This window comes from Sabethes cyaneus, chromosome 3 (genome assembly GCF_943734655.1).
Source record: "Sabethes cyaneus chromosome 3, idSabCyanKW18_F2, whole genome shotgun sequence".
Classification (NCBI taxonomy): domain Eukaryota; kingdom Metazoa; phylum Arthropoda; class Insecta; order Diptera; family Culicidae; genus Sabethes; species Sabethes cyaneus.
The window spans coordinates 91,763,500-91,864,825 of record NC_071355.1 but is presented as its reverse complement, the minus strand read 5'-3'; the positions used below and the strand labels follow the sequence as shown (position 1 = coordinate 91,864,825).

The following is a 101,326-nucleotide window of genomic DNA, read 5'->3' as shown; positions in this document are numbered from 1 at the left end:
AGTAACATGTTCTCAGATAATTTTACCACATTTCCTGGTAATGTCTAGTAATTTTGACTACGATTCTGTTATTTTTTGTGTTCGGGGTAACGGGGTTCTTTTCTGCAAAAATTCACTGGTGTGTCCTCTTAATTTTACCCTCCAATATGGTAACAATTACCATGATCCTTGTTTCAGTGTACGATACGCGATTTTCAGCAATTTAGAACTGACCAGAGAGCACAGAGAGTAGTATTGGGCGTTGGCGGCATTAACAAAGACTTTCCAGCTTTTTACGCGCCATAATAGTAGTGAAAGTGGCAGAGGTGGGACAGAGATCGAGAAGAACTAGAACTGGAAAGAAGCAACTCCCAGCGGAACTCTGCAGGAATATCCAAGAACCGCCAGCAAGCCACATCACTGGATGGTTTCAGGGGTTTGGGAGAGGGCTGCCGGACGAGTGGATTGAGGGTGTAGTTTGTCCTATCTACAGAAAAGGCGATCGAATAGATTGCTGTAATTACCGTAGTATAACGCTGGTCAAAGCCATCATCAGATTTTGTTGCGTCGTCTGTCCCCAGTGGCAGGAAAGTTCGTAGGGTAGTACCATGTGGGCTTTATGGAGGCCCGTGCTACTACGGATCAAATTTTTACTCTTCGGCAGGTCATCCAGATGTGTCGAAAGTACAACCCATCATATTTTTGTGGATTCTGGGGCAACATACAATTCAGTCGGATGCGAACAGCTCTGGCAGGTGGTGCGGTTTTCCGTACAAAGCGACGTGTCCGAAATAGAGCTGCCATGGAGCGAGTGATGTGTTACGTGCGTGTTTTGGGGGCACTCTCTTTGCTCAACATGTTTTATTATTGATTAATTTTTATGAATCCCTGTTTTTGTGCAGCATTTCCTAATCCCAGAATGCCGCCTTAAATAGTATCGATAAATCTAATATCGATGCTTCACGAATGATATATCGACGGTATCGATAAAGCGGCGGATTTGATATTGATATTCAATTATCGATACTTTCGAGAATTTTGCCCAATCCTAATCCATATAAGCGGATCCTAGCCGAATGTATTAGTGATTTACAGGATTCTTGGTTTTGGGCTGCCAGTCTCCAATCATCCTGCACTCCTGTTGCGCGTGCATTTTCCTCGATCGCTCACATCCAACGAGCACGTGGTCTACCTCGAAGCCGACGACCTTGCCCAGGTTCTCTGTTGAACACTATTTTCGCTGACCTTTCTTCTGGCATTCGGGCTACATGTCCAGCCCACTGTAACCGTCGGAGCCTGATCGGTTTCGTAATGTCATATTTATACTCCTCGAACAACTCGTGGCTCGTACGTCTACGACTCTACGCCATTCACCGTTTTCCATCTTGGCATTAAGTGTTGACCGCAAAATTTTTCGTTGAAATACATGTGTATTATTACAGTATTAATGTGTTGTACATAACTAATTTTGTACGCGTCCGCGAACTTTGTGACTTTAGCTGGCTACGGAGTGCGTAGAAAGCCCAATTTGCAGCAGCATTACGTCTCTTCACATTTCGAGTGTCGTCATTGTCGTATGTTACCACAGTTCCCAGATATGTGAATTCGTCGACAACCTCGTACCGTTCCCCATCTATTTTCATCTCAGATCCAACATCATTCGGTTTTCCAGGCACTCTGCCAGATTTTTTAAGCCTAGTCAGACAAAAAAAAACGCTTTTCAAACATTGTCTTCCATTATGCAAAATGAGAGCCTAATTTTATCCAGAAATGTTTATTCTTGTTTTTCGGATTTTCGTGAAAACCGGTTGGCAACGTTGGTCACACGTCAAAACGTGGAAAGACACACACACATTAGAAGATGCAGCGAACCAAAATCTTCCCGGAGCAAAAGTAGGAGTTTAAGCGGCTGTATCATACGCGCAAGTTCCGCCAGAAACTGAATGGATCCCGCCGTGGATTTCCGCGAGCCGAAATGTGTCGGGATAAGAATGGTAGTATTTTGACGGACGAAAAGTGGAAGCAGCACTTCGATGAACACCTGAATGGTGCCCAGGCCGAGAACCATGGCCCCAAGGGAGGCAAATTCGAAGATGCGGAATCGGAAAAGAGGTGCCAGCCCCAACGATTGGTGAAGTTAAGGAAGTCACCAAGCAGCTAAAGAACAATAACTTAGTTGGGAAAGATTATATCGGAGCGAATCTTATTACAGTGGGAGAAGAAAGGTTGGTTATTTGTCTGCACCGACTAATTGTTTGAATTTGGGATACAGAACAGCTACTGGATGATTGGAGGAGTACCCGATCTACAAAAAGGGTGACATTTTGGACTGTGAGAAATATCGTGCGATCATCACTATCAATGTCGCAATGGTGCTGTCCCAAATCATTTTCCGCCGATTAATCGATAAGTGATAATTATCACTAATTGCGAATAAATTTGTGAGAACTGGGAAGTTATCAAGCCGGCTTCGTGGAAGGATGGTCAACAACGGATCAAATATTTACACTGCGGCAGATCATCCAAAAAGTCCGTGAATTGACGTGAAAGTGATTCATTGACTTCAAAACTGCATATGATACCTTCGACTTCCCCAGGAAGCAGATCACACTGATTCAATCCACGATGGAAGGTACATAGTGCTGTGCTCGAGTTTCGCGTGGTTTGTCAAGTTTATTCGAATCACACAGAGGGTTTCGTCCAGGTGATGACTGCCGTTCAACATAGCACTATAAGATGTTATGAACCGAGCGGATACCCACTGAGTTCGGAGCTGAGTTCTACATTATCCCGAAGACGCTTCTTATGGTTAGTATACTGGTATGACGACCTATTGAGGTAATGGTTTTGAACTTCATGAGGACTCACCAGTGCTAACTATAACGAGGCGAAACAGGTTTGGTATAGTAGGAGATGCATCGAAGCAAGGGTAAAACCCTCATACACATAAGCACGCATAAAAATATAAGCTTATCGTTTACTCAATAACGATAAAGCACAGAAATGCAGTGCAGAATACAGCATACACCCGGGCAACATTACAATACATCAATAATGTTGTGGTCAAAGTGATCCCAGATAACACAAAATCGTAATAGAAAGTTCACATTAAATCGTTTTCATGTCAATTTCACATTGGAATTGTATAATGATTAGAGTATGTCAAATCGAAGTGAACATTAAGTTGTTTTGCAGTCGTGCGTGTCCTCATATACAATTCATGACTGTGAATTATAAAGCAGTATAGACAATTGCAATATTTGATTATATCTTAATCATATATTCAGGAGTATTTAGTTGCGTGTTATAAAAACTACGCAGAATAGAATTACAAATAGTTGTCAAAATTTTCGCACGTATATCGCCTCCACTTTGGTACATATATGTTCTTATATGACGTGAAATATAACTTTTTCGTTCAGATATGATTTCGTACATCTCAGTTGCAATCGGGATATACAAACCAAATGGTTTACTGGGAAGCCCATACAAAAAAACGCACGGGGCACGATCTTCAACAAATCTAGTCAATTTGACTGCTTTACTGATAGAATTACGGACCCTCTTCGTCATACGTAAACACGATCCAGACTTTAATGCGAGTTTTTATAAGAATCAATCCAGAAGTACTCAAGTTTTTTACACCAGATAAATCTGACACATTTTTCCTGTACATGTATACTCATTTACCCTGAAAAAAAAAATTGGAACTTACATTTCTCAGCGGAACAATTTTTCATGCTCCAGCGGGAGTACGTCATACGAAAATTTACTTCGTCATAAACAAGGTTTCTTTCGTTTATCATGAACAGACAGCAATTATTTACAAAAATCTATGCACGTATTCTTTGAGCCGTGTCCAAGAGCTATCCAACTACTATAAAAAGGGTGGAAATAGTTTAAATCACAGCTCAAAATTCCAAGTTGTTACTCTTCGTCATACTCAAGCTTCTCTTCGTCATACTCAAAACTGGTTGAAAAACCAAGGTGACTTCTATTTTTTGAACAAATATTGAAAAATAGTAATTTTCTAACATAATCTTTTCCTCGATAGCGAAGAGACAATCCATAAATATCAATACCAGGTTACTTTGACAGTAATTCGCATCAAAATTGGTTATAATGCTGATTTCTTGTCGATATGTCTGGAAAATAGACGAAGACCCGCCGTAGACGAACCCATCCAGTACCCTAGCATGGATATTATTGGCAGAAAATCTGCGACAGTCGTCAGAAGTCTTGCTTACTATGAGCTTTACAAGCAATTGTCGATCAGACTAAGCCCCCATACAAAGTGTCATCTGTACATGACGCTCATTAGATCGGTTATTCTCTACAGGTAGGAAACGTGGACAATGCTCAAGGAAAACCGGCGAGTGATCGGTGTTTTCGAAAGACGAGTTCTATGAACGATCTTCGGTGGTGTACAGAAGACCGCAGTATCGAGGCGGAGGATGAACCATTAACGCACACAGCTTTATGGCGAATTCAGTATTCAAAAAATGGCAGAAGCTGGACGGATACAATGGGCACGGTAGGTTGCTAGAATGCTGGACAACTACCCTGTAAAAATGGTCCACGGACGCCGCGAGCAAGATTGTTAGACCAGGTTAAGCGAGAATACACGGTGTCCAAGGAATTGGAGACCGGTTGCTTACAACCGAGTAAATCGGAGAAATTTTGTTCATCAGGCTATGTCTTAGAACGGCAAGTCAATCAAATGAATAATGAGATGAGAGGCGGCGAGAAAGATCGTACAAGTTCGTCGTCGCTTATGGATGGTAAATGGTTGAATAATGCGCTCCAGAACCTTGCAGTCTATTTTATACATTCAGCTATAAAATAGACTCCACGGAGGTCCGCAGCCTCTTATTCAGCAACTCCTATCCCTACCTCCTCGTGGCACCATCCGGGATACGTTCCTTAGTGGAAATTGGACAACCGGTGGAAACTAGGATCGTATGCGGACAGGGATGGAGGCACTCATGCGAATGCTGAGTGTGAACTCTCCGCCTGCAATGACGGTTCTCTGTAGAAGGTATGACTACTAAGAACCAAAGCAGAGGGTCCAAAGCCCCTAAAAGGAGGTTGGTTTTAATAGCCGTTATCGCTGGCTATTGTGTAAAGACTTGAATAGATAAATACCTAATCCAAGGTGTGACGCGACCCGTGCAGAGGGATGAATGGTGGAAGGGGTTCTATAAATTCTCTGCCGCAACGGAGCCTGTGGAGTACCAGGGCGTCCTCCGTCCTCCTTGCCCTTGCTGCATCAAGCCGGTCACTGATGCAGTCGATCATTTCTTACCGATCATGCTTTTTCTGCCAAAAAAACAAAGAAACGAAGGGGGTGGAGAGAAGAATAGGGGAGGAACACCTAGCCCTGTTCCTCGTCTATCCTCAACACGCCGACTCGTAGTGCGTAGTGAGCTGATACAATGGGAGCGCCGAACAGTCATGGCCAATTGGATGGCCGTACAATCGCTCAAACAGTCTAAAAATCTATAACGTCGAGTATTAAGGTTACTCAAAAATTACTGAGTCTCAATAAGAAAGATCTCAGCACGCTTACTGGTCTTGTGACAGTATATTGTCCGAGTAAATATCATGTTTGGAATCTCAGTTTCGTACAAGATGATATTTAACCTCGGAATAGTTGCTCTCAAAAAGGGAAGATATGATCTGCGTTACCGATCATGGTAATAATGTTCAAAAACCAAGTCACCTCTGATTGGCACCTGTCTCGCTCCAGTTACCACCCTATCACTTCCTCAATAAGTGATAGGTCAGCTTGAAGCGTACAGTAAAAGTAATAAACGGGGCATACCACAATAGTTCAAAATACTGGACGCAGTGGTAAGAGTACCCAAGAGAAGTGGAAGATCGTACAACAAACGGATGTAACCATTCTCGGCGGCAGTTTCTCCTACTGCGGTTAGGAAATTATACCTGGCTCTCTTGTCCCGCCTACAAGCTCGTTTAACAGCCCTCTCCAACTCGGCGTATCATGGACGGGCAGCTGTCTTAGCCGTCTGCTTCGCGCTCGCTCAATGCCGGCTTTCGCCTCTCTCCGCTTGTCGATCTTCCTCCAAGTTTCATCCGATATCCACTCCCCCACCCGCTGTGCGCTTTTCCGAAGGCTTCGTCACTGATCCTAATGAAGGTGTTCTTCATGCCGGTCCATGGCTCTCGACGGTTCCACCAGGTGGCAGCTCCGTGGCTCGGGATTCAAGTTGTACCACAAAGATCCTTTTCACCTCAGGATTTTTCGATCGGCGGTCGACCCATCTTTCTCCTCCGGTCGTTGGACACGTGCGACGTGCAGACGTATTTCAGCTATACTGCCGTGAATCGCATAAAAGTCCCATTTGTATAGGAAACTCCATAGAAAATGGGACTGTTAAGCGATTCACGGCAGTATAACAAGGTGATGGTCGGATGCAATATCTGCGCTGCGTTTGTTGCATACATCAAGAAGATCTTTCCCCATTTTCGATTGATCCAGAAGTGGTCAATTTGGTTATCTGTTCGGCCGACACGTAAAACCTACGTGAACTCATGAGGCCAAGTGAGAGGCCAAAAATCTGAGATCCAAACCAATATACAATTTGTTTCCTCTATATTTAAAAATTTAAACTAAAAAACAAAGTTCGATAAGCTTCAAGTCTTTTATATTCATTTATTTATATTATATATTTCATTAATCTATTCCAATATTATTATCAAAGTTTGTACAAATGCAATAAATTATACTGATACAAAATAGTCCAATTGCTTTATATAAATCAGTACTAGTACACAGATCAACAATCTGTTTCGACAGACATAATCAATATGATTTTCAAAATTTATCTTTAGCTATCATCCAAGTCTGGCTACCGTTATGGTATGGTAGAATTAGATACTAAACTCTTAATCACAATAGATAACAGATGTTAGGAAAGTAAGGTGCAGAAATGAAGTAGAACTTCCTCGTGAAGTCTTCATCTCAGTTTCGATCTCTAAATATAATCTCTATCGGTGTGCCGGGAGCCAGCAGAAACTGGAACTGCGTGTCCAGCCGGCTGTGGTATTCGATTTCAAATTGCTGAAATAACTGTAGGAAACTTTATTAATTGCAAAAGCATTAAAAGGGATAAGTTCTGATTGCATACCTTCGCTACAATTAGCGTCAGTTCAATGTCTATGATTCTGTGACCAGGACACATTCGTCGCCCCGTCCCAAACGGAAGCACTAGGGACGTTCCAGGTTCGTCAATTTTGTAGATATTCTGATTCTCGTCCATTTGCTCTAGCCAGCGCTCTGGCAGGTATTTTTCAGCTTGGTTGAAATTTTCCTCTTGTTGACACGATACTCGTGTATGGCAAAGAACAACTGTCTGTAAAAATTATGTACATGGTATAAATTGTTGGAAACATCTTTTTATAGAACAAAGCTTCCTACCCCAGCATTAAGATGGTAGCCAGACAGTGTAAAGTCTTCCTCCAGAATTCGGGCCAAACATGGTGTAGTTGGTGACACACGGTAGGACTCTTTAATGCAGGCCTTAGTATAAGCAGCAGATGCCATTTCATTAGTAGTTATAATTTCCTCGCATCCATGAAACTCCTGCGCGATTCGGGTTTGTTTATCGGGATGTTGACTCAAATTATTCAATAGAAATGATAATGTATTGGAAAACTACAATAAGAAATAAAATGTAATGTTATGTAACGTTGACTAAAAATAACTAGTTTGTACCGTTTCGATAGCAGCGTGAATCAAATCAATAATACCAGCAATTTTATCTTTAATGTCCAATCCTTCAGTTTGTAAAATGCTGAAAAAGATACTTCGCATATCGTCATCATTGCAAACTTTCTGTTCTTCCGCCAAGGCTTCGTAAACAATTTCAGCGATCGTACTGAAATAGAATATCAAAATTATTTTTCTTGTTTTTCATTATTCAGATGCAAATTAAATGTTGTTACTCATAGATAATCTCTTCGCAGCGCACGTAGTCTTTATACAGATCTGTCGGGAAATATTTCCACAGCTTTAGTCCGTAGTAGCTTTTACTGATGAACACAAAGCTAGACTTGACAGCTTCCGCCAATTTGGCGAATTTCTCATTCTTCAACTTATCTCCACTCATATAACCCATACGACGCCCCAAAACCAAGCAGCAGATTACTGAAAAATTGATAGTTTGTTAAATTTTAAAATAAAGTGTCCCGTTATTACAGTATCCCAGCTTTTTTGCTTCGACTTAAATTTTAAAATTAAGTTACAAAATTGCTAACAAAATCGATGATGCAAATCTATATTGTGCAGTCAAGAATACCTAATTAACTTCTTAGTTATTCTGATCAGCTTTCAGTGATGATAGTAAAATGTAACAAATTAACAACAGAGTACAATCAACTCCAACGACGAGTAATTTCTGGATTTGAATTTATGTCTAGTGTTTCATTGGAACATAGCCTAGAAGATTAAAATGAAAAAAAAAACTTACTTTCGAGACCCACTGTGTTCGCCACGTCCTGAAAGTCTTTCACGCATTGATTCTCATCTCGTTTCCGGCGGATCAATTCAACGAACTCGTCGCAGATTTGATTCAAGGTTGGTACAAAGGCTTGTAGAACCTTCCTCGAGGTAATGCTCGTAGTTAACTTTACTCGCATTTCGTGCCATTGCTCACCTTGCCTGAAAAACAAACTTTATTGTGAGGAATTACTGCCACAGAAAAACAAATTTCCTTACGTGTTTACTATTCCGGTGCTAGCAAATCGGTCCGGCCGACTGCGTCTGTAATACTCAACGATTTCCGTTGGCGGTCGGTACGGATATTTGCTAGGATACCGCAGAACCTTTTCAATATCAGTACGGTCGAACAAATTGACAATTGGAACACTGTCAACCTCCAACACAATGTTTCCGTAGCGTCTGTGCAAATCCACGAAAGCATCGTGCATTTTGCTAAGCTTATACCGCCCCGTATAGTAAACCCACTTTGTGCCGACCAGCGGCAATCGTGTGGGACCCGGTATATCCCACACAGTATACTTTTTGCTGCATTGCTCTGCTTGACCACCAGTGACGGTTGCTTGCGATGTTGCAGCGCACTTGTCGCTCAGGTGTACTAGTTGCAGTAGGAAGCTTTTGATCGACTCCAGCATTTTGCGGGGCTTTGGGCTGTACGCCATCAGCATAAATACTGTGACGAACGTGTAGAACAGTATGATGGTAACCGACATCGTTTGGTCCGGTGGGAGAAAAATATCTGTAATACAGAGAAAGAAAGCATGTTCAGTCTTCAGTTCGGTATTTGTGTTGCGTTGGTTGCAGAACTGTTGGCGCTAAACGTAATGGAGCTGCTTGGTTATTTGTGCGAAACATTACTATACGAACCTAACGGTCAACGATTGAAATGCGAAAGTCGTGAAATTATAAAACTATCGTACAAAACTACCTGAACATTTGCTGCAAAAATGGTATTGTACGTGTAAAATATATATGGTGTCGACACCAAATTGTCTGATTTACGAAATATTACATAAAATGAATAGAAAGAAACAGTATTCTGATCAATAGCTATTGCTTTATACGTGTATCATAAAGATTGATACTTTGTTCAGTTCTAATATTATAATTGTTGTATAAAACACTAGACAAAGTATAGTAAATTAAAACAATTCCAGATTCTAGACTCTTAACCATAATCGTCTAAAAAGTAAACATTGAAAAATTGGATTCTTAGTCGCAGGCATACACTTAAATTCAAATTTAAGAACAATTGATTAAATCTAACCAATTTAAACTGATATTTGCATAATCTCGTTTAAGGATTACTAAAAAAATAATAACATCAAACCTTCAATAACTAAACAAAGGAGAAGAAACCAGTGTATATTTTCCAGATTAATAAAAGTTCAATACAAAAAAGTTGTACAGTACTTAAAGTTTAGTTTAAACCAAAACAACTTTTAAAATTTTTTGATCCAAGCACATAAAGTAAGTTTTCTGGCAGAGATGAATCAACTTGAAAATAATGGAGTGCTACAGGATCACCTTAGAAAGCCATAAACGTGTAACTCGACCTTCATTTGAATTTTGTTTTACCTGCATGTCAGTGTAGTACTGCGCTGGAAGTTGTTTTCCAAATATCAGGGCTTCTAACAGCCCTCTGTCGAAGAACTTTTAATCTTTAATCGAAAAATGCCGGACATCGGCATAGTAGGTGTTCCGAGTCTTTTTTTCTGTGCAACAGAATCGACATATATCACCTTAGCGATAGCGGTTTGGACAATGTCCTGTTATAAGATCAGTATAAATGTTTAGATCTTTCTTAGAAAGCTCTTAGATTTTGCGAACTATTGAAATGTTTGGAGAGATAAACTGTTTCAACTTCCTAGCAATGAAAGTGTTATTCCAATTTAATTCCACTTTCGTACATTTCCATACTAAAGCTCAGTAAAAAAGCAATATAACTTAACATGACTTGATTTGGTGTAGTGGTCGGAGCCACCATTGATCCCAACGATAATCACAACATGACAATAGTCAGAAAAGTTTCGAACAGTTCAGTGACATCCTTTCTGCATGCGTCCAATGCATGGTAAAAAATTGTATCTTTAAGTTCTTTGTCCCTTACATCCAAAATTAGGGTTGGTACATGGACACTATGGAATAAAACGATCAATTTGGAGCCCCGAAAGCACCGAAAGCTGATGTTCCGGAGTGTGTAATTTGGTGTATTTCTATTTTAATCTTATCTACTACCTATGACAGCAAAATCCCACAGCAATTTGGAGTATCTCCATCAAAAGTGGTAGCAAATTTCCTAATACATTGTTTAGTTGATTGATGTCTCAATCTAATTCGGTTCTTTTGAAGCAAGTTGAATTAAAATGGAACAAAATTTAAAGTAAATGGAGCCAAAAGTCTAATTCCAAGCACCCCAATTTTCGGCGTTGGAACTTAAAGGTTAAGCACAATAGTCGCCTGTGACCTGTAGCAGAAATCAGAAAGCATAGATGGTGTAGGATAGTTGATCGAGACTAACGGGATAATTACTTCAACTTTGCACGAATTAGGTAATTTAGAGATGTAAACTTGTTGAATTGTAAAAATCTGCTTATCATTAAAAAATGCAGCATTATTGCACTTTATTTTTTCGCCCCTTCAAATTTCGAAAATTTTTGAAGGGGGGGTGACATAAACTTTTTTTCAAATTTGTAAAAGCCAATATTGTGCTATGGGTTTCTGAGTCATTTGTTGAAAAATGACTGCCTTTGGGGCACCATGCACTTTAAAATAAATTAAATTCGACAGGCAGTAAAAAAACGCCATCCAAATGTATTTTCTTAGTCGAAGTGCTAAGGGCACGATCAAATTTGCTTAGATCATAGCAGCGTGGAAACATATTACCTTATAAAGAGTTTTGCCAAAGAAAGTGACCTTCTAGCTATTATAGTTGTGGAGATAAGAAACAATTTTTGTGGAAACTCCACGATAATCAACACAGTTCTTTTCACAGTGTTTTAACACATTTGACATGTTTGAAAATGATTTTCAAACTACGGTTTTGATAAATCAAAAGCGTGACAAAATCGGGTAAAAAACGTGACAAAATCGGGTTACCACTGTATTCGCAACATGATAACATGGTAGGATTATTGAAGTCTTTTGACGTAGAACTACGTCTTACGGCAGGTTGTCAATCCAAAATTTGGAGTTAAGCCAGCGTCACGAAAGAATGAAAGATTTTGAATGCTTATAACTCTCCCAATTTAAAACGGATTTTGATCATAAATGATGCAGCAATTGTATGGCTTTCTTGAAAAGATTGTTTGCCAATCAGTAAATAGTGAAAATTAATGAAAACTTTCAAGCTAAAATTTTCCATGCATTTTCCGTATGATAATCTTGCTTTCCAGGCACGGACGACCATTACACACACCAAGCTTGTAGCTGCTGCTGCTTCAAGACAAAGAAGCAAAATAAACTTGCGTATTTTTTGCTTACCACAAAGCACAGTAAAGCCTAGGTGCTGCATTCCGGTTTGGAATTTTGGCCTTCTGTTTTTATACGACAGACTTCGCAGCCTGTAAAAGTACGGGACAATTGCAGAACTAGTGCTACAAATTCTTTGACTCTTACAGCCTCTTTCAGTCGAGATTCGAATATGTGACGTCTAGCTTATTAGACCAGTGTAGGGTTGCCAAGTGGCCGGTTTTTGGCCGGCCCGACCGGTTTTTGGCCGGCCCGACCGGTTTTTCACCTGCAAAGCCGGTGGCCGGTCAATCTTGCAAAAAGACCGGTTTTCCGACATAGGAAGCCGGATTAGTACTTTTTTTTCCTGATTTGTTAAATTTTCTGATAAATTTATTAAATGATCCTGAGCAATGGATCATTGAAGATAGCCAGTTTTGCAGTGACAATACTTTGCTTCTTTTTAAATATTAAATTGTCCACCAGCACCAGAAGCAACTAATTGTCTTTTGGTATCTTCAATAATCCATGCAATGTTCGTTGTGGTTTCGATTCCGACGACTACCTAAATAATCATTAACGCACATTACACATTCCAGACAAATCCTCTAGTAACATGTTGCCACGACCCCCCCCCCGCGGTTTCTTAAGGCAGGGCCAACCGGCCGGTTTTTGAAATTTTCGGACTTGGCAACCCTAGACCAGTGCCGTACCTCGAGGCCAACTGAGAAGCTCAGATTTTTTGTTTTTTTTTTTGTGATGTTTTGTCTTTGACAGACAGGGCTGAGACCATAGTTGATCCAACTTTTTGCTTTTCCCAGGCGTATGAAACTGAAGGGTAAAGAAGTAGCTAACATCTTTTTACGCTTCCTACACGTCCGACACAAAAAGAAAAAGAGCAAAAAAGTAACTTTGTTCGGGAGCTTACCAATACAGATTCATCCGAGGCTGAAGTTAGAGCGGGCTACTCACAAATACATTTTGTCCGAGGCAAAGTTTGTTGTGGGCTAGATGAGATGTTGGCTACACGAAAAATGTATGGGAATGACATTTGTGACAGTGGGGTGGCTTTTCCTAATGCTGCACTGTGGTCCAGAAAGCCAAATTAGGTGGAAAAAATTGTTTACTTAGTAGTCGTTGGTTTTAGACTATTTACGTGTTAGCAATAAAATCTTGATTTGGGATGCCGCTTTTTTTGGCATGAGCTATTTTAGGGTGACCCTTAAATTAACCAAAATCCAGAAATTATCTTCAAAACAAAACAAGATAGAGCGATATTTACTTCAGCAATTTTTATAGCTTGAAGTATTTTGAGTAATATTGCAGAAGACAAAATCCCTCTATCTCGAACCGTTTCCATATTAGGGCGATTTTCTTAAGTCAAGTTAGGGTGACCCCGCTATTTTGCGATTTTTCTCCATAACTTTTTTATTTTGCATTTCTTGTAAAACACTTCTTCGGATAACTTTTGAGGCTCAATAAGACGCAACTTTTGGTGAAAAAAGAAATTAGCTATCTACTTTACTTCTACACTTATATTAAATTTTGTGATAAAAACAGGCCGTTTTCAAATATTAGTATCTTAGAAAGATGCAAGCAGAATTAAAATCGGTTAATTGCGTTTGAAAGATCGTGATTTTTTGTGCATAATATAAAAAATTGGAGAGTAGATTTTTGTCTATCTCAAATATGTAAAAGTGGCGGCCATTATCTTGCATTGAGGGGCGAGCCAACCACAGGCTAAAAACCTCTCAAATATAGAATAATAATAATAATAATATCTTGCATTTGGACCGTTACGCTTACGCTCGTCATTGCAACCCAGCAGTTTATACCTATCATCGCCCGCAATGGCCCGCATACTTACCCGCGTGTGTGAGCGAGGGTGTAAAATGTAGAAGAAAAGAAGCAAAGTAAAATCCGTATCCATACATCCTAGTGTGCCGTTTGTGGTCGCGACCTATGGACAGCTCGTGAACTTTGGATTCGCACCAGAAAGTTGCAGAAAGAGGCTGTGCACTCGCGAGTATGTAGGTAGCAAAATGTACTGCAAAATGTACAGTACCAGCAGTTGTTTGTCGTAGGCTTGCGTCAGTGGAGTAAGCTTTGGATGCTATGCTTTTCACACTCGCTCGCCTGAGATTTTCAACCTTATCGAAAACAGATGTACAAGTTGCTGAAAGACAAAAGGATGGTGACCTCTAATGAAAAGGGAGGTGCGAATCACGAAAATCCCCGTCGCGGGTAGAAAACTATTTAAACTTCTCATTCGGTAGTTCCACTCCATGATACTATGAAACACATATGATTTCATTACTTTGTCTACCATTCCCTCTGTTTATTGGAAAGTCTATCGTTTTTAATGTCTAATCTCATTATAAAGTTCAAGTCAATAAACATGAGGTTAAGTTTATACATTCTCTTTTAGATTTGAACCACTCACTTATAACGGTCTAAATTCTAAATACGGGATAATTACAGCCACTTTTACTTATTTGTACTTCCCCCTCCCCTTTTTAGCGACCGTCCTGCTTTTGTCAACCCCCCGTGCTGATTTACTTATGTCAAGAAGCATGTACACCAAGAATCAAGAACAGTCTCAAAGCCTTCCGAAGTTATGGCGCAACTTGTTTACTTTTATATATTTAAATATGTTAAAACCCTACATATTCAAAGTTGATTTATTTGAGATAGACAAAAATTCACTCTCAAATTTTTTGATATGCACAAAAAATCACGATCTTTCAAACGCAATCAACCGATTTTAATTCTGCTTGCATCTTTCTAAGATACTAACAGTTGAAAATGGTCTATTTTGTCACAAAATTTATTATAAGTGTAGAATTAAAGTAGATAGCCAATTTCTTTTTCGACCAAAAGTTGCGTCTTATTGAGCCTCAAAAGTTATCTGAAGAAGTGTTTTGCGAGAAATGCAAAATAAAAAAGTTATGCAGAAACATCGCAAAATAGCAGGGTCACCCTAACTTGACTCAGGAAAATCGCCCTAATATGGAAACGGTTTGAGATAGAGAGATTTCGTCTTCTGCAATATTACTCAAAATAATTCAAGCTTCAAAATTGCTGAAATGAATAACGCTCTATCTTGTTTCGCTTTGAAGATAATTTCTGCATCTTGGTTAATTTAAGGGTCACCCTAAAATAGCTCATGCCAAAAAAGCGGCATCCTAAATCAAGATTTTGTTGCTAACACGTAAATAGACTGAAATCAACGACTACTGAGTAAACAATTTTTTCCACCTAATTTGGCTTTCTGGACCATAGTGGCGCTGCCAACTATGGACTATTATGGGCTATCTTATTAGTGCCTCTTATTGTAACAATAACATATTATTTTTATTTTATTTTGTATTGTTCAATAATTCATCTGACGCTGTTGTCTACATGAATAAAACACTACTAACTAACTTAATTAAAGGCTCTTGAGAGCAGCAGTTATTCTTTGAATTTATACTACATGAAACATGGAAATCAAAATAATTGTATACACTGTTAAACAAACAACACATAACACGAATGGGTTCATTTCATTCTGGCCATATTCAATGCGTCTAATGTCCAGTCGAAGAAACTTTCTGTTTCGAAGAAAACTTAGGATGGCACTAATGTAGATTTGAACCAGGATCGCTGGGCAATCTAATTCGCTGACTAAAACCTTCCTAATGAAGAGGACCCTTTTTATCCTTGCTGGGGACCTTGGATCACTGTGACCAGTTCTTTGATCTATTGTGGTGTGTCTTCTTTTACTGTATGTCTTTACTTATGAACAGCTACTATGTCGTTTAGTAATTGTTATTTTAATTGAAGGCATCATCCCAACATGGTAATATGTTGAGAATAAATTGTACTACTTTTTGAGGAGAACTAGCACATATTTCCGAAGGCTCCAACAGTCCTTTGTTACGAAATTTGCGCCTTTTATTGAATAATGCCGTGCATTCGCACAGTACATGATGAGCACTTTCACAATCTAGATTGCAAAATGACATCTTTCATTTATTATTATTATTATTTATTTATTATTATTTATTATTCGATTATATCCATCCGACCTGTTTTGGTCTTAATGGATTGGATGGGGAAAAGCCAAATGGAGGCCATCCTCTTGGAGGCATAAAAACCCCACCATTTTTTACAGTTTATACATTGATACTGCTAATTAGTCAACATTTCATGGTCAATCACTTAATTCTAATTAAACTAAATACAATAATTACAGTCACATTATATAATACTACAATTAACAATTTTTTGATAAAATTTGTTTGAGGATTCACCAAATTCATATAAATGTTCCACCGAAGAAAACGTACGAATGCAAGCAGTGATAGGTTCATTGAATCCAAATGCTGTACGATGCGATTCAGGTTGTAGTAAACCAACGGAACGAAGAGAACGCTGAGGAGCACGAAAACTAAGCAATGAAAGAATATTCGGCGAGTCGATTTCTCCGTTCAACACCTTGGTGACAAGTACAGCTTGCTGAATTTTTCTGCGTCTTTCTAAAGTATCTAGACCAATAAGGCGACATCGTTCGGGATACGAAGGAAGATTCATGGGATCAGACCAGACACGCGTTTTCCAATATTGGTCTAACCATAGGAAAGCTTAATTTCCTATTACCTTCATTTGCTTGGATAATGATCAGTAACCACTCTGCTAATAGGACTCAAAAGAGAGGAAAGAGGACCCTTTCAATTTTCCGTCTTCTTTCCAAAGTGTCCATATGCAACAAACGTCAACGGTCTTGATACGGAGGCAGATTGTATGTGTTTCTCCATGAAAGATATTTAAGAGCGTATTGAACAAATTTGCGCTGGATGGCTTCCAATCTGGACAACCAAATACCTGTATAAGGGCTCCACACTACAACTGCGTATACAATTACGAATCGCATAAGGGAGTAATGAAGATCACGCAGGCAATATAGATCTCGAAATTCCTTGGTGACTCGAAAGATAAATCACAAGTTTTTATTGGCCTTCGCTATTATGTACGAGTGATGCTCACGGAACGAGAGCTTCTTATCCAGGTGTACGCCAAGGTCTTTGATAACTGAGACTCTATCCAGTGACTCGTCATCGAAAGTGTAGCTCCATTAAATTGGGTGTTTTTTGCGGTTGAAAGAGATGTCCGAGCATTTGCGTTTGCACCAGTCGACGAAGTTGTTGAGAAGCCTTTGAAGCTCGCGACAATGTTTAATAGATTTTACAATGAGGAAGATCTTCAAATTATCCGCATACAGAAGTCTGCATCCTCGAGGTAGCACAGCGCATACATCATTGAAGAATAGTGAAAACAGCAAAGGCCCAAGATTACTACCTTGGACACCAGATCGATTAGAAAATTGATTCGAACCTCAGCCAGTCTACAAAGGTACCGCACCCATCCGTTTTACTTTGGCCAGAAACAAATCATGGTCCACACGGTCAAAGGCCGTGTTCAGGTCTGTGTAAATATAAATAGTATCCATTTGAGTGCCGTTTTCCATGTTCTTTTGTTCTTTGTTATGTTGAGGACTTAAGTTTTCTCCTAGAACTTTGTTAATAGCTGGATGCATGAGGCAGATTTCTATACTGAAATACTCCGATTTTGGCACTGGTAAACATATTCGTTTTTGATATCACAACATAGCTCACCTACCAAAAATACAATACAATTTATTAAGCAAGATAGTATTATTATAATGCTGTTTGTTTTTTCTCACTTTGCGCTATTTTACGCTACACGTATATCAATATTGTGTAAAAAGTTTTCTTGAATATTCGTGGTATCTTCTTGAAAACCAGCCTAACGTAGTTCTACGCCAATTACACGGTCATATCTGGTACACAACCTTTCTGATTTGATTTTCACTACTATTTATGTTCAAAACTTTATGAAAACGTTGAAAGTGGCCTAATTTTATTGTAATTGTAACGGTTGAACGAAGAAAAAAGAAGGAGAAAGTTTCATAATTCGCTTGTCGAGCTCTCGAGTATTCAAATTTAATGAATATTAATCTATTGTATTAATGATCTTTAACGCAAGCAGAAAATGACTAGTAGGGGGATTGCCGTCAGACTATATAAACACAAAACATTTCGGATCCATTTGGTACAAATTGACAATAGTTCTATACTTTAACAGCTCATCATGACGTGATCGGAATTAGATACACCTGTGATCGGAATTAAAATCTCCCCTTAAAATTGATGATCGGAATTAGGTGCACTGATACATCATACTTTGATGCATTTTTGTCACTTTCGGTAAATAATTTTGGCATTTTAATATTTGTCCATGAAACATAATTGAAAATACTTGCTAAAGCCACATAGCATGTAAATAAATGTTAAAGCTTTATTTTTCAGTGAGGACTCAAAGATGAATCATACCTTAGATGATCGGAATTAGGTGCTTTCACGGTAGTTTTGAAATCAAAAATGGTCGAATACCGTCAAACGGGGTAACTTGCAACAGCGGGGTAACATGCAACAACACTATATCGATCCAATTTACTGTACTTCTGATCTGTTACTTCAATTTTTAATCTATATCAATCACTGAATCTTGTTGTTAACAGTTCAAAGAAGCCATAGATACTGTTATGTTGATTTTCTGCTGTTTTGGTGATTTTTAAAAAATTCCACAAGATGGTGTCAAATTCATCGTCAATTTTTCGTCAGTAAAACGTTTGTGTCGCCCACAGGCACTTCAAATAAAAGAAGCCTAACATACATTTTTTATAGAAAAATGAACAATAAGGAAACAAAATAATCGATTGATGATGACTAGTTTTGTTTATCTTACTTGTTACCACATTATTCGTAAAACAAGTACATAAACGGGGTAACATGCAACCACTAGAAGATATAAAAAGCTGTGTTCCGTTAGCTTCAAGAGGCAAGTTATCATTTAATTTTGCATCAAACAATACTAAAGCACACCTGTAGAGTGTAAGATACTTTCGGTAAGTCAGAAATGTGCCAGTTTTTCTCTGGCTATACTGAAAACGGCCATAGAAGAGGCCGAAAAGAAAATAACCTCACCAAGAGAATCGACCAGCAATATGACTGTGTCTAATTACGATCACTCGTAACGTAATGAACATTCATATATTACATAACCAAGATATCGATGATTTTTAACTCTCCCGCTCCACTTCATGACGCGATTTTGCATAGTGGATATACGACGTGTAATGCGTTATTGCACAACTCCCGCTTCCCTAAGTGCGTTACGTAATATTTGAATGAACCGTAAAGAAGGCAGCTCTAAAGGATCCAGACAAGGAATATCAACTGCATGAATAATATAAAAAGTTATTTCTGTAATTTTCGTTACGGGGCTCATAAATTTTTTTCACCAACGTGACATAGGACATTTATACGTATATTCATAGCAAAAGCATTAAAAATCGCAAGTCGGATTATCATTTGCATATTCAAGTCAAAAGAAACTCATACAAATCTTTAAATTCGTTCAATTTCCAAAAAAAATATTGCTTGTTGCAAGTTACCCCGTTTAAGGGGTTACCAGTAACAAATTAGTTAAAAAATTCTACAACAGCCAATATTGATCGCATATTTTTTCTCAATATGTGAAATTGTTCTATGCTAGACCTAATAACTTTGTATTAATTAAATGTCCTCAAATGTACTACAGATAAGTTTTCACTTGCACTCATAGTTGAGAACTGTTGCAAGTTACCCCGTTTGACGGTATCGATTGTTTAATAGTTCCATGTAAATAGCCTACTATAATGCGGAACAAAATGGTCATTCTGTTCATTGGCGGAACTTTAGGAAAGATTTAGCCCCCCCCCCCCCCCTAGAAAATTTGACTTGACCGACCAATAAAACGGTCAAAAAAAATCCGGGGCTATGGCCCCCTCTAAAAAGGAGCGCTTGTTCCGCCAATGATTCTGTTCCAAACCAAAAACTCAACTCAAAAGGGCAAGTTATTTGAAATTTTTATTGTTTGCATAATACCAGTAGTACATCTATGCAAAATGATACGATTTATGCAAAAATCTCAATAGACCACTACATATGATTCGGAACGGCTCAATTATCGCCTGTTTCTCAGTGATGGCCAAACCGATTTATGCCCTATAAATCTCATTTGAACAGTAATATAGCCGCATAGATCACTATTGAATTGTTTTTTGATTGGACATTTAATTTGAAAGTTTGCGAAATTTATTGAAGAAAATTTCTCTGATAAGAATCAAATAGAATGGCATTATAAAAAAATATGCATTGTTCAATATTGTCGAAAACTAAACCTATATCAAGCTATGTATATATGTCAAGGATTACTATTTCCTCTAACAACTTACTTTTACTTGTACTTACTAAAACCAAGAACAACTTTTACTAACTGGTACTAACAACTAGGACAAGTAATTCAGCAATTTCATAACAAAAGTATCTATCAAAATTTAAGTGCTCCGATTTTGTTCAAATTTTGTAAACATATTCATTTTTAGAAAATTTTAGCTCCGCGCTTTTTCATTTGGTGTTTGGGGTGCCTGTTTCTGATCAAGGGAAAGCCCAAAAATCGGTTTACCAAACTTTTTTTCTAATCATAACTTTTGAACGAATGAACTGATTTACATGATTTTGGTATCAAATGAAAGAAGTAAAGAAGGAATATTGTGTAATTAGCATGAAATAAAAATTATTCATTGACTTTCAGATTAGCTGCTATCATGATGGTAATGCAACAATTAACACCTTCGAAACCGAACCGTAGATTTTAACATTTCACGATTGTTCTAGTTTACTTTTTAACAGATAACTATTTAAATAAGTAAGCCACGAAACAGTATTAGAAGTTTTTGTTCTTGTTTTATAATATGTATTTGCAATCCTTCATAAGGGACGAGTTATTAGCGGAATTTGGTCAATTTTACGATTGAATAAAATTCGATTCGGGAATGCTACCGAGATATTCGGGTACGCTATGAGAAATTCAAAAACTTTTTGGAATAAAACAACAACCGTGATATGTTACTCCACTGTAATTAACAATAGCAATTATTCTGTTTATATAATGTGATTTGCTCGCTAGATAAAATAAACCGTCACATGGTTCGGTAGTTAAGCTCATCTTACCGCCGTAAACATTATCTTTATCGTTAGCACTCTGTTTCACAAAAGTATTATTCCATGTCGCTGTACACCACGAAACGCGAAATTTCATTATCACACCGTTTTTATTTTTTATACAATATCACCTAATCACATGATGCAAAAAAATTGCACTGTAAACTGGTCGCTTTCATCACACAGCAGATACCTGACACTCGCTGCAGTAACATGTCTCAACGAGAGCAATAGAATCCAAACAATAGATCATTGCGCAAACCTGTCCGAACGTGTTCGAAATTAGCATCGTGCATCAACCGAGCAGATTCACACATCTCAATCACTTTTTTTCTCCTTTCTAGGCATAGGTACGGAATTCGCATACAAATTGCTACTCACCAGCTATGGGAAAATTGCTCTACCAAAGACAAACTATTTCTTATTTCTTTTTTTCTGTTGCTTGCACTATACGACGACGTACTTGCACTTTCGTTTCGGTAAGGCTCTCTCTCGCGTGCGCGAGATTACTCAAGAAGTCAGCTGAACGCGGCAGCGTGCGGAACAAAATAACATCCAACACAGAGCACTGGCACCAGCGCAACCCTAGCGCATGCCGTTCGACGCGGTAATAAAAAGCAAACACACTCTCTTCGCGCACCGCTGTTCACTGTCATGGTCAATGTTCCGGTCGTTGGTCCAGTTACGGGGCAGCCTCTTTCATTGATTTGTTTTGGCTTGTATGGAACACACGCGTATGGGAATTTTTGATGATCACCAACTTCTACCGCCTGCCGCAGTACGATTAACTTGATACCGATCGGGACGATAACCAATTCAGTGTGCAGTCTCAGAAACCGTTCATAAACTTTTTATACTTACCCATGTTTTAGTTTTAGTTACTCAGAAATCGATTACGGAAGTGATGCCCTTTCACTCACTTATCACCATTGAAGAACCGAATTTCAAGTGCTTTGGTCATGCGCGGTTTCTAACGATTGAATGCCGGTGCTTTATCGCGCTCAATGTTGCTCCAGAATATCGCCTGTGTGTCAACAGATAAGAAAACCCCGCGCGTAGAACCGTTTTTACCGTTTCGGGTGGTACGTGCCTGTTGCCTAACATGCGTATGTCTTCGGCTTTGCACTTTGCTACTCTTGTTTGTTCGCGGTCGCGGTCGCAGTCGTGTTACAAGATGGCACAAACGGGAAGGTGACTTAAGCCGGCTGAACTTCACTGTTTCACCTTCGCGACATGTTCGTCCAGCATCGTTATTATCACCGTCGTTGTCGTCGTCGTCGTCGTCGTCGTCGTCGTCGGATGCAATCGCGATGCTGTATCAACTAATACACACACATGACACAGCAGAAGCTATTTAGAGTACTTATCAGTCTAGTGATTTAGCGTTTTCCGGTAGAGCTAATCGCGGATGGCTATCCAGTAACTAATTGTACATGATAATGCTCGACACTAAGGCATTTAGTGTGGCCAGTTACATACTGCATAAACGGAAATCGTGTCAAAAGTCGTAAATTCACAAAATTATCTTAGTTTCCAAGATCACATAAAGAGTTAGTCACGCAAAGATATACGAAAATGTCCGTTTATACGTTTTGTAATTAACGTTCAAAATTTGTTTCTATGTTGAACATTTTAGACCAGCTTTTACATTTTGTAACTAGCTGACCCGACAAACTTCGCATTGCCATAAATTAAACTGTATTGTACATAAATCGTGAATCTCGGATGACCTTGGTCACAAGCTCGAGTTTTGCAAGTTTCTTAGCAGTTCATGGGTGTTTTAATATACAAATTTTCCTCACAGTAAAGTAGAAAACAACTCCCGCATTGCTTAGCCTGATAAAATAAAGCGGATAGCATTTAAATATTCGCCATCATTACAAACCATTACCGAATTCCGAATACCATTTTGCAGAACATCAATTCTTGGTTGACCATAACGCGGAAAATAAAGTTTCGCAGAATACCATTTCGCGAAAAACCTTACGCGGATGTACCATTTAATGGAAAATCTTTTCGTAGAAAGTACCATTTCGCAGGGGTGACCCAACTGAAGGAAATTAATAGAGGTCAGTAGATGTAATAAAGCATACATGACTTGCATCCCGTCGCCAATGTTGAAAATCGAGCAAGAAGCAAACGATACCCACTCACACGGGAGCGAATACACCACTAACGCAAACGTACGATAAACTGTGCATACATTCTGCTACCTACAAACTCGCGAACGCACAGCCTCGTTGCGTTTTTCTGCACAGCTCACTCACGAGGCCATCAACTCATGAGCAGCCAATAGCCCGTGAGTCACACTAGGTTATATGGATGCAGATTTTGAATTGATTTTTCTTTTCTTTTGAATCATCTTACGTCCTCCCTACACACGCCTTGAGCCGTTCGAGCCCTCGCGAGCAAACGGTATCAGCTGCTCGAGTTGCAATAACGAACGAGAGCGATGGCCGTGGCTGACAGCTTAATATCCCATCCCTGGCGCGAATGTCATTCAAATACATTTTTCTTGAAGCCGTTTGAGCCAGGCTTTCTAGCTCAATTTTATGTCAAATTTGACAGCAGCTGTAAAAATTACGCAATCATACGGTTGTATACTCGACTAAATTTGTTGCATGTGGGATGTACATAGTGAAAGACGTTCGTTTTTTCAGTTATCGACAATGGAAGATAGGAAAAATTCTGACTTATTTTTTACGATAAACGAAAGAGCGGAAACAACGCGCTGCATTCGTCATACTGCACAGCATCTAATACAAGCGGTATCCCGTTAGGGTTGTTGATATTATATCGATATTTGATATTATCGATTTTCCGTCCTTAAAATATTGATATATCAAGCCGATATTGAGCAGACCGATATTATCAATATTTTGATATTTGCGGCCGATATCGGTCACGATATTGTCCTTACCGTTTGTAATAAAACACGCTGCACAACTTTTTGGCAGCCTAAAATCGCAAGCAAAAGCGACTGTGGGTGAGTTACGAATACATCTTGCTTAGTTAGCAAATAAACTATTGGTTTACTTGACAAAATAAATGAAAATTGCACTCGCGACGATTTCGTCCGCGACGGTTACAATTCATCGCGTTCGAAAGGGTGGGAAATTTACAATATTTTTATATTTTATACGGACTTCCAATAACTGTACACAGTTGTACTTGCCAGTGAAAAGACTGTCAATCTTATTCTGTACTTCGAAGGATCTGTTTCATATCATTTAATTAACATTCATCGGAATAGAGAAATAGTATATTTGATGCTAATCCGCACGTCCCTTAAATCTAGTAAGGAAATGTCATTGCATGAGAGAAGACAAACATATTTCCTGTCCCCTTCACCATCAGCATCGCTGGTATAGCCAACATCAACCGCATTTCATTATTTGCGTTTATGTGACAGCTCGTGTCGTTCAATTTCGTTTCAGCGTTTTTATATTTTATGTACGATAAATATTTTAGATTTTACCATCAATAAGTTCATCATACCTGTTCCTCACGGCGAGTTTGAGAAGGTTTTTAAATCTTTTAGCTCTATAGACCCAGCCGTTGTTGAATTTCATACAAAGAAATGCGAACTTTTTATCCCGTTGTCTTGTCACAAACAGCAATTAAATTTTGTGTAGAAACCGTAAATAACGCAGTAACGTAACGCAAAGCGATTTTTTTTTGTGAATATCACAGTTTTGCTGATATTTTTCACCCGGTTTTTTACCTACCCGTCAGTCTGTCCGAGGGGATCAATGTGGTGCATGCCGAGTTTAATGTAATAAAAGATTAGGTGCTGCATGCAAAGTTAAATGTTACTATAGGTAAAAGTGCGATTTCACGCTAACGGAGTTTTGCAATATCGATATAACTATCGATATTCGGCCTAAATATCGATGGCAATATCGCGGAGGGTTCAAATATCGATATTGCTAATATCGATATTTTTTTTAGGATATCAACAACCCTATATCCCGTATAAACTTTGCTTCAAAACTTGTTGTCAATCTCTATTACCACTACTATTGGAGGCGGCTTCTGCTAACAGCTGTCGTGACAGGGATCTGCTTAATATACATGTAAAAGCACGTCGCAGTGCATGAAAAAATAAGAACGAGAGTCCGAAAGAGATGTACTAGTCGGTGTGTTTGTTGGAACGTGTGTGAAAATTACACCACACGAGTGCGTGCTTCGCAACACTGCCTGTAATGATTTACAGTTCTGCACGGAGACTAAAAAAAAACCAAAAGGCACATATAGAATATCACCGGATCCGCTACAGACCACCACATCGGCCAACTCTTAACAGAGATGACGCATAGACGCTGAAGTAAGCAGGTCAATGCTTGGGATTTAATGAGTAAAATTCAGCTATCAACACTTGGCAGTAAAATCTTCCATGTGATTGTGGAGAACGTGCTGCTCCAGCCACTAATTCTGGTACTTATTGCCTGGTGGTAAAATAGAACAAGGAGTATGGCGCAGACACCCCAAGTAACAATTTGGGTTTTATTACACTCTTTTGTTGGCATTTAGGACCAAATTTGCCATGAAAACCGCCATAAGAGTACAATAAAACTTTCATTGTTGCTTGGGGCATGAATTGTGAAATATTCCTTGTACATAAATATGCTAATATAGTGAAAGCAATACAGCGTGATTGGCTGCATTAGGCTGGATACTTGGCTAGAATGTCTATGCCTAAAATAAATGCCAAAACTATCTTGAGTAGAGAACCAAGAAATGCTCGACCACTCCGGGGAAGTTCCCGCATCCGGTGGATGAACGCTCCAAGAAAAATTCACGCTAAGCATCTGCTGTTCGAGGCGATTTCCGAACGGCTGCCTAGGCTTGACAATCGCCCCTATTCTGGATACTGATCGGATCTATTTCGATCAAAAATTTCACTTCGATTCAAATCAAACTCTACGCTGTAGCATACGTCGTACGGAATTCAGAATATGGTTTCTCATCGGAGCGAGTCTGATGGGAATGTAGAAACGAGGCGAATACTGAAGAACCTTGCTGTTCGGCGTAGCATCGATTATGGATACCATATTAGCAGCGCAGCGCATTACAGCGTCTGACCTAGGCTAGGGTAGGAATCAGGAAATTCAACGAATGTGGTGTCTCTAACGCTAATACCAAATTATTCTGCTACGAGCATTCAAGTAATTACGAATTGCAACTTTCGGCAGCGATCTAAGAAGAAGCAGCGAAATAAAGACGGCGATTGGAAAGCTGAATAACTTTTAGTGAAACTTTCAAGATTAGGCATCGCAAAGCTGAAGAAACTCTTTCGCAAAGTTATAGAAGATGCGAAAGATTCGTAACTAAGCGGTCCAGTTCCAGTCGACAGTTTGAAACAATTTTTCAATAAGCACTTTAATGGCGATGCAACAAAGGGGGCGAGACGAAAACTATACCCTAGGACTGCCTTATGATATTTCACTCCATGGTTTCACTGTAAAGAAGACTTAGTGAAGAGTCAGACGCCGACAAGAACCAGACTCACTAGCAATGAACTTTATAAGGTTTGTGAAGTAGAGAAATTTCTGCAAAATCGAATTAGAGGAGTTTTTACGCTTCTTCCAACAGAAGTGGATTTCGCTGTTGAAGCCATTTCGAACTAGATTGTAAAACCCAGAAGATCCTTCAGAAATGTTAGTAATGCAATGTGCCATTACATTATATCTTCGTCAATTTCCCGGCAGTGCAGCGTATTTTCGGATATTTTACTGTCTTCCAGAGTCCGTTCAAATGAGTTATAAAATTCTTCTGTCCAGGAGTTTGTCCGAGAACGGCCTTGCAGTACATTTCATTATCTTTAGCGACATAAGCCCTACTGTTTATTTTTTGGTATAAGATTGTGAAACTCGTGGCATTTTTGCCGCGCCTCTCGATGACAACTTCGGGTTCCGTTTCGAATTAATTTTAAATAAACAGCTTTCCATTTTTGATATTCTTTCACTTCTTTATTTCCTGTAAATAGTCAGGACCTCACGCATCGTCGAATTGACATATTTCAACCGATCAACCAGCTAACGACCGGAGAAGCTGAGATTTTTATTGCATGCAGCGTGCATGTAAACAACTGAACGTGCATTCTCGTTTGCTGGGCCATCTCATGTCACAAAGTTCCTTCTACTTAGCATATTAGCTAATAATCACCAGATCGATTAATGATTAATTAAGCTATGTTTCAGATGCATATAGGAAGCGAAAATAAGCCACAGTAACTACAAAGTATTATATGGGATGCATGACTGTCTACAGTATTTGTGAAAATTCTCAGCATCACAAAACTGAGAGCATTGAATAAATAATTGATGTAATGTTAGGTATATATTGCGCTCATACGCTCACGCATATCATTAAACTGCGTCTTATGCATTAGAGCAGCGTTATCTGTCCTACAAACTGATCTTAAAAAAGTCTTCCTGATATAGAATGAACATGAGCAGCTTTAGCAACTTTGTATTATTTATATTTAGCTTTAGCCGTGCGAAAACTTTACCTGTCCAGAAGGTTAATAAATGAATATTCTATCAATGAACTCAAATAATTTGTGTGCTATGCTGGGTGCTACATTCCGTTTTCAAAACAGGACCTTCTGTTCTTATATCAATTTTGCTTTATTCACCTACACAATTGTGTGGGCTCGTGCGTAAACAACCAAAATGATTTGAGATCTTCAATTTATTCAAAAATCCTTACACATTGACAAGAAAAAATTTTTACATCAAACTGAAGTGGCATTAGGGAAAACATATTTTATAATGTAAGTCTGATTGATCAAGAGCAACTACACTCAAGAGTAGATAGAGCCAATTTTACGACATTTCTGTCTTTTTCTACTGCAAAACGTGTAGTAAATCTGTATGCAAAAAACCTACTAGCCCTAATATGACGGCCACCTGCTGTTGGGCTCGTCGAGGTTGATTTTATTTATTACACTGCTTTATTAAATACAATAATTATTAATAAGCAGTTTCCAAGATTAACAACATCTTATTGTATCGCTTCCCACACAAAAGCATTAATTTACGTAGAAAATTGCCAGGAAACAAAAGTGAAACCGAAACAGGTTTGCGGCATCATTTATGAAATGTTTACCAAGACGGCATTTATTTGGAAATTATGCGAATTTATTGACAGAGCAAGTTGTTTTCCTGCATTCCTCGCAAAATAATGGCTACATTGGAGTTAACCGATTTTAACAGTTTTAAATGCCATCGTTCGTTTGAGGACCTCTAATTTCGAAAACGATGGGACCTCATACTTGAACAAAACGCAACAATTAACTAGTTTTGTCAGAGTAACGTACCAGTCTTAGCTACTTTTAAATTTCTCGCTGCGGAGGAAGCGCCGTACGCTGGCTGCTGGTAATTTTTGATCAATCTTTCCTGTCGGGAGGAAACGGCACCGCATGCGTATCATTCCTGCTACATGTAAGCATAGGACTTGTTAGACGATTTCCCTCTCGCTTTCATTCCATTCAATTTAGGTACATGGTCGTATTTTCGGCATCAAAAGTTTTTGTCCTGCGTAGCAGTACAGTCAGAATTGCATTGTAAAGGTCAGTAATTGGAGTGTTTTTTGTCGGAATTCTAACATTCCTCGGTATGCCGACAATAACCTGACTACCCTAGGCATGGACAAAACTTCTCTTGAATGTTTTTCGGTGCCATGTGCTCGCGGCCATGCGATGCCTACGATGTGGCTTGATATAGCCACATGATTTCCATTGCGAGCATGAATTTGACCGATTTTTTCGTCTCTTCACAGCCCGAATGTGTGTCACGCAGTGCGCGGCTGGTTTGGAGAGTTGTCTACCTTTTTCGCAGTGACGAACTTTCCTCCAACTTTTTAAGTTTTTCAACCGTTAATCCATGACTGGATAAGTACACAGCGAGCAGGCCGTATGAGAGATTAGGTGAAAAGCAGCACCTCATAGAAGGAATATGATCGTAAAGATGCTGACTGGATCAGCTGCGGAATATCGTCAGTTATGCTGGAGGAAGAGAGAGATGATTGTCGGCGTGAGTGGGGTGAACTGAGGGGGTTAGAGGGGATGTATGATCATTTTCATTCATCCATTCATTCCGGTTTCGGTCAACGGCAAAGCGAACGGCGGCTACTTACTACCATGACGCCGGACCGCCACACGATAGAAAACCTGATTTCGTTTTCATTTCTTGTAACAACACACGTCATGTCAGCGGTGGCCGATGGCAGCATCCAGCAGTTTTCCCTTTCACGTGGGGCCGTTTTTCGTAATGGAAATAAAGCTTGGCTATCTAACTCTTGGTAGAGAGATTTTTTTTTGTTGCTGTCATTTTTTTCACTTTCGATTGGTCGTTTCATCTTGCTTAGTTGTTCGGCTGATGCATTGGCGGTTTCGAATCTTTTTGGGATAATTTTGCTTTGTTTGAATTTAAACGGTTAGTAACGAAAATAGCTGAACATATTTGAGGCTGGCCATATAAATCCACAAAACAAAATATTGCTACAATTTTGAATAAAATACCATTTTAAACTACTGGCTACTATTCAATTTTCGATCAACCTCATGCTTTTGTCTCAACCGTCATAATGCAGTCAGGTATGATTAATTTTTTATAACTGTAGTCTTTATAATAGACGGAGAGGGCGGTAGAAGAAAGTGATGAAACAAAGGTGTTGATAGTGTCTTCAAGGCGAAACAAAACGTAAGCGAAAAGAGCGGAAAATTAGTTGTGGAAGAACCGGAAAGACTGCAGAATAAAATAAAAATTGAAGTTCTCGAAAAAGGTGCTCGTTGTGCAGTAATCACTTCAAAGTAACACTTTTGTAACTATGAACTAAGAAATGTATCAAAAGGAGTATCTTTAGATTAAAAAGGATACCTTTTTTAACCCAACTTGACAAGCAGTCACTCTTCAAATTTGATCAAACAGTGGTACATGGACAATGGCGTCACCGTAGCTGAAATAATCGTGAATGATGCTTTAATTCGTAACACTAAACATAACATTTCTTTCTAACCAACATGCCCAAGTAAAAATTTTAAGTTTTATTACGTTCCACTAGTGGTTTTCATGACTAATTTCATAAGACCCGTAATAAAACTATGGTCTCCACCAGAACTTTCTGATGACCGCTATAAAACTGACTTCCGATCAAGTGGTCCACTCTTCAGAAGGGTTTCATAATCTCTATAAGAATCAGGCCATAAGCTGAAGCAGTCTTATCACGCACTGCTGAAAGCAGCAAAAAAAAAACGATTATGCTTTTCGCTGCTTGACAACTACCGCCATAACTTAATGTAGCTTTTCGGCTGCAAAGCTATAAAGCATACCGCTTACTACGGTGAAAAGCTAAAGCAGTTCGCCAACCTTGTGCACTTGAAAATACATCTGTGAGCAGAAAAGTTAAAGTTTTACTATTAGATCATACTGATCGATTTGGTTTATAGCGACCATAATAAAATATCACACAGAATATTTAATAAATGTTGCGCAATTTCGTTGGTTTGCAGCGTTTGTTGCGTTTTGCGTTTTTGGTTAAATTTTCTCGTGCATATTGATATGATAGGTGGATAAAATCAACGCGCCATTGCAATTTGGCAATTTTCATAAAGTGGTCATTTTAACGCAATAAATATATTCAGTTAGTCAATCTCAATTTCTAGCAAAATCATTTTAGTTGCTTCCTGTGATAGGAAAACCAAAATGATACTTTCTTTCTGCAAAACACTTTGCTTTGATGATTTTTTGTTTGCGAGCTAAAACAGAGGCACCATATGGCAATATGGTCTCGCATAAAAAAAATATTTTCGGTGTTGAACTCTAATAATAGTTCCAATAAATATGATCGGTCGTGGTGTTATAAAACGGTAACAGCTCTATGAAACTAAAAATTTATTACAGTTTGATATTTTTGACGTAGGACTACGTCTTACGGCAAGTTTTGACATAAGGTGTCATTCCAAAAAATCTAAAAATGCGAGCGTCACGAAAAATGAAAGGTTTTGAGCGCTAATAGCTCAGCGGTTTTCCGATCGATTTTCAATATTCTTACACCAATCGATAGGAAAATCTTCTAAGAATTGACCCAAATGAAGAAAGGTATGGATTCTTGATGTTGAACTATTGAAAAATTGAAAATAATGAACCTATGTTTTACCAGAATTCTCGCTTCGTGATTGGTTGGAAGATTCATTACGATTATCTAAACCTATACCAATTTGATATCTGTGCTTGGGAAGTAAGCCAAAACAAGTGACAGTTTCCTCATTTCAACAAGATTTCTTAACACCTAGACTATTTTGATGTCCTTGCTTGGGAAGTATGCCAGAGAGAGTAATAAAGCCCCTCGTGTCAACAGATTTCTTACGAACGCGATTAAACCTAATCCAATTTGATGTCTGTGTTAGGGAAGTGCGCCAGAAAAAATGACACAAGTTCGTTGTCCCAACAGATCGCAAATTCTTTACTGCGAGACGATTAAACCTCGGCGAACTTGATAACTGTGTTGGAAAAATGTGCTACAGCTGTAATGTTCGGTTATGATACGACTCTGTATGAATGCGCATGCTTGCCGTTTCATTAGAAGTGTAGTGGAAAGATGTGCTGTTGATAAAATAGGATTGAATTGCTAAAATCCCTTCAACGTGGGAAACCATGGATAATAAAAACAATCTTTAATTTCAGTAAGGTAGCAGGCAAGCAATAGTTTGTGTTCTTGATTTTGTTAAATTGTTTTCAAATGCACAATCTTTTGAGAATTGAGCGTATGCAATGTTACTACTTTGATAAATGTTACATACAACGCATGTAGCATGTATATATGTTGCATATAGCATGTATACATGAAGAATCGAATGATTACAAGCATGAATACATGCCACTATCACTACAAAGAGACTTACGAAGTCCTGCGTCACCTATATATGCGGTCGTGGCTTGTACACAACCCCTCTGATTTTTTAAAACGATGATTCTACAATTAATGAAGGGACGGTAAGAGAAAGTAAGGGAATCATCGTTTCAAAAAAATATTAATATATGCCTGGCCGCATTTCAATGTCATGACTAAAATCACGAGTTTGGTCAATATAGTTTGATAGGCAACCGTAATAAGATAAATTTCGATTGGTGCGCCATTGATTGTATTGCTACGCCACACGTATGGTAAGTTTGTAAGAGATGTGATACAGCCAACTTGGTAATATAACCAACCACAATAAGTTTGCTTTATTAACAATTTTATTATGGTTTTATAGCTATCTACAAGTGTGTTTTGACTGGTATTCTCTTTGTATTGCATAATACCATAATGAAACTAGAGGTAATGATTAATACCACAATAAAACCTTTATAAAATTGAAGTAAAACCAAGTGGCTTTGAAATGTTACTTGGGATGGATTCGTGACTGGCCGCACTGTGACGACGAACCTACTGGACTTTACTACCAATTGCATTACTGAAATGGAGCGCAAGGTGCAAGTAGAGGTGATACATGCTGATTTAAAAGCTGCCTTCGATCGCATCAATTCGCATATTGCTTAATAAAATATTACGATTAGGTGTTTCGCAACAGTTTGTCACATGGTTACGCTCGTATTTGTGCGACAGAGTTTTTCAAGTGAAACTTGGCTCGAAGGTATCGTCCCCGTTCACGAATCAATCTGGAGTGCCATCAAGCAGTAACTTAGGACCACTTTTATTCATTTTATTCTTTAACGACGCTGCCTCTGCCCTTGAAAGAGGATGCAGTCTGGTTTATACTGACGATTTTAAAATCTACTTGTCAACTCGCCAGTTAGAATTTATTGCAAAAATTGGACGAGATTTTAAAGATCCGTACTGCGTTGAAGCCCTGTTCGTTCCCTTCTCGGCTTCTCGGCCAGCGGTTACATGGCACGGACGTTTATCGACTGATCGTTGCTAAGCACAAACCGAATAGCTATATGTCTATCAATCTGTGCATTTGCAACAAATACAGTCAACAAAAATATATTCGCTGGATAAATGTGCGAATGAATGATAGAATCAGGCATGCGTCATAACAAAATCTTGATATAAGACCACAGAGTATAAACGGCTTAGTGGTGTAATTGGTTAAACAACACGCTCAACTACAGTTTGGGAGCTGTGAGTTCGACTCTCACCTTCGATAAGTCTATATTTTTGGCCTAATATCAAGAATTTTCAGTTTGCCTAAATCTACATTTCTCGCATTAAGCATTTATTCTTCCCCAACAGAAAAATAAAGCCGACTGCTATACGTCGTTAGAAAAAAGAAAGTAGTTCAAACACGAATCGCTGATTTCTGGAATTTCAAAAGCAGTTTTTATACTCAAAACAAAAGATATGTTCACGAAAATTTTTCAGTGTGTTCTTTGCTTCTGTCACAACACAATGATAAATTTTCATGAACATATCCGTTGTTTTGAGCATAAAAACTTCTTTTGAAATTCCAGAAATCAGCGATTCGTGTTTGAACCTTAATGAACTACGCTATAAAAAGCTAGAACATACAACATTGTTGGAAATAGTTTGCCCTCCTGTTGAAATCAAACGATTCGTAGACCTCGTTGAACCGCATTGCTATGAATTGAATTGGGTCATAGAGTCCGTAGTTTACATTGCATCCTAGCAGGTGTATAAAATTCTTATTTCCAAGGGCATTTAAGGGTGTTCTAGTCAATCCGACTAGTGTTCAAAATCCGATGGTTGAAATGTAAATCCAATTTTCATCAGATGACATCAAATACGTTTGAAGACTACAATGACACAACGAGACACCCGTTTGCAATGGCCAAAGATGGTGGCAAATCTAACACGGTATGAAATAAATTCTCATATATGCGAGTCTTAGTATTGATGCTTTACTTGGTCGAAAAAGTGTTGGTTTAAGGGGGCATAGTACTTTTTCAATTCTAAAAAATCGAATTTTTTTTATTGCTTATATCAAAAGATTAACATTTTTAGCATACGTGTTTGAAGCCGTTTGGATGAATTCCAAAAATTGACAAAGTTACAGCTATTTGTACTGCGCATGTCTGGAGCGATTACACAGCGAATAAAAACTTCAACGCCGTTTTTCTCGAAACCAGGTTTTAAAAGTCGGTACCATAAATATCTCAAGAACGGCTCATGCAATTCTCATGATTCTTTTTTTGTTTCAAAGCCAATAAAATTATCTAATGTTTGACCCATCCTTTTGATATTGTAATTTTTGTATTTTTTAGAATTGTTTAAAGTCAATTTTTTCGACTAAAACCCTTATTTTTATGTTTGAATATCCGCCATTTTGTTATGCGATCGAATTTCAAAAAAAAGGATGGGTCAAACACGAGATAATTTAATATACTTTCATGTCGTGTTGGAATTTTTCATTTTGGATAAGCCCCCGAGCGCCAATCCATGGTACCGCAATTCATGTTTTTTCGAATGATCATGTTCAAGGAGCCGTAGGGGAGGGGGGAAGAAGTTCCCATGTGTAAACAAAATTGTAAATATGAGTACAAAATACAATGTTTAATATGCAAAAAACCCGAATCGATTCGCCTTTCGCGTTATCAAGAAAAAAAATATTTGAAATAAGGCCAAAAATATGGCGTAAAAAGTACTACATATGTCCCCTTAATATGTACGATTCAAATTGTAGTAACTGTTCATGTGTATAAACAACTATGTATTAGAGACCACTATGCTTGCGTATATGCGATGAACATGTCGCATAGGTGCATTTCACAGCATGACAATGATCCCATACATGCTTCACGACTCATAAAATTATGGTTCTCGAAAAAAAAGGAAAAGAACCGAAACCAGTGTTCCAAATACAAATTCCCGCTTAATCAGCCAAACGTCACAATGGTACGACAGGCCGGACAAATTCTGAGAGTCCTTTTGTGGTATATAATATGACTTTTTCGTTTGAATATGACCTCGTACATCATAGTTGCAATCGAAACAAACAACCGAATTTTTTTACTGAGTGAAATGTACCGTAGAACTTTTGTTTTCAAACCTCAAACTCATCTTTTTTGTGTACTCTTGACTTGAATAGACTGAAGATTGAAGATAAGTAATTTTCAATGCAATGCGTTCAGGGAAAGTGTTGATTTGTTTTTTTTCTCATCATGATCGCTGTCAACAACAGTATCACCACCTATTAAACCACAATTTTGCATGGCCCCAATAATTTGAAGAATGTGCCAAATATAGCCAATCAATTTCATCAATTCATCTAGTGGTTGACCGAATGTACTGAGCTCGCTCGATACTGTGACATGACAGCCACAGTGAAAATTAATGATCGAATACTTCTTTTTCTGTAAGCTAATCTGTCCACCATAAATCCTCCGTTATTCGACGGAGACGTCTTCTGGGGGTCAAAAGGCTGCGTGCGTACCAGGCAGACAGGCATTTGATTTTCTGATGACCCACATTCAAGGCGACGAGTGAACTTTTCCACAGACGATTGACATCAATGAAGCCGACATAAACCCAGATTTAAGTTCGTTTAGTAGAAGAGAGTGTCCTCCCTGCACTGTGCGCTCGCACTTCACGAGAGAAATATTATCTTAAACGAGTTCAACAAGTCGGCCGACCGAATCAGGGCTCTTCGTAATATGGTCACACGAATTGCGGGTCCGCTCAGTATCGAGTTAAATGAGCTGCAATTGAGAATTACCCCACACCGAAATTGCAGTCTGCGATGACGTTTGCATTTGTTACAGTTTGAATTGGTGCAGTAAAGTTTTCAATGCTGGTTGGTTTCGAGATACTTTCCACTACAGTAGTTTCGATTTGTAATAATCAAAGTTTCCAATTTCATGCTAACTGAGTCACGCATAGAGAAAGACAGAGCTAGGCGACATAGAAACAGTTCCCATGTTCTCAAAACCTGCACTAGCATGCACTATTGCTTGAAAGAAGATCTGACATCAATCTAGATAAATTAGTGTCAAGAGCCGTTCGTTGCGCTGTTTCTATCTAGTGACCAATACTATGTATGCAAGTATGCACAAGAACGACTGCGACAGTAAGCTAGAGTGCACCGATGCAGTGATCTTTTGTTGACCAGATGCATCGCGGAAGTTTGCCACGTTTGAACTCAATTAGGAGGGAGGTCAAGTGGCAGCTTATCATTTCACTTTCACTGGGGAGAAAGTGTACGGTGCACTCATGGCCGTTGTTTTTATTTTTAATGTAACCAACTAGGAAAATGTTTTTCATTATGGTCCCGCTAGTGCCAATTGTCTGCTGCATTCGTTACATCAATTGTCTCAATTAGAACGTAAGGTGGCCGTTGTTGTAAAGTAAGTTAGACATATTAGTTGAGGTCAAGGTGTATGAGACGCCAGATACGCAAATAATGGAGTGTGACAGTCATTAAGAAAAATGAAAAATATCTCTCTAGCGAAAATCGTTTCGATTTGATTGCGTCAATTTGCAATTGCGGGTTGCAAATTCTAAGAGTGGCAGGCTTCACGATTGGCGACCGACGTTTGTTTTGTTAACGTCAGAATGGTTCAAAGCGGTTCAAACACGATCACAAAAAATATCGGTAATATAATTTCAGGTGAAACTAAAACTTGCTATTACGTTAGCCGTAATTTCGAATAAATCATGCACGTTTAGCTTAATTTATCACAGCCGCAAGTCTCCAGAAAAATGCCCATATAAAATACTTATGGGGCCGAACTACAATTTTTCAACTGAAGTTATATTATGTCCGCAACATTTGAAATTATTGTTATCTTTAACATCATTTATAAATCCTAGAAATTATTAACCGTTAACCGTACATCGCACATATGTCTACTTATATCAAAATTGAATTAGTTTTAGTTTTAGTTAGCACAATGTAACATTGTTGCCATACTTTTGAGGATGAGTTTTAACTCATCTTCATAGTCCTAAGTTTTCAATCTCCTTTTCGCACGAGCCTCGTGAATTTTCTTGATCCCTACAATAAATTCTTCGTCATAGAACTCGTAGGAAGTGCTTGGTAACTTGGTCATGTACGTGCAATACACAATTGGTTTAGAAGCGATATTTTTATTTTCAAATAAGGGGCCATCCAGATACCACGTTGACAGAAAAATACCAAATTTCAACCCCCCCGTCCCCCACCGTGGACAAGCGTGGACATTGACTCAACTCCTGCCTCCCTCCCTCACGGTGTTCAAAATACCGTTATTAAAAAATAAAATAGGTAATTTAAACGGAAAATGCCAGTTGGTTTGTATTGCTATCCTACACCCCTGAACCAATTTTTAAAAAAATCGATCGACGAATTTTTGAGTTACGCCCTTTTGAAGTTTTAAAGGCAGATTGCTCATATAAAGTAAATAAAAATCTTGAATTGCACTTCTAAAGTGATCGTAAATCACAGCCGGTATTGATTTTTTATGCAACATATGCCCATTGCCCACCATTTTAGAAGTTTTGCGCTGTATTGGGACTAACCGGAAATGTTCCGGATTAAGTTATCGCTGTGGAAAAGAGCTAGTATCGAACATGAACAAATACTTATCATGCGACACCTCAAATTACGCCAGAATTTAAAAACTGGATCACTGACAGTCAGATCAAATACCTAGCACCACGTTGGTTATATCTGGACATGTTCCGGGGACTTCCGGGAACACCCAGACAAGTGGTCAATTTCGTCCATGAACAAAAACCTATCGTGCGATGCCTTAAATAACACTAGAATTCAATAACTAGATCAATGGAAGCCAAATCTGCTATCTAGGGTTAGATTTGGTCATATCTGGACATATTTGGGGAACCCCGGGAGCCCCTAGTTCATAAGCAAATGATTTCATGCTGATTATATTTGAACCATTTTTAATTTGCACGTCGTACAAATTAGCAGGGCTCAAATTAAAAAGTGTTTAGTTTAAAAACGGTCAAACTAACGGGGGTCCACGGTATAATACTTCTAAATATGAAAATTGAATTCCATATCAAGTGCAATACAATCACCGAAATCGATTTGTGCTGCGCGATAGCGAAGAGCTACTACTGCAAATTACGTTATTTACAAAATAAATCTCTCGAACCTAATGTACATTTCTAAAGAGTGTCGCACATCAAATTGCATCACGGAAAAAACGCTGTTGAAAATTACCCATTGGGTATTTTCTCTTGAAAAGTTGGGTAAAAGTAGTTTAGAGTGTATTGTTTACACAGCATTTTTACCAGATCTACCTCAAGGAGTGTCTACAGAAGCGTCTGCCTCCTCTATTGTAGCAACACGAGGGCCCCACGATCTTCTGACCGGATCTAGCTTCGTACCACTATTCAAAGGATGTCCTAGAGTGGTACGAAGCCAACGGGGTTACTCTCGTACCCAAGGACATGAACCCCCCTAACGCACCGGAACTAAGGCCCATCGAAAAATACTAGGCTATTATAAAGCAAACATTACGGAAGCATCTCAAAAGGTCAAATCTGAGGAAGACGTGAAGAAAAAGTGGGTTTCTGTACAGAAGAAGCTGCAATTAGATGTTGTACAGAACCTTATGAGTGGACTTAAGCGGGAGGTACGAGCATACGGTTATGGTATTGAAGTTGAATTGAATAAATATATTTTATTGTCTGAAAGTTTGAAAAGGATCGGTCAACTGGGTAATTTTCTATAGCGTTTTTCTGTGTAATAATTTGATGTGGGATACCCTATACTTTTTAGGAATTTGTAACTTTTCGAATAAAGGTTTCACAAACGTAGAAGCTTCACTATTTATCGCCAGTGAAGCTCAGACAAATAATTGCTAAATTTGTGTGCAATGAAATGAGTCTATTAATGGTAAACAAGCTCCAAGGTAAATGAATGATTTCCTTATGATTTGAATCACTTTGTTTACGTATTTCCCAGAAATCAAAGTCGAAGTGGTTGTTTACAAAAGCAGTTACACACTAATCAAGAAATATTTCAGAAATAATGCAGTGTCATCGCGGTCTAAAGGAATTGAGAAATGTGATTACACGTGATTGATTGATTCATGGGTTTTGATAGGATGCACCAGATTCTCAGCGGTGAATTTCCTGAAACCTATTTATTCTTTCACTATAGAGAAAGCAGGTAATGTAAACAATTGTTGTTAAAGTATTGTAAAAGCATGACTCAACTGCAAGCCTCAAACCCTGATCATTTTCTAGACATACGTATACGTATATGGACTAAACACATAGCTTCTTTCAATGTTGTCGAAAAAGAATTTGTCAGCGACACTCAGAAAGATCTCCGCTGTTGGTTATCAACCAGTTGTTTGATTTGAAATTCTAATAGGTATATCTGCAAAAATAGTCGAATTCGATTCGCGAAATGATTTGAAACTATTATATTATAACTAGGAAATCATTCTTTAGAGGTCGATGCAAAACTGCGCACTTCAGTGATAAACGTCAAGTACGTTCGGTTCAAGGTTTTAAACCCATAAACCCATACCCATCATGCTTCAAATCCTAATCAATTGAGGGTTTGTATGTTGCTTCACATAATATATAACAGTGTTCCTGCGAAAAGAAATATATTAGCAAACACTATTGACAAATTGATTTCTGAGTGTCTGACACAGTGCACTGCAGTGCTTGTAGAGCATAGAAGCGGATCTTTAAAGTTTAGCAAACTATACGAGTAATAAGTAAATAGTCAGTTTATCAGTATTATATCATTTTTACTTCCTATTTTATTGTAGCATTCATTTCTACTTCACGTTAGTGTCATACCAAGTAGTAAAAGTCAACCTGACAGCAAAACAATCGATAACCCACGTTGACCTTTAAAATGAAAATTAAAATACGCATCTGCGAAACAAGAAACGGCTCTCGAGAGTCCACTATCAGCAAAATGATGTAATATAGCAGCGACAGTTACAAACGGTGCGCTGACGTTGAAACTAGATTTTGCGTTGTTTTCTTGCTCGGTGATGCTTCATTTTCTAACTTTTATCCACACTCGTCTAATGTTCACTTCTAGCAATCTTACCTTGATGCGTAACGCAAGTCTTTGCCAACTACATCGAAGAACTGGGAGGAGTTGTGACGCAAGTCAGGTGAAATGGTGATAACATGCGCTAGTATTTATCTTGGGAATCGCTGTACGAACTCCAGCAAATCTTAACACGTCGAATCACCTTGCGGATTCACGAGTGGCTTGACGATGGCATTCCGATGCAGGGCGTCTAGCCGTCCAGGTGGGATGGCTGGAATTTAATTAAGAGAGATTTAATTGTGGTACATCAGCGGTTACGACGGTACGATAGCACGTAATCGCCATCCTCTCCGACTAATAGATGCAACACGTAGCTGAAACGCATCACGCAAGTGGTTTGTTAGGATGAATATTCTGCACTAGAGACAACGCACAGTCGATTCGACCCACCAGGAATTCCCACACGTCGCTTGTACGACGGCCCGGGCTCCGATTGCATGTGGCCGATAGTCACCGGTGTGCAAAACGACATTCCAGTCTCACGCTGATTCTATTGAATCAATAAAAAAAATCGATGAGAATTTCTAATGGTCACGAGATGTCTTTGAAAACCTGATCCTTAATGAGGAGATTAATAATAGAGATTATTGTTTGATTTTTATTGGACGGAATTAGAAATTCGTCCTCAAGCGTTCGAGCAAGCAGCGTGAACATACCAATCAATCCATAATTTTTGTATTGCGCAGTTTAACAGTCGTTTGCCAATAATTGTTAGCTTAAGCCCAGAGATATCATCATTACACATTCCTCATTCTTTCCACTCTCAAATACCGAGTAAACGGGTGACAGGTAAGAATGCAAGTATATAAAAAACTTTAATTTTACTACTTTACTACAAAGTAAAGCAGACTTTGACTGATTGAGCCAATATTGACATATTACCACCAACTTTAATGAGTCGTCATATGAAACGTTGATTTTAAGGAGACTGAAAAATAATTAAAAAATCGATATTTATTTTAAATATAACGACGTTTCGAAGAACTATGCCTTCATCATCGGAGCAAAACGTTGATAAATGTTTTCTTAGTCTTAGTTCTTAGTTTTCTTATATTGGAATAATCGATCTGGTTGTGATGTGCGTAGACGGTTATAGTTATAGAGGGTTAAACAAAATTAACATTTTCATGTTTAAACAGTTGACTAAGAAAACATTTATCAACGTTTTGCTCCGATGATGAAGGCATAGTTCTTCGAAACGTCAGCTGAACGTAAAATAAAGTTTTCGTAAGAAACTCGAGACCGAAAAGCTACATCTTTTAATATTTTAAATATATTTAATATATAATATATTTTATTTATAATCGTGTAGGAAAATCATGTTTTTAAGGTTTAATAAACAAACAAAAAACGATTTTTTAAAAACTTTTCGTCGTTTTAGTGTACTATAGTACTATAACAAAGGTTTAGAGATTGGTCCTAACACGCGAAACGGATTCAAGGCCCTAAATCTCGTATGCAAATCGATAGAGTTCGACGAACTGAGCAATGTATGTGTATGTATGTGTGTGCATTTTATTTTTAGAGGAAAGGCTGGATAATGCGCAACACAGACCCTATAGTGGTCCTTACGCTCTTATCCAGCAACTCCTATTCCCCCACCTCGTGGTACTCCGGCTAGTACGAACAACCTTAGCGGAGATTGTTGTCTTGGCATCATAAGATGGTAATCCCATCACGTGACACGGTAGCGTGGTGGTAGTAAGACAACCTATTTTAACCAATGTTGTAAATCGAGCGAGAAGTCAACGATGCCTACTCTACCGCGAGAGAGCATCAGAAGCATAGCATTCAACACTTGCACTGGTTACGTAAGCGTAAGACAAACAGCTACCGTTAGTAGGTATGTGCGTACATTCTGCTACCTACGCACTCGTGAAAGCACAGCCTTATGTCGTCTTCCTGTATAGCTAACTCGCGAGTTAAATAACTCGTGAGCAATTTGCTGCCCGTGAGAGCTAGTGGCGCACTTGAATACAGATTTTGCATTACTTTTTCTTTTCTTTTTCATTTTCGCTCTCGATTCTATTCACGGGCGGGAGGGTGAGCCCCCGTGAGTAATGTGTATCAATGCAATGACCAAGGAGAGTGACATCCCTAGTTGTTAGCTAAATACACACTCGCAAAAATTCGTCGCAGTGCATGAATAAACAAGAGCGAGAGTCCGAAAGGTATGCTCATGGCGACGTGTTCGTTAGAATGAGTACACGTGTGTGAGAAAATTAAGCTACATGAGTGTGGGCTTGGCAACACTGATCTAAACATAAATTTCTACGAGAAATCAAGAAAATTCGACTCGGAATATTCGACATGAACAAAGGCGAATAAGAACACGGTACGTGGAACTGCAGATCGTTAAATTTCGTGACTGACGACAGGGTACTACTTGATCAGTTTGAACCCCGAAAATGCGGCATTGTAACACTGCATCATGCAGATCTGTTGCAAAAGCGAAAAAGAGTGGAGGATTCGTGGTGGCAAGGTCCAATTTTACCGGAGCATTGAACCACCAAGCTGGGAAAGAGCTTCGTAGTGATGGACAAAATCCAGGATCGCGTAATGGACTGGAAGGCGGTCAACGAGAGGATGTGTATGTTGAGCATGAAAGGCCGTTTCTTTAACTACACTATCATAAATGTGTTGACCACGATTCTGAGGTGGAAAACGCGCCAGAAGGATGACAAAGATCGAGAAGTGCTAGAACCACTGTTTCGGGCTAATGAGACGCACAACTTCTATGAGAAGGTGAACCCATCTCGTAAAGGATACACACCGAAGCATGATGTGCGTAGGGATGAGGAGGATAACTTGGTCACAAACGAGTGCAAGGTGGTCGACAGCTGGAAGCAGTTCTTCGATGAGCATCTCAACGGCGATATAATAGAAGGAGACGGAACGGAAGTTAACCTAGGAATGCCTACAAACGATAAGAGCGTGCCGGTTCCCGCTCTCGAAGAGATTCGGCGAGAAATCGGTCAGCTGAAAAATAATAGAGTCGCCGGCAAGAACCGACTCCCGGCGGAACTCTATAAAGGCCAAAAACCACTAGCAAAGGCTCTTCACTGGATAATTTCAAAGATTAGCTTACCTGACAGACTTATCTGACAAATCGGCTACTCTCACTTAAATTAGGTTCAACTGAATCGTACTGGTTTTGCAATCAGTCTGGACTGAAGTTTTTAAAGCGTCTGAGTAGAATATGAAACCTGAAATTAAAGAATAAGAATAAATTAAAGAATAAGTTTCCTTCTTTTCTTAAATTTCAGGAATCAGTCTGAAGTTCCGCAGGAAAACAATCTGGGACCATTACTATTCATCATATATTTCAATCAGGGCTGTCCTGGACTCAGTGTACCTATTTTGATTATTTAACTGTAACACCCCAACCAAGCAAAACTCGAAAATGTTATGTAGTGTGTTACACTCAAGTACTTTTTTTACACGGTTTGTTTTTTCGAATATTAAGAACGGGGCAACTTAGGGGCCATTCATTTATTTCTGAATACATTTGAGAGAGGCCCGACATTCGTCACGTATTTTGTAAATGGTCCCTAAGTTGCACCGTTCTTGAGTAATCGAAAAAAACAAACCGTGTAAAAAAAGACTTGAGTGTATGTTAATTATTATCCACAAGATTGCTAAACTAAGTATTGCTCTATCTTAAGTATTTACGGCGGACTCCCAGTTCACAATGGGTGGTGCGCAGAGAGTGCTCCTGGGGCCCAGTATGAACTGGGAGTCCGCCGTAAATACTTAAGATAGAGCAATACTTAGTTCAGCAAACTTATGGATAATAATTGACTCTATGAATGCTCCATACATAATATTTTCGAATTTTGCTTGGTTGCGGTGGTATAGCCAAATAAGCAAAATAGGTGCACTGAGTGCAGGACAGCCCTGATTTTAATGACGTTTGCTCTGTAACCCCGTAGGGGTGCAAACCACTATACACTGCTGATTTAAAGATATTCCTCTCTATACCAGCTGTTGCGGATTGTAAGCTATTGTAAGGTTTTATCAGCCAATTTACAAAATGGGGTCGCTTAAACAACTCAGGACTTCCAAATGCTTGGCCATTACCTTCACACGAAGCAAAAAAACCCATTGTGTACTATTATTAAATCTACGACTCTTGTCCGCGGGTCAAAGTAGTTTAAGACCTATGAGTTGAGTTTGATACTAGAATGACCTTCAACAACCATTACTCCGACATTATTTTAACAGTGAATCGTAACCTGGGTTTTATCTGGCGAGGAGCCCACATTGTTTGCGAGCTCTTTACTTTTCGCTAGTCCGCTCCATTCTTGAGACGACTTTCGTGGTATGCAGGCCGACCACAAATATTTGGCTAACAATAATTGAAACCGTGTAACGGAGATTCATCAGAAGCGCCTTAAGACATCTCCAGTGGTCGAACGGTCGAAATTCATCACGCTACGAGGACCATTGTAAAATCTTGAAATGGGAGGTCGATGCTCTAGAGCTTCCGACAAATTCACGTGAATGTTATGCCTTGACTGCTCAGATCCCGAGAATTCTTGCGGCCTACTTTTCACCGCACACATTAGGAACAACATGAACCGATTAATGCAACCTGTAGTTTATTTATTATAGCCTCGGAGTACACAAAATGATTGGGGAATGCTAACAAGCGATGCAGGGGAAAAAACTGCTTAGAAAAATTATCTAAGTATTGCCACTAGAGAGAACCTGGCCAAATACCGACGAGTTAGGAACCAGTTGACCACGATCCTGAGAAGGAAAAAGCGCCAAAAGGAGGACAGAGATCGTGAAGAATTAGAACAACTATTCCGAGCTAATGACACGCGCAAGTTTTATGAGAAGGTGAACCAAACTCGGAAGGGCTAAACACCGAAACCTGACATGTGTAGGGACGAGGGAGGGATTTTAATCACAAACGAGCGCGAGGTGGTTGACAGATGGAAGCAGTTCTTCGATGAACACCTCAAAGGCGAAGTCGCAGAAGGAGGCGGAACGGAAATTAACCTAGGAGCGCCCATGGAAGAAAGTAATGTCCTAGCACCTGATCTCCAAGAAGTCAAACGAGAAATCGGGCTGCTGAAGATCAATAAATCCGCTAGGAAGGAACACCAACCGGCAGAGCTTTATAAACATGACGGAACAATGCTAGCAAAGGCTCTACACTGGGTTATTTCGAGGATTTGGGAGGAGGAAAAGCTACCGGACGAATGGATGGAAGGAGTGGTCTGTCCCATCTACAAAAAGGGTGATCAGCTAGACTGCTGCAACTATCGCGGTATTGCACTGGTAAACGCCGCCTACAAGTTACTCTCCAAGATCCTGTTACGCTGGTTGTCACCGATAGCACAAGGTTTCGTAGGGAATTAGAAGGCGGGTTTCATGGGGCTTGCGCAGCTACGGACCAAATTTTTACTATCCGACAGATCTTGCAGAAATGTCGGGAGTATAACGTGCCCACGCATTACATCTTTATTGATTTCAAAGCAGCATACGATACAGTCGATCGAGACAAGCTATGGCAGATAATGCACGAACACTGTTTTCCAGACAAACTAACGCGACTGATCAGAGCTACATTGAATCGAGTGATATGTTTCGTGCGCATCTCGGGGACACTCTCGAGTCCCTTCGAGACGCGACGAGGTTTGAGACAAGGCGACAGTTTATCCTGCATGCTGTTAAATATCGCTCTTGAGGGGGTGATCCGACGAGCGGGCATCGAAACGAGAGGCACGATTTTTACCAAGAGTAGCCAACTTCTAGGCTTTGCAGATGAGTTCGATATCATTGCCAGGAACTTTGCGACGGCGGAGGCAATCTACGCCAGACTGAAAGCGAAGTCTAGGAGAATTGGGCTAAAACTAAATGCGTCGAAGACCAAATACATGAAAGGAAGAGGCTCAAAGGAAACAAACGCGCGTCTCCTACGGACGGTAACCGTTGACGGCTACGAACTAGAAATGGTAGAGGAGTTCGTGTATTTGGAATCGCTGGTGACCGTGGAAAACAACACTAGTAAGGAGATCCAGCGGCGCATCCAAGCGGGAAATCGGACCTACTTTGTCCTTCGTAAAAGACTACGATCAGGAAGCATACGCCGCCGCACGAAGCTAACAATGCACAAAACCCTTATTAGACCGGTAATTCTTTATGGACTTGAAGTCGTAACGCTGCTCACGGAGGATATACGCGCCCTTGCCGTGATCGAGCGGAAAGTGCTGCGGACGATATTTGGCGGAGTACAAACTGAAAGCGGAGTGTGGCGGAGGCGTATGAATCACAAGCTACAGGCACTGCTTGGGGAGAATCCCATCGTACATCTACCGAAAGTTAGCAGGCTACGGTGGGCCGGACACGTCGTAAGGATGCCGGACGACAGTGCGACGAAAATAGTCCTCTTCAACAACCCCACCGGCACCAGGAACAGGGGGGCCCAACGTGTACGATGGCTCGACCAGGTCGAAAGCGATTTGTGACTTCTGAGACGACAAGGAAATTGGCGACGAGTGGCCCAAGACCGAGTTGAATGGAGACGAGTGCTTGAAACAGCACGAGCCATCCCGGCTCTATGCTGAAGAAGAAGAAGAAGAAGTTTATTTGATGACGTGTATAAAAAATTTGACTTTTCGATATCGATGAATACTTTTATAATAGGAAAAGAGATAATGTAACTTGATGTGAAATTTGGGTTTTATGATTGATTATATTTGTGTTATTAGCTAACAGTTAAAAAGTTTTATGCCGATTTGAGAATGGGAAAAGTCTCAACTCAAACCGGCTTTTCCCATACACAGTTTTTAATCTTCATTTAGACATCGGATCCAAGATCCGATGAAGTAAGACAATAAATAAATAAATAAAATTTATGAGTAAAAACGTGTAAAATACGTGACACCATTTTCTCTGAAACCACACAATCGATTTCAACGTTTACTAACCAACTGTCACTAAATTTTCAACGAAGTTTTATTGAAAACAATAAGAACAATAAGAATTGGTTTTACCAATTTATTATTTATTTTTATTGAATAAAAATTGATTAAATTTATTCAAGAAAACTTTATGGATATGTATCAAATATAATGGCATTACAGGAAATTATGCATAAAAAAATGAAACGTTTTTGGAAATCTATGAAACAAATGCCGAAAACCATAAGCTTCATTAATATATTTGATTGTATATACTTTTACTCATATCTCATATACATATAACACTCATATGAAAAGGTAAATGAAACTGAAATTTCATCCCTAGAAACAATCGAACTCTTTTTCATCAACTAATACATAGATTAGAATAGGATCTTCATGCAACCTAGGAATTAACGACCAAAGCAGAAGATTTCCTGCTTCTGCTTACCAAGCTCTAAAAAGCTGTCATTCATTTCAGTGGCGCTAAAACATGCTATCATTTTCACTGTGTGGTGCCAGATAGTAGGTACCTACGCACCTCAAGCGTGTTACCAAGAGGAAACACGCAACGCAACCTGTGACGTCGGAAATCTGCTGTCGTTGGTGCGTCGTTGTTTGCATTTTTGTTTATTCTTCAGATACCCAAGGCAGGCAATGTACTGACACTGCATAAAGAGGCCGGATATTTCCTATGGAAGTGTCGTTGTTTTCAGGAATCCAAAGGTTAACAAAATTCGGTAGCCTGTAAAAAACCATCGAAATTTTGATTAACCTAGGCAAAAGCGAGCTGTTTTTTGCCAGTTTTGTGAGTGATCGAATTTCACTTTGTACGTTTGTTCTAATTTGATTGACGGTGTCGATCGAAAAATGATTGCTTAAGATGTTTCATGTGTTTGACGATGGGTGCGCAAAAAAATTATGCTGAAGGTGCATTCTATATGGCATGTGCCGAAATTGTGAAGGTGGCCAGCGTAAAAAATGTACCTAGCTTATTGATATTGATGAACAAAGAGTTTTCTTTAAAAATCCTACGAGTAAAATCCACGTGAATGAAATAGGTTGGTCGACACGGTTACGTCGGGAATCGAATGTCGTTTGAATTGCAGTAAGCTGAAGTGCATTTTGCTGATAGTAAATGCTATGCATTTGTTTGTTTTTCAATCCATGTGTTTACCGATGAATGTAAACAAAGTTTGGCTAAATGTTTTGAGCAGACGCTACTAGTGCACTTTCAGTGGCCCAAAGAACTAATAACATAAACAGAAAATAAGCACAACAACAAGATTTTATTACACAAGGGGGGTTCGAAAACTGAAATCTGCAACTATTGATGTACATGCCGATTTAAGCCTAGGTTTTTTTAACGAAAAAATATTTTTGGTGTTAAAGATTTGACGATTTTTGCTCAAATCATGGTGCGCGAGTACCAAGGTTATTTAATTATATATTTTTACAGCTTTCCGTAGAAAGTTCTCTACCAAAAGATATGTAATACAACAACAACGACGTCTGTCGTCATCAGCAACACAGAGCCGGGGTGGCTCGTGCTGTTTCAAGCAGAATTAGGTCAATGGCCACTGCGATGGTCATAATGATCGTCCGTTGGGGGAGGCTCAGATTATTCAACCCAGTTTACGAACTGCTCATACCCATTGTTGGAGTTCATCTAGATAGTTTTAATCCTGTGCCGGTACTTGTAGTTTTAATTCGGTACTAAACATGGTTAATAAAATCAATAACCTGGCCTAATAAGCCAGTCGTCGTATGTTCGAATCTAGGCTAGGGAAGGTTGTTAGAGTCAATAGGATCGTAGCAACTGGCCCTGCAATTGTCCTGTACTCTAATAGCTAACTGCGAAGTCTGTCGTATAAAAACAGAAGATCGAGTTTCGATAACGGAATGTAGCACCTGCTCGAAAGCATTGCTTGAATCTAGCTCATTGAGTGTGGTTGGTTCCATTTTAAAAGAGAGTCATGATAATTGAAATAAAAGACGTGTAACCGAAAGCTCCCTCAATATCAAGGAAAGCACAAAGTGTCGTCTCTTGGTATTTGATCGATTTCTCAATGAACGTCATAGTGCAGTGCGGTTTCTGCGGTTCTTTAAAAACTCATTGCGGATATAGTTATCTGTAATTTTCTCCATCAACTTAAGAAGTGTTGATGATAGATTTATTGATCTGAGAGCCTTATGCATGGTTTTCTCATTTTTATCTCCCTTAGATAGGACCACCACCTCTTTTTTGCGCCGAAAAACTTGATGAGATCGGGAATTATAAAGTCGTCAATTTTCTGTAAGAAAATGGGTCGAATACCATCCGGACCCGGAGATTTCATTGGTTCAAAAGTGCTGAGTGCCCATTTGATCGAAGCGGAACCTCCGTGAACAATCGACGTGCAAGCAGAGCTGAGTCGTATGTAACGACCCATTCCAAAGCAGCGAGACCTAATTTCATCGATTGTTCTTAAAACTTTTACACTCTGCATTTAAATTAAAGAGAAAAGGAAACATGAATATCATGTAAATATTTCCAAACAGCAAATTGTGCCTTACCACCACTAGAATTTTTAACAATTTTCTCTAGTCTTCACTAAGCGCGAGACCTTTAGTTCTTTACGATCTTTGTCATCCTTCTGGCGCTTCTTACTTCTCAGAATCGTAGTGAATTGGCTTCTCGCTCAAATAATCTTTCTAAGCCATATTTTTCTCCCCGCATGATGATATTCCCCTTGAAACCAATCATTTCGTATATTACGGCGTCCTTCACCTAATGCGTCTTCGACGGTTGAAGCATCAAACTCCTCGGAAAAAAAGATAATACCTTATTCAGTATTTGCACAAAGTTCTTGACAGATTGCAGCTCTATCTAACTAGCTGCCTAATGTACAGCCGAGGAGGACGACTTTGACGTGTCTAGTATACGGTTGACAGTTTTTAGCGCACATATACTACTACTAGGTGATGATCAAGATCCATATCCGCACCCCGTAGGGAACGTATATTTGTGATGTTAGAGATGAGCCAGCCATCTATGAGAACGTGGTCAACCTGGTTCATTGTACGTTGGTCGGGTGATTTCTAGATGGTTTTGTGGATATCTTTGCGGGGAAAAAGGTGCCTCGGATTACCAGACCTCAGGAATCTGCGAAGTTTCTACATTATTGTGCGTTGTCGTTCGTTGCGGGGTGTCCTATCACCGGTCTATTGATTTCTTCTTTGATTGATTGCCGACTTGGGCGTTCATATCCCCGAAGACAATTTTGATGTCACGTGGCGAACAGCCGCGCGTAAAATGTTTCTTTCTCTTCGTCGGGTCTACCTTCGTCAGAGCTATGATACCGAATTTGCGTGGGGGGGGGGGGCAGACTTTTCGAGTAGTACCCGGTAACCACCTGTGAAATTTTAATGATCTGCAGTTCCAATTACCGGGTTTCGATGCCGAATCTTCCGATCCGTATTTGGTTGAATTTCCGCAGTAGTTTGATCTAGGTAGATTGCCTGACTAGGGCCACGCAACCCAGTCTCGTGATAGGGCTGCCATCTTAGCTTTAGTGCCAAGATACCACGTTTCTTAATTCAGACACTCGCTCTGGATCAGACGCTGTCGTAAGCTGCTCCTAACCCGGAGTGCAATCGCTCACTTGGTTGAGGAAACGTTAAACCATCAAGAGCCGCCTCTGACTTGGAAACCGACGATCGAGGCTTGATAAAGTTCCTCGTTGCTACACTCAGTGTTCGCATGAGTACTTCCCTTTCCTGTCGGTATACGATCTTCGTTTTCATCCGGGTTAGTTACCCGATCTCCGCTATGCTTGCTCGTATTCCGGCTGATATCACAATTAGGTGGGGACAGGAGTTGTTGGATAAGGGGCTAAGCACCATTATTGGGTCTATTTTATACCTGCAAGTATGCAAGGCACAGATGTTATGCATTATACAGCTGCCGACCAACCGATGTTTAAATCTAGTTAAACTAGTTTTCCTATAGTGGCAAAATGAGGCAACTGAGTGTCAAAATTTAAACCCAAAACACATATTATATTGTCCACGTGTTGTCAAATATTTCAGCCCAGAGAACTTCAATTTAATTCGTTTATAGTAAATTTTTAAGATAAACCTGCCGATAAACAGAAATTTGCTACAATCTACTGTTTTCTCTCAAGGCTTATCATGAATAATTAAACTTTATATATAACAATTTTTCGATTCTTCTCGATATCCCATAAGAAAACAGGTAGGCAATAATTGCAATAAACACCAGAATGGCCCGGGTTCAATGAATGCAATAATTACTGAAAATACGTGCTTATGTTCAATGTTGCTTGCCTGCTACCAGTGCTGGTAGCAGCCGCATGAATCTTTACGGTAGGTCAGTTATGCTCACGTTGTTGCGCGAATTCAGCGGAATGATCGAACACAAAAAAATGTTTCGGGAAGTCGTTGCACTTTGATTGATGTCTGCGATCAGTAAATAAAAGAAGTTGGCAAAAGTTTTGGTGCGGTGCTTAGCGTTTATGATTCTAAAATAAAGTCATCTAAAATCGAAACATTCTTTGGAAGGCTGAAAGTTCCATCATCAAAAGCGGAACAAAAATATTTCGTTAATTATTTTGAGTATAGAGGGGGAAACTTGTAGAAAGTTTTAAAATACAAAATTCAAATCTTGTGTATTCCAAACATAGCTCACATAGTCATTCGGAACAAAGGATTGCTAGTTACTAGAAAATATTTACAATAGATTTTGGCTATCTGTTGAGCTAAGTCACGTAACATGAGTTTTATGATCAGCAGCAACCTCTTTACTCCTTTTACTTTGTGCCAGAATCCAGATTTGTTTGCCAATCCTTATCGTTCATTGACCTGTGCATGCTCGAGCACAATTTGATTGTAGTAAACAGAATCTCACGAATTTACAACTCCCCTGATGTCACTTTTAATCTTCCCCAGAAACAGGGCGAGCTTACTTAGCTAAGTTGATTTAGTAAATTTTTTTGCTGATGTATTCTTGCAAACTGAACATGACATTGATTTACCTTCTCTAATCAACGTTTTTTAAAAGCGAGTCAATGCAATTGTCATGCGCAGTATGACTCGCCAACTTGTGATAATTTTTGCACCTTTGATAACGTAATATCAGGCTAGTTGATGATTTTATTTACCGTCTACCGTTATCCCTTATCTGTATAACATAGATAGTCTCATATTCTTTTCCTACTAACTAGTCACACCATTGAACCGATGAGCATTTCACCTGCATTCGAATTTCACATTTCTGAGAATTACCAGCAAAACTCGGATCTGTGGCAAGCAGCAGTCAGCAGATACGTACCTGTATAGGTGCACTAGAAAGGCATGGTTTGTAAGGCATAGAAAATGTTTTTGAAAAAAAACTATATAAAAATTTCCTTATTGTTTCGGAAAAATCCGTTCAATCTACTTTGGTAAAATCGGATATTATTAAATCTCCGTCATTGTTTTTAAATACGAAGTGTTAATTATTTTGTCACCCTACTGCGCAGTATTTGCTTAATCTTAGGTTGGCAATGAACTTCGCAGCCAGTTGAAATCCCATTATTTATAATCATATTTGCTGGCGGCTGAATTGTATTATTTTCTGAAGATTTCATCACAAAACAATAAACAAGTTTACCGGAAATTCTGAATGTCAATTTCAGTTTTGAAAATTGTCACTTTTCGCCCGTTTGCATTTGCTGCCAGTGAATCAAACGTAGATTGCGTCAATAATTTAATAGAAGTGAACCTTGTAACGCTTTTCATCCGTGATTCTACGACATCTCGTCACACGGACAATTTGCATCCATTGCACAGTACCAGAAAGATTGCACTTTAAAAGCCTTCATACAGATGTTTGCCGTCAGCACTTTATCAGTAGACCAACCGTATGAGCTACACGCGCGTCCTGTCCTGCTCAGTACGTCGTTTTCGTACGCTTGTCTCTGCCCACCGAACGGCAGCAAGTCCTTAGTAGGTCCACGGTCTCAAATGCTCTGTCATCTCTCTGCTGATATGAATGCTTGATTTGAGTTTGCATAAGCGATTACGATCGATTTAGTAGATAGAAAGATCTTATAGTTAGCCTTCTACCCTTGGACTACTGCGCTACTATTCATTCACGGCGATGTTCATTCATGATAGGATTGGATTTATTGTGAGACGGAAAAATAATGAACAACAGTCTTGATGGTGCCCAATGGATTTGAAACAGGGTAGGGCATAGGGCAATAATTGTGTCTAAGGGAACAAACGTAAAAGTGTATTAGTTGGCTTTCTTCACGGACAGTAAAAATTAAAAGATATTGCGTAATGATAAATTTTAAGTCTGTATTTCGGGTTTGTTTTGTCCCAATGAAAAAATAAATATCCACATTTATTTATATAACTGGTTTATACCAAACTTTCAAGCACATTTCAAACTTAAAAATCTGTATCATAATGGAAAAGGCTCCTAAACCGTGTTCAGAAGAGTTTTAATAGTATGTAGGGTTAATCACAACATTTTGAAGCCACAGAATTCTGAAATTTTATGTTATTTTGAGTATCTAGTATAACGAAGCGCTGTTTCTCGATAAAAAAACGGAAGTATTTAGTTATTTAGTAACAAAATAATACACCTAAACCAACAAAATAATAAACACCTTGAAAGGTGCCATTTTTTAACAGTGCCTCCAAACATTGTTGCAAATCGAATGAGAAGCTTGAATCATCTACAGACTCGCCAGCGATAACGAGGTTGGTTTCTTGTTTCCCACCCGCGAGCAGCGGGTATACCAGAGAGTAGAGGAAAATCGTATAATATGTCCCATCGGGGCAATAAGTTCCAGTTCTACAAATGACCGATTGTTGCGAATTAATTGCGTGGAGCGAATGGTTCTTAGAAATTAGCTCCGGCGTTATAACAGTAAGAAACGCATGATTTTGTATTTAGTATTTTTACCAACAAGTTATATCCGGCCTATTTACGACACGACAGTGTAATATATTCATTGCAGATGCGGCTGCATAAACGTAGTAAACTATACCTGTGAAGATTAATTGTCACCATTTAAAATACATAGTCAGTATTGGCGAATAAAAGTGCCAGCAATTATATAATAACGGGGTATAAATTGTAGGTTCCTCACCTGCGCGGGGCAAAATGCCCCGGCTGCAATATAATAAGCCCTATGCAAAAGATGCAAAACACTACAGAAAACCAAAACTATGTTTGTTGTATACCATTTGCAATAGTTTTACTTTCAACAAAATAGAATAAGAGTGGCATTTATGGAAATGTACTGACCGCATAAGGCGTACTATATTGCAGGTGGAGCATTTCGTTCCACGTAGACAAGGGACCTAAAATTTAAACGCCATTAACCTTCAATTGATCAACCAAAAAATCAACGCAATGTAATCAACCGGGTACAGGTGTACACACTTGGTAATTCCATAATTTTACTTTACTTTACTTTCGTAGTTGTCACGTTAATCGTGGAAAGCACAATTTAAACAGATTCATTCTTCCTTAAAGGGGGCATATTACACAATTGTCCCCAACATGCAAAGTTGTATTCGTTCGGTTTGTGCGATGCACGCCATGCGGCGAGCAAGCTGTGAATCTTTCTAATAACATCGTGTAAGGTAACAACTAATAATCTACGTCATGAGGTTCTTTTCCCATGCTACTACAGCGCCGAATACAATAAAATACAATCTAATACTTTTGCGCTAACAGACTAACCGTTCCTGCTCGCAATTACGGCTCAGCGCTCTCTAATCGCGCCTGTTGAAAACTTAGTATATGTTATCGCTTATGAGTATATGGTTTTGCCTGCAGCCACGAGTATTAAAAAATTGTACATTCGAGTGCGAAATTGACAGCACTGTGCAAATAAAATCGTTCAAGATAACGCCTAATAGGATTGAAATAATGCCTTCGGCGATATTCTAGACTTGAATTTTCAAAAAAAAAATACATTCTCATATTAGAAAATCTGTATGCATATTTTTGTTTTTTTTTTTCAATAATTGAGTTTTGAGTCCAAAATTGTCAACTTTTAACAGATTTCTAGTCCGATGAAGTATAAAACGTAAAATAGTATTCTGAAACAACAACAGACACTGGTGCCGAATTGCAAAAACACGATCATTAGCTATTACGCATAATATTTTAAAGGTGGTGTATTTGAAGAAATGAATTAATAATCTATTTATATAAGAGGCTTATGTCTGTACCGAAAACCAGGTCTCTGACAGGTCGTCATAAGAGGCTTATCGGTAACTAAAAACAGGTCCCTGACAGGACGTCATGTTTTCGTAGCAATGGGCTGTAATCTCAGTCACCTTACTGGTCGACTGCTGGACTGCTCGATTGCTCAACTGGTTGACTAGACTGCTCGACTGGACTGGTAAATTACACTGCTCCATTTGATTGCTCGACTGGACTGCTTAATTGAACTGCTCGACTGAACTGTTCGATTCGACTGCTCGACTCAAATGCTTGATTGGACAGATCGACTTCACTGTTTGACTGAACAGCTCGATTTAACTGCTCGAGTGGACTACTCGATTCGACTGCTTGGCACATTTCCTTGACTTACTACTCGACTCGAATGCTCAACTTAACTACACGATTGAACTGCTCGACTGGACTGCTCGATTCGACTGCTCGACTGGACTGCTTGACTGGACAGCAGGATTTATCTGCTCGACTAGACTGCTCGATTCAACTGTTCGATTCGACGCTCGACTCAATTGCTCGATTCAACTGCTTGATTCCACTGCTCGACTCAACTGTTCGTCTCGACTGCTCGAATGAACTGCTTGACTCAACTACTCGATTGGACTATACGAATCGGTTGCTCGACTCAATGGCTCAACCCGATTGCTCGATTCAACTGCTCGACCAGACTACTCGATTTGACTGTTCGACTCAACTGACAGCTTGATTCAACAGCTCAACTAGACTGCTCGACTTGGCCACTCAACCAGACTGCTCGACTCAACTGCTTGACTGAACTGTTTGATTCGACAGTTCGACTTAACTGCTCGACTGAACTACTCGACTGAACTGCTCGACTTAACTGTTCGACTTAACTGTTCGACTTAACTTGATTGAACCGCTTGACCCGACTGCTCGACTAGACTACTTGAATAAACTGTTCGATTCGACTGCTCGGTTCAACTGCCCAACTCAACTGCTCGACTCAACTGCTCGACTCAACTGCTCGGCTGGACCGCTTGACTGAACACCTGGATTTAACTGCACGACTAGACTGCTCGATTTGACTGCTCCTCTCAACTGCTTGACTTCTGTTTGATTTGACAGTTCGACTTAACTGCTCGATTGGACTGCTCGATATGACTGCTCGACTCGACCACTTCGATTCTGTCTGAATTAAAACCGACCATAACAATCGGTTTGCGGCAGACAATAGACGGACACAAAAGAGCCGTATTGCCCGCCTATAGAATCAGCATAGGGGAAACAAGGGAGACTTGATCCCCATTTTGTTTTATGTATATTTCTCAAAAGCCCACTAGAACAAAACTCTGGGTTTTCAATTTTTCGACAGTTTACAATACAGCTTACTGCCTACAATTTATCAGTTAGTGATACGTAGTGCTAATCAAAGATATGGGATATTTTGGAAAGTACAGAAAATTGTACATATTCAAAATATGCGGGAGACTTGATCCCCAGTTTAGGCACAATTGATCCATTTGCAAATATATATTTTTAAAGCTCAACGTTCATTTGGAAGTTTTATTAAAATAGGCCTAGTTCATGTAGTATCATTATTTAGTGAACAAAAGCTTAATTCAAAAGTATAAAAAGTATTTAGAAATCGATTAAGTTAAGTTAAGTCCATCGATCTGTAAAAGTATAGCTTTGGACATCTTTTATAATTTGCGACGAGAACTTTTTCGTTGGGTTTGAATTTTTGAAGCATTATATTTTTCCTGTTTAATGATCAGAGCAGCCTCCAGCTTCAATTTCGTTGGTGCATCTGTAAGAATGTGTATCTCCTCGTTTTCCTACTCTTCGCATATTTTAACGTGGCGATGCCTTTGGAAAGGTTTTATATCTACAGGTGTTTTGATAATTGTATTGTTCGTAATCATCGGGTACCAATGATTAATAGAATTCTTCTTCAAAGAAGATGAGTTGTTTTGTTCAGATAAATACTTTCGTCCGAGCAGTCTTTCTTCTTCCTTGTAAAATGCATGAATTGCTCCTCCATAGTCCGGTTGCTAAATGATCTTTTCAGAAGCATTTTTTCGTTTTCTCACATATCGCTTAAGTGTCATTACGTTCAAGTTGAACATTTCCGGATCCGGATCTCCGGACTATTCGTGATTTTTACATGACGAATGTTTACGATATGAAGAATTGTTCATTTTATTAATTACGACATAACGGATTCCAAGCTCTTCAGTTCCTAATAAAAGGATCAAGTGTCACTGAAATTATGTGGATCAAGTGTACCTGTCGTAGTAAGTTTTACTGAAAATTAATTTTGTAAAATATATACAAGTTTTATTGCAAAATGTGTATAGTATCAATGAATACACATGTTTAGCTAATTTTTTGTTTGAAAAGCAATTAAAAAATTTCAAGACAGTTCTCCGTAGCCAAAAAGTTGGACTTCACTAAAAAAATAAGTATTCAGTTAAATAAAATCCAATACGACCATAAAAACTATTTGTTTGTTTAAACATCTTCGCAAACACTGGTCAATGATGGAATGTATCCGCAGTTTTCTGAATTCTGAACAGACATTTATATTTTCCGGATCGAAAGATTCGGGCTCAACTAGCTAATAATATTCAGCAAAATTGCTCATTGTAGTGTGTTCTATGACTTTCATGAAGCAAAATATTTTTTGGACGCATTTAAAAAACAATAGTTTGTACCGCCCTGTTAGGTCGATTTACGGTCACACTAAATCACTAATATTGTGCAATTCCACGCCAAATCGTCCTAAAAAAGCTGAAATCTGAAATGTTCCTCTCTGATTTGGATGAAACTTTACCAATGTGTTTAATAGGAGGAAATATGCACCATCCACCACAGGTCTGGCAGCATTTGGATTCAAGACTCATTTTTAAAAAGGGCGTATTTATTTTCATGTGTAGGTATTATGTTTGAAAGATTGTATCTCGAAAACTAAGCGTTGTTCAAAAATGATGTTAAAGAAAAAGTTGTAGAAAAATGATTTTTAAACTGTTTATCGCGTGAGTAAATATAACTGAAATGTTGCCTAAAATAGCTGAAAATATATTGTTTATATCGGAAGCGTTTTAACAACATAGTTTAAGAGATTACAGTGATATCTGTGGAACAAGAAAAAGTGCGCAAAAACTTTGGGTATTTTTTATACCCTGGAAAATGTTTAAACTCAAATATATACACTGAAAAAATCTTTTACCAGTTTTTCAAAAATTTTATAATAAAATCAAAATATCAAAAACAAACCATTTTTGAAAATTCAAAAAAAAATGGAAAAAATAGATGTACTTTGCAACCTTTTAAAAGTTATTCTGAGATGGAGCAAAGTTCATGAACGGACTTCGTAGAACAACGTCTTTCGCGACTTTTTTCCAAGTAAAGATTTTTCAAGTAATATATGAATTTTTAATACAAATAACAGTTCTTCATTTACAACAAAATTGATCATAATATTTATTTTTCTGAATGCAATCGTTTTCAAGATATTCGGAGAAAAACTTTGGATTTATTTTAATTTTTTATTTTAAACACGTATTTTTCATATGTTACTCCAGTTGCTCCGCTTTTTCTATGAAATTTCTAATAACTACACTGAATTTCCTACAATTTATCCGAATTCACCTCATTGATTCAGGTATATTGATTGAAAACTGTATTCGAAAAACTGGACTCATCGATTAGTTCGCAACTTTGTACCGCGTGAGTAACTGAAATTTTGTTTAAAATAGTTGAAAGTATGTTGTTTATATCGGTAGAGTTTTAACAAAATAGTTTAAGAGATTACAGTGATATCTGTGGAACAAGAGAAAGTGCGGAAAAAACTTTGGGCACATTTTTCGAAAATCCGAATGCTTCGCATCGATGGAGCGGTAAACAACTTAGAATCGTACACTAAACCATATCCCAAGTAATCAGACACACTTAAAACGTTCGGTAAAATTTTACCGAACTCTGAATAGCCGAATGTTCGGTAAAAATTTCGATGGTGCCAATCGACGTTTACGGCTCGTTAGTAATGTTTGGCATCATAAAAAAATTTTACCGAACGTTCGGCTGTTCTAAGTTCGGTAAATGTTACCGAACTCGGTACTTTTTTTTAAGTGTGGATGTTCAAGAAGTAGCAGACTACCAAGCGCTATTTTCCATACCACTTTGAAGGTAGCAATCATTTGAGTAACCTTCCCGAAGACCGCAACTTTCTAGATAGTCGGCAGCACAAGATACAGCTTATATAAGAATACTACATATACGCTAGCGCCACATAGTGCTATTTCCAGACCTTCTTGAAGGTAGCAGTCATTTGAGTAACCTTCCTGAAGACCGCAATATTCTAGATAGTCAGCAGCGTAAGATATCGTTTATATAAGGACGCTAGCGCAACGTAGCGAGACAATTCCAAAATACTATGATCCAATGAAAAATCGTTGATCTACTGTATCTACTTTCTACAAATTTGTAGAAGACACCAACCTTCTACATGGTCAGAATTACGAGTTATTCCATGTTGGAACCAATTAAGTCAATTCTCATATGCTACGTATTTAGACTCCAATAAGGACGTTTGACCGCTTAGGGGAATCACTGAAGACCGTCCTTACGGGAAACGTTCTTATTCGAAACCGCCTTATTGCGGAGACTGCTGTACTCTCTCAAATTGTACTCCGACGTCTATCATTGACGTTTCTAGCTGTTTCGTGGGACTGTGTTTTCACGGATCAAATATTCACAATCCAACAGGTTTGGGGAGGGGGGGGTGACAAAAACTTTTAAAATGATTTGCAATGGTCTAATTAGAAAAGAAAACCGATTTATGCCAGTAAAAATTGTAGTAAAGTTTATTAAAATGGATTAAAATTGCAGCTTAAAGCTGTCTTGCTATCACAGAACATTGACCCGGTGGTTTGCGTAGCTACCTATACCTATTACCCCATCCCCCCCCCCTTCCTTTACACTCTTGCCCCTCTATTCCCTAAAATTTTTCACGACGAATCAGCAGATCTTTCTGTTAATCTCCCATAAGAATTGTTGCAAGAATCAAGCGATTCAGCCTATGCCAACCCACTAAATAGGGGGAAAAGTAGGAACGATTTTTTTAACGAGCATGTAAAACTTTAATCACAAATAGGGTCCGGTCCGTTGCGATTGTTGTGAGTACAATTATCTATTCCTTTCAATGCAAAACGATCAAAGCTCGATAAATACATTATTCCATCCCAAAAGTGCTGCCACCAAGCCCTGCCTAAAAAACCATAGTACAAATAGTTTCACAAAACAAACACCAGTTGAAGCGAATCCGAACTTGCATACGGAAATCCACTCAAATAGCGAACCTTACCTCATTTTACTTCTAAAATCATCTCGAAGGTTCTATTTGGCAATGGATCGTCAATGTGATGTCTACAGCGACTATAGATTACATAGGCACCGAGCCACTCAAAATCCGCAATTACTTGTAAACAAAACGGAGAGTACCATCATAAATAAAGGTAACTCTCCGCTTTCGTTCAAAATTTAGCGATTTTTGAATGTCTCGGTACCTCTGTAACCTATAGTTTCTGTAGTGATGTCCTGTGATTCATCACCTGCACGACTATCTCTAGCTCCCGTTTACGCGGGGAGCTGTCAACCGACTCCCACATTTTTTCTCTGTATCAGTTACACGCTACCGGACAACTGCCTATATAATGTGTATACTACACGCATTACAAATTCCGAGCAAATACTCTAATATAACGGGTGGCAGGTAAAATTTTGGAATTTTTTTCTCAAGCTGTCAAAAACAGACAAAGATGCATGAAGAAGATTTGATTTACGAAAATTAAAGATACATTACCCATTGTTGAAAAAAAAATTAGTGTACATTTGAAAACGGTCCGTAATCGGCTGTTCGGCGAAACTTTCATTTGACGTCGAAACAGGAGCGTTGTACGGCCGTCATGTCAACTTTGCGAATGCATCTCTTGATTCTACTTGATTAACTGTTTGCAATTCGTGGCTCTCTAGTTATTTTTGTACACCAAGGAACTCAAAATTCCGAAGAAATCTTCGATTGGGTGCACTGAGACAGATTTTTCGGGTCATGGTCGGGTAAAAATGGGATCGAATGGGTATTCAGGAACGATTGTGTTTTTTGGCGTAGGATATGGTAAACAGTCAAAGCCGCAACAATTTTGCTTTTTAAATGTTGTACCGTATACTTTTTACCGAAATTTCTGTTGCAGTTCGTCGAAGTGTACAACGCACTCCAAAATGCTTCTTGTTTCAACGCCATTTTTAGCAAAACTATTTTTTTTCTCTCTCTTTATTATCGAGATTTTCAGCCGTCAATAGCAAAACTAGCCTAGCATAAACAAAACAAGAAAAAATTAACAAAAAGTGGAGAAAGAGAGCTAACACATACATACTCTTGTTTCTCTCTGAGGTCGTTTGTTGTTGAGCATAAGAGCCGCGAAAAAATTCCAAAATTTTAGTTGCCACCCGTTAGTATAAATACCAGGATACCCCTCGATGAGTTTCGAGGTACGAAACTGATCTAACAAGTCAGTTGTCGTATGTTCGAATCTCGACTGGGTGGTGTTTGCTAGAAAGACTCAGTAGGAGCAGTTAGTTAGTGCTGTTAATGTAAGTAGAGTAGTTAGGCTAGTGCTCCGCAGCCGGCTGCAAAGTCTGTCGATAAAGAAGGGTCAAGTCTTAGAATGACGTTTAAAACCAAAGCTTTTTTACCAGGATGCCACACATGTTAGGGCAATGGACAGCTCAAGATCAAACAGTTTGAAAACGATTTTTGGGATCGGCCTTGAACCAAGAAGCGGTTTATAGTAATCCTGGGATGAAAACTGTTTGAATTATCATTCCGTTTCGCACTGATGCCGGTGTTTGCACGAACTTACATCGATTTCCTCCACATCCTGTTCTACAAGCCTTCCGGCGGACTAACTTAGCCGCGTACTTATCTACCATTCACTCAAGCGAGCAGTATCATCGGAACCTTCAATTGGGATGAATGGTAAAAGAGTAAGACGTTACTTTCTACCTACTTTTGTTGATAATGAGGTAGCACTAGATCCTTAGAGAAAAGACATCCAAGCAATAGATCCACATTTGGATAAAACCGAAGACTACATAACTCAAGGGCTGGGACGGGGGATTCTGTTAAATCTCTACGAACGATGGTGGCAGATGGTAGTTTGTACCAATTTTTTTCTAAGAAATGCTGATAAAATTGTTCCTGCATAGATGCCTGTTTTCTATGTGCCAAAATCTTAGGTTGGACTTGTTTTATCTTAACTATGCTGTTCTACAGTAGCACCGAAACAATTGATTTGAATGAAACCTTTTTCTCTGCACCGTTATTCTGCTAGCAAGTTTGTCCGTCTCTGTGCTATTTTCATTGTTATTAGAATCGCCTACCGGAGTAGTGTCGATTATTTTATTCCTTCCCTTACCGCAGAAAAGTGAAAATAAATGAAAACTAACACTCACACTAGTCTCTGCGCGTTGTGCAGTTTAGATAGCTTAGTCATTTCGTTTTATTATTACTATTATTATTATGATGTTTGTGTTAGGAAATCTGCTTTATTCGCAAGGTAAGTTAACAGTCAAACAGGAAATAATTATATAAGCTTTATTATGAAGAAAATAGTGACCAGTTCCTGTTTCGAGCAAAGTGCTATTTATTTGTTGTACGATCGGTGAAAACAGCTGAGATTTTGTAAATTTTTCGGATTTATTCAATGATTCTGCTTCTCAAAATGTTAATCCTTAGAAAAAATTAATTACAAAACTGATTTTTTGGATTTCGGAAAAATAACTTCTGTGCCTCCTAAGTAAATTGTTGCGTAGTATGTTTGCCCCCAGCTAGGGAGTGCCTCGAGGTTCGATCACTGGTTTATCAAGCCAGTCGTCGTACATGCTAATCTGGAATTAGAACGTTCAGTCTAATCGCAAACTCTGGCGAACAAAAAATCGGAAGGTCAAGTTCCAAAAGCGGAAAGCTGCACCAGAAAAATTGTTAAGTTAATCACGAGATACTTCGAACATATTGATGTAGTATTTTCATAAGTGTGAATGTAAATACTACTGACGACTGAAAAATCAAAGCTTTGTGTTCAAAAAAACTTCAAGCAAGTAAGTTTGCTGGTATGCCCATTACATTCAAGCTGAAAATGCACAAAAAAACCACACAAAATACCGTCCTGCGGACCCTTCTTTATACATCTTGTGACTATCAAATTCCATTACGAACACACATTTGGGCAATGATTATTACAACTAGAAAGCACATAAAAATAAGTTTGTCATTATTTACACAGCAAACATAAACTGTGTAAGTTATAACACATCATGCGCCTCCTTCGAGCTTTGAAAAAATTGAAGGTAACGCATGATGATTTCTAACATTTTCAAGGGATGACAAGATAATCATAATTTCTAATAAATGCAAAAATAAAGAGTCATAAAAAGGACATTTTTATTCCAAATTTTCACTAGGTATGAAATACTTAACTTAAACTGTTTACATTATAGAAAGTATTATTGTTTTACTTGACCTATCAGATCGCAATTTTCTAGTCTTAGTAAAACTCTGTTCATATTCTCACATTAACTTTTCAATGAAATAAAGTAACTATGTTTTTATTTTCTATTTATTTCTGACATGAAATTGCAATAACGAACCTGGATATTTGACATAAAAAGATAGCTGTAGATAATGCTGAAAGATTTGCCCATTTTTAAATCAGAATGGCATTAAACGAACAGTACCTAACGCCAGAATATTATCGATGAAAAGGCAATATTGATACATCCCGCGATAGATGCAGTCGGAATTAACAGAGATTTCGTAGTCTGTTTGCACTCAAAATTCCAACAACGAACTCTCATTCAGCGAAGCATGACAAAGCAAAAATACTTCCCACTTGCTTTTACTCATATGAAAAGCACAAATATATCAACGTGAAAAGCACTTCATAAACGTGAATTCGTCGTGTGAGAGAATGATATGTTTATAATTTGATGTTAAATGAGAACTAGTACTAAGGGCAGCTAGACAGCATGGGCAGATTATCCAAGTTATCTGACATTAGTAAAAATGTTGATTTCATTATAAAAAACATAATGCATTCGAAAATACAGGTCGGACTCGATTATCCGGACGAAGAAAAAAGATTTTTAAATGGGTTTTTTGAAACGTGTTAACGTTGAAAACGTGTTTACCATTGAAAAATTTTTTTTTCGCCCGGATAATCGAGTCCGACCTGTATAGGCATCTGACACAGCAACAGTCAAACTAAATGAATGATGCAATGGGGAGTTTGTAGCTAGAATAATTTTACTTTTACAAATATTAGTTGTTACATGGGTAGGAGAGAGCACAAGCAGAAAGCGCTAGTCGAGTGCAAAGAACTGTGTTGCCAATTCTTTATAATCGAAGCTTCGTACGAGCATAAAAAATACAATAAATAAAATAATCAAAAGGATTTAAATTTCGCTGGGTGGGCAAGAACCTAAATCCGAATAAAATAACTCATAAACCACATATAAAGCGGCTTTTGGGCAAAAAAAAACGTTGAATAAATTAGTTTTTTTCGCTGTTCCTTTTCTACCAAACACCTTATTCCATCCAGATTCATCCAGAATCAAATTCCTCGAACGGTAAGTGAGAGTTCCAAAATTTAAAGCCCGATCATTGACCGTTCCAGAGTGGCTACGAAAACCACAAACAGAATACCAACTTCTACACAAGGTCAATGTCCTGTAGCCCGCGAGTCCAATTGCAGCTACACACAAACAACTTACCGTCCATTCCGCTCGCGTCCGATAAGCTACGGTAACAGTAAAAATCTCATACATTCTACCCGTGCGCGCGACGTCGTCGTCGTCGTCGCGAAGTATTATGTAATTCCATCATGACCAACACGATCATTTCCCGTGCCTTGTTTGACCGTCATTGCTCTGCGTCGCATCTCCTTATGGCACAGGCCACATCCCCAGCCAGCCTGGTTCGGTGGCTATTTATTGCCGATGGTGTTTAGCTTTCATTTGCCTCGCACACCGCTCTGTTGCCACCACCTCTGGAGTGTTTCCGCTCCTTCTTTAGCTCTATCTTTCACCGTTTGCGGCGATCACGAACTTCTAGATGACCGCGGCGATAGTGCAAGAGCGGGTTCTGCCTGATGACGCGTTAGTGCCATGTGATGGCACACCAGCCAACAATAACAACATTACTCATTTTGTTGAATGGGTCAGACCAGGCATTAGGAAAAAGTGGCCCCAGAACGCGACGAAAGAAATTCTACCTTGAGCGAGCGAGCGAGCGAGCGAACCATTGCTCGGCCGGGATGCCAACCTGTTGCACCTGTACGGAACTCGGTGTTCTAGAAAACGTTGAGATTTTACTGCGGAAGAGGAGCATCCAATGACAGTTAATTGCTAATGGTTAAGCTTCCGGCTCTGAACACATGCTCAGTTTTGAGCAGCCAGCAATGAAAATATCGACTTTATTTAATGTGCCCTGATTACCGTACCATCAATTCAATTAAAATTATTTTTCCCCCTAATTTTACCCCAGCTGATTATATTTTTATAATTATTGGATAAGCTTTCATCTGCTTGAAAGCTTGAACTACGTAAATTGATTAACGCTCCATGAGCAATATATTCCGTTCGCCCAAATGGCTGTAAATGATTGTTGTTAATTGAGATGATTAGGAGATCTTTCAATTGTGATTGATGATGTTTTGACTTCGATTTGTTTTCAATTCACTTTTCTTTCTTTAGAAGCTAATTGTGTTACACATGATACTTCCTGATAATTATAAATTATCAATTCAAAGTATAACTGCAATTATAAATTATTGGATACAGAATTAATTCCAAACGTCACGAACGGGTTCTTGAAAACTTTATGTGTTTTGTTTGGTTTAGATTCTTAATAAGTCTTCATATTAGTTCAGAACAGATCGGATTAGCAATATCTAACTCTGAGAACCCTCTGAAATGTACTAAACTACATAAGTGATACGCAATGTAAAAAGGTTTCACGGTTGTAATGGAATGACTTGGGACTACAGAACAGAACATTTGAATTCATAATAATACCAAGAGAGATGCTTTATGACTCTCGAAAGAAATCACAAGCCTTGCAAACTGGCAACGGTAAGATTTGAGACGCAATGAACCCATAGAGCAGCTCGTTGTGGCATCTGGTACGATGGTGAAATGGCAGTCTTTCATATAAAAGAAAAACTATCTCTACTAGATACCAGAACCTGGCCTTTGGCGACTCCGGCGTTAGACATAGTTTGTTAACCGGAATGATAGAAGGATGATCATGTGTTATTTACTCGATCGCGAAAACGCAACAAGAGCGAAAAATCAAAACAACTTTAAACCACGAACACATTCTCATCAGACGACCGACGGCCATTGAACTTTTTCGTTCTGACACTCCACCACCGAGGAGGAAACAGCCGGTCGATGTATACTTTTTTTTACCCTGAACCGCTAAGCATACGTATGGGCCACAAAAATTTCGGCGCAGAAAAGTAAACAATCAGCACAAACCTCCAGCTGCTAGAACATATACACCGCTCGAGAGGTCACGCCTTTTGGCGATCTTCAAACGGGATGGATGTGTATTAAGTCGATTGTTGAGAAATATTATATAATGAACTGAAGATCTTCACAGCTGCTTCTCGTAGTATACCGTTTCGGTAATGAATAGAATGCTTAAAATGCATTATTTCAATTGTATATATATACACTATATATATTTTTTGGTGTAATACCTATTAATGTAACTAATACCTCATGATTAAAGATGGGAAATGGTCAGTGCTATCGGATATTCGTCTGAAATTCTATACAACGGGTGGCAACTAAAATTTTGCAATTTTTTTCTCGAGCTGTCAAAAAACGACAAAGATACATGAAAAAGATCTGATTCACCGAAATTAAAGATACATTATCCATTGATCCATTGATTCTACAAATCAACTGTTTGCAATTCGTGGCTCTCCAGTTATTTTTGTACACCAAGGAACTCAAAATCCCGAACAAATCTTCGCTTGGGCGCACTGAGATAGATTTTTCGGGTCGTGGTTTTTGGACAAAAATGGGATCGAATGGGTATTCAGGAACGATTGTGTTTTTTGGCGTAACGCGATGATGCTATATCCGGCCAAAACACGTATTGTCCATCTGCATGATGTTTTTGTAGAAACCGGATCAAAATTTTCATCAAACATTCGTCTGTTGCATCTTAATTGATAGCCAAACCAGAGGGCTTGTTGTTGAAGAAACGAGAAAGAGAATGAGGTCCTCCTGCGTCCATAATTTTGGCTGGTCTTCCACTACCTTGCTTGTGAATAGTTGTTGTGCATCTTAGGATATAGTAAACAGTCGAAAGCACAACGTTCCGATGCCATTTTTAGCAAAACTTGGCAAGCATAAACAAAACAAAAAATATTAACAAAAAGAGGAGAGAGAGAGCTAACACATACATACTCTCATTGCTCTCTGAGCTCGTTTGTTGTTGAGCATAAGAGCCGCGAAAAAAATTCCAAAATTTTAGTTGCCACCCGTTAAGAACGGAATTCCTTAATGTTTTTTTATTTGAAAAGTAAAATTAGTAATTCCATTCGAACTGTTAATGGAACCAGGTCATTTGGTTTTTTCCGTATTGAAATACTGGAACTAGGCAGAATTTCAGAGAGATTTAGTAAAAACAAAAACGAAGAAATAAAAAGCAATTTTTATAAGATTAAACATTAAATATATTTTTATAATCCGAATATACTACAAATATATCGAAAAACAAAGAATGACGTGAACAAAAAAGTCCTAAAGCGATTCCTTGAGAAACATTGGAAAAGACAAAGGGTTAACTTTGTGTTTCTATAATCAAACCACAGAGAACAGATTAACAGGCTCGAAGGACGTAATCGATTTTTCGTGTGTAAAATCTGTCGGTGGTTTGCCAAACGCGTAAAAAATATCCATGTACCTTTATCAATATTTCTTTATGCTGGAGTTACATAGCAGCGATGGCAGCGACATCAAGATTTACACCGCTATTCTATATTTCGAACGGATTGGTATTTCGAACGAAAGTTGTTTCGAACGAAATTTCCGCCAGCAAAATCAAATGGGCAAAACATCTCGTTCGAAACAAGTCGAACGAAATAAAGATTCGTTCGAAATACAGAATAGGGGTGTTAGTTTGCCACTTACTGCTCGAGGGGTGCTCTATTGAAGGATTACTCGTAGATTACATAAAAACCTTTTACACACTTTTTGTCGATTACCTGGTAGTCTGTTCTCTGTGATCAAACTGCACTCAACAGTTATTTCAACAAAGTAATTTAAAGTACAATAAGAAACGAATGTTAGATAAAGGGAGGGGCATTGAAACAGAATTACGACCGTACGACCGTTACCCACCGGGTTCGTAGTTCGTTGCTTTTTGACAAGTTAGGAGATTTGTAGATTAAACCAGGTTATAATAGAAACTTATTATACCTGGATTCGACCTCCAAATTTCCCGCAGCACTCACGTTGCGTAGCCTTTCAATAGTAAAAGACTGGCAAAAAGCAATCTCTTTATATTTTATAGGAAAACTGTATAATGTGTCCTCCGGTCCAATATGTCACACTTTGTTCTTTTTTTTTTAAACGAGAAACCCTAGTATTTGATGAAACCGACCAATCACGCAAGTAGGATAGTTGTTGACATGCTGTAAAATCAAAACTAAATTCAATTTGTTAGCGAATAGCATCGGATGTAATTTTTTGCTTCACCATTAACTAGTCAAAATCTGCAAATAACCGGTTGGTTGTTGCAATTCGATCGCATGAAGTGATGCCCAAAAAGTTATCTCTGTCAAAAAATCGGTTAGAAACATTTGATTTGCGGTAGCGGTTCATATTTTTCCTAATAGGTAAAAGCAGGCCAATATGCCCCCTTGCAGATGTGGCTATAAACATAGATAAATAGATCTTAGTTAAAGTCAATTGCCTTTATTTGCTTCAGTTTGTACTGTAGAACACGGTGGGAATATTTTATTACCAACGTCTAAATTCCGGGTTGACAAAATGTCACAGCTGCAGTATAAAGGGTGTCCCACATCACATTGCATCAAGGATAAAAAGCTGTAGAAAATTGCCCATTGGGCATTTTCTCTTAAACATTTCGGTAGAAGTAGTTTAGAAGTGTATTGTTTACACTGCGCTGTCAGATTTTCGAAAATTGGAACAAAATGGCGTCACCCGAAAAGGTACGTCGCGAATTGATTTTGTGCAAGCACCAGGAAAATCCTCAACTCATCGGGACATCGGAAAACAACTCGAAATCGTGCAGTCAACGATGTGTGTGATGTGTGATTAAACGTTACTACGAAACTCTGAGCATTGAACGGAAGGAGAAATGCGATCAGAATGGATGTTCTATTAGTGATCAGGATTACAAGCGTGTCGCGAAAGCGTTTAAGTGGAATTCCAATGCTTCAGTCAGGAATGTGGCCAAAAAGTCGAATCTGTCCAAGTCTTTCTTTCAGAGAACCAAGGATCGGGGTGGGACTGCATACGTACAAAGTGCAGAAGTCTCTAAATCGCGACGAACGGCAAAATACGGTGGGAAAGTAACGGGTCCAGAAACTATACACCAAGTTGCTGACGAATGGATGATGAGACTTACGTCAAGGCGGACTTCAGGAAGTTTCCGGGACTACTGTTCTTCGTCGTCCAGCACATGTTTGATGTTACGATAGAAGTAAGGAAGCAGAAGCTTTCAAAGTTTGCAAACGGAGTGTGCCGTTCGTGATTACCGGGACTGTAAACGGGAAAAACTACCTCAAGGAGTATCTACAGTCGCGTCTGCTCGCTCGGTTGAAGTCACACGTGGGTCCTACGATCTTCTGGCCAGATCTAGCTTCGTGCCACTATTAAAAGGATGTCTTGGAGTGGTACGAAACCAACAGGGTCACTTTCGTACCAAGGACATGAATCCCCCCAACGCACAGTGGGACGGCTTCAAAAATAGGCGGACATCAGCTTTTGCGGCGAAACTATTCAGTATTCCGCATTAGTGTCTTCACAAAAGTTTCTTGGTTTTTAATGTATTTTTTGTTAGATAAAAAAATTACATTAAGGGGGTGGGTCAATAAATAGAGAAATTAACTTTTTTTATTTTAGGTCCAAAATAAACAGTGCCTAAGGAAAAGTGGTAGAGGACATCATTTAAAGAGTATTTGGTGAAGGAAAAAAGTTTCTATCCCTTAAGAGAGAAAAGATATTGAGCTACACAATAACAAACCCCCTTAATATCATTTTTCCTAATTTTTCTTGCCTATTTCTGTTTCTACGTACTTTTGATGTTCAGCAAAGTTTAAGATATAGTAAAAATGCATCTTTTTGCTGAAGAAAGTGTAGCTCTAACCTTATGGGATTTTGAGCTGTTACAGTTTTTAAATAATTTTCTAGTCAATTTCAAGGTGATTTATATCAAAAAGGGGCAAGTATGCGCAGCCAATCTCAGCGACTTTAAGTGTTATGATGTAGTGGCTTTCATTTCACACGGTGGAATATTTGAGCAAACTGCGACTAAAAATATCGCGTTTTACGCCTGGCAAATTACACAAAATAACATAATAGCCCAATACAAATGGTATAAACCCATTTGAAATAAGAATAAATTTAATAATATATAATTTAAAAATTTAATGATGCTATATTTCTAAATATCTGTTCATTTCTTCATCGTTAGCTTCGGAGGAGTCAAGTACCGTTTCCCGAAAAATTTGGTTAAAGCAATAACTTCAGTGTTTCGCCGCAAAAGCTGATGACCGCCTATTTTTTAGGCCGTCCCACTGTGCAACGCACCGGAACTAAGGCCCATCAAAAAATACTGGGCTACTACGAAGCAGGCTCTACGTAAGCATTTCAAAGAAGTCGAATCTGAGGCAGACATAAAGAAAAAGAGGGTTTCCGTACAAAAAAAGCTGCAGCCTGATGCTGTGCAGTACCGTCAAACGGGGTAACTTCCAACAGCGGGGTAACATGCAACAACGCTATATCCATCCAATTTACTGTACTTTTTGATCTGTTACTTCAATTTTTAATCTATATCAGTCACTGAATCTTGTTGTTAACAGTTCAAAGAAGCCTTAGATACTGTTATGTTGATTTTCTGCTGCTTTGGTGATTTTTAAAAAATTCCACAAGATGGTGTCAAATTCATCGTCAATTTTTCGTCAGTAAAACGTTTGTGTTGCCCACAGGCACTTTAAATAAAAGAAGCCTAACATACATTTTTTATAGTAAAATGAACAATTAGGAAACAAAATAATTGATTTATGATGACTAGTTTTATTTTTCCTACTTGTTATCACGTTATTCGTAAAATAAGTACTAAAACGGGGTAACTTGCAACAGCTGGTAGATACAAAAGCTGTGTTCCGCTACCTTTAAGAGGCACGTTATCATTTAATTTTGCACTAAACAATACTTTAGTAAACAATACTAAAGCACATCTGAAGTGTGTAAGATACTTTGGGTAAGTCGGAAATATGCCAGTTTTTCTCTGGATATACTGAAAATGGCCATATAAGAGACCAAAACGAAAATAACCTCACTGAGAAAATCGACCAGCAATATGACAGTGTCTAATTACGATCACTCGTAACGTAATGAACATTCATATATTACGTAACCGAGATATCGATGATTTATAACTCTCCCGCTCCACTTTATGACGCGATTTTGCATAGTGGATATACGACGTGGTCCTTAAAGAAGCCAGCTCTATCGGATCCAGACAAGAAATATCAACTGCATGAATAATATAAACAGCTCTTCCTGTAATTTCCGTTACTGGGCACATAATTTTTTTCACCAACGTTACATAGGACATTTATGCGTATATTCATAGTAAAAGCATAAAAAATCGCTAGCCGCTCGTCCATTGAATATTGAAGTCAAAAGAAACTCATACAAATCTTTAAATTCGTTCAATTTCCAAAAGATATTGCTTGTTGCAAGTCACCCCGTTTAAGGGGTTATTAGTAACAAATTAGTTGAAAAATTCTACAACAGCCAATACTGATCGCATATTTTTTCTCAATATGTGAAATTGTTCTATGATAGACCTAATAACTTTGTATTAATTAAATGTCCTCAAATGTACTACAGATAAGTTTTCACTTGCACACATAGTTGAGAACTGTTGCAAGTTACCCCGTTTGAGGGTACCTTATAAGTAAAATTAAGCGTAAGGTGCGAGCATACGGTTATGGTATTGAAGTTGAACGAAATAAATATAAAAGCTAAAGCTAATAAAAAATTAGCTTACTAATAGGTTATATTTTATTGTCTGAAAGTTTGAGTTTAGAGTGTAATGTTTACCTGTGCAATATTTCGTCACAATCTGTCAAATGGTTATCGAGATGGCTTCCAAGTAAGAAGTGCTTCAACCAAAAATTATGGGCGTGCTGGTGGAAAATTTAAGCCAGTCCCACGGTGGATCGCAAAACAGTTGGGAATCGACCATTCGACCGTGTCCCGTGTGCTAAAATCGTTCAAGACCCAGCTGCGAACTGGCAGCGAAAGAAAAGCGAAGACGACCGACCCCGTGAAGGCAAGGAAGATGAGGGATTGCTTCAAGCACAATCCGAACGTTTCGTTTCGGGACATGGCCGGGGGTCAATTCTTCCGACTGGATCGTCCAGCAGACATTAAGCGGGCGGGACTTAATGTCTTTAAAGTAAGGAAGGCGCCTAACCGAACCGATAAACATAATAGGGTGGCCAAATACCGCGCCAGGAAGCCGTACCGCGAGTGGTTGGTGCAGCCGAAATGCATCGTGATGGACGACGAGACGTATATTAATGCGAATACCAAGTAGATCTCCGGCCTGGAGTTTTTCTTCGGCAAGTCCCCCCTAGATGTTCCGAAGAAGTACCGTAAGAAGAAAGTTGACAAATTTGCCAAGAAGTACTTGGTGTAGCAGGCGATCAGTGGGTGCGGCAAATTCAGCAAGCCGTGCATAATGATCGACTCCACCAACGGCCAAATATATGAAGAAGAATGCCTCAAGATGCGCTTGCTGCCTGGGAAAAATGGAGTTGTTACTTACATGTAACCGCTTTCCTCGTGTAAGATTCGTGCAAGGTCTTCGATTGCAGCGAGGGCTCACACTGGAACGCTACGATTCAACATCCAGCATTTGACGACAGATGGCACGGCAGCGGAATACGCCAGAAACCGATAAATGAATCGCAGAACAGCAGAAAGAAAGGGAAGAAAAAAAATTAAAATTGAAAAAGTAGGGGAGTGTCGTCGTGGTTGGGCCACGTTTTGGAATTCGCCCATAACTTTCGTTTCAAAAAGAGTTTTGGAAATCTAAATACATCGTTGCAAAGGTCTAATAATAAGGTATATTTCCGGAAAGTTTTGAGCTGATTGCTTGAAAAATAAAAAAGTTATAGGCATTTACGTGAAGACAAAAAATGTTTTCATAGTCGGGCCATGTTGTGCAGGTTGGGCCACGGCAGAAAATCTAAGACATACATATTGAAATTCTATATAGACAAATGAAAAGAATGAATTCCGTGAACAACGGCTCATATAGGTACAAATACCCTATTTTTAATTGCATTTTTGCGAAATTTTGGCGCTCTTGTAAAATCAATATTGCTACAATCACCTTTTCCGAAGTGTACAACTACAATGAAAAAAACAACAAAAATCTAGGTTTTTATCGTATAAATTTTGCTTTATTTCATCACATTTTAAGTGACTGACATTCTCTAGCGATTATTGCGCTTCTGCGCTTAAAATTATGGTGGCCCAACCATGACTACTCAAGTGGCCCGACCTTTACAAATAGCGCATTTCTAGTATTTCACGTTTGCCTTCCTAAACACCTTACTGGAGGGGATTTTTATATAGTCTTCGTGTGCAGTACAACACACTTCATACATTTTCAAAATTTATCTCGATGATTGCATTTCATGAATCATTTCTTGAAGAAAAGTTCATTGCGCCTGGAAAACTTTTTTTGTAAGATTTAGTCACTGAATTCAGTACGGGTGTTTTGAATACACGATTGAAACTCATAATATTGTGAAAAGTTAGCTATCACAGTAAGAAATTTTACAGTGGTTGTATTATAGATATCATGAGTTACTAAAACTGTAACATCGTGATGGCCCGACCATAACAGTGGCCCGACGATAACGACAATACCCTACTGTGCCCCCTTAAGAAATCTTGTTGTGTTGAGACGAGGAGACTTTGACATTTGTTCTGGTTTACTTCCCAAGCACAGATATCAAATTAGTCTAGGTTCAATCATCGCCACGCCAAGTATCTTCGACCTATTGGGACGGGGAGATTTCGTCACTTTTTTTTCTAAAATCACGTTAAAACCATGATGACGTCTTTTTCTACCAATCACGAAGCGAGGATTCCCAGTTGGATAATGCTTCATTATTTTCAATGTTTAATGTATAAAAATTCATGGTTCACGGTGTGAAGCTCAACACTGTAACACTGAAAACTTTTTAAATAATAACTAAAAAATTTAGAAATGTATAATTTTTAGTTGATGCACAACATTTTTTTAAGTGGTAAGAATGCGATAGAGATGCATGGTGTTTTGTTTTCACCTGTTTTCCCAAAATAGATAACTCCCTATTTGTAGCAAACCGGTTCAAATTTTTTTTAATTGTGTTTCGTAGACTAAACGTTACACCTCTCTGAATTTTTTGTTAGTTTGTTCATATATACAATACGATGAGAAACGTTAGTATATGGATAGCCACTGTAAAATGAATTATAACAATTGGTAACTTTGTTACTATTACACGCAAGCATTTTCATTTTACTCCCACAGCTTCGTGTAAGACGTATTCCTACGTGAAAATTATTTACTTGCCAACAACTACTTCTAAATTGAAAACAAAATTATTAATTGAATAATTTCACTTTGAAGTACAAGTGAGACTAATCTCCTATAAATAGATTTATTTCGCTGATTTCAGTGGCACCATCCATGTTAGCAAGACTTGAAAAATATAAAAACGACTGTCTTTCCGTCCGTCCCTGAAATGATGACCTTGAAATTTTGTATATATTTTTTAGCACGACGCATGTTTTACGCTATCAGGTTTGCTTTACGTCAATAGAAGAGAACACAGTTTTTTTTATTCAGTTGTTTCTGTGCGTCTTAACCTTTGATAAGAGATTCGTTTGCTCGCCAAATTGAGATATACGCTTGGTGGTGTCCTTGTAAAAGTTATGACAAATGCTATTGTGAGTAATTTAATGCAGGAAATATATCTTTCATATTAAAGTAAATTTCATATCGAAGAATCCAAAAAGTTAAATATCACCATGCAAGCAAGATGGAAAGGTCATGATCTCGTATGCAGACTAGAAGATGCCTCCAAGACGGCATTTGATGCAAAATAGTGATCTGAAACGCACAGCATATACTGTGAAGGAATGGTGCGTGGACCACGAGATTGTTGCCATTGCATGGTCTGTTCAGTTTTCCGATCCCAATCCGATCGAAGATTTCAACTGCTCGTCGAATGTTGGAAGCACATAAATGATGCGTAATACGCATTTCAAATCAGCAAATGCCACAACTGGTCAAACCAGTTGCCTTGAAAAGTTCCTGAATTGATAAGAAACAAAGGTTACGCTGCCTGCCAAATATGGTAAAGTAAAAACAAAAAAATTATTAGTTGTTTATCAGTGATTGTTTTTAATTACTGAATTAGGGTACAGTAATGTATAATTAATTTTGTATACATTAATTCTGTAAATTTCAAAAATTATCGCCAATTTACTTTGATGATAAGTTTTGCATATTCGTAAAAGAAACAAATTTAAACCAAATCCCGTATTATCAAGTCGATAAAGGAATAGCACCCACCCCTACCACTTACGCAATCTGTTTCGTATATTGTTTTTAAATTTTCTCATAACCTTTATATGTACCAACGTAGGTAGGATACGGGAGGGTATTTTCAGCAGGTTTTTAAATTCAGCCTATTTGCCTCTTCTATCGCCAATAAAAATACTTTGCCGACAAACAATTTTAATATGTATGTTATAGCTATGTTTTCAAGACTGTAAGCAATCTACTATGTTTTATTCAAATAACGTCAAAACCACCTGTTCTTTCGCTAGAACTAGGCCATAGGCCGAAAATATATATGCCATCACTTAATAGGCTGAAAATACTCTCCCGTGCCCTACATATTTTTGTTAAATATTGCAAATTATTCTCTAATGAAATAGAAAAATACTTTCAATTAGAAATCGGTCAATTTTCTTAGAGCATTTTGCTAATTTTTTTGAATTTTTTTTGCAAGTTTATTTGAAATAGAACAAAGCAGGAAGACAAAGAAAAATTTTCAAAGTTAAACACATTATCTGTTGCCGGTCAGAGACAGCTGCATACAGTACTTTTAAAACTATTACCACAGTTATGTTTTGCATTATGTAACTCCTATTACCATCACAAACAACTTGGAAATCTACAAAACGTTGTTCAAACTTACCGCTTCTTGACTACTAAAAAATCACTGAGTAATTTCCTCTCTGGTATCAATGAAGCCAATCACAGCCGAGGCGTTGCTTCTCAAATCAGCCTAGCTGACGGCGGCGGCGGCGTAACACAGCGCACAGTTGTACAAATATTCAAAGCTCTGACGCGCCGGTATTTGTTTGTAAACACCACGTGGGCCGGCACAACTTAATTGGCTTCAATTTTAATCAATATTCCGTTCGAGCTTAATTAAGAATATGCTGTTTTTTCCTCACAGCTCTTCGATTGTTTGGTTCGAGATGCGTTTTTTCCTTCTCATGTAATTGCCTCCGTACTTATGCTTCTCTGCATTACAAACAATCGAATCAGAAACGAAACGTATGAGCAATAAAATTTTTCACACAACTACAGACGCACAAGCTTAAACTCAATATGTTTCCTGAAACATCACTTATCTTGGAGGCTTATCTTTTCGGTTTCGTCTGAGCAACAAGACTATGCAGCACCTAGATAGAACCGCCTCAAGTACTTTGTCTTCTGGTTGCACTATCGGACAGCACTATAAATGCGACGGTTTGTTTTGCTTTCAGCCTGTTCCGACCCGTTCTAGGTTCTTCTCTTCTGGCTACAAGGTTAAAAATAGACCCGGCATTTAAGTAATTCTCTGATCCAATGACACGGATTTCAAGGGCACGATAATAGCGAACTCTGTGAACATCGATGTACGCGAAGGTGCCAAGCTATTCATGCAGGGTGGCGGTTTGTCTTATCACACAATCCGATAATTAGCGTAACCAAAGAACGCACAATGTACCACACTCAACAATCTAGACAGAAAAGCTTCGTCTGGTGCACAAAACAAAAACTACTCCGCCACGGAATTCTCATCTCCTGCAACCACCATCCGACTCACGGAAGGCGCTGTGAGAAAATAACGCAAATCGAGCCTCTGCGCAGCATTAAAAACCAAAACAAAACACAAACCGATAAACCTCGCGCGCTTGCTCTGGTGGTAGAACGGCTGCGTTGAGGGTCGTTGGTGGGTGGTACGGAAGCTCCAACTTTTCAGGGGCTCATCTGCTGGGCTGCAGTTCAATGTGTACATCCAATCTGCCGGTTTCCAATAAGACTAACTAACACTTGCGAGAGGCTGAGTAAATTTCTCTCTTTCTCTTTTAACCTTCCGCTCTTCAACCAAAAATTCTCACAATTTTCACAGCGCAACTCTCAGACTTTTCTTATCTTTACGAAATTTCCCCTTTGCAGCATCCGACGACGTCGACGAGTCGTTATCTCGTTGTGCGCGATCGAACTTTTTCCATAGGACTCTACGCTATCGTGTTTGCTGCACGCTTCTGAACACAATCGGACGCGCGAGCACGCACATGGCAGAGGCTCTTACCACAAACACAGATTATCCAAGACTGATGCGAGCTCGCGTTTGCTAGCGCCTATTGAGCCCGCGCGGTGCTATCCATTTGGGACACACTAGCGCTACACACAACGCTGTACGACGCAGCCGGCTTGCTGGCCTTGCTAAGGGCTTTATGAAGTGTTAGATATTCATGAATGAATATGGGCAAAAAGGTTCGCGGCGTGATAGCGCGATTCGCGTCACCTCGGGGGCACTTTAACAGGCGGTTAGTATATAAATTAAATAACTCAGGCGGTGCAGTGTAGGTATTCTTTTTAGATATCACTCGGAAGTTATCTCGGATGAGCTTAGGAAAAATCGGATCTAAAAATAACGCATAATAGGACACAATCACTCGTTGCTCCCAGCTTGTCTAGGCTGTTGTCTATGTTTTCTAACGAGGAAGCGGCTCCGTTCAAATGATGCATGTAACGTATTCGACTAGAAACATATCGATACCTGGGAAGAAGAATAAACAAAACAAATTTATTTGATGTTTGTCAATCCCTTGTAAAGCAAAACCTGGGTGCTAATTTCGTTATCGAAATTTGACCTTCTGTTTTTTACGACTTCGCAACCAGCTGTTAGAATACAGGACAGTGCGGGGTTAGTGCTACGATCCTATTAACTCTAACAGCCTCACCCAGCCGAGATTCGAACATACGACGACTGGCTTATTAGACCAGCGTCTTACCTCGAGGCCAACTGGGTCAATCCCTTGTAGGAAGGTTTATTATCTGGAACATGTAATTCACACTTTATGCACAATTATGCCCAGCTTTTTAGTGTCGTTTTCAGTAATATTCAAATTCCCACTACTATACAGGGTGTTAGGTAGCTTATAGGGGGTGACAGAAAACCACATTTGACGAAAAAATCCTTCTATGCATTTTGGCCAAATCTCAATCATTAACATTAACAATCATTGGTAAAACTGATTGCTTTTATTTACCAATTTAAAGTTCTGGTACCTAAAGCTCTAGTTCTAAACTTCATTCTTTGACATAAAACGTCTATCTCTTTTAATTTCTTTGCAATTACATTACGCGTAGCATACTAGACCACCGCGTGCGACAGTTTACTTGGCTTTTCCCGTGTAAATCTTATGGGAGAGTTTGCTCTAACTCTTTTATTCATACGGCCTAATAACGAAACTGATTTCTCGGGTCTCTCTGGGACGGTTCAGAAAACGATTACAGTATTATAATGTATTCTTCGGAAGGACTCGCGGATATTCATATTTGTTAAGGTTTCGCTAATTGTGTAGTAACGATAATCCACCAGGAGAATTATTGCAGATTTTTTGATCATCAGTTACCTAATGCAAGTAAGTAAACAAATTGCGGCACTGCCACATGTTACCCTAGGGGTGTAGAACGTGCTGAACCGTGTAAAAATTCATCCTTTCCACACGGATAGAAATTTATTCTCCAAAATGAGCCAAATGACTCATGATTTCAGGTTTCTAGCTTATGTTTTATGAAAATACACCATGAAGAATAATCATGATATCACAAACTTCTTACAGTACGACACATCGCAAGATCATGAACTATTATTCATGATTTTGAGCTGCCTGATATGGCAGTTCAGTCATGATTTGTCAGCAATTCAAGTTTCATGATTTCATTACTTTATTCATGGTATCGGAATCATATTTCTTTCCGTTCACACTACAGGTGAGTAATTCTCGCTGAAACGGGGCCACTACTGACACGAGGTTTTCAAATATTGGAACTTTTGTGCTTAAGGGGGGCCCTACTCTGGAAGACCGAAAAATAAAAGATTTTCGTAATTTTTTTCAGATGCTAGAATTATAGTTAAGTGTTGGGGTGTATTGGTTATTGGTTATTGGTAAAGGTATACTTGAAGATATGTTTTGTATTTTTTGGATACCAGAATACTGATTATTTTGCTGGTGGCAGGTGGCCGCGTGAATGCCCTCTAGAAAATAGTTCCTTGCTGGCGGTACGTGCCGGGAACCAACGGAGTATCGTAGGACGGATTTCAAGGATGATTTTGAAACTTTAGGTTAATACCTAAAATGTTACGTAGCGGTTTTTGAAAATTCGAAAAATGACCAAAATGGCGACAGTTTTTCTAAAAGAAAGGTGTTTTTTCATCAAAACTCGCCAATTAAAAGCTCCTAAAAAATGAGATATCAAAAAACGGCTAAGTAACAATTTTGATAATTTATTTTTACATGCTGAAAAAAAAATTTCAGCCAAATCGGTCTACTAGACTTGGAGATACACGTACCGCCAGCTAAAGAAACACGGTTTTGGGGAAAACGCGTTCAAAGTTTCGTACAGCAATGGGCTTCGCTTGAGGTGACTCCACAATATTTGCGTTAAGTTTTCAACGAGATTAGATATTAAAAAATCCTTTTGGAATGACATTTCTGAAGGTGTAAGCGTCTCGAAAATGCAAAAAAAAAAAATTAGACTTTTCCGACTTTACAGAGCTGGATCCTCGCTTAATTGGTTGAAAATGGTCAAAAAATAAGAATTACACTTTTGATACCTCAAAATAGTGGACCCCTCGTTCTCCAAGGGGCCTAACAGTTTCAAAAGAAGTTGAATTTTGAGCAAACCTTGGGATCTATATCATGTGATATTTCTTAAATTTGCCATGAAACAACTAACAAATGCTCAAAATTCAACTTTTTTTGAAACTATTAGGCCACTTGGAGAACGAGGGGTCCACTATTTCGAGGTATCAAAAGTTTAATTCTTATTTTTAACCATTTTCAACCAATTAGCGCAAAAGTTCCAATATTTCAAGACCCCGTGTCAGTAGTGGCCCCGTTTCAGCGAGAATTACTCAGGTTCAAGAGCTGCTGCCTACGAATAAACCTAAGCGGCTTGAGTTTTGCAAGATTATGCAAGCAAAGGTGGAAGCGAACCCTCAATTTATGAAAAACTTTTGTTGTTGCAGTTATTGTATTTCATACGTGTCAGATTGTGTTCGTCGCACGCGGTAATCTAGTGCTATGCGTAATGTATGCATTCTTGCTCTATCAGATACTAATTCAACACCCAACAACATGATACATTTAAAATTAAAATGCAACAAAACTTAAAGAGATAGGCGTTTTACGAAACGAAACGAATTCGAGAACGGTAGCAGAGCTTTGGTGTAGAAAAACAATCAGTTTTATCACACCTTATTGGAAGAAATTCGATAAAAACGCCGTGACAAACATTTATTTCAAAGTTTTTTTGCTTCTAAAAAGTTACTAAATTTCATGAAGTGAAGGGTGTCCCATATCAAATTGTATCACGGAAGAAATGCTGTAGAAAATTACTCATTGAGTATTTTCTTATGAAAATTTTGGTAGAAGTAGTTTAGAGTGTATTGTATACACTGAATTTTTATCGCGGTCAGTTTTTCGCAAATTGGACAATATGGCGTCACCCGAAAAGCAACGTCGCGAATTTATTTTGCGCAAGCACCTGGAAAATTCTGAAACCACTCATCACGGATGATGAGACTTAAGTCAAGGCGGACTTTCGGCAGCCTCCGGGGCTACTGTACTTCACCGCCCAGCAAAGGTTTGATGTTCTGGAGGAAGTAAGGATGCAGAAATTTCAATGTTTTCCAAGAAATACTTGATTTGGAAAGCGATCTGCTCATGTGGCAAACAGAGTGCGCCGTTCGTGACTACCGGGACTGTAAACGGGCAGATCTACTTGAAAGAGTGTCTACAAAAGCATCTGCTTCCTCTGTTGTAGCAACACGAGGGCTCTACGATCTTCTGGCCGGATCTAGTTTCGTGTCACTATTCAAAGGATGTCCTAGAGTGGTATGAAGCCAACGGGGTTACTGTCATACCGAGTGACATTAACCTCCCCCTCCAACGCACCGGAACTAATCCTCAATGAAAAATACTGGCCTATTATGAAGTAGGCACTACGGAAGCATCCTAAGGAGGTCCAATCTGAGGAATGAAGAAAAAGTGGGTTTCCGTACAGAAGAAGCTGCAGCCAGATGTTGTACAAAAGTTTTTCAGTGGAGTTAAGATTAAGGTGCGAGCATGGGGGGCTCCGTAGCCGCAAGGTTTTTTTTTGTATGCCAGAAGGGCATTGGGTTAAAAGGCCACTGCGACAGTCTTAATGAGAACCGCAACCGCAAGGTTACCGAGTCTGCTTTGGCAAGTGAGTGGTCGTGGGTTCGAATCTTAGTAGAATCAAGCCATTCGATGTCAAGTGACTTTAGCATGGGTTTATTCTCAGCCCCACCCCCCACCTCATTTACTTTTCCTTCATGCTGAATTCTGAATTTACCCACTCATGACAGTGCAAAAGTCCCTCCTATAGTTAAGTGTACTGATTAGAGGAACGAATGAGTCCTCGCCAGGGACGGCTATAATATGGGATAGTACTGGCAGTGAGGAATAAGTGAGTGAAGTAGATCAAGTGGGTAAAGTGGGTAAAGTAGAAGGAAGGGTAAACCCCAATACACACAAGCACGCATAAAATTTAACAAGCATATCGCTCATTCAATAGCGATTATAGCAAAAAGAAATGCAGTGCAGGTCATACAGCAAACACCCGGGCGATATCACAATAGATCAACTATACTGGTCGCAGTGATGAGTCCACACAGGAAAAAAAAGGTGCGAGCATATGGTTATGGTATTGAAGTTGAATGAAATAAATATGCCAAAAGCTTACTAATGGGTTACATATTATTGTCTAAAAGTTTGAAAAGGATCAGTCAATTAGGTAATTCAGTAAAAAAATTCTAAGCTTTCAAATGAAATGGAAGTAACAGAATGAATGAAAGTAACAGAATTGAGCTAGCTAGCAAAGTTGTTGTACCGGAGCTAATTTAAGGCATACCGAATAGAAAAATAAAAACGTTATATAACTCTTTAGCATATAGAACTTCCAAATTAGTTTTTCATTCGGTGTTAAGTTTTTTCTACCCGACACACAGTGGGGCGGATTTAAAAAAAGACGGACATCTGGTAGCGTAGAAACTACTAAATTTTCTACATTGATGTCTTCACAAAAGTTTCTTGCTTTTCAAAGTATTTTTTTATTGTACCAAAAAAATTGCATTAAGGGGGTGAGTCCAAAATTGATCAATTTAACTTTTTTATTTAAAGCCAGAAATAAACAGTGCCCAAGGCAAAGTTGCCCAAAATGTTATTTGAGGAGTTCTGGTCGAAGAAAAAAAACTTTTATGTCTTAAGGGAAAGAAGTTATAGTGCTACCAGCTAATGTATCCCCTTAATTCCAGTTTTTCTAATTTTTTTGATTACTTTCATTTCTTCACAGTTTTGATCTTCCACAAAGTTTAACATACTATGAAAATACATCTTTTTGCTAAAAGAAGTGTAGCTCTACCCTTTTGGGCTCTCGAGCTATTCCAGCTTATGTCTAATTTTCAAACTAATTTTAAGAGGCTTTATTTTGAAAGGGCGCAGCTATGCGCAGCCAATCTCCGCTACTTTAAGTACTGCAATATACTATGTTTCATGTCATATATATGGCTCGGTGGATCACAGTGGAACAATTGAGAAAATTGCAAAAGCCGTCTTTTTCCAATAGCTTCCAATAGGATTCCTAAGGCTGTGCCAGGCGGGCTTTATTGGGGCCCCTTGCTACTATAGATCAAATTTTTACTCTCTGACAAAACCTTCAGAAATGTTCCTCCCAACATGCTCGAGCATCGTATTTTCGTGGATTTCAGAGCAGCATACGATACAGCCGAGCGCGAATAGATATGGCAGATAATGTACGAATACGGTTCTTCAGACAAACTGACGTGGCTAATCAAAGTTACTCTAGAGCGAGTGATGTGTTACATGCATGTTTTGGCAGACGCAGACGACCTCGACATTTCTTTTTATTGGGATAAATATTCGATTACATAAAATACTTAAGAGTGACTATCCTCTATCATATTGTGTGTTCAATCAGAAGTGGTGACTTTTCAACACTATTAGAATTGCATTACTTACTAGTATTATGATTTGTTACGACAATCAAACCTCGACATCATTACTAGAAACCTTGAGACGGCAAAGGCAATATACGCCAGACTAAAAGCGGAGGCTAGGAGGATTGGGTTACAAATAAATGCGTCGAAAATCAAATATATGGTACGAGGCTGCAAAGAAAACAATGTTCGCCTCCCAAAAACAAAGCCTTGGGTTTATACCGTCTTTAGATATTACCCTTTATCGACAGACTTCGCAACCGGCTGTTAGAGTACAGGAAAATTACGGGACCAATGCAACGATGACTCTCCTAATGATTCTACCTAGCAAGCACCGCCTAGCTGACGTTTGCCTGCCACGGACAGTGATTTTTAACGGTGATGAACTGGAAGTAATTGATGAGTTTGTATGTTTAGAATCTCCTGTCACCGCCGACAATAATACGAGTAGGGAGATCAACGATGCATTCTAGTTGGAAGTCAAGCCTACCTTTCCCTCCGCAAGCCGCAATCAATCAAGAAGCATGCGCCGCCACACAAAGCTGACGATATTCAAAACGCTAATCAGACCGGAAGTCCTCTACGGACTTAAAACAGTAGGTTTAAGTACGGAAGACATTCGTGCACTTGCCGTGAAAGGCGTTGCAGAAAAATAGTGGTTGCAAATGGGAAAGGCAACTAGGAAGAAACGCCCAACATAGATCTAGCCATCGCAACTCCCTATCTCCCCGTTTGGTACGGGAGGTTCATGCTTTCTTCCGTTCCCTTGATTTCAAGAAGTTGAATGGAACTAGCTATTCTTTCTGGTCCCACTTGATTCCTTGGAATTTTCTCTGCCGAACATGTTGCGCAGTGGGCCTGGAAGCTGACAAGAAAGATGATTGGTTTCAGTAATCGTCATTTTCCAAGATGCTTTCAAGTATTGACTATGTTAGTATGATATTAGATTAGATTAGCAGAGCAAACCGAGATCACTTACAGAGTCGACTCTCTTTAGCTTCCGTCCATCCACGTGCTAATAAAACAAGACTGGTTTTAAAATACGGTGACACGTTTTAACCTTACACTTAGTCATATTGATCATGATCCACCGACATCAGACAGCGAAATCATCCAGCAAAATTTGTAGACGACGACAATCTTTCATGTGTTGAACTTCTAATACAATTTTAGATCATCAGCATATATTATTTTGCAGCCAGATTGTATTAACAGAGTGACATCGTTGAAAAAAAAGCAAAGTCTTGAGCTTAAACGTCTTTCTTAGAGTTGATCCTTCTTTATCGACAGACTTCATGGCCGCCTATTTGAGTACAGGACAATTACGGGGCTAGTGCAACAATCCTACTAACTCTATCTGGCAGCACCGCCTAGCCGAGATTCGAACATACGACGACTGGCTTGTTAGACCATCATCGTATATCGAAACTAGCTGGGCGGTTGACGTCGTGGAAGAACAACATGAATAATAAGGCGCCCACGTTGCTTCCTTGTGACACTCCTCTGTAAAGATATACGTACCACGAACTTCAAGCGTAAGATTCTATCTTGCGTGTTTAGTTTAAAATAATTCTCAAGCACTAACTGGTCCACTAATGGTTAATTTACCCTACTCGTTTCCAGGATAACGTTGCTGTAATCGCGCTAGAAGGTTTTTTGTATCTTTGCGAAATCGTTTGGCAAAATGTTCCAAAGCCAAAAAACCTCAAGAGACTAAAACGATGGAAAGCGATAATCTGGATTCAACTCGATGCAGGAAGATAACATGGTTCAGGCATAACATGGTTTGAGAAGTTAAATAGCTAGCGTAATGTTATGAAATGATTTGGTTTATTATTATTTTTGTCTTGACCGAAGATAAGAGGGATAAATCTCCACATGAAACATTGTTGTCAGCCAACTAAATAAAGACTCGCAAACATTGCCACCAGTACAACGTATTGTAATAACAACAGAACGATATAATAATTTTCGAATTTGAATAATTATGAATTGTTGTTGCTCCTTAATCACCTCAAATGTGTACGCTTACTGTGAGCTACAAGTAGCAGATTATTACAATGCTTTAATCATTGATCTGATAATAACAAAATGGAGCTGAGGGTAACGCTAGTTTTTACATGCTTCATTATGAACCAAATTGTAGCGAAGTAAGCTATGATTGGTGACATTATGGACCAAGGGGCGCGAGTAACCGGCGGTAATACAATGTAATTACAGCCGGAGATTCTCATCTCAGATAGAGGTATCGCTGTTCACGCCGCCGCTGGGACTCGAACTGCTAGCATAATTATCCACGGAATGCCGTTTATGCTTCTCCTTCCCTATTGCAAAGTCAACTAGCTCATAGCTACCGGGGGCCAGACACAGAACGGTTTCCCGGCAATTATTACTAGCGAGAATGGTTCTTGATTGCAGAAACAGATGTGGTGAAAGATGAGTGCATGATATCACGTAAATAGTCGTTATGCATTCTGGATTTTGTACCATTATAGGTTACCTACCGCCATTTAAAATTAACGATCGACTTGTGCTTATTGCTTTTTCCTACCTGTAGATGAAATACAATACTGGAGATCAGGGAGCGAAATCAAATCATGTTCACACATTGTAATTTTCGTTCATGTAAATTAATTCTGTTTAATATTGCAATATTCAAACAACGACCACAATATAACTGATGAATAAGACACCTTCAGTTATCAATTTATTGTAATTTAACCACAGTGTAGAAAGCACAGCTTCTTTTATTAATAGCTCAATAATGAAAATTGAACAAATATATCTGTTCAAAAAGGTTTTGATTCTATTTTAGAATGATGGTTTCTCAGATCTGTTGAAAACTTAATCTCTGTGGAATAAAACTTATTCAAAAGCAGAGTGTATTTTCGGACTCAAATGCCAAATGCGGACCTATTTCCTGGTAGGTACGGAAATTTAGAGGAAGTTTCCCTGTTGCAGTTCCTGCAATACCCATTCTATTTTTAATATTTTACCAAGATAGCGCCGTACTGGCAATGAAACCATCTTATCCAACCACAGTTGAACGAACAATGGAAAACATATTTCTAATCTTTATGCTTTGAAGTTCAAAGCTGTCCACATCGATAATGTTCTCCTGGCGTCGTCGAGTGAGTGGCATGGTCAAGTTTCCCACGAATGATTTTTCTCCTGGTTTTCCTGTTTGTCGTGCAAAGACACGAGGGACGGTGGCTGTCGATCAGCATTTCGTGTTTACATATTTTATCATAATGAATTATGGTTTCACCGTTCAAGATTTGCACCTGCCAAGGAGAGGGATTATATTTGAGGCAAAAAATATGGTCCAATAAGAATCGATAGATTGGTTGCAACATTATAAAAGGATTCGTTCGTCCTTTCGAAATTTACAGTTCGATTGTGGATCGCGATTTGTGAAGTTCTGTTTAAACTCTGTTGGTGTTTGTAAAAAGTTTTGTTCGGTGAAAATGGTTAGCTGCAGGTGATTTTTCTAGTACATCTAGTCTCTTTTTGTGTATGGGTCTGCATGTCGCAGCATAGAAGCATTAGTCTTGTGTGCTATTATTATACAAAATATTCAAGGAACCTTGTGTTACTGCAAGTATTATTGCTGATATATTGTGTTTTATAAATCATCCTTATAATCTATTATAAACTACTAGACTACCAATTTAGTAGTGATAGTCTGGCACTGGCGAAAATTATGTAGCAGCTGTTTAACAAACAATTACTTAATTTTATATACTCTTATCTTATTTTATAAAGTTAAGTGAGGTAAAAAACATGGCAAAAGGAGAGGTAGATGGTAATAGAAACAGTAATTGAATTTAGCAGCAGTTTTGGACATCACGTTTTATCCGTCCTTATGGTTCGTTGGCAACCCATGTACCTGCGAATTGTTGAGATTATTTCTGGATGAATGCAAAACATATTGGATTTGATCATTTGAAACTGTAACAAGTTCATTTAGAAGTAATTTTACACTAAATTCCATGAGGTTTTCAGCTGAATGTACTTTTTTAAACAATTATTCGAAAAAATAAAATAAACTTTTTGAACAAACTTCAGGAAATAAAATTTCCAGGAATAAATCTGTCGCACTTGTAGTGTTTTTCTTATCGTTTCTATATTCAAAAAATAATCAGTGCGGGACATTTATCGTCTGGTTAACCCAGAATTCAAAGAGACATTGAGTTTTTGTAGCAATGAATAAATCAAGAACAGGTAATTTAGAAAGAAATTTAGCTCTGTCGTTTCTTCTTAATAAGTATTGTACATATTGCAAACAACCCAATTTTGCGCGATAACACATTTACTCAGTGCACATCTCTGTTTCTTTTGTTTCTTCTATCTTCTGTCTGTGTTTTGTTCTGTCAACAACGCTCAACTCCACTGCTCATGTATAATGTTAAAATCACCTTCCTGCTCGCAAAATAATCCATATGTCCTCTCCACGTGAAACATCACGTAAATTTCTCTACAGAGAGTTACGTGCCTTTCAGTTGAACATTATCGGAAAATACAATTACATCTATCTGGTTTTCACATAAATGCACGCATACTAATGCAAGCTACGTTGAATTCACGTAAATTAAACGGGAAAAGTTGGATAGAATATATTCATTGAACTTTTCTCGTAGTTTCGACGTGAAAATTATTTTGAGTGTGGGCTTGCGGAAGAATGGTGGATGAAGAGGTATAAGAAAAAAAAATTTTTGCTTTTTTTCAAAATTAGGGAAACACTGTGAAAATCAAACACAATAGAGTAACAGTATAACAAATATAGGCGATCAATGATTGTTTTTAGGAAGGAAAACATAGATTTAAAACAAGTTTTGACTTAGCTACCAATAAAACAGTGCCATCTAGTGGAAATCGACATTTTCTAATGATAAAAACCGAGCGCTTTCCAGCGGAATTCCAAACTTTCCGTTCAATACGTCAAGGCAACTTCAAACAGCATACTGAGTTTTATACAGCAACCGGAAAACGAAAAAGTGCAGATTGAATATGAAATTGTCGAAGTTCGATATCTGGTTTGAGAGGTTATCAGTACTTGTACCTTGAAAAACGATATTTCCATTGAAGACTGAAGTTTTTGGAGCGTCTTAGTAGAATACGAAACCTGGAATGAAATAAAAAGAAAACTAATCCAATTTAATTCTACTATGTATATTTATTCTTGACAGATACGTATTTCGCCTACGACTTGCTGGCTTCCTCATTGACTGTTTTCGAACTTCGAACTATTTAATTCCAGATATTTCCATTACAACTGAGAGAAAATTTGTGTGAACGGGTGTTTGGATAAATGCCTGCTGCCTTTCCTGAAAAAATAGGATTGCTCCGTATTGTTTCAGTTGATTTAAAAACTATTTCAAATTTTTGAAGCACTTCAAAAAAAAAAAACTACGGCGAAAAAAGCATGCGAGGTAGCAGAAGCTTAAGGGAAGGAGTGAAACGAAAGACCTGGAAATTCAGATTCGGTCAAATGGAAGCTTTGCGGAATATTTGTCTGTGTCTTACACTAATAGGACACTATACGAACCGTTGCTTTTCAAGAGATGGGTCTTTTCTACTGGTAGTAAAATCAGAAATTCTCACTTATCTTTGTTTACTTACCTGCAAAACAATCACTAATCATATTTTATTAGTGTTACAGTTACTCTGTTATACTTAATTTGCAAGACTTCTGCCTACTTTTAATAAAAAAATCTTTTCCTATACCTCTCCATAGCATCTTACTACCATTCATCCGAGAGCCCGGAAAAGTGATTTGATACCATACGACAGCCAGGAGTTGAATATGATATATTTCGCAACATGAACGCAATAAATAAAAACAATGTTTACCAACTATTTATTGGTTCAGGTGTTGATTAGCAATAAACACAAAAGAGAGTAATGTTGCTGCTTTGAGTAAATTTATTGTCGCGCAAAATAGAGCTGTTTCCGAAACGTACAACATGCGTTACAAAGTAACGACATCTGTTATATTCAACTGGGAAACATCGTTGGCTCAAGCATACTCTCATGCATGGCGCATAATGAAACACTAGCGCCAACTTCTGTTATTTATTATCAGAAACTAGAGGCAGTGTCCTTTTAAACTTCAAAAATAAGTGTTCTACTCGCAAATTTTTATTTTTGCAATTTTTACATTCTTCTTATACACATGCAATCTATTTTTTCGAATTTTTATATATAAATACAGTTACCTAGGAGCCTTCGACCCAAACTTCAAAAGAATGAATCTCCGTTTTCTTGATAAATACTCGTATTCTTTGTACCTAATTCTTGACTTCTTCTGCCCCTAAAAATTATCCTCTACAACGTTCTGTTTAATAATAATTATTTTCATCTAGTTGAATTGCTTAATGCAAACTTCGATGTAATTATTGGATAATAATTGTGTAGGATCCTCCTACAAAGTAAGTTGCCTCTTAAATGGTAGGCTTCTCGCTGCTTGTGTGTAATACATTCAAGATTAAATTGAATCATAATTAGGAGCTACAACAACGCTGGTAACAAGAATCAACAATTACTGTTTAGGCCGCGCATCCGTTGGGATCATAGCTTGAACGTAACAGGCTCATCCGGTTTCAGTTGCATAGTAATTTTCGCACATCCGACTCTGTCTGACTTTGCCTCGGGGTTCTTCAATATAAGTTGCAAAAAAGTCCAGGATTTTTTCAAATAAAAAGTAACATATTTTATTTTATTTTATTTTTATTTTATTGATTTACTTCATCTGACACAAAGTCTAAATAAAGATTAAGTGCTATGAATGGGAAAAGCCGATTTGAGTTGAAATTTATTATCTCATTCTCAAATCGGCATAAAAACCCATTATCTTTTTCTTTGTAATATCACATCAAAATATAAACTTAAATAAACATAAGATTCATAAACAAAAACATAAAATTGTCGTTAAGTTAAGTTCTAATCCTAGCTTTGAATGTGTTTGTCGATACAGAGAAGTCAAAGTGGTTATATACGTCGTTAAAAATAGAACACATCGCCTGGATTGGTTCGTGTTGTCCATATTGTGTGCGGTGGAAATCAAGTCGAAGAAATCCGCGGGATCTTAGCGGTCGAGGTATAACGTTAATGTTTACTATTGCCAGAAGATCAGGAGCATCAATTTCGAATTTCAAAAGTTGAGCAACAAAGACGGCTCTGGATACATCTCTTCTTTTGGCTAAGGTTTCGATGTTCAGCAACTTACAGCGGTCCTGAACATCGAAACCTTAGCCAAAAGAAGAGATGTATCCAGAGCCGTCTTTGTTGCTCAACTAACATATGTAGATAGTATGATTGAATTTAGGCTAAATATAGTAACTGTTTAATTGAATAATTTATTGCCATGTCGCAAAAAGTGTCAATACTATTACTTTTCCCGTTCATTGAATTAAGAAATATAATTTATACATTTAGGTAATCCTAACCTTTCGTGTTATGATAATTGTTATTGAATACTTTCTTTTAGATAACTTCTAGCAGTTATTTTATTTTAGAAAATTCTAACAATTATTTACTACCCTAGTTGACATGGCAATAATATAATATCATAATTTCTTTACTATAACATCAGTTTCAAGTATTTATTCTACAAGCACGTTGAAATTGAAGTTTAATTCGCTACAACGCGGATTTGTATCCTTAAACTAATGCTAGCTTTAGTTAGACAGCCCTGTTAAATTATTTAAAACAGGTTTTCTTCTGCATCTTCATTCTTCTTCTTTGCATTCATTTGCACTATCTATACCTATAAAGAAGGATTTCTGTCTGTCTGTCTGTCTGTCTGTCTGTCTGTCTGTCTGTCCTGTGTTCCTTATAGAATCAAAAACTACTGAACCAATCGGCGTGAAAATTTGCATGTAGAGGTTTTTGGGGCCAGGAAAGGTTTTAGTGATGGTTAGAGACCCCTCCCCTCACTAAGAGGGGGGGCTCCCATACAAATGAAACACAAATTTCTGCATAACTCGAGAACTAATCAAGCAAATAGAACCAAATTTGGCATGTGGGTGTTTTCGGTGACAAGAATTTATTCTATGGTAAATTGAGACTCCCTCTTTATAAGGGGAATTGTAACTCCTCTCCCCTTTAAGAGGGGGGGCTTCCATACAAATTTCCTCATAACTCGAGAACTAATCAAGCAAATGGAACCAAATTTGGCATGTGAAGGTTTTCGAGGGCAGGAAAATATTCTACGGTGAATTAGGACCCCTCCCCACTCTAAGAGGGGGGGCTCCTGTATAAATGAAATACAAATTTCCTCCTAACTCGAGAACTAATCAAGCAAATGGAACCAAATTTGGCGTGTAGGTGTTTTTGGAGGCAAGAATTTTTTCTGTGATGAATTAGGACCTCTTCCCACATTAGGAGGGGGGGCTCCAATACAAATGAAATACAAATTTCCCCATAACTCGAGAACTAATCAAGCAAATAGAACCAAATTCGGCATGTGGAGGTTTTTGGAGGCAAAAATATTTTCTACGGTGTATTAGGATCCTTCCACACTTCAAGAGGGAGGGCTTCTACACAAATGAAATACAAATTTCCTCATAATTTGAGAACTAATCAAGCAAATGGAACCATATTTGGCATGTGGGTGTTTTTTGGAGGCAACCATTTTTCCCATTATGAATTAGGACTTCTTACCTTTTTAGGAGGGGGGGGCTCCCATTCAAACGAAATACAAATTTGCTCATAACTTTAGAACTAATCAAGCAAATGGAACCAAATTTGGCATGTGAGAGTTTTAGATGGCAGAATTTTTTTTCTGTGGTGTATTACGACCCCTTTCCCTTTTAAAAGGGTGGGCTTCCATACAAATGAAATACAAATTTCCTTATAATTTGAGTACTAATCAAGCAAATGGAACCAAATTTATCATGTAGGAGATTTTTGAGTCTTGAATTTATTTTATGATAGTTAGAGACCTCTCACCCCTGTGGTAGGGGGATATGGACTCTCATACAAATAAAACAGAAATTTTTGCGAAACTCAAAAACTAATCCAACTCGAGAAATTCGAGACTCTTCCATAAAACATTAATCAATAACAAGACCACAAAAACTATCTATAGTAACACTAGATCATTCAGGACGAGCCGGTCGCGAGTGTTGCCGGTGACCCGCCGTCGGAAGCGCCGCCCACTGGGGGGCTTGCAAAACTCGAGATAGTGACAAAGATCATCCGAGATTCATGATTTATGTACAACACAGGTTAATTTGTGGCAATACGAAGTTTGTCGGGTCAGCTAGTTACTTATAAACGATCCTTTATCCGGTTTAGTCTTTCGGACCAAAAAAAATCATCCTAGTTTTGCATGTTGCAAAGGATGCAGCTACGTGCTTATAGACATCTTATGCTTTCAAAACATAAAAGCACCCACCTAACTTTTTCTTGCAGGCATCAACTGCTGGAAAAGCTCCTGTGCTTCGCGATGCTTTTCGCGGTGCTGACATCAAGCGTTTCGAACGCGCAAGTCACCTTCTCGCGCGACTGGAACGCCGGTAAGCGGTCACTAGTGGAAGCAACACAACCGACAACGGAATGTGCTGCACTCTGGCGTTCAATTAACAACCTGTGCGTTGCTATTACGGTAGGGTGGCGAAAATAGCGGTGTACCTGAGATTGATGACTTGATTAAACTTTTTTTGCATATTTCCAGAAAAACGTTCAACATCTTACACTGTGCGAGGCAAGATCACTTCTCAAAACCATCCAAACAGATGATTCATCGATGGAGAACAACAGTGCTAGCAATGGTCCACTATTTTCGAGCAATCGTTTGTAACTGAACACTGATATGAAAACTTTTTGCGCTGAATTATATTGGGTAAACGGAACTGGATGATGTTTAAAATAATAATATGCAGAAATACAAAATGTCAATTGCATGTATGCAAAGAAGCTCAGATGCAATAGATGCAAAGAAGCACTTTTTTGGTTAATTTAATTTGTGTTTACCTCTTTACTGCTTGGATATTATCCTTGAAGAATACCCGATTAGATATTTCTCACCCGATCATATAAATAAACCTCTCCAAAGACACTACGTCTGAAAAATTTCGCATTTGTACGATATAAATACTATTGTAATTTTGGTGGTTTCAGTAGGGTGTCACATATTTTTGTTTTTCCAAATGCACCCGAACAGGTATGATTTTTTCAGAAAAGTTGTGGAACACATTAAGGTGAAACGGGTGGGGTACCGGGGATAAGCCTAAGGGAAATGATCATTTTGTCAGATCTGAGTATAAATATTGCTAATTTTTCTTCGCAGAATCAGTGTTTATTCTGTTTTCAATAAGATATGAGACTGTCACTGCTTTCGATAGGCTATTTCACAAAATACAGTAGGGGAATTGTGTATAATGTGCCCCCCCCTAAGAATAAATGGAATAAATATCTCTGTTATGCTTCCCCAAATTAACGTTACAGCTACGAGTATATCTTGGTATTTGAGCTGAAAACCAATTGCAATTGTTTATTTCATTTAGTATTGTAAAATAAATATGCTAGGAATTATTTAATAAAAGCACCTAAATGTTGTGTGTCTCGTCTCTGCGGGGTAAAATGCCCCACCTGCAGTATAATATGCCCAATGCGGTAATTTGAGTATTTCTACCAGTAACAGACCAACTCTATTTTGTAGAAAGTAAAACTATTTCCGTTGTTTTCAATATATCGTATTTTTGAATAAAATAAACCTAGCTTTGGCCTTCTGGCGCACTTTTTCTTTTTTGCATGGGGCACATTATACTGCAGCTGTGGCATATTGCACCGCGTAGTTGAATAACTTGGAATTTGGACGTTGATAATAAATTATTTCCACCACGGTTACTCTAGAATACTAATTGAATTGATTAATGGCAATTAACTTCAACTTAGATCTGTTTACCTATGTTTATAGCCATATTTGCAAGGGGGGCATATTGCATCACCGCAAGTGGGGCATATTGGTCTGCTTTTACTTATTTGGAAAAATATTTAATGCTAAAGCAAGTCAAGCGTTTCATACCGCAATTTTTGGCACGGATGTCTTTTTAAAGTTCACTTCACGCAATCGAATCGCAACAACCGGTTATTTACAGATTTTGACAAGAAACTAGCTTATGGAAACGACGGCAAAAGTTACATCGGAAGCTGCTCAAAAACAAATTTATTTTTGTTTTGTTTTTACAGCATGTGGCAACTGTCATACTTGCATAGTAGGCTAGTTCCATCAAATACTATGGTTTCTGGGTGGTTTTGCATTTTTATTTCGCTTGTTTAGGGAAAAACAAAGGGAGGGCACATTGGCCAGGGGGGGCACGTTATACACAATTCCCCTAAATTTTTGAAACACGCCAAAAACTACAAGGTATGCAGCCCTAAGGGTTGTACGCAAGCGTGACGTAGGACTATATCAGATCATTAGATAAAAGACTAATGTAAAGTGCAATTCTGGCACATGTTTATTTATAAGAATCTGTGAGTGCCATTGTTTAAATGAATGTTTCAAAGAGAAGAGCGAAATTTTCAGATTCGATTCTTCATTGAATGCAATGGTGGCTTTGAATTGAGACATAGAAATTTCTTTTAAAAATCACTTGTGTGCATCATAGAGGTTGAAATAGTATAATGAATGATCACAGATTATTGTATTAAATATTATTATGCGTAGCTTGACATGTTTCAATAACCTTACTTTAACTCGCTTGTGGCCTTTGAAAAAGCCATTGGTTACAAATAACATGAAAGCCAAAGCACGTTCATCGCAAATATGACGTACCATTCGAATGTCCTTCGTAAGTTAGCGGCGTCGATTCACTGTCTCTTGCTCTTAGAAGATTTTATTAGTTTACTTTCACAGCTTACCGCTTGTTACATAGCAGAAAATATGGCACATTAGCATTAGCATTAGCATAGGAGGTTGCACACATCGTAGATGGCTATATAATCGCATTGTATCCAGCTTTTTACGCGCTATAATGGCGGACGCTATAAATTGTGTTCGTAATATGCGAACAATCTTTTTGACAGCTCTGCATCCATCAAAACTGGGCACTCTTCTCCTGTACGGCAGTGTTGCTCTTTCTTTCGTTTACGCAAAAGAAGGAGAGCAATAGTTTTGTTTACATTTCGCACATTTTTGCTTTCCTTCTTTGGCGTAAACGAAAGAAATTGCACGGTAGTGTTGCAGATTTGAAGTATGCAGAGTTGTCAAAAAGATTGTTCGCATATTACGAACACAATTTATAGCGTCCATCATTATAGCGCGTAAAAAGCTGGATACCTGGCTACGTCCGAACAACCGCAGGGGAAGTGGGAAGAAAAAAATGTCTACATGGACAAACAGGTGGGGGGGGAGTGGTGGTTGAGTCAATGTCCACGCTTGTCCATGGAGGGAGATGGGGGAGGGGGGATGGTGAAAATTGGTATTTTTCTGTCCACGTCGCATCTGGATGGCCCCTTATGAAACCGAAAGGTTTTGGCGACTAAAGTCACTGTATAAACTTACTTACTTTAGTGGCAACAGCCCGTTGCCGATCCTGCGCCGAACGAATTATGCTCCTCCAGTACCGTCGGTCCTGGGCTGCCGTTCTCCAATCCCCACGAACACCAGCTGAACGTGCATCGTCTTCGACAGCACACACCCACCGGGTGCGGGGTCTGCCTCGGAGTCTACGGCCTCATCCTGGTTCTCTGCTGAAAATAGTTTTGGCTACTCTTTCATCGGGCATTCTGGCCACGTGTCCAGCCCACCGCAACCTGCCACATTGCACTACCTTCACTATATCAGCATATTTGTATACTTGGTACAGCTCGTGATTCATGCGTCTGCGCCACACTCCATTTTCCATTTTGCCACCAAGTATAGATCGCAGAATTTTACGCTCAAAAACCCCAAGCACTCGCCGATCAGCTTCCTTTAGCGTCCATGATTCGTGTCCGTAAAGGGCCACCGGGAGGATTAGTGTTCTGTAGAGCGCCAGTTTTGTGCGAATTTGCAAACTACGGGACTTCAGCTGGCTACGTAATCCGTAGAAAGCCCGATTCGTGGTTGCAACTCGTCGTTTCACTTCGCGGCTTACATCGTTGTCACATGTCACGGGTGTACCAAGGTATATAAATTCCTCCACTACTTCATATCGTTCCCCATCTAACTCCACCTCGGCACCAACATCACTTGGGCTCCCACGTTCCCTGCCAGCAACCATGTACTTCGTTTTGGCGGTATTAATGGTAAGTCCCAATCTCGCAGCTTCCCTTTTAAAGGGCCTAAAGGCCTCTTCCACTGCTCTACGGTTGATTCCGATGATATCGACGTCATCCGCAAAACCAAGAAGCATGTGAGATATCGTGATGATAGTTCCATTCCTTTCCACGTTTGCTCTTCGTAATGCACCTTCCAAGGCAATGTTGAATAGCAGGTTAGAGAGTGCATCCCCTGCTTCAGTCCATCCAACGTCACGAAAGCAGCTGAGGTCTCACCCGCTATTCTAACGCATGATTTGGATCCGTCCAGCGTCGCACGAATCAGCGTAACTAGTTTCGTCGGAAAACCATGTTCTAGCATTACCTGCCACAGCTCATTTCGTTTAACTGAATCATACGCCGCTTTAAAGTCCACAAACAGATGGTGTGTCTGCAAGTTGTACTCCCGGAACTTGTCTAGCAACTGGGGTAAACTGTCTAGCGCAGGGTAAACATCTGATCCGTCGTGGAGCGATCCTCACGAAAACCAGCTTGGTACTCGCCGACGAAGGGTTAGCAGAGGCTAACGGTCTCAGTCTGCGTAACAGGATACGGGAAAGCACCTTGTAGGTAGAATTGAGCAATGTAATTCCTCGATAGTTTTTACACTCCATTCGATGTCCCTTTTTGAATATTGTAACTGTATAAACACTAGCTGTAAAAATGCTTACATGTTTCCTACGCGACAATTGTTGGGCCTATTTATATCAGGTATACCTCGACAATACGTACCCTCGTTAGTACTTACCCTCCATAATACGTACATTTTGCCTCGATAGAACGTATGCTCGATAATACGTACATTTTACGTACGTACGTAGATTTTCCAGCAACACTTTATTTGATTCATTTCAAGCTTCACAAAGGGCAAAATCAGTGATTTACAATATTAAAAATTAACTGCAGCATTAAATCAAAACCACTAAAATATATATTTGTTCAATAGTGTATGCAAATTTGCAAATTTCATGCAACATTAAGCATAATACAACAATACTTCAAAGCATAAAATTATGATTCGATAGTATGTACACTTTGGTAATACGTACGCTAAACGAAGCAAAAGTGTACGTACTATCGAGGTATACATGTAGTAATAGAAATTTTTATTATATACTTTTTATATACAATTAACCACAAGTGCCTTTACATCGGATGGAGACTCAGTATTTCAAAAAGCTGTAATTTTGTTCTTGATTTGTTTACTTCATCTCTGGACGATGCGGTGATGAGTAATTTTTGTACAAAAATTTATCAGACAGTTTTGTAAACATTGAGAGAAAAATGAAAACATAGTTTTCAAATCGACAAAATACATGAATTTTTTTTAGCACTGTCACTAAAAATAATCAAAAATTTCTCTCAACGGTTTAATATTACTAGAATGATCTGTAAACCACTAAATAAGCACAATGTAAGTCGCTCACGCAAAATCCAATTTGTACAGATTTTGGACCTGCTCGAGAATTCAATCTTAGTATATTTGAAAATGCATCCAGTGAATCTTTCATCACAATTACCGCATTATTCTCACGTTTTAAAGAAACTTAAATTTACATAAACAAACATTCAATCAATGATTTTAACACGCTTCCAAATGGCCTTTTTCCCCACCCGCGAAAGAAGGAAACCAGTGATAATTGAATAGTTTCCAGCGTAAAAATATTTATTTTTCAAGACATTTATTATTTCAGAAAACAAAGCGTACGATAATGATGGATGGGGTTGAGTGTGATGAACATTAATGATGGCTGTTCATACACATATTCAACTGTCAAATGCTACTGCTTTATCGCGCACATACTGTTGCGACGTGTTCAAGCTTCCCAAGCTGCGATCGCTTTGTAAGTAGAAATATCAATACAAAGCTTTAACTCGCAATATGCCGCCCAGTTGAAATGTGCCTGTTGAACAGTTGCGTTTTTAAGGAGGATGTTAAAATTTAAAATATCTCGGGCAAGGAAATATTTAAAAGTGGAACTTAGTATTGTTCATATGATACGACATATGAAATTCGTAATATAAAATAGACATTAAAATTTAAGACATCTAAAACGGGAAACCCATTCTCGATCCTGAAACGTCACCGACCATAACTTGAGATAGCTACACATTTTGCCCCCAGCATTCATCGGATAGTTTCTGGTGCGAGAAGCTTCCATCATTGCCATCACGAGTGGTAGCTCTCTAGTCGCTGGATGTGTGCAAAGGAGGATGGAAGCGTGATTCGACACAAACTGAAGATTAAATTTTAAAAAACCATCAAATAAACGCAAAGCCGCCGATAGCCAACCCGAGGAGAAATAAGTGTATAGCATTCAAAATGGCGGCTTCCTCCAAAGAAGCCAAAGCCTCTTCATTATTGACCAGTAGTCAATCATCCGTCCGCCTTTCTACAGAAGATCAATCATAGCGTGAATAATAATTCTGCATAAATACCTTGAAGATGGAAACTATGGCTACGCATTCGGGCGGAATGCCCTCCGATCACGGGTTCTTTTGCCTTCCTGTGCCTTCTTTGAGTGGCTCTTCGCTGATTTGTGTGAGCAATTGATTTCCATTTGCCCAGTCACAATTGCCGACAAAGATGTAAGATACGCTGGAAGTGAAAATGAGTTTCGAAAAATACATGGAACAATGAGTGATTTGTTAAAAGAAATAAAATATTCCGCGTTCTTTCTTATTGTTGTTGAATATATTTAGTTCGATGCGACGTAGGCAAAAAATAAATGCCAAAGTGTATTTTTCAAAACTGATGCAGTTTCTTTACTGGAGTCTGTTCAATTTAGAATTCGGCTGCACAAAGTTTCCAATTACTTCATGAGGGAATAAAGTACAACAATGTAATAATATGTTTTATAGACTTTTTATAAACTTTAATATATACAAGAAAGATTATTATTCATTCTTTCTGATAAAATTGCTAGCTTTGCGCTGAATACCTTCAAATTCCATCAATACCATCAAATTCTCAGTGACATTGTCAACCGTATCTACTATCTTTTCCAGCCATCTGTTTCGATTATTTTATCACACTTCTTCAATTTATGCTTGACTATTGCGCAATATTTTTTGATGTGGCGCAAATCTGGACAATTTGGTGGGCTCAATAAAACAATAAATTTCAAGGGTCCATTTCATCGTCCATCCAAAAACGTCGTATTTGGTCAGAACTTGGTTGTACAAGAACACATACGGTTTTTGGCAAAAAGATTCTGTTTCAACGTCCTGTTGGAATGCTTGTTGGCATGGTACGACCAATATCCTTCTCGCATACAGATTCGCCGAACTGTACTATGTGACACAATGAACCTTTTCACCAAATCACATCCGGAGAACCCAGGATTATTCCGGATTTCACTTACTTACCTATTGGTCCATGTCCGTCGATCCGGCAAAACAAAGGGATGAAATCAGGATCTGCACTGCCGACGGTCATCCGCCATGGTTTTCACCTGTCGCCGGGATAGATTCTAGTCAACAACCCGGATGTCGTTGGTTATGTTACGTCGCCATGAGCCTAAGGGTCTGCTTCTTCTTCGGTGGGATTATCAGTGTTCGCTACTATAGACTTAGTTTTCACTAAATTGACTATGAGACGTGCTACGGTAAGCTAGCTAGCTGCCGCCATAAAGTAACGTCGATCTTCTTCTAGATCCGCTTGAGGATTACCTTACAAAGTACTTTGAGAGTAATACAGAGTAACGTAATACCATGCCACTTACTGCATTTAGTAAGTCTCTTTTTTTGGCTGGTAAACGGCTGAATAATGCGTACCGTCGGTGCCTTGTGCACGTGTAGGCATAAAATAGACCACACAGTGGTTCATAGCCTCTTATTCAGTAACTCCTATTCCTACCTACTCGTGGTACCAGCCGGGATACGAGCAACTTTGGTGGAGATCGGGTAACCAACCCCGGTAGAAGTGAAGGTCGTATGCTGACAG

General features: G+C 38.7%; 1 protein-coding gene across 3 annotated transcripts; it reads right to left on the bottom strand.

Moving 5' to 3' along the window:
* Nucleotides 1–6,721: 6,721 nt before the first annotated feature.
* LOC128744391 (ecdysone 20-monooxygenase) lies at nucleotides 6,722–77,595 on the bottom strand. Of its 3 annotated transcripts, XM_053841372.1 has the most exons (10): nucleotides 76,780–77,595; nucleotides 43,149–43,266; nucleotides 40,055–40,271; nucleotides 8,720–9,239; nucleotides 8,472–8,662; nucleotides 7,948–8,149; nucleotides 7,718–7,880; nucleotides 7,421–7,657; nucleotides 7,131–7,355; nucleotides 6,722–7,072 (listed from the first exon to the last, which is right to left on the bottom strand). In XM_053841372.1, the coding sequence occupies exons 4-10, from the start codon at nucleotides 9,211–9,213 to the stop codon at nucleotides 6,965–6,967; spliced, it is 1,620 nt and encodes a 539-aa protein (XP_053697347.1). In that variant the 5' UTR covers nucleotides 9,214–9,239; nucleotides 40,055–40,271; nucleotides 43,149–43,266; nucleotides 76,780–77,595; the 3' UTR covers nucleotides 6,722–6,964. The 3 variants fall into 3 exon arrangements, with proteins under 3 accessions (XP_053697347.1, XP_053697348.1, XP_053697349.1); XM_053841373.1 differs by lacking the exons at nucleotides 40,055–40,271; nucleotides 43,149–43,266 and having other exon boundaries at nucleotides 76,780–76,809; XM_053841374.1 differs by lacking the exons at nucleotides 40,055–40,271; nucleotides 43,149–43,266; nucleotides 76,780–77,595 and adding an exon at nucleotides 21,442–21,460.
* Between the last annotated feature and the right edge of the window lie 23,731 nt (nucleotides 77,596–101,326).

Bases quoted from the DNA above. Each gene is read 5' to 3' on its own strand.
- LOC128744391 (XM_053841372.1), bottom strand. From the start codon at position 9,213: ATGTCGGTTACCATCATACTGTTCTACACGTTCGTCACAGTATTTATG. The intron at 7,881-7,947 runs GTAACAACATTT...ATTCTATTTCAG, and splicing joins TGCGAAGAGATTATCTATGA to TACGATCGCTGAAATTGTTT. The intron at 7,658-7,717 runs GTACAAACTAGT...TTCTTATTGTAG, and splicing joins TTCACGCTGCTATCGAAACG to TTTTCCAATACATTATCATT.